The 143216-nt window shown below is 39.2% G+C and overlaps 3 protein-coding genes across 3 annotated transcripts in view; 1 reads left to right on the forward strand and 2 right to left on the reverse strand.

The window, feature by feature from the left end:
- The window catches only part of DYRK4 (dual specificity tyrosine phosphorylation regulated kinase 4), a gene marked incomplete at both ends in the record, with an annotated part of 42117 nt that extends 2695 nt beyond the window's left edge, over positions 1-39422 (reverse strand). Inside the window, 12 exons of the mRNA XM_080809987.1 lie at positions 1288-1417; positions 5211-5271; positions 10831-11003; positions 13560-13641; positions 17827-17965; positions 19807-19947; positions 20268-20404; positions 23530-23693; positions 25370-25508; positions 26244-26360; positions 27043-27123; positions 39336-39422. Of these exons, the coding sequence (XP_080666113.1) occupies positions 1288-1417; positions 5211-5271; positions 10831-11003; positions 13560-13641; positions 17827-17965; positions 19807-19947; positions 20268-20404; positions 23530-23693; positions 25370-25508; positions 26244-26360; positions 27043-27123; positions 39336-39422 (1451 nt within the window). The remainder of the gene's footprint in view (positions 1-1287; positions 1418-5210; positions 5272-10830; positions 11004-13559; positions 13642-17826; positions 17966-19806; positions 19948-20267; positions 20405-23529; positions 23694-25369; positions 25509-26243; positions 26361-27042; positions 27124-39335) is intronic.
- An 8039-nt stretch (positions 39423-47461) lies between these two features.
- On the reverse strand, positions 47462-75056 carry RAD51AP1 (RAD51 associated protein 1). The gene is made up of 9 exons (XM_080809990.1): positions 74897-75056; positions 72211-72260; positions 68586-68727; positions 65997-66106; positions 64517-64603; positions 63859-64008; positions 55750-55914; positions 51881-52033; positions 47462-49130 (listed from the first exon to the last, which is right to left on the reverse strand). Exons 1-9 carry the CDS (start codon positions 74911-74913, stop codon positions 48994-48996), a joined length of 1011 nt encoding a protein of 336 aa, XP_080666116.1. The 5' UTR covers positions 74914-75056; the 3' UTR covers positions 47462-48993.
- A 284-nt stretch (positions 75057-75340) lies between these two features.
- On the forward strand, positions 75341-118310 carry FERRY3 (FERRY endosomal RAB5 effector complex subunit 3). The gene is made up of 14 exons (XM_080809986.1): positions 75341-75441; positions 77055-77249; positions 78953-79098; positions 90297-90478; positions 94767-94866; positions 94967-95088; positions 99888-99994; positions 102127-102324; positions 103158-103286; positions 107199-107273; positions 112029-112231; positions 116143-116200; positions 116781-116848; positions 117514-118310. Exons 2-14 carry the CDS (start codon positions 77072-77074, stop codon positions 117604-117606), a joined length of 1659 nt encoding a protein of 552 aa, XP_080666112.1. The 5' UTR covers positions 75341-75441; positions 77055-77071; the 3' UTR covers positions 117607-118310.
- Positions 118311-143216: the final 24906 nt, after the last annotated feature.

A 143216-nucleotide genomic window follows, 5' to 3' on the forward strand; every position in this document is an offset into this window, starting at 1 on the left:
ATATACCCCTATTAAATTTAACTCAAAATGTTTAGCCTGTCATTCCAAAAATTTGCTAATTAGGAAAAAAGAAAAGGATAAGGTAATAGGCCCCATTAGCTGGAACACCTCTTGCAAGTTGTAAGCAACCAGCCCTTCACACTAAAAAAGAAAATTTCTTTCTTGGTTCTGAGCTGTGTTCTGGATGGTTGGGGTTTCTGGATAATTCATCTCCATCTCAGTAGTGAGTTTCTGTCACTTGTTAATCCACATTCATTCTGTAGCCTCAGCAAAAGGCTGGGGCAGGGGGATGGAGGTAATGGATAGGATCCTTCTCTAGCTCCATTCTTCAGATGAGTAGCATGACTCTCTGGATGGGAAAACTTCCAGCAGTACTTGATGGCCTATCCGCTGAGCCAGTAGCTTAATTCCCGAGTGCACAAATACAAGAAGAGTATTTTGCTAAAACAACTCCATTCCACTGGAGGAATGAGAGAATATAAACATATGGTTTCAAAAATGCTTGACAATTACAGGATTGATACAGCTAAAAAGGCACCTTAGGGATACTTCATTATAAAGAGAAAGAAACTGAGGCCCAGAGAGAGACAATGACTGACCAAATATCACGTGGCTAATCTATTTGCCATTTAGTGGAGACACACTTGCAAAACCTCTTTTAAAAGAATGACAAGAGCTAGTGTTTTTGAAACACTAGGCATTATTCTAAATGCTTTATGTACTATTCCTTTTTTTCACTATGACTTCATTGAAACACAGAACCTAATTTCTAAGAGTCAAAATTAGCATACGTACATACATACAGCTAAAAAGCTGTACATAATAAATGCTTTATAAATCATCCCTTCCCTAATCCTTTAATTTAGGCTGTAAATCCTAGGGGATGGAGGGGCAGAAACCATACACTGGGTGTGTATGCAAACACAACATGCAAGAGGTTTACCTCAGTTCCTGAAGCAGAAGCTATTTAGAACCGGCCTACAACTTTGCTGTCCAGGCAGTCTGAGAACAAGAAGGCAAACTCTACCTACACACTAATCCAGGGTAAGTCATTCAGCCTCAGCTTCCACATCTCAAAACGGAGCAAATCCTCCACCCTGCTAATCACCCAGGAACAGAAGAGAACAGTCTGATGAGGGAAAGCATTCTACAGACTCTCAAGCTCTATGGTCAGTGTTTTTTTATTTTTATAACTATGTTCCAGCCCCAGACTTTTCACCAGCAAACATGTGGGAAAATACAGTGTTTAAGAGGAAACCCAGAGGCAAGACACCCTTGCAAACTCACACCAAACACCTTCTGAGAAAGTCCAGGAAGCTGGTGTCGTACGTTTTCAGCACCACCGTGAGATCCTTGGAATCCGGGTATCTTTTTTTCCCCCTGTTGTTGGTCATATTTTTAGGAAAACCTTTGGAATCTTTAGAGATACAACATTCTGTGTTTAGTTCCATGTGTTAATATACATTAGCCATATCATAGCTGTTCACTCAACCATGCTGCTTCTTGGAGTGGTCTTTGCAGCTCTAGATCTGTCCTACGCTAGCCCCCTCCTCCACACACAAACACATGACTTCCATCTCAGTCAGACGGAAAGAGTCATATGTAGATTATGCAATAAATGCAATTAACCTTTACAAACAATTTTCCCCCCATTCAATATGTTCTGAGCCTCCTTCCCACCTCCCCAAATCAAATGGCTTAACCTTAACCAGGGTAAAATAATAATTATAATGAATAATAATAATAAAATAAATCGGAAGTGACAAAACCACTCAGCTCTGAACAAAAAAAAGGTGTTGTCTATTCTTGCATTATCTATGCCCTTGCTCCTTTCCCACTAACCCAATAAAATAATATGGAAGTGTAACAAGAAAGTCATTGTAGGAGAATCATCTGCTTTCAGAACTCATTTATAAGCTACACAAGCAAATTGATCTCATTACTTTTTTATAGCCACATCAAAATTCTGTCCATAAATTGGAATGATTAAACTTGGTTTGTTGCTTAAGACACAGCTTGAAAATGACTTTCTTCAGTTATTTTGACTGATTAAAACTCTCACCAAATGTATTTATCATGCCTGGAAAGAAGTCCTGGAGACGGCTTCAGGGGTTTCCCTAGAATATTCTGTGCAATGCTTTGAAGGTGAGGTCATTCCTCTGGACATCATGTTCAGAAAAGTTATGCATGTTTAGAAAAAGTGACCACTTATGCTCACACCTTATAAATCTGCATATGGATGGATGTGAATATACACACACAGTTTGTTTACACATTATACTGACTCTCACAAAAACTCAGTGGGGTCACATGACAGATATTCTAGAAGGTGCATAATGAAGACCTTCTATTACTTCTGTAATCAGTGCAACAAGTGGGGCCTCAAAAAGAACATCTGCCCACACTGAATTCCTAGAAGAGACCACGAATTTATATACGTGTGTATAGACAAACATGGGTATGTGTATTTACAGACATAAAAATGACCTGGGGATATTGCATAGGGCATAGGTACTGTGAACTCCTACAAACCCTTTTTCCTTTTTTACTATGGCACCAGTGCTCCCATTGGATCCTATGTTGCTCTTTTACAAAAGACTGAATATTCAGGCTCACAGGCATAAACAACAGCTCCTAAAGTAATCACTATGTTTTACTTACAATCAAATTGTTTTTCTTGTACAAGTTTTCCTTACCTCTCTGACACTCCCCCCTATTAATAAATCTTTATCTCTCCATCCCCTTCTTGCGACCTGGAGTACCTAAATATCTTACTGCCTTTGAAGCAACATCACTTTGCTGCTAACAGGGGGTGTAAACTACAAGTAGCTGGGGGTTGAGGAGCTGTTGGCAGCCCAAATCTGGGGAAGGGAGAGTCAAGAGTTGAGGTGAACTAAGTGCTTCTCAAACTTATCATAAGAATCACAAAGATCATTTGTCAAAAACATACAGACTCTTGCAACCCACCTCAAATCTGCTATATCATAGGTTACACAGGAAGATCATAAAAATTAGCAATTTTGTCATGTCTCCAACTGATTCTTATAATCAGATAAAGTTTGGGCAATGCTGAAGAAGATGCAGATCCCGATAAAGCCCTTTCTTATGCAGGAATTGAAGTCATGTGGATATTGCTACCAAAACCACATCATTATTCTAAAGCCTCACTGATGATAAAAACCATACTCTATGAACCAGACCCTCTTACCAAGATGCCCTATATCCCTTTACTTTTAGTAAAGTACTTTTAGTGTCCTTCACAGTGTATAACCTGAAATTTAGTGTTATGGGCTTAAGATGTAGCTCTTCCGGGGCGCCTGGGTGGCTCAGTGGGTTAAGTCTCTGCCTTCGGCTCAGGTCAGATCTCAGGGTCCTGGGATCGAGCCCCGCATCAGGCTCTCTGCTCAGCAGAAAGTCTGCTCCCCTCTCTCTCTGCCTGCCTCTCTGCCTACTTATTATGATCTCTCTCTCTCTGTCAAATAAATAAAATCTTTAAAAAAAAATGTAGCTCTTCCCACAATGCCTTTGGCAAGAAGGAACAACAATATCCTCCTTCTTTCCCTAAATCCTTTGAAATCCAGAAGGTTAAATTAGAAGTGGTGAATGCTAAAAGCATATCTGGGGTTAAAAGACCAGTTCCATTGTTCTATGTATGTTACAAACAAGTCAACTAGATCTTCCTGCCTGCCATCAGACTACTCTAGAAGAAGGGTTAGTGCATGGGCACTGTTCAAAGGCAGCCAGGATGCTGACTGTGCCCAAACGGAAGGTTTTCAAAGCTCCAACCATGACTACAAGATGATGTCTCAATGATTTAACCATTGGAATGGCAAGGGACTAACCAATCAGAAATGATGATAGCTTTGGTACTGAAACAGGGTCATGGAGGCCTCTCTGCTTGCCAGGCCTTAAACTTTTAGTTTCTGGATAATGGTGAGTCCAACGGGTCCTGGGAAAGGGGCCAGGGAACCTGTATCTGTGGCAGGGGCTTTTTACCAAATGGTGCAGAAGTAGATTACGTTTTAATCCCCACATGACTGAACAAATGTATACTGACTGACCATCAACATGACTAAAACCTTTTTGTCCAGGAATCCCCCATCAGGGTATTTTTAACTCTTTTATTGAGTGGCAAGCTGTGGAAAGAAAGTAAGGGATTTGCCCCATTTTGAAGGCACTCTTGAGTGGAAATAAGAGGTGAGAGGGCTAGGAATGATGGCGATTCTATAACCAATAGGAGCCTATGAACTATCCTGATGAGACTGGCTGGTCAGAAATGTCATTCCAGATGGTGCAAAGCCCCTATCTGTGGAGTCCCTTTCCCTCACGTCTGGCTTCACTCCACTTGGCTGAACTTCTAGTCACTAGGATTTTTCTACATAATAATCCCTTAGGTTTTTGTGGGTCTTTAAAAGGATTTTAGATAGGGGACTGACTTTATCTATTTGATACATAATGCCTTGGAAGCCCTGCCTCAGTTCGACCTTGTTGATCTACCTGTCCATCTCATATAGCACCAGTCAAATAGAAAGGCAGAGGATCAGAAAATCCAGAGCCTGGGAACTATGATGAGGGGTGGGCAGCATGCGGCCATGGAGGAGGCTTAATTCCAGCAATTAGGTAACTGTCCTATACATAACTGGCAAGTTGCAACATGTGCACAGCCAAACTGTTCTAACAGCATTTATTTACTCATTTTATAGCAAAGTTGTGATGATTCTGGCATAGAAAAGATTTGGAGGATTAGGAGATTTCCAGCAGGAAAGAATGATGTTTCAATAATCATAAAATGTAGCAAAGAAATTTCCCACTATTCTTAGAAAGAAGCTTCTGTTCTTTGATTTCCCTGCACAGTACATAGTGTGAAGGGGCAAGCTGCTTGAAGAAGTAAGGAGAATTTACAGGAAAGGGCATCATTATAGGCTTTGAAGTTTCAATTTCTGCTGATAGATCGTCTGAGCAGGAACCTGGTCATTTTTATGCCAAGACCTCCTTCCCAATGTGACTCCCCCATCCCATTTCCATCATGCTTTCTGGTACCACTTCTCAGCAGCTTTTTACTTTTCTAGCAGAAGTTCCTAATCACATCTTGCCTTTGGGATGGGCCCAGGGCAAGAGCACTGAATGATGTTTAGGTATGGGGGGTATCTCCAAGGTCTATGAGACTTCATCATCACAATTGGAGAAAGAGCATTAGACCTGGGACTTACCAAAGAATGTCTGTCTCCTGGAAGCCGTCTGAATGAAGTGGGTTGGTGGCAGGCCCAGCACCTTCAACAAGTACAATGCAGTGGGTTCACTCTTGTGGAGTCACACATTAGAGCTGGATGGGACTTTGGCCAAATTTTGCTTCTACAGATAAGGATCCGGGGATATTAAGTGATAACCTCAAGCCAATGAGAAAAAGGCCCAGAGCATAGGTCTTCTGACTCCTAATTTAGGGCTCTTAGAGTATCCAGAGCATCAATATCAGCCATGTTATTCTAAATAAGCATTAAGACCAACTGGAGGTAGCCAACTTTTAATGGCAGCCAGATATCATTGTCAGAATAAATAAACCACTGTATGTGCTGACCACCCTTGAATTAAGGAATGACATATCCCAACTCTGGGAAGTGGAAATCACCAGATTAACATCAGAGAAAAGAAAAGAAGAACGTGCACCACCTACGTATTCACCTTTACCCACTGCAGCCTATAGGGATACAGAGACAGAGCACAGGTGTCATCCTCAGCCCTGGGTTACCTATCCTTGCAGCTGGGTTCCCAGCCACATCCATGCACAACCCTATCCTCCTCCTCCTCCTCAGTCTCAGTGACACTGAGATCAGGAGGAAGCTGAATCAGTTCTGGGCCAGGGGGATCTCAACCCAGATCCCATACTCCCCCATTCTTCTTGGTATTAGAAACAGGATTGGTTCAGGAATGCTTCAATAAATCATTCTTCATCAACCTTAGAAGCCAAGTACTCTGATCATCTCATTTTAGAGCAGTCCAGAAGAGGGAACTGACTTGCCCAAGAGAAAGGGCTCAGACTAGGCTCCATTTTCCTGATTCCCAGGCCAGTATTCATTCCATCATAGATATCATTTATAACTACTATCACCTAAATTATTTTAATACTTATTAGTTTCAATCATGAAATGAAACTATGTTTAATAATTCTCAAGTGTATGTGTGTGTCTCTCTGACCAGCTATTACTTTGAGTCGATCTAGAAAATAGAAATTTGGGATGGATAGACAGATAAACAGATATTAGATAGATAATTAGACTAACGTTAGCACACACACACACACACACACACACACGCACACCCCTATGGAGAGAGAGAGAAAGAAATTAGATCTTTGTTCATAGTCAAAATATCTTTGTTCACTGGTATAATCCTAAAATGTGAAATTTTTAATTTTAAGGGTTATTTTCTCCTATTTTGTCTAACTTAGCTTTTAAGAATGATGCTTTTAAGAATAATACATAATAAATCATCATACAATGAGTCTTTTTTAAATGTTATATTAGTCACCACACAGCACATCATTAGCTTTTGTTGTAGTGTTCCATGATTCATTGTTTGCTTATAACACACAGTGCTCCATGCAATCCATGCCCTCCTTAATACCCATCACGAGGCTCATACATCCCCCCCCCCCAACATCCCTCCCTTCTAAAACCCTCAGTTTGTTTCCCAGAGTCCATAGTCTCTCATGGTTCATCTCCCACTCTGATTTCCCTCCCTTCATTTTCCCCTTCCTTCTCCTAGTGTCCTCCATGCTAGTCCTTATGTTCCACAAGGCAGTGAAACCATATGATAACTGACTTTCTCAGTTTGACTTAGTGAGTCTTGGTAAAGACTTCTTATTGGAAGATATTCTTTCCAGAAAGTTAGGATAGTGAATGACTACTGACTGAACAATACATAGATTTGGGTAGGTGTCATCTCTGGTTTTTAGATATTTCTGAGTACATTTGAAAGACTGGTATAATAGTTTCATTTTAAAATGTCACTATTCATGGGATGCCTGGGTGGCTCAGTGGGTTAAAACCTCTGCTTTTGGCTCAGGTCATGATCTCAGGGACGTGGGATTGAGCCCCACATTGAGCTCTCTGCTCAGCAGGGAGCCTGCTTCCTCCTCCTCTCTCTCTGTCTGCCTCTCTGCCTACTTGTGATCTGTCTGTCAAATAAATAAATAAATATATCTTTAAAAAAAATAAAATGTCACTATTCTAGCAGAAAGAGAAATTAAGAAAACAATTGTGCCAAAATAATAAAGTGTCTAAGAATAAACTTAACCAAAGAGATAAAAGATGAAAAAATGCTCAACATCACTAGCCATCAGGGAAATACAAATCAAAACTACAATGAGATACCACCTTACATCAGTTAGAATGGCAAAAATAAACAAAACAGGAAACAACAAATGTTGGCGAGGATGTAGAGGAAGGGGAACCTTTTTACACTGTTGGTGGAATGCAAGCTAGTTCTGTTTCCACTCTGGAAAACAGTATGGAGGTTCTTCAAGATTAAAGTTAAAAATAGAGATACCCTACGACTCAGCAATTGCACTTTTAGGTATTTACCCCAAAGTTACAAATGTAGTGAAAAGAAGGGGCACATGCACCCCAATATTCATAGCAGCAATGTCCACAACAACCAAACTGCAGAAGAAGCCCAAAAGACCTTCAACAGGTGAATGGATAAAGAAGATGTGGTATATATATATATATATGTACAATGGAATATTACTCAACCATCAGAAAGGATGAATATCTACCATTTGCATCAACATGGATGGAACTGGAGAGGATTATGCTGAGGGAAATAAGTCAAGCAGAGAAAGACAATTATTATGGTTTCACTCATATGTGAAACATAAGCAATAGCATGGAGGACCATAGGGGAAGGGAGGGAAATCTGAAGGAGGAGAAATTGGAGATGGAGACAAACCATGAGAGACTATGGACACTGGGAAACAAACTGAGGGTTTCAGAGAGGAGGGTCTTGGAGGGATAGGGTAAAAGGGTGATGGGTTTAAGGAGGGCACGTGTTGTGATGAGCACTGGGTGTTATATGCAACTAATGAATCATTGAACACTACATCAAAAACTAATGATGTACTATACAGTGCTAACTGAACATTAAAAAAAAAGAGCTGTACTCTGAAAACTCTAGAACACTGATGAAAGACATTGAAAACAACACAAACAAATGGAAAAATACTCCATGTTCAAGGATTAGGAGAATAAATACTGGTAAATATTTTATATATATGTGTGTGTGTGTGTGTATACACATATATATATATATATATATATATATTTGTGTGTGTGTATTCCATGCTATCCAAAGCAATATATAGATTTAATGCAATCATTATCAAAATACAAATAGCATTTTTCACAAAATTAAAACAAATAATCCCCAAATTTGTATGGAACTGCAAAAGACCCCAAATAGGAAAAGCAATCTTGAAAAAGAAGAACAAAACTGGACATCTCACAATCCCAGATTTTAAGATACACTATAAAGGTGTAGTAATCAAAACACTACAGTGCTAGTGCAAAAATAGTCACATGGATCAAAGGAACCAAATAGAAAGCCCAGAAATAAATACATGACTATATGGTCAATTAATCTTTGATAAAAGAGGCAAGAATATGCAATGGAAAAAAGACAGGATTATATCAGTGAACAAAGATATTTGGACTATGAACAAAGATCTAATTTCTCTCTCTCTCTCTATATATATATATATACACACACACACACACACACACATATTTATTTACATATTCTATATATATAAGTATATATTGTATATATATTTGTTAGTCTGCTTAATTATCTATCTAATTTCTGCCTATCTATTATCTATCTATCTATACATCCATACATCCCAAATTTCTATTTTCTAGATCGACTCAAAGGGTGTTAAGAAAACTGACAGCAACATGCAAAAGAATGAAAATGGACCACTTTCTTACACCAGTCACAAAAATACTTAAAATGGATTAAACATAATGTGAGATCTGAACCCATAAAAATCCTAGAAAAAAGCATAAGCAGTAATTTCTCTGACATCAGCCATAGCAACATTTTTCTAGATATGTCTCCTAAGGCAGGGGAAATAAAAGCAAAAATAAACTGCTGAGACTACATCAGAATAAAATACTTTTTGCACAGAAAAGGAAACAATTAATAAAACTGAAAGGCAACCTACCAAATAAGAAAAGATATTTGTAAAGGACATATCTAATAAAGTGTTAGTATCCAAAATGTATGAAGAATTTACACAACTCAACATCTAAAATATAAATAATCCAATTAAGAATGGACAGAAGACATAAATAGATATTTTTCCAAAGAAGACATACAGATGGTCAACAGATACATGAAAAGATACTCAATATCACTTATCATCAGGCAAATGCAAATAAAATCCACAATAAGATGTTACCTCACACCTGTCAGAAAGGCAAAAATAAAAAAACACAAGAAACAACAACTGTTGACAAGGATGTAGAGAAAAAGGAACACTTGTGCACTGCTGGAGGGAACGTAAACCGGTGCAGCCACTGTGGAAAACAGTATGGAGGTTCCTCCAAAGATTAAAAACATAGTTACCATATGATCCAGTAATTCCATCACTGGGTATTTACCCAAAGAATACAAAGGCGCTAATTTGAAAAGATAAACGCACCCCTATGTTTATTGCAGCATTATTTACAATAGCCAAATTATGGAAACAACCCAAGTGTCCATCAGTAGATGAATGGATAAAGATGTGGGGGTTGCGTGTGTGTGTGCGTGTGTGTATTTAGAAAGAGAGAGAGAGAGATGTATACATATAAGAAGATGTGGTGCATATATATATTATGGTATATATATCGATGCAGTATACATACATATATAAAGATGTGGTGTATATATATATATAGACGTGGTATATAGATACACAACAGAATGTTACTCAGCTACAAAAAAGACTGAAATTTTGCCACTTGCAACAACATGGATGGATTTACAGAATATAATGCTAAGTCAGTCCGATAAACACAAATACTATATGGCTTCACTTATATTCAGAATTTTAAAAAACAAAACAAATGAGCAAAGATCGATGAGAATAACAACAACAAAAACCAGACTCTTAATTACAAAGAACGGGTGGTTACCAGAAGAGAGGTGGGTGGAGGATGGGTGAACTAGGTGAGGGGAATTAGGAGTACACTTATCAGGTGCCTGTGTGGTTCAGCTGGTTAAGCATACAACTCTTGAATTTGGCTCACAAGGTCATCAGATGGAGCCCTATGTTGGGGCTCCATGCTGGGCATGGAGCTTGCTTAAGATTCTCTCTCTCTCCCTCTGCCCCTCCCCACCCCACCCGCCCTCGACTCATGCTTGCGAGTACTTCCTCTCTCTCAAAATAAATAAATAAATAAAAAGAATACACTTCTCATGTTGAGCACTGAGTAATCTATAGAATTATCGAATCATTACATCTTACACCTGAAACTAATATATCGCTATGTTAATCATACAAGATTTTTGAAATGATTAAACAATAAAAATAGAAATAAAAAATAAAATGTCACTTTCATAATATGGTGGAAATTTCATCCTCTGCAACTACTTAAATGTATGATAAAAATGTTAGATGTTAAGGCAAAAGTGTACAGAGGTGCACATAATTCCAAAGATACTTTTAGGGAACATCCAACAACAACAAAAAAGTACACAGGCCACTTCCCTACAACGACTGTGATGCAGCCCAGTGTTTGGGAGGGCAAGCTATCTACTATCCCGTGGCACCTCAGCCCTCCCCCTCACCTCCATGATGCAGGCCAGCTGCTCCACTTCATTCTCCCCAGGGAACAGAGGGTATCCGGTGTACAGCTCAGCCATGATGCAGCCCAGGCTCCACATATCAATGGCCATGTTGTAGGGATGGCCCAGGATCACCTCTGGGGATCTGTAGAACCGGCTTTGGATGTAGGTGTACACTGGGAAAGAAAGAGAACCAGCATGTAAAATCCTTCTCTCCGAAACACACTTCTCCAGTACACCTTCTCAGGTGAAGGTCGAGAATAACTAAGACTCCCCCGCCCCTTTTCACTCTCCAGGCTTTGCAGGGAGGTGGAAGTACAGCTGACCAGCACTTCTTCTTTTTTTTTTTTTTTACGATTTTATTTATTTATTCGACAGACAGAGAGATCACAAGTAGGCAGAGAGGCAGGCAGAGAGCGAGGGGGAAGCAGGCTCCCTGCTGAGCAGAGAGTCCGATGTGGGGCTCGATCCCAGGATCATGATCTGAGCCAAAGACAGAGGCTTTAACCCACTGAGCCACCCAGGCGCCCCTGACCAGTACTTCTGAGTCAAGGTACATGTATAATCCCATCAAATCTTCATAGCAACCTGATTATCATGTGGTGTTACTATGCACACTTTATTGGTCCAGAAGTCTAAACGTAGGCATTGTTCTAGGGAAGGACATTTAAGTCAGCCAAACTGTATTAAAAAAGGAAACATTAATATAAAGCTAAATTTTCAAACTATCACGTTAATTTTGGGTAGCTATTTGGGTAGTATTGTGATTTGGCAAGGAAAGAGTCACAGTAAAATGGAAAAAGAAACACGCAAAATGTGTACTCTCCTAGAGTGTCTTCAATATATTGTGTGCATTGTGTTGTATAACATATAGGAGGAAGAGGCCCCAAAATCTCAGCAGATGAAACCATACAGAAGACAGTACGGTGAGGAGCCTAGATTTTTCCGAGGTGAGAGAAATGGAACGCTATATTACTTCTGCAAGCTAACATTCTTTACCTAGATGCTGACAGGGCAAGGATTCTGTAGTCACTTCTCTGTTGTTTGGATTGGTTACAGTAAAAAACAACAATTTTGTGATTTAAAGCAAAGATATAACAAAAATGACTTTTACATGCTGCCTGTGTACAAAATGCATTTGATGTACCTTGCAATCAAAGGACATATATACCCAGCATAACTTTGAAAAATAGATTTAATGGACACTCCTATAATCCTTAACGTGTGGGTGGCTCAGTCAGTTAAGCGTCTGCCTTCGGCTCAGGTCATGATCCCAGGGCCTGGGATCCAGTCCCTCATTGGGCTCCCTGCTCAGCAGGGGGGAGCCTGTTTCTCTCTCTCCCTCTGCCTGCCTCTCTCCCTGCTTGTGCTCTCTCCCTGTCTCTCTGTCAAATAAATAAATAAAATCTTAAAAGAGGAATCTTTACCATGTGCCAGGCACTATTCCAAGTGCTTTATAGAAAGCAACTCTCAGTCTTTCAACAATCCTGTGAAGCAGGTGCTATTACTGTCTCCATCTTAAAATGAGAAAACTGAGGCATACAAAGATTCAGGAAATTATCAAGGTCACTCAGCGGTAAGTGGCAGAGCTGGGATTTGAACTCAGGCTGGTCAAGTCTAGTATTCATACTTTATACAGCCTCACGGTTAAAATAAAGATAAAGGGAACTCAAAAGATACAGAAAGGGGGAAATGACTATCCGTAAGCAAGGATAGGATCGTGACAAATTCTGTTGGGAGCATCCTGGCGGCCAAGGCAAGAGGTAGCACAGCTTTCGTGGCTGAGAAGAGTAAGCAGACGGGTACTTTGTGGGAGGCAGACGGTTTTCTAGCTGGAATTACTTATGGGTTCCGTACACAAAAGATAACGTGTGTCTTCAAAAGTAGTACTGCAGAATATGTGGAAACAACCATCTAGTAGTCTTTTCTTTGGCCTCAGGAGGCTTCCTCCGACATGCCCTGCCACCTTGAAGGCGGGTCCCAAGCCCCTCTTTGCTATGCTCCTAGCACAGTCTGCCCATACTCATAATCACTGTACCCGTTACCTTCGTATCTTTGTTTCTTCCACTGAGCTGTAGGCAATCAGAGCACAGGACATGTTTGGTTTTTTGTTCCTGTAACCAGAATGGTAACAGACCTAGAGAAGATACTCCATCAGCGTTTATTAAATGGTACATGTTCTTGCCATCAAACTTGATAGAAGTCAAAAGAAGAGGCACTTAAATCAAGTTCAGTGATGTTTGTGCAAATGTACCCCAACGCTGTTTTCTGCATTCTAGCCTGGGAGAAAATATAGTCTTGAGAGCTTAGGGCAGTGAATCCCAAACCTCAGAATGGCTGTGTGTTCTACAGTGCAGACTGCTGGGGTCTCCCCCAGAAATTTAGATTCAGTACATCTGGGGTGAGGACCCGGGAGCTGTAAATTTTCAGAGACCTCTAGTAATTTAGATGCACATCTAGTTAGTTTTGGGAGTCAAGGCTCTGGGGTAATTCCAGATACAGAATTTAAGAGCTGCAAAGGACCCTTGTAGAATTTGATTCCAATCTTCTCATTTTATAGATGAGGAGACTTAGGTTCAGAGAAGTGAAACACCTTGTTGAAAATCACACCAGCAATTGTTATGGCTGAGCCCAGACTAGAAGCCAGGTGACCCCACATCAGAAGAGGTTCTTCAGTAAGTGAAAGAAATCACAATAGGAAAATTCAGACAAAGGGATCAGAATGGGCCTACCTTTCTGGTGTTCATAACAACTTGATCCAAAGTCAATTACTTTAACAGAGACTTGGCCCTTTTGGTATAACACTATATTCTCCTAGAGAGAAGGAGAAAGACAGATGTCAGGTTTTAATAATGTTGCTCTACACACGCTACTTACCAGAATGCCTGCCATCCTCCGGGACCCAGTTCAAAATGTGACTAGCTCCAAGCTGGCCTCCTCCCATATCTCCAGACACCATGTTCTCCCCACTCCTCTGACTTCCCATTCGATCTGTGGTCTCTACCTCTTATTTTGACCCAGCATTGGCTGCCTGGCAGTATTTCTTTTGCACATATTTTGTTTCCTTCCCCATAGAGAATGTGTAACTCCTGAACCCTATGGGTTTATTTTTATCTCCTTAGTACCTGACTCTATCTCTTGCTTGCATAAGGCCTTAGAAATATCATTGACTAAATCTAATGTTTCCTGTAAGCGTTCCTCCAACATACTGATATGTCAGTAGTGGATCAAAAAAAAAAAGGCAATAATTCAATTTGAGTTGTGATTCTTTCACTGACTTTGGGGAAAATGTGAAACCAGGGTCCCCAGAGAGCTGTGGTTAAGGAACCAGAGCTCCTGGGCTTTCCGGGCATGAGGGTGTACTACCTAGGGCTGGAGTTTAAAGTAACAGTCATGTTTTCACAGTTCTCAATATCAGATGAATCGACTATTACGAGTTATCAGATGAATTAGTCACTTACTGAGTCCCTTAACTTTCTAGATATGATCCAGCAGGCCTGGTCTGAAGCCTCTGGCACCACAAATCAAGAAAGTACAAATTTAGTCCATATTCCTTTCCTGAAGAATATCTATATTAACTGGAAGACTTCAATCAACAAAAGTCTGTAAAAAGCAGACATTACTGGTGTGTCTCCAGACCAATGCAAAGGTTCTGTAACTGAATGGCGCAGGCCTTCTCATCATATTGACAGAATATAGCTCTAGAGAGGGGATCGATGCATCAAGCCATAGTGGCTCATCAAAACTATCCTTTGAGTCAATAACTCCTTGATTCTTTTTTTTTAATTTTTAAATTCAATTAATTTACATATAGTCTATTATTCGTTTCCGAGGTAGAGTTCAGTGGTTCATCAGTTGTATATAACACCCAGTGCCCACTATATGAAGTGCCCTCCTTAATGCCCATCACCCAGCTACTGCATTCCCCTACACCCCACCGGTCCAGCACCCTCAGTTTCCTATGATTAAGAGTCTGTAATGATTTGTCTCCCTCTCTAATTTTGTCTCGTTTTATTTTTCCCTCTCTTCCCCTATGCTCATCTGTTCTGTCTCTTGAATTCCACATTGAGTGAAATCATATAATTGTCTTTCTCTGATTGACTTATTTCACTTAGCATAATACCCTCTAGTTTCTTCATCCACATCATTGCAAATGGGAAGACTTCATTTCTTTGATGCCGGCTTAATATCCATTGTATATATAAACCACATCTTCTTTATCTATTCATCTGTCAATGGACATCTGGACTCTTTTTCCATGTTTGGCTACTGTGGACATTGCTGTTCTAAACATCGGGGTGCAGATGTCCCTTCATGACACTACATTTGTATCTTTGAATAACCCCCTGATTCTTGATCTACAATCACCAAGCACTCTCCTGGTTGCATGCACACTTTCCTACTGGGTATGTATATTTTAGTTTACTATTTCTCAAAGAAATCCACTATGTCATGTGAATTTCCTTGCTTAGGGTCAGTCCTCTAAGCCCAAAAACCATAGTTATAGTGACCCTTTGAAGCAACAAAGCTGAGGATTAGGAACTTGAATGTGTAGAATAAAACAATGTATCACCAGTCTTGTGAGACTCCACCAGTAATCCCTGAGAGAACATCTTTATCTTGTCAATATTGGATGGTAAAAATATTCCTAATTTGCCCAGTGAGTTACAGGTTTTTTTTTAATTGTTTTGGTATGGAGATTCCTCAAAAAAGTTAACTGTGGAAAGAGCCAAGTTTCCCTTCAACAGACGAATGGATAAAGAAGATGTGGTCCAGGGGGTGCCTGGGTGACTCAGTGGGTTAAGGCCTCTGCCTTCAGCTCAGGTCATGATCTCAGGGTCCTGGGATCGAGCTCCGCATCGGACTCTCTGCTCAGCGGGGAGCCTGCTTCCCTTCCTCTTTCTCTGCCTGCCTCTCTGCCTACTTGTGATCTCTGTCAAATAAATAAAATCTTTAAAAAAAAAAAAAGAAGAAGATGTGGTCCATATATACAATGGAATCTTATGCCTCCATCAAAAAGGATGAATACCCAACTTTTGTATCAACATGGACGGGACTGGAGGAGATTATGCTGAGTGAAATAAGTCAAGCAGCGAGAGTCAATTATCATATGGTTTCACTTACTTGTGGAGCATAAGGAATAACGTGGAGGACATTGGGAGAAGGAGAGGAGAAGGGACTTGGGGGAAATCGGAGGGGTAAACAAACCATGAGAGACTATGGACTCTGAGAAACAAACTCAGGGTTTTGGAGGGGAGGGGGTTGAGGAGTTGGGTGAGCCTGGTGGTGGGTATTAAGGAGGGCATGTATTGCATTGGAGCACTGGGTGTGGTGCATAAACAATGAATCTTGGAGCACTTAAAAAAAATTTAAAAAAAAAGATCTACCCTATAATCCACTAATCACACCACTGGGTATTTACCCCAAAATACGAAACAGTAATTCAAAGGGATGTATGCACCCCTATGTTTATAGCAGCATTATTTACAATAACCAAATAATGGAAGCAGCCCAAGAGCCTATCAACTGATGAATGGATAAAGAAAAGAAAAAGTGGTGTATATGTATACAATAGAACATTATTCAGCCATAAAAAAGAATGAAATCTTGCCATTTGAAACAATGTGGATGGATCTAGAAAGCATAATGGTAAAGGAAATAAGTCAGATGAAGAAAAATACCATATGATTTCACTCACATGTGGAATTTAAGAACCAAAGCAAAAAAGCAAAAAAACGAGAGGAAGAGAGAGAGAGAGACAAACCAAGACATTTATTTTTTTTTTTTTTTACAGATTTTATCCATTTACCTGACAGAGATCACAAGTAAGCAGAAAGGCAGAGAGAGAGAGAGAGAGAGAGAGAGAGAGAGAGAAAGAGAGGAGGAAGTAGGCTACCCGCTGAGCAGAGAACCTGATGCGGGGCTCGATCCCAGGACTCTGGGATCACGACCTGAGCCGAAGGCAGAGGCTTTAACCCACTGAGCCACCCAGGCACCCCCAAGATGTTTCTTAACAGACTCTTAACCACAGAGAACAAACTGATGGCTATCAGATGGGAGGTAGGTGCAGTGATGGGGGAAACAGATGATGGGGATTAGAGAGTACACTTATCATGATGAGCACCAGTGTGGTATGGAAATGTTGGAGTCACTATATTGCACACCTGAAACTGATATAATGCTGTATAAACTATACAAGAATTAAAACAGGAAACAATAAAAAAATTAACTGTTTCAGGGAGCATGAGGAGAAGGGAGGGAATGAGGAAAACTTAAGGGATATTTACATATCTGTGAGAGCCATGTTGTTTTTGGAACAAGCTCCTGATTGCCTACTTCACACCCTTATCCCTTTCCCCTAGCTACCTTCCTGCACTCCTCAAGTCTGCAGTCATTAACCCTTCTAACAAGCATTTATTTGTTGCCTACCATTACTATTGCCAGGTACCATGATAGATCCTATGAATTAAATGGTGAGAAGGCATGGTCCCTGACCTTGGGGGAGCTTGCACTCAGTGGAAGATAAAGAAAGCATCCCTACATAGCAACCAGAGCAATAAGAGAGCTAAGTATAGAGCACCAGCAGGACATGTGGGAAGGGCATGTCATTTGGAGCAAAGGATTTGCTGTACCCTAGGACCAACTCAGAGAACAGTGGATAAAGTCAGGGTTTAGTACAGAGGTTCTCCATCTATCTACATAACATATGTCTCTGCACACCCCTAAGTCCCCTGTAGGAAAGCCCTCAGACCTTCCTGCTCCCGTCTGTCTTGATGATAAACCATTGCCCTGATGATGATAAAGCATTGCCCTGATATCTGCCCCTTAGTCTTCACTGCATTGTTCTTGGCTTACACAACATAAAAACATAACTGCTTGGCTCCCGCCCTGGAGCCTTGGCCATGATGGCTTCCCAGTTACCACTGGAGAACAGAATGGGGCGAACCATTTCTGAGGGGTGGGAACCCGCTCCCTTGGCAGGACAGAGCTTGTACTCACAGGCTTGAGATCACAGTGAATGATTTTCTCTACGTAAAGCATTTGCAAACACTTCAAGACAGAGAGGGTGAAGCGCCGAACTATTGACAGACTGAAGCCTTGAAAGCTATTATTCTTCATCAACTCATATAAGTTGATTCTGGAAAAGGGAGAGAAAGTAAGGGGTGTGTATCAGTGCAGAAGATACACTGCTAAGTTTGAGCCTACAAGCAATCCCATATCACCTGGTTTCCCTCGGGTAGTAGGCAAGCCTCATACCAGAGGCAGGGCTTTCCATGTCCTACATACTCAACTTTCCCGTGATTCTTGAGGGCCCTGGTGTGAAGCTCCACTGTGCTGGCCTCTCAGATGTCCCCTTGTTTCTTATGTGGCAAGATCATTTAACCACTTTGTTACCCATGTGGGTGTTAAAAGGTTGGGCCAAACTTCTGAAATATTCGTAGTTTCTCAGGCCCTTCAAGGACATCCAGGAATTCCACCACCTAGGAGTGGCCACTCCTACCCCAAACTAATAAGGCTATCCAAAACATCTAAAGGTTCCTGATGGTAAGGAGATAAGAGAGTGGGCAGGTGCAGGCTAAGGCAAAATGGAGAAACCCGACCCTATCTAAATTGAGCCTGGATGCTCAGTCCCATCCAACTGTAGCCTTGCAGAAATGATTTCCTCTTGCTTGATTATCCCAAATTTTCTTGACAGGCAGAAGCCTGCACTATTGTATAAAAAGCCTTTTATATTATGTGAAATCTGATGACTTACAAATGTTGGAAACAAATGCAAAGCATTTTAACAAGAAAAACGGATCTGTGGGCTACCCGTTTGTGACTCTGCAAACTGTTAAGATGGGGAGAGGAGGGAGAGAAGGGCACAGCCCAGAGACAACTCTGCATCAACTTCTTCCTGGTTTCTCCCGATCTTCCATTTCTAAGCCTTCTTGAACTCTGGAAGTATTTAGGAAGCCACTTATTCTCGAGGAGTACAGGGGAGATGTGAAGCTCTAGCCTCATCCTGACTAGCTGTGTGACCTTAGGAAACGCCTAACCTCTCTGGTCTTTGGATTCTCCCTCCGCACTCCTGTCCCTCCTCACTTGCCAAAGCTCTTTTAAATACAATGATACCTGACTGTGACTGTGAGTTATGGTCTAGAAAGGCATCCTGGCTTGTTCATTTTGACAGAAGGAAGATAATTCACCTCTGCATACTGGAAAGTGGACCACATTTTGTAGTCATCAGAGGTGCTGAGAAAAGTATCAATGTTCCTTCTGATTCAAGTTTACCTGGTTCCTAGAATTTTACTAACAGCAGTGGTGTCATGGGAGCACCAAGCTACCAGCTCAGTGAATCCCATAATACTGAGCCCCTGAGAGTCTACCCTAATTATGCCCCTTTGCTAAATTCTTTCTGGGTTTTTGGTTTTGTTCAAATTATGGAAGATGATCTTCTCAGAGAGACAAGTAATTAAATTAGCATGCCCTTCCAATTAGCACACCCTTCTAGCTCCAATATTCAGATAGGTGATGCTAATCTATTTCAGTCAGATTCTGTTTCCTGACCAAAAATATCTGCTCCTATCCTTATTTGCTCAAAATCAAAGTCCTTTCCCCCCGGGAACACTAGCTGCCTGCTCCCTTGGGTTCCAAACTCAGCACCACAGGATTGTAAAGCCAGTGAGTGGGGACATAGTGGCAAAGGATAATCCCTTTCAATATATTTCTGTTTTAGTCTTGAGGGAAGAGGACTTGTATTGGTTATGTCACCCAGTTTGGCACCCAGAACTGAGGCAGCACATCCTGAGTATGCTGGCAGGCGACAGGTGTGACTGAGGGATGGGGTGAGATGGGCAGCTTTGTGTCCAGCTCCATTGGCTCCTTGCCATTCACGTCCACTTCTAGAAAAACCCAGTGCTCTGACCTCAAAGTTTCTCTTCTGTCATCTTAAGCAACTTTTCAAAAGAAAATAAATTAAAAGAAAAAGCAGCTGACCCCAGGAGTTCAAAGGAGATGCAGAGATGATTGCGAAAATAGAAAAAGTCCTTCATGTGCACCACATTGTGGGTGTTGTCTTTGTCCTTCCTTCTGAGAGCTTCCAGGATCTTCAGCTCCACCAGGGCCTGGTGGTGAAATCTGAAATGGCAGGGGAGTGGCAGGGAGGGTAGGGAATGGGGACAGAATTCACAGTGTCATGTCATACTGCAACAGTTAGCCCCGTTCTCCAGCTCCTCCCCATCGCCCCAACGAGAGTCCAGGGGGTGTGGGTAGAAAGCACTAAAAGCATCATATTCTTGCTTCCTCTTTGCCCCATTGTGGAATCAGATAATTAGAGAAAGAGGAAAGGACAAGGAAGATCAGAGGAAAAGGTAGAGTCAGGAAGGGTTGGCATTGTGAAGGGGTCAGAATCATGCAGACCACCCCTCCCATGGCCTAGGCCATCTACCAAACCACACCTCTTCTTGTTCCTGATGATTTTCAAGGCCACCAACTCATTGTTTTTGTGATCCAAGCACTTGGCCACCTGTCCAAAGGACCCCTTCCCGATCATCTCCAAAACCTCATAGCGGTAGGCAATGTGGTCATGCAGGACCTGCAGAAGCCAGACCAGGGTAAGGAACAGAGTCATAGGCTCTGGGGCTTCCCTGATAGTGGCATCCCTGTGTCAGGCCCTGGTTTACCCCTGGGGGAACTTTCTGAACTGCACCAGGTGTTTGTGCAACTCCCATCCTCTTCTCCTTACTGTTGCATTGGTCAGTGGCTGCTCAGATCCCAGGCTACCAATGTGGTGTCAGGAAGGTCCCACAAGGCTCTATCCACGTCAGGCAGTGCAAAGAACATTGGATGGTCTTTAGAAAACTTGGGTTCTAGGGATGCCTGGGTGGCTCAGTCGATTAAGTGTCTGCCTTGGGCTCAGGTCATGATCCCAGGGTCCTGGGATCGAGTCCCACATTGGGCTCCTTGCTCAATGGGGAACCTGTTTCTCCCTCTGCCTGCCTTTCCCCCTGCTTGTTCTCTCTCCCTTTCAGACAAATAAGTAAATAAAATCTTTAAAAATAAAAAAATTTTAAAAAAGAAAAACTGGGTTCTAGTCCCAGTCCTGCTATCACCTCTGGTTTTCTGCCTATGTGGGAACCTGTAAAGTTAAGATGATTGAACAAAGTGGTTCTCAGGTCCCTTTCAGTTTGGATATTTCATAATTCTTGAATGCAGCTGAGCAGCAGCCTTAGTTTGAGGGAAGTTCTATTTCAGACCCTGGATCTGTCTCCAGCAATCAAAGAAGGCTTCCTGTCTGTTCTGTCTCTTCCTGGTCAGATCTGGTTCTCCTCTTGACTTACCCAGATTTAATTCTAATGTGAGAGTTAGCAGTACAGAACTTGAACCTTTCTCAACTAAGAGGAGAAAGATTTTCCAAGAGCCAGAGTCACCCATGTCCCTCCATGGGCTGGGAACTAGAGAACAGGTATTTATTCAAAGCAACAGGAAATTTTTTAATTAAAAAGACTTTATCTCCCTATCTTCAGACAAGTCACTTTCCCACTCTGAACTGAGTGCCCTCATCTGTAACTGAAGGTCCTAGTTAAGAACCTCTAATGCCTTCCAGTTCTGAGAATCTCTGATTCCCAGTTTTGCACTCAGGAATTAGGGAGGGGTGAAAGACATGTGTTTGTGCACAAGTCCTCAGGGTGTGTTTGTGATTCTGTGCTGCTGGTTCATTTATGCCGCAGGAATCAGGATCAGGCATATCAACAGATATGTTACTAATACGTGGACGTGGATTACCCTACTTGTAAAGATTTGTCGTGACAATGTACAGGGAAAGGGCAATGGACAAGTTCTGCACATGTTGGCATAAAGTTATTTTGCACGGGTCATCAATTTGGCTGTATCATAATTATTCATCTACATGTCAACTTTGACATTGATTGTTATTACTTGAGGCCAGGAACAGGTTGTACTCATTTCTATAGTTCCTTTTATATTTCCAGAGTCTGGCACATGCTCAAGTGTATGACAGGTTCTCAAACAGGTATTCAGCTAATAATGGCTGACAGAATAGAAATGAGAATGCAGTTGTGCTGCTTGTTTGGGAATTTGGCATGCATCGGAATGCAATGGAGATGGAGATTTTGATTATGCAGTGAGCATGCATTATCCCTGTGCCTGCCTCCACCAGTAACTTTGCTACCTATATTTGAGACTGAGGAACTGAACTGCAGTGAATTAATATAAAGGTACTGCTGACATCGCTGGGGAATTTCCCAGAGACTCTACACCCAGGTAGGGTCGGGGTGGAGGAGCTAAGGGTGTCCAGATGAACTGGAAGTAAGGTTTGTATTGGAGATTCTTAACAAAGGATCCCTTAACAACCCACTCCTCTTTGAAACTTTATGTATGTTCAGGATGCCTTTTCTGGAATGAGGACTTATAGCATAGATCAGACTCCCAAAGAGATCCTTGGCCTAAAAATGTTAAGAACTAGGGCACTCGATGGAGGATCTATGCCAGAAATTCTAAAGCCTTCCTTCTCAGAGTGTGACCCAAGGACCAGCAGTGTGGGCATTGCCTGGAAACTTCTGAAAAAGGCAAAATCTCAGGCTCCACCCCACACCTGCAGGATAAAAATCCACATTTTTAACAAGATCTCCAGGGGAATTGTGTGCATAGTAAAGCTCGAGACGCGCGGCTCTTAATACTCCTAAGAAATATGTCTCTTCTTTGAAGCCATCGAAGACCAATCTTGTCTTCTTTAAATGTAACCCCATTGTGAGGAAATGTCCAGAGGAGGAAATTGCCAGCAGCCTAGTAACCTGGTGGACTAAGCATCATGTATCTGGACGTTTTCAGAAGTGGAAATTGGGGGCGCCTGGGTGGCTCGGTGGGTTAGGGCCTCTGCCTTCGGCTCGGGTCATGGTCTCAGGGTCCTGAGATCGAGCCCCAGGTCGGGCTCTCTGCTCAGCGGGGAGCCTGCTTCCCTTCCTCTCTCTCTGCCTGCCTCTCTGCCTACTTACGATCTCCATCTGTCCAATAAATAAAATATTTAAAAAAAAAAAAGAAGTGGAAATTGCTTTCTGAGGCAAAAGGGACACTTTCCACTGCCCAGATTTTGCCTTCAGGCTGATATGAGGCACTGTCCTGGTTAACCCCAGAGAGACAATCAGAAGAGGAGAAGGAGAGACCCCCTTTGCTAGGATCGATCTCTGGGAAATTGAAAGGAGACAAGGACTCCTTTCACTGCCTTTCACTCCTGTCACTGCCAGTGACAAGAACTTTTTTTGGTTGTGGAAAAATGGCATTTAAAATGAAATAGAAAGAGGTCCATGTGTGGGATTGTATGGAGGAGACAAAAAAGAGGATGTTGTGGAGACTGCATTTTTCCCCTGGAGTCTGGCTCTTCCAATGGGTACAGGGTTATGCAGAAAAAGAACCTGTGGGAATCTGCTCAGGATGCAAGCCTCTTCCCCAAATACTCTTGGAGAAAAATCAGTACTCTGTTAGTGAGTAGTTTGTATATTAATTGCGTGTTTTCCAATTTTTAAATATGACATTTCTTTGGTTAGCACCTACTAGAATCCTTCAGGATGCCTAGTTTGAGATGTATCATCACCAAATGTGATTTCAAAAAAAAGAAAAAACCCACACTTTTTTTCTTTCCAGACTACTTCTTGTCCCTGAGCCCCAGGCCCCTGGAGTAACCACGACATATTTCCCCATCACCTTTATATAGGAGCCGTGTTCATCATCAAAACTCGTTTTGCTGAACTTCTCAGGAGTCACGTGGAGCTTCTCTGCTTCAAGCCCCAGGAACCACAGCTCCGTGTAGCCCAGGATTTCACTTTGCTCATATGAAGATAGCTCGTTCTTAAAAAACTTAAGAGCCTCTGTGTGAAAGACACTATAGTTGTCAGTTGAGGCAATATGGGGATTTGCCCAGGGTCCTGATGATGGCACGCCTTCTAGCTCATGAGCCAGTCACTCCTGCCCTCAACCAGGTGGCTTACTAATGACCACATGTCTTAAATCTCACAGGTAGAAATGTAAAGGATAAATGTTACGGTGTTGTGCTGATTTCAACAAATTAGGAGGGAAACACAAAGGAAAGGAAAGAGAATTTAGCTCCCAAAAGCTATGGGTTGCAGCAGCATGGGTACAAATTTCAGGAGGTAAAGCTGGTGTCAACAGTAGTATGAAACTACTGGCAGCAGTTTCCAAGTTGATATGGTTTGGGGCTACACAAACAGTTTTTCCCAAGAGGGTTTGCAAACTATAATGTCTTCAAGGGCCAGGCAGGTTACTAAAGTGCAGCTTCAAAGGCCCAGGAGGTATTACCCACTCAAATCTGCAGCTCAGACTGCAAGGAAGAAACTTGTGTTTGCTCTTCTCTACCCTCTTCTGACCAGCCCCCATCAGGTGTTTGGTGTTTGGTTTGGCGGCAGGTGGGGTGGGGTTCAAACTTTAAGGAGTTAAATTGGAGAGTGCCGAGAGAGAGTCCTGAGGATTGGGGGTGGGAGGGGAAGGCACCACGTTATTTGACAAACTGCTGAAGAGTTGGAGAAGGAACTGCTAGGAGGAAGAAAGACACGAGAGACAAGACCTGTGTGAAGGGCAGTCATGTGAAAGCTGCGTAGTCTTAGCCCAGAAGACAGAACCAAGACCTAAGACAGCAAGGAAGCAGATATGAGCTCTGTAAAGGCAGAACTAGCTCGAGATTGAAGTGGTCTCCTTGTGGGTAGTTCCTAAGATTGTTTAAGAAGAGGAAGGACAACGATTTAAAGGCTGTGGGTAAAGAGCTCCAAGCGTCAGATAGTGTTGGCAAAGTGGGTGTTGGTTTTCTTCCTTTGAATTCTAATAGGGGATGCATCTCTGAACCTTGTGAGGAGTTGGAGCCCTGGCCAAAAACTATGAGTGCTCTTTCAGGCCCAACCATAGGTAATGACAAAGGCTTCTTGGCAGGGTTCATGGGGAAGACGCCCTCCCCACAACAGCACTGGTGCAGAGCCAGTGCATGGAATCTCTGAGAAGTTGCAGTCAAGGGCTCAGGTTCCCCTAAGCAGCCATGCACTTATGCACATCTACATTTCTAACCCAGGAGCCCCTATTCAGATGCCTTCCTCGGATACTTCTGCCAAGACCTCCTTATCAAGAGGAGGAAGCGAGACATCAAGACACTTGCCCTACTCTGACTCAGTACTCAGTACATTTCCACGCCGAGCCCTTCCCCTCCACCTCTCCCTCCCCCTCCTGCATAAAATGACAGGAGGCTTGTTCAGCTCCTTAGGCGGTGAACTCTGACTGAGCTCATACATCTTACCTGGAGTGATGCCAGTCCACAAGGAAAATGGAACACTGAGGAGTTGGTGTTTTCCCCGGTTTATCCTCTTCCTTATATTATCATAGTAAGTGATGAGAAGCTTACTGTTACTTTCATTTTGCCTTGTTGTCTTAGTTGACGTCTCCAACACCTCGAAGCTTAGCCCTCTCTGGTTCAGCTCAGCTCAGGACAACTTGACTATCTAGAATCAGCCCCCTATACCCTGCTACTTCCCAAAAGACATACCTGCTGCTGTCAGAGGCACCTTGTGCTTTCTTGGTGGTTTCTCCTCTGGCTTGGGATCTTCGGTTTTAATGCTTGAATGAAAAGGCATTTCTGAAGCCTTGAGCTCGGAGGCTGGCATCTGATTGTGACTTTGATTATCCTGTCCAGACAAAGAGACTTGAAATAAAGAACTGATTAGACTTTTGGGTGTCACAAACCATTGATCAGTCCAAGAACACCCACGTCCAGCCAGATTCTTCTCCTAGCTTTCCAGGGAGAAAATGATAATCATCAGACATTAGGTTTTCTCAGTCTTCCTCTCAAAGGAAGTATCTGTCTGACACACATTATTCTCTGTGAGGCCATTCACAATACCTTATGCAGTTGACAGCCCCAGCGACATCTTACTCCAGGAAAAAATAGGAATAGTTTTTTTTTTTTTTTTACTACTGCTCTTAAGAAGGTCATTTCCTAACTAGATAAAGTGATTTGCCCAAGGGCACAAACTCTTCAACTTTTGTGCCTATAATACCTCTTTAACTTGGCACGTTCTTATGCTCTTTCTTTTTGGTCCTTCCACCAAAAAATATAGGAGACATTGGAGGAAAACAATCATTTCATATGCTTCTACCATTTATATACCAGACATTTCATTCTTCTTTCCCTCAATGAGTCCTCATGACAACCCTATGGAGAGCCCATTTTGTAGATAAAAGAAAGTCAGTGATTTATTTGCTAAGGTTTACATTCACTGTAAAGAGTAAGAACGGGACGAGAACCCAACTCTTCAGGTGACATTGTGCTTTTCCCACCATCCTCAGCCTTTCTAAACTGGGTTCCGGACCAGACTCTTTGACCTGCCTGCTCAGGGCCATGTCCACTGCCCTGTACTCACCTGATACAGGAGGGGTGGCTTTAGCAAGATTTTGTTGCTGATGCGTGGGAAGTTAACCATATTCTTCTTCCCCTTGGTATCCACAAAAGGGAGTGAAGCAATGCTGGTGTTTGGGTTCTATATAAGGAGAAAGCGGATAAGATGCAGAAGCCTCAGGCAAGAAATCTATGTCTCCAGGTAGTCATTTCTCCCAGCTCCCCTGCTACAGCAAGAACAAGTCTGAACCAAATCCAGGCTAAATCTATTTTCAAAGCTCTTGTAGAGAAAAGCAGAGTGGTCAAGCAGATGAGCTCTGGGTTTGAATCCCTGCTCCACCACATACAACTGCAGACCCTAAATAGGCCACACATCTCTTTCTCTAAGCTTCAGTTATCTCACCACTACCATGGGGACAAAAATGGGATCTACCTCATAAGGCTTTTGTGAGGTAAATGAGGCAATTCATGTAGAGTATTCCATAAGTGTTAGCCATTATTATCATCATTCCAATATCTTATCATCCTAATATGGGAAAACATTTCCTGCTATATAATGTACATCTCCTTTGGTGCAACATAAGCTCACATTTCCTTTATATTACTGATTTGACCTCACTTGGATCCCTGCCCTCATGCACTGATTGATTACAAGAGGGGTAGTCTGTCGGTGAATAGCAACATTTAAAATAATGTGGAGATGTGGATAGAACATATGCATCATGTTATGCTGAGTTGATGAAAAATGCCTCTGAAAAGCTATCCTAGCCACCCACCTACCTTCAACCTTTCCTAGAAAAAAGACACTAAACATCACTTCCCACCTTAGGCAAGAATCGAGTCATTCTGAGGTCCTTGATCTTGGAAGGTGGCTTCTGGGCTTGAACCAAAGGCTTACTCTCAACCTAGATCAAGTAGAACAGTATTGGAATAGTATTTAGCATGATATCATCTCAAGATATTGAGAAATGTTTTGCTTCATTACAACAATCAAGACACAGTTGGAGCCAGCTCTCTTGATACCAAAGCTAGGAAGAGCTAAGAGAGGCCCAGAGAAGTACTGAATGAATATATGGATGAAGTCGTCTTTCTGGCAGTACCCATCCTGGAGTGAATTGTCCTATGGTTTTCAAACTTTAAAAAATATCCACAGAAGCCTTTCTTCAAATAAAATCTTAACTAGGCACCCTGGACAGGGAAGAACTAAAAGCTGAGCTCCTCTTTCTGAAGAGAAGAAAATGCCCACAGTCTTGCCCAGGGACTCTTTCTACCCTCAGAGTGGCTCTGAAGGTGCCCCTGTGGAACCCACTAGAATACAGGAGCCCAGCCTGAACACCTGTGACCTGATCAGAACGGACTTCACACCTCATCAGGAGGAAAAACCAAAACAGCAGGGCTGTGTCCCCCAAAGGGTCACAGACACACCATCAAAGTATGTGACGTAATTGCATGCGATACAAGATAACAGCTATCTAATGTTTATACATTTATTTTAATATCCATTTGAAAAATGGATATTAACATATTAAACCTACAACTTTACTATGTAAAATGAGAACAAAATTTAAGTTAAAAAATGTGAGCATTATGCAGATATCGCAAAAACCATTAAGGTGGCACTAAAATTACTAAAGTTTAGCAAGAACAGGCTACAGTTTGAATCGAGGTTTTTCTCTTTGAAGCAGATCTCATGGGTTCCCCTTCTTTTCCAGCGCCCTCTTAGGGAGCTGAATGAGATTAATCTGAGACACAATTGGTGCCAGACCCACTCCTGTAAAACCTGGCATACTAGCCACACTGAAATAGGAACTGGGGACGATTCTTCCACTTAATATCACCCCACACAGCTAAGCCCTATACAGAGCTGTAATGATGGGAACTATGTAGAATTGGCCATCTTGACCTCCTAGAATAGGGACATGATCTGAGGGAGTAGGGGCTGCATAGAGCATGGTTCATGGCCTAAGACCAAACTAATTTGATTGACTAACATATACTAATGCAGGATTTGGTTATCTATTGAATGGACAATGATGATATCTGAGCAAATACTGCAATCACAAATCTCACAAAGTCCCAACTTTTCATCAAATAAGTCATGCGGGAATTAAAGTTGTAACAGTCATCAACAATGACAAGCTGGCATTGAGAACAACTAGGGAGACTGGAGAGACCAATGAAAAGTATATTAATAAAACACAACTAAGTACCAAACAAAGGGTATGAACAATGAGTGTCGACAAAGAAGGAAGAGATCCATGCAAATGCATCTGCTAGAAGGGATGTGAGGAGGCTTTGTGGAAGGGGCTTGGCTTGATCTGGGCTTTATCTGGGAGGATGGGTAGAGAGTGTGCTCTTAAGGTGAAACAGTAGCTCGGAATGCTCTGACAGTCTTCACTGCTCATGCTGGCTAAGCTGGAGCAGAGGATATACTGGGTTGAGGAAGGCAGTGAAGTCTTACCTAAGATATTTGGTCTTTATCTAATGGTCAGGGGTGAATCACTGATAGTTTGAAAGTCTGGGCGTTACATATGCACAGCAGTACTTCAGAAAGACGCTTTAGCAGCAATGTGGCACAAAATAATGATCACAGATATGAACTCTGACACCAGACCTTAGTTTTGAATCCCAGCTCCACTACTCATTAGTTGTTTGACCTTGGGCAAGTTACTAACCTTTCCTCTTGCAGTACAGAGATAATGACGGTACCAGTCTCATAGGACTGTTATAAGGACTAAGTGAGTTCATGTGCATAAAGCACTTAAACCAGTGCTTTGTATATACCAAGGGTAAGTACTGGCTAGAAGTCATTCTCTTGTAAAATGGAGAGTGATTTTTTGGTTATTTCTCATGAGAAGGAAAACATGGACTGAGAACTGATGGAGTATGAACAAGATGAACAGTCGAAAATGCTTAAAGGCATTGAGGATATTTAATATGAGAGAAGATAAACAAAACAAAATGTCTGAGAGGTTAACAATTCTGATACTACCATACATATATATTGAAATCAAATGACTAAATAAATGGATTGTGGATGACAGGAACCAGGTTTCCCATGTTAGACTGGAGATTTACAAATAATCAAAGTCATCATCAACATTACCACCATGTGATAATGGATTAGGGTTAAAGGCATTAGTAGGAACTCATGTTTAACTCAACGTACTTACAATTGGTTACATATAGAAATATCTATAGGTATGTGTTTACATAAGGGTTAATGCATTCACTTGTGTGCACACACACACACACACACACACACACACACAGCTTTGTTAGCTTTGTTAGCTAAAAGAAATAATACCCCCAAAGGAACAAGCACACCTAACACTCACTACTTGGTTTCTAATACCATTCTCCAGTAAAAGGAACCAAGGCTCCTTGGAAAAATGATTGATTCTAGGACTGGGTCTGAAAATGCACAAGATGAGCCTGGAGCATCTTCTACTGGTATAAAGTAAGGAAGGGCCATCTGTACCCCAATGTTCATAGCAACAATGGCCACAGGCACCAAGCTGTGGAAAGAACCAAGATGCCCTTCAGTAGACGAATGGATAAGGAAGATGTGGTCAATATACACTATGGAGTATTATGCCTCCATCAAAAAGGATGAATACCCAACTTTTATATCAACATGGACAGGACTAGAGGAGATTATGCTGAGTAAAATAAGTCAAGCAGAGAGAGTCAATTATCGTATGGTTTCACTTATTCGTGGAGCATAACAAATAACATGGAGGACATGGGGAGATGGAGAGGAGAAGGGAGTTGAGGGAAATCGGAGGGGGAGATGAACCATGAGAGACTATGGACTCTGAAAAACAATCTGAGGGTTTTGGAGGGGAGGAGGTGGGGGGTTGGGTGAGCCTGGTGGTGGGTATTAAGGAGGGCACATATTGCGTGGAGCACTGGGTGTGGTGCATAAACAATGAATCTTGGAACACTGAAAAAATAAAATTAAATTTAAAAAAATAAAGTAAAGAAGGGCTAAAAAACAAACAAACAAACAAAAACACATCGATGAAAGTGTGTCAAAAGGACACAGGAACCAATTGAAAGTTTTCCCAATGGCCAAAGCTGGAAAATTTTTAACAAAAATAATAAAGTAGTGTTGGATATAATTTGAAGTTTAAAATAAATATCTATGAATCCATACTGATGTAAATAAATTAATAAAGAAATAAATAGGGGAGAAGAAACAAGTTTCCCATGCAGAAGAGTTCCCATTATACAGACATTCCACCCTGGAGGAGGAGAGCATAACTCCCCACCCTTTAAGCTGTGCATAGTGACTTGTTTCCAAAAAGTATGGCATGGAAAGCAGGGAACAAAAGCAACTTTACAGGATAAACTAGACAAAGACTACCTTAGCCAGGTAATCTAATCAACATCAGCGACCATAAACCATGTGGATAATATGGACCATTGATACGATGGATGAAAATGGCCCTTTACCTCAAGTAGGCTTCCTCCCAAATCCTACAACCCCAATGACATCATGAGAAAAACAAATTCCGACAGAAAGGCATCCTACAATATAAATGACCAGCAATCCTCAAAACTGTCAAGATCATCAAAAACAACGAAAGTCTGAAAAACTGTCACAGCCTAGATAGGAACCTGGAGCAGACAAAGAACCTTAGGTAATAAGAAAATCTGCCAAAAGTATGGAGTTTAGATAAAAATGTATCATTATCTTGGGGCACCTGGATGGCTCAGTCATTAAGCGTCTGCCTTCAGCTTAGGTCATGACCCCAGGGTCCTGGGATAGGGCCCTGCATCGGGCTCCCTGCTTGGTGAGAACCCTCCTTCACCCTCTCCCACTCCCCCTGCTTGTGTTCTCTCTCTTGCTGTTTGTCTCTCTGTCAAATAAATAAGTAAATAAAATCTTCTAAAAAAAAGTATCATTATCTGAATTTTAAAAAATAAAAATAAATAAAAATTCAGTGTCTGCGTAGCTTAGTGTGTTAAACATCTGACTTGTGATGTCAGCTCAGGTCATGATCTCAGGGTTGTGAGACCAAGCCCCATGTTGGGCTCTGGTGCTCAGCAGGGAGACTGCTTGAGATTCTCTCTCTCTCTTTCCCTCTGCCCTGTGTCCCTCTCTGCACTTGCGTGCATGCTCTCTTTCTCTAAAATAAGTAAAAAATTTTAAAAATCTAAAAAAGTGTATCACTATCAGTTCATTATTACAACTGAAGTACAACACAAATACAAGATTTTAATAATAAGGGAAACTGGGTATGGGGCATAGAGTGATATATGGGGACTCGGTACTATCTGCTCAATTTTTTTGCAAGTATAAAACTGTTCTTAAAGAAGTGTACTAATGGGGCACCTGGGTGGCTCAGTGGGTTAAAGCCTCTACCTTCGGCTCAGGTCATGATCCCAGGGTCCTGGGATCGAGCCCTGCATCGGGCTCTCTGCTCAGCGGGGAGCCCGCTCCCTCCTCTCTTTCTGCCTGCCTCTCTGCCTACTATCTCTCTGCCAAATAAATAAAATCTTTAAAAAAAAAAAAAAAAGAAGGGTATTAATAAAACAAACAAAACTCCTGAGGGGAGGGGTAGTATCAGAAGTGCTGTAGTTTATGATTCAGTATAAGCTTGTTCTACGTGATCTGAAGGACAGAATGAGGCCAAAGTGTGGAATTTATAGAGAGGTAGTTTCTAGCTCAATATAAAGGAGGATTTTCTAGAGCTTAGAGCCGTCCAAAAATGGAGTGGGAGTCCTTAGGAGCTAGTGAGCTCTATCACTGGAAAGGCCAAGTCCACCAATAAGCCACTGTGAGAAAAATGCATGGACTCAGAGGGTTGGACAAGATGCAACCTCCAAAGTCCCATTTGTCTGGAAGACTCATTTAAGTGATCCTTGGGAGTGTCTTGAGTGTATCCTTAATCCTCTCATGGAACCAATACTGAGAACCATTGTATAGAAGAGTGCCTCCCAAACTTTGTTACGTCATGACAGACTATCAAAAATTACCTTTGTGTGACAACCCAGGGTAAAAAGAGGAGGCAGCTCACAGATGCTACCAGCACGGGATGCTGCCCGAGGCTCGTCTGCCCCAAGGGCCGCTGGCCTCTATATCCGTGCACACCTCTACCAGTGGGTCACACAACTTTACCAACTTGCTACTTGTTTGTCTCCAGCAGCTTCCTCAAGAGGGACCCGATGTCCCATAACAACATTTCATTCTATCACAACATCCCCAGGAGGCAGGAAGAAGAGGGTATGATCTCCCACAGGCGCGGTGGCAAAAAAGACTTTTTCCTTTAAGACCAGGAGCTTCGTAACACCGTACTACGGCCCCTCACTGACCTTTGAGCCACTGCAGTGGGAATCTCTAGCAGTCCTGAGCTCTCCATCCAAATTTAGAGTCCTCAGTATAAAGAAGATTTTATGCGCAGGGGTACCTAGCATAGGCAGTGATTCCTATGCTGTCTAAGACCTGGACACTGGTCTGAGGCTGGAGAAAACCTCTGGAGGAGCCAGGAGATAAAAAGGGCATCCGAGGATGCCACCGGGGTCCTTTCATGGCTCTTTTCTGTGTGCATCACTGTTCCTGGAGGTCTCCTCAACGGCCAGAATTGAATTGTGAAGCTCCTTTATTTTCCAAACTTCTTATATGAACATGTACTGCTTTTATAATACAGAAAATATCATTGTTTTAAAAAGCAATATGACAGCACAGAAGTCTAAATGGTTCATTGCAACACTAGTGGGGAAAGACAGTGACATTGGCAGGGCGCACTCTTTCCCTGAGAGCCTGAACCATCGAGAATTAGATCTGAGGAGACACTGTCAAGGAACCTGGACTCAGAGCCTCAGAGCACGGACACTGCACTGTGCAGATCACACAGAGGGAGGCAGACCCCTCTGCCCACAAGTGGGCTCAGATTGCTAAGATTCTCCACATCTAGGCCCACATTTGAATCTTGGGATTCCCCTAGGGTCTCCAGCTAAGCTTGCCATCACTGGATAATAGACCCCAGAGGGTCCAGGTCCTGCACCAACATGCACGGCGACTAGGGAGGTTGATCAGAAGCCTGGTGTCTCAACTTCTGACCCTGGGCCCCTCCTCCACCTCTCTTGTGCTTTTGTCTTCTGAGCTGGAGACCGTTGGGTTCTCACACTTCTTTTGTTTTCTCAGCAAAAGAAAAAGGCAAATTCCATCTCACTACTTTGCAAAAGCCAGCTCAAATAAAAGCCGAGTTCGGCTTAAAACCTGATTCAGAGGAAGGTGGGAAAGCTGAAACCCAGCACCCGCACCCCCCCACCCTTGTCCCCAACAATCGGGCAAAATAGCTAAAAGGTGCCAAACTACACCGGTTGCTGATTCCTGTGACTTGGACTCAAGGATTCTCCCAGGAACACCTGCTTCCTGCCTCCCCAAGCTGGGGTGATACCTGGAACCACAGAGTTTGGATGGACCTTAGTGATGCATTCATTTTTAACAAATTTACTGAGCACCTCCATGTGTCAGGCAGTATGCTAAAGCACAGATCACAGAGTCCAGGGGTTTCAAATTTCCTGAAAAGCTCTTAAAATACATCATCTCCAACCTGACCCCAGACTCCCGAGTGGTGGAACCCAGAAACCCATATTTTTTAAAAAGCGCTCCTAGTGAGTCATGTGCAGCCAGAATGGAAGCCACACTCTAATGGCATCCCCTCCTTTGGAATTAATCCCTTCCCACTCTTAACTTGGTTTTCCTTTATGTCCTTGATATGTATATATCCTTCCTTAATTTTTTGTGAATTCTTATCTGCCCTCAACAAGAGTCTGTGGCAGGAAACAGGAGGCCTCTCAAGATTATTCCCTCTGGCTGGTTCATTTAGGGGTCCCCAGAGTGCCTAGCCATGCGTCAACATCCGTGGCATCCGTAGTCATAGGAGTCTGGACTGAGCTGGGACCACCTGCTGAGACTGGGCATACCATCTTCCTTGCTGGGATAATCGGATTAGTTATAGGCTGTTTCTAATGAAGGCCGCCTCTGTGTATGTTGTCACAGGGAGGTGCCTTTGTTATAAATCTAAATTATTCAACACAAGCTGGCTGCAGTTAGCACAACCTCCCACTTATAGGACTGAATGAGAATGTTTTCACAAACTTGCTAATTGTCATCTATGGTTTCCTACCATGGGTAGTATAATTATGTGAGTATGAAGATATTCCTCCAAGACTCTGCCCACCATATCCCTAGTTTAGGCGGCTGTTGCAATGGTCCCCTTTAATAAAAAAAAAAAAAAATAGGAGTCTTATCTCAGAATTCTGAGCCTTAAATATTTGCTAAAGGAAGGAAGGGAAAGAAAAGGGAGAGACTGAAGAAGAGGAAACCCTAGTCCTTGTCCTCAAAGACTTAAGCTGACTTTAAGCTACCCAGGAAACAGGGGAGCTTGGACTTCAACCTCTGTTTCTGGTTGGCAGTCCACCCTCTCCCCATGTATCTCCATGTTCCCTCTTCTAGTGGCTTCAGTTCTCACCAGGGGAGCTAGTGCTGTCCTGCTCCCCAGCAGTTCCTTTTGGAAGGAATGCCTCCTAATCAGCAAAAGCACGTAAGAGAATTCCCCTGCCAATACCCTCTTCTCAAAGGTAACTGCCTTTTCAAAGAGAAAGAAGAGAAAGTGTTTTGGTGCAAATAAATGAATCTCTACTCACAGAAGGCTTTGTGGTGCTGGGGAGCTAGGTGAAAGAGATGTTCATTTTAGGAAAGAAGGTCTTCCCAAATCCTATCAGACAGGAGCACATTCTCATCATCAACCACGCAGACATGTAACTTCTATGTCAGAATGGAGGACAGAACGGCACCGATCCTGTGTCTTGCATCAGTGCCCTCTCCCTGGTGGCACTGTGTCTTTCCCTTCCCTACTTTGCATTTTTCTCATGCCAAGCCCCCATCCCCAACATGCACAGTTTAACCATGAATCACAAGGGAGTACATTTCCTGCCCCCTCACTGAGAGCTAAAGGATAGGGCTAGTTAGAACAGAATCTCAAGATACACTGTCTTGTCTTATTACCTTGGACTGAGCCCCGGATGTCCTCATCTGCAAAGTTCAGGGGAGAAAACAGACAGATTCTCAGCAGGCATCAAGGCCACCCTGGTCTCCTGCCCCTGGGCCACCCAGAGGTTTCAGAAAGGCATACACCTCCATCCAAACACCTGCCTTGATCATACCTCACCAGCTATTTTTCTATTTTCGTAGCTGGCTCCTCCTTGTCTCTTCCTCCTTCCTGTTAATTAAAAAAAAAAAAAAAAATCTCCAAGTGCATGATCAAGGTTGGGTGGGCAGATGAAACTCAAGTTCTGTGATTTCAAATCACAGCTTCCTCCTTGTAGGCTCCATAATCCCTTCCCAGAAGCCAGAGCAACTGAGAGTTCAAAACAAATGCATTAACGCAGAAAGAGGGTGTGACAAGAAGAGAGAAAATAAATCTTTGGGGACTCTCTACAGAACACAACAAGTTTGACAATTAGGATCATCCGAGCACTGCAAAGAGCTGGGAGAAAGAGACAGTTGCTAGGCTCCTCACATCCCCAGCTAAGGCGTTAAGCTACTACCGCTACACAGAGCTTAAGCAAACTGCAGCGTCTCTCCATGGCCACGTGTAAATAAGATTCTCCCTTATGAAAGCCCCTTTGCTGTGTGAAGCCCAAAATGTCTGGACAGAAAAGAGTAACCTCCTGCTTAGACCCACAGCCAAGCCTGGACTCAGGAGACCCATTAACAGAGTGAACGTGGCCAGCCACTTGGGAAGGCTGAGGCTTTCATCTCACTGATGCAGTGTCCTCTCTGGAGCCCTGCCCGCCAGGCTATGTCCCTGGCGAAGGTGGAGGAAGGAGAGCCTGGATGTCTTTAGGGCTTGAGGGAGGGGCAAGAGCATGAGCCCCAAAGCCCAAGTGCTTGGAGACATTTTCTATTGTCCCTAGTGCATGGCCTTGGGGGTGACATTTCCCCTTCCGGACTTCTGTTTAGTGGCGCTTGGACAATTATGGTGCTGGAAGCCGCCTTAAGGAATCTGTAACCAAATGCCCTCATTTTACAGATGGAGAAAGGGAAGTTAAGAAGAGATTATCCATGTTATTGAGTTATTAACATACTACAAAACTCACCCAATTATAAAAAGCTATCAATAAGGTATTTCACATTCCTTTCCTCACACCAAGTCTTTGAAAGGTGGTGTGTATTTTTCACATGCAGCACACCTCCAGTTGGACGAGCCCCATCTCAAGGGCTCCATAGTCTCACGTGGCCAGTGGCTGCAATACTGGACCTTACAGTTCCAGAGGGTGAGGCTAAACAAACAACTACATAATATAATTAGAAAGAACGGTGAGCGGAGGCACGTCCAAGGAGGCAGCACTCAGCAATTAAATGATCGGATGGGTAGGAGAGAAATGAAAGAGCAAGTCCCTGCTTTTTTGGGCTGGAAATAGAAAACATGCCTTTAGGGGGCTTAGGATGTACTTTCCAGCACTTGTTCATTAATTGACAGAAAAACAGTAAAGTCACACTCTAAATTAACAGCGTCTTCAGTCCCAGAAGCTGGCCACGAGACAACACGTTTCCTTCGAACAGAGTGACAGAAAAGCCAAACGTTGTGCAACGGACTCACTCACTGAGATAATGAGGACCAGAAGAGAGGACGGTCCCTCTGCTGGCAGTTCGGATAAACTCTAGCATGAGGCCATTTTCCTCAAGTGCACAGAGAACCTATGTCACGGGAAGCCACTGGGAGACTCTGTGATCCTTGCCGGCTAATTGAAAGGATGTGGACTCTCCACAGGCATCCAGGACAAAGGACTCCCTGTGGAGATCTCTCGGTTGCAGATGGCTCTTTGATATTTTACTGTGTTTTAGCCAAATAAACGGGGGCATCTTTTAAAGAATCATATACTACTATCTAGAGGATCACACTGTTGTCTTACATCAGTTATTAAAAACAACATTTTTAAAACTTCCTTAGCTGAAACACGACCAAGATCTATATTTAAAATACTTAAGTATTTATTATTGTAAACATTATAGTTATAACTTTAATGTTATAATATTAAAGGCCACAAAGTAAATATAAATTACTATCAATTTACGTAAAATATTTTTTCAACACTTGCTTGGGGCAGTTGATATACTGAGATCCATAGTACTCTCATCGTCCAAGATTCTTAAGGTGAAGAGATTATAATTCATTCTTTTCATTCTCCAATTAATATTGTAACTAACCACTGAAACCCGAGATTTCATGTGCTGAGAATGGTTATTGATTTGTTTGTCTTTCCTTGCTTAGACTTATTCAGCTCAACTGGAGAAGTCTATTGGGGAAAATTAACATATGGTGAAAAGACATTTATTTAGGGCCCATAAGAATAATTACCAATGTAAAGACAATAGCAGTAAGTTTAGATAATATTTTTTATTTTTTTTAAAGACTTATTTTGAGAAAGAGAGAGAGAACATGTGCACTTCCGCATGAGCCAGGGGAGGGGCAGAGGGGAGAGGGAGAATCTCAAACAGACTCCTCGAAGGGCTCCTGAGATCATGACCTGAGCTGAAACCAAGAGTCGGACACTTAACCAAATGAGCCACCAGGGGCCCCTAGAGAGTTTTTTTTAATGGTATTGGCAATTGTTGACAGTTACAAAAAATACATCAGTGAATTTGTCTTCAATGTCTTCAATGTGATTTTTTATTTTATTTTTAACAATTCCTATCATAGCAACTATAGCAGAAATATGCTTTCCTTAAAATTAATATGAATATATATATAAATATGAATATTTTATACAACAACATTTAACAGAGTTAAATGACGTTACTCAGCAAAGAGGCATGGAACAGAGTGGTTAAGACTATGGGTTTGCATTTTATCTACCACGCATCAGTTTATGGCACTGGCTGGCTAACTCCATTTGAATTCCAGCTTTCCCATCTGTAAAATGAGGATGATAATTGTACTTGCCTCTAAAGTTCATGTGAGAGACATCCACTCAATAAATATGAGCTTAAGCAGGTAAAAAAATAGATACAATTTGTAAAACCTGTGATGATTTTTCTAAGTCATAACCAAGACCATCTGTTTGCACAATATTTTTAAATTTGGACAGAACGTTGTCTTTATTATATTATCCCGTTTTGGTGTAGACTTACTCTTTTAAATATTTTATATTGTTTTGCCAAAAGAAATGTTTCAGGAATTAGTAAATTTTGGGGACTGTTAATCACAAAATAATGGTTTTTTTTGTATGTGGTAATGCCAAGAGTAGGGTTGGGGGGCAGTGGGCTTTGCATTGGGATTCATTTTTATGAGTTATAACCCAGAGGGAGAGAATGTTAAGGCTAAATCAGGAACACTGCTTGAAGGAGGTGACGTGAGAGTCATAATTTTAAGGAAGTGGTGTGTGATCTACAGGGGGGAGAATTTTTATCGGATCTCTGATAGGCTATTGAACTCCGGCTCTTCCAATCAGTGACACAAGCAGGATTCAAAGTCAAACCTGAATGCCATGGGCTCAAGTTTGCCACAGAATTTTCAGAGCAAAGATCCAATATGATCTTCTGAGTCAGGTGTGAAATTCAAACTGAGGGCATTAGATGAAAAAGTACATCTGATTAAGAAGTAATCTTGTGACCACAAAGTCACCACATCACAAAATTACTTTTATGCTGTGGTGTTTCACTAGTTTTTGAGGCTGGGTAAAAAGGAAGACACTATGTCTGTGTTAGGGAAAAACAAAACAAAACAAAACACACAGACCTTTTCTGGAAATGTTTGGGACAATTCTGGGACACCTTCCATGTGGTTCCAGAAATACAGAGCCCAATACAAAATACTGTAGTACAGACACCAATCCAAAGCGTCCTCAAACACAAGCCACCTGTTCAATGAAGACCTTGCAGTTCTGGAGTTCACGAAACTACACTCTGGCCCGGCAGCCAATCCCCCTCCAAGCCCACCCAGACCTGGCTCTGCCAACCAGCCTGGTCCATCCACACCAGAACTTCCCCTCATCCTGCCATCAAAGGTGCTAGGAGGAAAACAGTCACTCCTGGTCTCAGGTCCCCAAGTCTTCATGATGATACCTCCCTTGCCCAATGACGGTCAAGGATCTGTACCTTCCCAGGGTTGAGATTCTGTTTCTTTCTTGCTTTCAAAATTGGGAAGGATGTCAAACTGCTGTTCCTTGGTTTTTTAGCATCCATGGTAGTCCTGTGGGAGGAAGAGTAAAAATTACATTGGCAGCAGGAGCAAAATACAAATAATATAGCCCCCGCACCCAAGGATGGGAAGAATGCAGGGCAGGCCTGGAGATAAAAAGTGGCAGGCTTAAGGCTCAGTCTGTTAAGCGTCTGCCTTTGGCTCCAGTCATGATCCCAGAGTCCTGGCATCGAGTCCTGCATCCGGCTCCCTGCTCAACAGGGAACCTGCTTCTCCCTCTTACTCTGCCTGCTGCTCTCCCTGATTGTTCTCTCTATCTCTCTCAAAAATAAATAAAAATACTTAAAAAAAAATACAGTGGCAGGCCTAAAAGCAGTGGCAGATTCTCTGTCTACTCCTTTCTTCTGTCGGGGTGGCTGATGATGTCAGGAGAGGGGGCATCTTGACATCAGTCCTTGGGTGCTCAGGGCAGAGGGAGACAGCAGCCAAAGGAGGAAGATGAGCTAATGAGGTGGCCAGCAGTTTAGGACACCAAACAAAAAGACCCATTTCCTCCAGCTCACTGCAAAGTAAACCATTCTTTTCCCACAGCCACCTCTTGCTCTGAAAGATACATAGATTAGTGGTTACTTGGTAGGTTACTGCCTACAGAAAAAGAAAAAGGGACTATGGGTAGAAGTGCTTTGCCTCAATCTCATTTAGCCTTTTTTTGCACCTTCTTTACTCAGAGCAGATCTGTATGAATAATGAACTCACTGCAAGATGAAAAATTAATTCACATTAAGTGTACGGAATCTGGTTAAAGCGGGAATTCATGTAAATGGAAGAGTCTACGAGGCTCTCATTCCACTGTTACATGCCTGTCCCATTAACAGACAGTGGCTGGAATTCTGCTTTGTGTCCCTTTGAAGCTCCTTTCAGCCTCTAACTCTAGCAAGAGCCAAGGGAGCCAAGGACATATGAACAAGGACAGAACAGGGATCGGTGCAAATGTTATCCTGGCTCCTGCAAAACACTAAATTGGTAAGTTCTTGCAGATCCTATAATAAATGGTGACAGCATCACAATTCTGAAGTTATTCAGACAAGTTATTCAGACAAGTTATTCAGACTTGTTAAGTTATTCAAGACAAGTCCCGCCCACTATTATCACCTCATAATGTTGAAAACCCAAAAATTACTTGTCTATATATAAATAAGAAGTTAAAAAATATGGTACATATATATTATAGGATATGATGCAATCACTTTAAAAAATGAAGTAAGTCTCTATGTATACCTTGTAATGTATTTAATAAAAACAGAACTATATGTATGATTCCCTATTTGTTTAAGAAAAAAACAAGATAGAGGCACCTCGGTGGCTTAGTCCATTGAGCCTCTGCCTTCAGCTCAGGTCATGATCTCCGGGTCCTAGGATTGGGCCCTGAGTCAGGGACTAAGCAGCGAGTCTCCTTGCCCTCTCCCTCTACCCCTCCCCCTGATCATGCTCTCTCTCTCTCTCTCTTCTCTCAAACAAATAAAATCTTTAAAAAAGAGGGGGAAAAAAAAAAAACCAAGATGTTTGCATGTCTTAATCAGGTATATTGAAGAATAAAGAAAAAAATAAACTAAAAATAATTACCTTTGAGGCGTGGAGCTGGGAGAGGTGAGTGGAAACATGAATTTTAATACACACACAATATGGAAAAATCCCACACAAAAGTAAACAAAAAGTACTACTTGCTTCTCTTCAAATGATCATAATGTCACTTCTCTCTTCCCTTCCTTTCTTTCTATAAACATTTGCTGAGATAATTCATCTGACAAGCCAGACATAGCCTCTGGTTTGTCCTTGTCTAGGAGGGAGACACATGGAGACAGGTCAGTACAATGCCTATGATCAGGGCAGTAACTGAGGCCAGTGCAAAAAGCTAAGGGAGCACACTACAGGGAGGTGACTGACTCTGTTGGAAGAGCTGAGGAAGCCTTCACACCTGAGCACAGCAGAAACACCCTTGAAGAATAAACAGGACAGGCATGGAGTCAAGAGCTGATGGATAAGACTGCAAGCACAACGGTATGAGAGAGCACAGTCTTCTTCAGAAAGTGCGAGCACACGGACGTTGCCGGTGGAGGGCCAGAGACGTGGTTAGACTCTAAAGAAAGGGTCGCATGGGCCATTCTAAGTCTGACAAAATCAGATTTGTACTTGGGGTCATCTCTCTGGCCGTACCATGGAGCAAGGTTCGGAGGAGCTCAAGTTGGAAGCTGTCTTGAGCATCCAGACAAGAGATGATGAGGACTTCAGTCAAGGTCATGAGGGTGAGGAAACAGTGGACGTGGGAACTTGGGAATAATTGGGAAAGAACTGGTAGAATTTGAGCCATCAATTCGATGTGAGGGTTGCCAAATTCAAACATGGGGTAAGAATGAATACAATGTTTCCTGCCAAGGCCTCCTCCATCTACTTCACAGGGATGTGGGAGACAGTACAAGTCCCCTGTGTCTTTGCCAACAAGTGGAGCTCTTTTCTCTCTTCAGCTTCTGGTAGAGCCTCAGATGAAGAGAACATGTAGGTGAAGACAACATGAAGACCTGAAGAATACATTGAGGGCTCTTAGAGTCTAGTCTCCCTTCTGCCCTCAGATTCTGAGCAAGTCCTATGCCTTGTCTGTACTCAGTTTCTTCATTTGCAAGATAACAGGACTGGACTAGATGACCTCTGATGTCCCTTCCAGTTGTACACTGTATTAAATACTGACAGATTGGAAAAGGTCTATTGTGACTTATGCCACCAGTTCCCTCCTTTGGAGAATTCTTGGTCACCAAAGACTATCTTATGCTTTTTCCCCTAATAATGCATTCAATCTAACTTCAATTTAATCTATGACACAGAAGCTATATTCAAAGCTTCACAAATGCCACCTTTTATCCTCAAAATAAATGGTGAACCGGGAGAATGTTTTGTATCTTGTTTATAATTGCTGCGTGAAGGGTTAAAGGTAACGCATCTCAGAGCTAGAGTGAATACTGCTTTGAGAACTGAAACTAAAATTTAAAAACTTCCTCCTATTATTTTACACCATGATCAGTTTCCCTTCCTCTCCAGCCCAGACCCATCTCCTTCCTCCGGATTTCAGCACTTTTGTGGGTGGGGATCATTTTGTCACTTGGTCAACTATTTGAGTGTTAATTGTTTTAGGGGCATACGCTTCATCTCTTCTTGATGGTGAATCTCTTGGAGGCAAGAATGATGAGCTCGGATTTTATTTTGTTTCTTATAGTCCTCCTTGGGACAAGGACAATGGCTTGTGTACTGAAAGTTCTTGGTACAAATGTGTCGAAGAAAGAGAAGTCTACGATAGTTTAGGTTAATTCACCAAAAAACTTGAGACCACCATCTGAATGCCAGAGACCATGCTAAGCATGGGGAACTGAGAGATAAGTAAGACAGAATCCTTGCTTTCAAGGAGTTCAAGGTCTGGTGGGCATGACAGACCCATCAACAGTGGGGCCAGCATACTGCCTACATAGTATTTTTACATAATGTGTTATCTATGTGCACCAATCTTCAAGGCCCATAAAGGAAATATATCTTTTGAGATTCACCTGTTACGATTTCAGTATTTCTACTGCAGCTGTCAAGCAGATTGATCTTTACACTCTGGGGAGCTACGTTTGGGGCGGAAATTGTGGTAGTGTGGGACTGGCAGGGACTCCCTTTGCATTTCTGTGAATAGGAGATAATGTACTTGATGTATGTAAGTTACTCTCACTGCTGCAAGGAGAACTCCTTGGCCCTTCTGTCATTATCCTCGAAACCCTTCATGGTCCATGGATGGTCGGAGCTGGAAGAGGTGTTAGGGGCCATTCATCCATTTTCCCACCCTGGCAGAAATCCTCTTTAGAGCACTCCCGGCAATCACTGGGTCTTTGCTTGAATATTCCTGTGACAGAGCTCACTGTTTATCTGGGCAACCCATTTCCCACCGAGCTGTTTATACGTATGGTTGGTGCTCAGCAAACGTTGGTGGGAAGAAATGATATGGAGCAACATGTCCTCCAGGGATACTTGCTAACCTCTGCAGAACAACAAAGAACATGTCTACCCACTCTTCTATTCCAAGAGCTCTTGAATATTCAGAACAGCGCCTTTTTGCCTCCGCACCTACCCATCACCAGGCATTCTGTCGTTTTATTTCAAGTACATCTTGGTAGGACAGAGCATTCAGGCATGACAGAACTTGTATTGTGGGGCGGCTGGGTGGCTCAGTGGGTTAAAGCCTCTTCCTTCGGCTCAGGTCATGATCCCAGGGTCCTGGGACTGAGCCCCCACATCGGGATGTCTGCTCAGCAGGGAACCTGATTTCCCCCACCCCCTCTCTCTGCCTGCCTCTCTGCCTGTCTCTCTACCTACTTGTGATCTCTGTCTGTCAAATAAATAAATAAAATCTTTGGGGGAAAAAAAAAGAACTTGTATTGTTATTGTCCCTCTCTACTTCCTAGTTTTTTAATGACCTTGTTTTAAGTGGCTACGGTTTTCTAGAGTCTAGATTATGTACAGGCAGTGAGATCTCCACATCACTCACCCGATTGCTCTGTTTCTATTAACGAAGACTAGACTGGTGTTTGCCCTTTTTAGCTGTCACAACACAGTCACGTTGGATTTGGGATCAGCTAAAACCATGGACCCCCAGCACTGGGTCCTCCACAAGTTTGCAAAGCATGCGTTCTAGCTAAGTTGTTGGCGACAGTACGGAGCTAGAGAAGGCAAAAGTCAAAGAGTGGCTATTACACCACTCGAGACTCCTTTCAGGTGTATCATTACCCTCTTGATAAGGACTAAAACCAAGGAGGGAAGTAATACACCTAAGTCCCAGAATCAATTAGGCAAAGTCCAGGTTTGAAGAATTCCTTAGAACTCCTAGATTTTACGTACTTAACACATGTAGACGATTAAATCCTAGATTTTCCATACTGAACACACGTAGATGGCAGCAAGGGACACGTTTTCTCCTTTCAAAGTTTAAACTCTCTGTTGTCTCCACTGAGGCAGTGGAAGCTTGAATTAAGATAGAGGTCAGAGGGGTCACAAGTTATGTAAGCCCTGAACTGGCTGATGGACATTCGAAATGTAACAAGCATCACGAATTAACTACAGATTTTTTTTAAAATTTTTTAAATTTAAATTTAATTTTTTAAAAAATTTAATTTAAATTTTTTTTTTTTAAAGATTTTATTTATTTATTTGACAGACAGAGATCACAAGTAGGCAGAGAGGCAGGCAGAGAGAGAGGAAGGGAAGCAGGCTCCCTGCTGAGCAGAGAGCCCGATGCGGGGCTCGATCCCAGGACCCTGGGATCATGACCTGAGCCGAAGGCAGAGGCTTTAACCCACTGAGCCACCCAGGCGCCCCAAAAAATTTAATTTAAATTTTTTTTAAATTTAAATCCAAATTTTGCATTGTTCATCCCCCTTTTAAGGAAAATACTTCCTAGGATGAGCATTACCTTAAAGTGGCAAGGACCACCCAGAGGGAAAGTGAGGCCCTGGATGGTCCTATGATCCACACACAGCTTAAAGATGTCCTGCACTCGGCTCTGGTTGAGCACGGAGGCTGCAAACCTATGGGCTGAGCCAGGATAATCTGGTACCAGCCACATCCTAGGACAACCGGCGAGGTGTGGGGTTGGGGACTCACCTTTGACTTCCCAAAGGACCAGCCACGCCCTGGAGATAAAGGGGGAGGAAAGTTTTGTGCCCCATGTTGTCGGGGTCAGGGCTGAAAGCAACTTCAGGAGGGGTCTTTATGAGTTCCCTAAAATCCATCGCTCCCCACCCCGCACTCAGCTGAAGTCGTGAGGACGCAGCGGTTCAGAGCACTTTTCCTCCTGTCCGCGCCCACACCCCGCCCCTCTCTCTCCTCCGACCACACTCCCCCTACTATCTTGCATTCTCTGCATCTCCCTTCTCCCCTCTTCCCCCTCCTTCTTCCCCGCGTTGCCCCAGATGCTTCTGGCTCACCGCGGTCCCTTCTGCCCCGCTAGCGCCCCGCGCTGCCTTACTTGGTTCGGGCGCCGGCAGGAGGTGGGAAGAGCTGCATTGGGCTGGCGCAGACTGCCCGGAGGCCGCTTCGGGGCGCTCGCTGGGGCACCCTGCCCGCGCCGGTGGGGGACCACGCCCTCCTCCCGTCGCCATAGAAACCCTGGCAGCCCTTTTTGTGACTTCGGCCGCGAAAGGACTTAGACTTTAGTCCCGTCCCAAACCACCGTTCACAGCGGCATAAAGCACACCTCTCTTCCCGCCCCACTCCCATTCTCTCGCCCCAGGTAGAGCTGAAGGACGTCCCCAGGATGGGCAGATTGGAGTTCACCGAACTGCCCAGGCTCATGAAATTATCCCTACTTTTCTCCCTCTTCCAAAACGTTTGTGGTTCCTGGTAGCTCGTAGCAAAAGTCCCGGATATAAAATAGTGATCAGATGAGCACTGTTTGAGCATTGACTCTGCATCAGGTTTTAAATGCATGAAAACAAAAGTTTTATCTGAGTGACAGTAGCGTGACCTGGAGGAATAATGTCTGGTCTATGGAGGAAACGGACATTCAGAGAAAGCTTTTAGAAGGATCCGAGTTGAATTTGAGTCTTCAAGGCCAAATAGGAATTAGCCGTGTAAAGCAGGCAAATTAAGAGCCACTGTAAAGGCCGGGAGCTAGGGGACCACGTGGTATCGCGGATGCTGGCTGTGTTTGGTGTGGCAAGAGTCATAAGTGCATTTGGGCAGCATGCGACCAGGTTGAAGAAGCAGACAGGGGATAGCCAGATTTGAAATAGCTTGTGAATTAAACAAGCTAGGGTGTATGTACCTGGATTTTAAGGTGAGCGTGTTCATGCTCAGATTTTAGAAAACTTTCTGGCGATATGGTAATGGAGGGTAGGCCAGAGTAGGTTAAGAATCAAGGCAAAGATGCCTGCTAGTAGTGAGTGATAATGTTTCAGAGTAAGGGACAGCAGCTGGAAGAAGAGTTCTGAGCAATTTACAAAATGGAAAAGAGCTCAGTGACTGGATGTGAAGGGCAGAAGTGCCCCCAGCCCTCCAGTTGATGGCGGTGCCCTTTACTAACAGAAAATCTAGCGGGGGGGGGGGGGCACAGAGGGTAGGAAGATGTTACTGATTTACTGATGACTTATTGCATCAGATTATCAATGGACCAGGCTCTTTCGCAGAGCAAGATCAGGGCTAAAAATAAATCCCGACTTGGCAGTCATTGTCATATATATGACCACTGGAGTTTGAAGTCACCTAAGCTTAAAAGGGGGGGGGGGATGGGCAGGGGAAAAGAATGGAAAGGAATCACACAGAATAGGGCACAATGGTGGAAAGAGTGGATGCAGGTGACACAAGTTTATAAGGCTGCAAAATCATGAAGAGCAGGCAGGGAAGTGGGGAGAAAACTACAAGAGATTAGTGTCAGGTGAGCCCAGGAAATAAAATGCATTAATACGCAGGGTATGATGAATAGGGTCTATAAAATTAGGTGAGAAAAATGTACACTGGATTTGACAACAGAAAGGTCATTTGTGCTTTCTGCAAGGCCAGTTTTAACATTATTTAAGGTAATTTTCAGTGCAGGCTATTACTTCTTTAAAAAGATTTTGCTTTTTTAAAAAGACTTTATTTTAGAGAGAGAGAAAGCAAGTACGAGTCGGGGAGGGGCAGGAGAGGGAGAGAATCCCAAGCCGACTCTCCGTTGAGTGCAAGCCTAATGCAAGGTCATGACCTGAGCCGAAATCAAGAGTTGGATGCTTAACCGACTGAGCCACACAGGTGCCCCCAAACTTACTTGGAATAACACAGAGGAAACAGGTTCATCAGGCTGGTGCCAGATGATTAATCAGTGATATCAGTACCGAATACAGGGTAGGCTCTTAATAAATATTTACTGTTAAACTGCACCATATAGAGCACCTTAATACCTTATAACTGAATACATGTTTTAAGAAGGGGATGCAGTGGGGTAGGAGAGGTGGTATATGACAATACAAAAATAAACACAAGAAAAAAAAGTACAATAGCAATAAGCAAATGCTCGCTTTATTTTTTTAAGATTTCATTTATTTATTTGAGAGGGAAACAGAGCATGAGCAGGGGGGAGGGGCAGAGGGAGAGGGAGAAGCAGACTCTCTGCTGAGCAGGGATTCCCAACAAAGAGCTCGATCCCAGGACCCTGAGATCATGACCTGAGCCAAAGGCAGTTGCTGACTGAGGCACCCAGGTGCCCCTGCAAATGCTCACTTTAATTATAATTCTAAATACCTTATTCTCACATTAACAGATGTTTCTATAAACCAAGAAAAAAACAACTAATAATATTATACATGTTTTAATGGTTAACATGATTTTAAAGGTTTTATTTATTTATCCATTTGAGAGAGAGCGAGAGAAAGAGAGAGAGAACTTGAAGAGCGGGGGAAGAGAAGAGGCAGAGGGAGAGGGAAAGAATCTTGAGAGATTCCATGCTCAGGGCAGAGCTCAATCCCATGACCCCGAGATCATAACTGAGCTGCAACAGATAGTTAGACACTTAACCATCGGAGCCACCCAGGTGCCCCTAATGGGTAACGTGATTTGAAGAGTCTTTATTAAAAAATGATCAGGAGCTGGTTGAAATTCTCACCATAAAATGTAAAATATCTATATCTATTTTTATTTATAACAAATTCACATCTAAGCTTCTTGAAGAGCTGTTATCATCGATCATATAGATGTATCATAATAGGGATGACTAATTACTTGGCCACCCTCTAAAGGCACTGGCTTAACATGAAGTGATGATTCTAAGAAACAGCTCCCCCCACCTTATAGTTACAACAAAAAGACTTAACTTTTTTTTTTTTTTGGCGCAAAACATTCATTTAATCGTGAAATGTAGACAATCAGAGATAGATGGATGTAACGGTATCAAGGAAAAGAGCACACCGAGACTCTTGCACTTGTATTACAGGTTTTGACAATGACAGCTTCATAAAATCTCATGAAATTCTATTGGCTATACAATAAACATCTACTCCTGAGTAGGAGACATATGCCATATTACAGCAACCATTTTAATATGAAAAATAATTCTGATTCTTACTATAAAAATATTGGCTAAAATATGAAACATCTTTGCAGTAAAACTGATCATGTAACTTAAGATTTCAGAAATGTCTCCTGGGAAAAATGGAAATGTTTCCGTTCGCCAGATAAATTCTCAACAGTGAAACTTAAGGTGCCATAAATTAGAAAAAGCTACAAGGCAAAATCATCTTACTAGAAAAGATCAGTATGCAACACGGACTTCCTCTTTGTCAAACGGACAACCACGTAATGACAATGACTTATTATATATACAGGAAAAAGAGAATACATTCTTCAGGAGGAAATGACACCACAAGATAATTCTTATAAACAATCCTCTTCTTGAAGTCTTGAACAGCTTCAGAGAACATCTTCACAAAATAGGCAGAGGCAATTCACATGACATTAAAGGATTCCTTTATATTGTGACACTCTCCTTAAATAGAAACACAATTCAAATAGAAACACATTGTAAAACTCCGATTCTCTTAATGAAACGTTTGTTTACTGCCACACTCAGCTATGAGCAGCATTTGGATGCAAAGGTTTAACTCGTGCCAATCTGGACAAGCCAAGGCGGAGACTCTGATTTGGAGACTTAACAGACACCCCTGCCAGTGGGCTCCTGTTGCTGTTGCTGCTTCCAGATGTCGCTGAAAGAAAACACATCACCTGATACTCAGTATGTTTGCAATCTTTTAACAATGATCAACTTATAAAACAGAAGATGCAAAAAAAAAAAAAAAAATAGTGTCACCTAACACTATTCTCTTGTAGTTTTCTTGCCACATCCCTGCCTGCTCTTAATTATTTTGCAGCCTTATAAACTTGAAGTTACTGTGGTATACAAGTTCTATCAAGTTAAAAGAAGATCAAAAGAATGAACAGTACTAAAGGGCAGAAAGAATATAGTACTGCCTATTTTCAAACATGCTCAGAAAGCAAGATGATGATACCAAAACTTTAAGCACAAACTGAAACAGGTAAGTTGGGAGCAACTAACATTGGTTATAAAGGAATGAAGAAATGCATGAAGTTATAATTTCTAAAGTAGCAGAAAAATCCAATGCATTTTTGAAAATACTGCAATTCTTACAAATACTCCTTGAATCTATTTTTTCAAATATTAAATTATTGTTACCATGATGAATATTCTTTTTATTTATTTATACTAGTTCATTTAAGTGACATCATACAGTATTTGTCCTTCTCTGACTGGAGGTGGGAGTAGATGGGTGAAATAGATAAGGGGGATAAAGGGTTCAGAGATACAAACTTCCAGTTATGAAATAAATAAGTCATGGAGATGAAAAGTCCAGCATAGGGAATGTAGTCAGTAACAGTGTAACAATGTTGCATGGGGACAGGTGGGGACTATGCTTATCATGGTGAGCATTGAGTAGTATGTGCAACTGTTGAATCAATATGTGCCTTATATTTCACAAGATGAAAGGTTGTAATTAAGAGACATTAAGTAATCATGTAGTCTCAGACTGCAATGTTTTTTTTATAACGCTTTTTATTAAATATTTCAAGTTTTTATTTAAATTCTAGTAACATATAATGTAGTATTAGTCTCAGGAGTAGAATTGAGGGATTCATCACTTACATATAATACCCAGTGCTCCTCACAACAAATGCCCTCCTTAATGCCCATCACCCATTACCCCTTCCCCCCACCCATCTCCCCTCCAGCAACCTGCAGTTTATTCTTTATAGTTTAAAGTCTGTTATGGGAGAAATCAAAGTGGGAAAAGAACCATGAGAGACTACGGACTCTGGGAAACAAACTGAGGGTTTTAAAGGGGAGGGGGGGTGGGAGGATGGATGAGTCCAGTGATGGGTACTAAGGAGGGCATGGATTGCATGCAGCACTGGGTGTTATTCACAAACAATGAATCATGGAACACTACATCAAAAGCTAATGATGGGGGTGCCTGGGTGGCTCAGTGGGTTAAAGCCTCTGCCTTCGGCTCAGGTCATGATCCCAGGGTCCTGGCATCGAGCCCCACATTGGGCTCTCTGCTCAGCAGGGAGCCTGCTTCCCTTCCTCTCTGCCTGCCTCTCTGCCTATTTGTGATCTCTGTCTGTCAAATAAATCAATAAAAATCTTTATTAAAAAAAAAGCTAATGATGTACTGTATGGTAACTAACATAACACAATAAAAAAAAGAAAAGAAAAAATAAATAAAATAAATTTAAAAAGAGTCTCTAATGGTTTGCCTTCCTCTCTTTTTTTCCCCCTTCCCTTATGTTCTTCTGTTTTGTTTCTTAAATTCCACATATGAGTGAGATCATATGGTATTTGTCTTTGACTGATTTATTTTGCCTAGCATAATACCCTCCAGTTCTCCATCTAAACGGCAAGATTTCATTCTTTTGGACGGTTGAGTAATATTCCATTTTATGTATATACTACATCTTCTTTATCCATTCATCAGTTGATGGGTATCTGGGTTCTTTCTATAATTTGGCTATTGTTGATAATGCTGCTATAAACATGAGGCAGCAATACAAAAATACTGACTCAGACTGAAATCTGTCTATTAATACCTGGTCATCAGGTGGTGACCACTGTGGACCAATCAAGAAATATAAATGAAAAGATATGAGTAGATTTGGATTGACTTAGAGAAGGAGAGGGGAAAAATGAGGATAGACATAAGACAGGGAGGAAAGTGGACACAGACAGGCTCTGACAGAAGATGACACACACTGTGTTTAAGGAAGAAAAACGGTATCAGTTTCCTTGGACTAGAGGGTGCATATGGTTGGGTGAGAGAAAGTGGATATAGGACTACTTAGAAAGCCACAGGTAGTTTGGGCATAAATTGGATAGGGCCTAGACAAGGTTTTTGGTAATGTCAAGATAAGTGAAGGTCAAAGAATTCTTGAAAAATCAGTGAGACTTGGCTATAGAGCAAAAAAAAAAAAAAAAAAAAAAAAAAAAAAACCACAAAGAGAAGTCAAGTCTGCAAGGGCATTTGTTAAATGCTGGAAGACCGTGTACAGGTCTTGAGGCTTCAGTCAGACTGTGACCAGTGGGTCTTGAGCAAAAAGATTTGTTACCAAAAATAAATATGAGGAATGTTAAATGTTAACACTCTTTGACACTGTAAATCCACCACTAAGAATTTGTCCTAAGAAAATAATCAAGGATGTGCCTTATTTCTAAAAATAAGGATGTTTGTGCTTATTACAACATTATTTATGATGTTGAGAAAATAATAAACAATCTGGATGCTCAGTATAAGGGAATGACATATGATGAATAAATGCAGCAATTAAAAACCTTGATTTTGAAAAGTATGTAACAATATGGTGTGATGCTTAAAACTAGGGAAAAAAATCAGCCAGTGATAATTTTCCAAGCCCCTGCCCTTGATCAAGAAATATGCCATACCTGGTGGGACCCACTTAGGTTTTCTGCTTTCAGCTGAAGGGCTGTGTATTTGTAATGGTTTCCTAGTGGCCTCTGAAGAAAGAGAAACCTTTTTTGGTGAAGGCTGAGATTCTGATTTCACAGCAGCTGGAGCAGAGTCTCTTGAAGTCAATTCTTAAAAAAAAAATAAAATAAAATATTATATACATATATGTGGAATGAGAGAGAGTAATGAGCACTGGGTGTTATATACAACTGAAGAATCACTGAACTCTTCCTTCAAAACCAATAATATACTCTGTTAATTAACTGAATTTAAATAAAATAAAATTTAAAAAATATATACATAGAAAAAGTTTTTCACAGAGGAAGATTAAATCTAGCATGTAGGTATAAAAATTATAAAGTTACATAATCTTATAAAGATTAAAAAGGCAATATCATAAATTTGGAAAACTCTTATTATACACAAACATTCACTGAGAGCCTAAGAATAGTCATCTCTTATGAGCATTTGTAGGCGAGGCAGTATGGTACCCATACCACATGCATTACTTTTAACTCTCTGAGCAACTCTGATACAGATATTCCTATTCTCACTATCAGATAAGGGAGAGAGCCTAAGCAATCCACCTGTAGTCTGGTAGCTGATTAAGTACCTGAGTCAGGATTAGGAACAAGGTCCACCTCCCGAGTCTATACCTACAGCCAGGACATAACAGTGTCTCATCAAAGAACGTGTCAATAAGACGATATATTAGGCTCTAGGGTTACAAAGAGTATAGCTCAGGGATCTTGTTCCCAAGGAACTTAGACTCTAATAGAGTTCAGTCACTAGACTCTACTAAGAAGGGGGGAAAAAAGCAATGAGATGTGTATCCTGCAGTGTGATGAGACAGAAGACGACTCTAGAGGTATGCACAGTAGGAGGGAACCTACGATCTGTGTATATATGTGCATAGGTTTAACAGGTTACAGGGAGGTTGTCTGTGGATAATTTGAGCCAGATCAAGGCTGCAAAGTAAAGAGAGAGGAAAGTTTTCTAGGCTGAGGGAGAAGAGCATGCAAAGCTGGAGAATGCAGCCAGTTCTAGGAGCAGAGCTGCCGGTTCAGGATGGCTAGAGCAGGAAAGTCAAGGATAGGAGGGTGAGAGACGGACAGGGTGCACATCACTGATGCAGAGTTTTGCACACTAAGGAAGGGGTCTGGTTAGTCACAATCAGGTACTGATTTTTCTCAGGAAAACCTGTGTTCTGAATACATCTCTCTGATGGTAGGGTAAGACAAGCAGACCACTTAAGGCTCTTAAGGTACTCTAGGGGAGAGGTGATAAGGGCCTGAACCAGGGGTGAATGGAGGAAAGAACAAGAGATTGAGATCTTCTAGGAATTAGATGGTGGCAGGCGGTGATGGAGACAAAGAAATAATCATGACTTGCAAGTTCCTGTCATGGGCACACTGCCTGATGGTGTCATTTACCCAGAGAATAAGCACAAGAATGGGACTAGGTTTCAGTTTTTTGTTTTTTGTTTTTTTTTTTTTTTTGGAGGGATGTGCTGGAAATGAAGGGAGGAGGAGAGGTGAAATATAAACTCACTTTTAGATAATACTTACTGTAACCTGATTTAAGGGATATCTAAATGCATATGAATACGTAAATTTTCATTATATACTCTTATATATATTATATATATGTATATATATTATGTATATATATTATATACTCTTCTTAATGTTAACGTCTAGTCCCTAGATCAGCACTGTCCCACAGAAGTTTTTCTGCTACGATGGAAATTCTGTCCATGTGATAACCACTAGCCACATGTTGTTAATAAGCACTTGAAATAAATGTGGTTAGCAAATCCAAGGAAGTGACTTTCAAAGTTTATTTAACTTTAATTAAATCTAATACAGCTGCATGTGGCCAGTGGCTATCATATTGGACAGCACAGCTCTCGAGATTTTCTCTATCAAGGGAAAAACTGTAGCATGTACCTGAATAAAGACTCTCAAAAGTTACTCAATACCTTATTAGTGAGGATAGAAATATAATCCTTTGCTGATTCCTAATCCCATTATTTAGCAGGTAAATTTTACTTCTAATATTACATATTAAACTTCCTTGTGAAGCAACATGCTTCAAGGTATATAGAAGATTTGAAATGGTAAATTCCAATGTGGAAACTGACATTTTATTCGTGTGTCTTAGTGCGGAAGCATAAACAAACGTCCAAAGAAAATATAAAATATGTTCATGTTGTTAATGACTTTTTCCTATCTATTTGTGGCTGGCATAAGAATATCCCCAAAGATGTCCATATTGCAAATGCCAGGGCACAGCAAAGGGGCTTAGCAGATGGCACTGAGTTAAGGATCTTGAGATGGGGAGTTTGTCTTGAATTATCTGGATGGCCCAAAGTACTCACAATGTCCTCGCAAGGGAAAATGAAAAGCAGAAAGATGGAGAGAATCGGTGATGTGATGTGAGAAAGTCCCTGCCTTTGCTGGTTTGAAGGTGGAAGTGGACCATCAGTCAAAGAATGCAGGTGGCCTTTAGATGCTACAAAAGGCAGGAAAAGGAAAATTTCTCCCAGAGCCTCCAAAAAGGAAACAGTCCTGCCTATAGCTTGATCTTAGTGCAGTGAGAACCACTCTGAACTTGTGGCCTACAGAATTATAAGATAATAAACTTGTGGTTTTAAGCCACTATGTTTGTGGTAATTTGTTATGGCAGCACTCAGAAACTAATACACTGCTTTCTCTCTAAAACCCTCTGTGCCTAAAATCTAATTTCTCAAAACCAGATGACTTTGTCAATTTAAAAAGACACTAACTGGGATGCTCAGTTGGTTAAGCCTCTGCCTTTGGCTCAGGTCATGATCTCAGGGTCCTGGAATCCAGCCCCGCATCGAGCTCCCTGCTCAGCAGGGAGTCTCCTTCTCCCTCTCCCTCTGCGTACTCTGGCCCCCAGCTCGTGCTCTCTCTCTCTCTCAAATAAATAAAATCTTTAAAAAAAAAAAGAAGAAGACACTAATTAGAACCTCATTAATTCAAAATAGAGTGGAGGGAGGAATATGCCTCAATCAGTATTTAGTTGTCATTTCTTAGTAAGTACTCAGCACCATGCTATTTTAGTGAAAGCAGCTCCCACGACTAATAGGGGGAGTCTAAATAATGGAAATTTTAGTTTCAAAGAACTAAGACATTAAAATATATATCAATAAGGAAAGAAAAATCAGGTTAATGTACATTATATTTTATAATAATCTATCATATATTATGAATTCAAGAATATCCTATCTTCTTTTACATAAGAAACAGGTATTCCGTGCTCAAATTGTCATAAATTTCAAGTTTTATTATAAAAACTGTTTCTAACAGAATTTGTTTTAAAAAACCAAAGAAGCCCTAAACATGAGCAAAAGGGTTCTCAAATCAAAGACTGAGGTAAGCACGAAAGCAAGAAATGAGAATCATGCAAATTTCCCTGTTCATTGTCTGGAAAAAATATGGTCCAGTGGCTAGAGCTTGGGCTCTAAATGGATAAAACTGGGTGTAAATTCCAGCTCCTCAAATAATTAGTTGTAAGAATTCCAACAAGTTATTGAACATGAGCCTCAGTTTTCTCACTGTAAAATGCAGGTAACCCTAGCTGTCTCGGAGGGTGGTCATCAGTGCCACAGGAGGGGAATTCTAGTAAGAGCTCCACAGGTAGTGGGGCTCAGAACTCTCGTCTGCTTTGCTCCCTTCCCCGCCCCCTTCCTATGTACCTTAGCTAGAAGTGAACACTGGCAAAAACTTAAGAAGAAAAAAGGCAGAGAGAAGAAAAACACATTAAATAAACCAAATATATTTCCTTTATAAAATTAAGTGTTTTGGACTAAGCTTACCCAAAGTATCACATCTGGATTTAGGTTTCTTCTCCTTTTTCTCAACTGGGGATTTTACCTTCACTTCTTCCTTTTTAATTTCTTTCGCTTTATTTTTTCCCACAGTGAAGTCTTCATCATCGTCTTCACTCTCACTAAAATCTGCGTCATCCTCAGACTCTCCACCTAAAACAGAGGATTACATACTGACCTTTGTTCTAAAAAGTGAGGCTTCCATGTGTACCTGAAACTAATGTAACATTGTATGTCACTTTACTTCAATTTTAAAACAAAGTGAGGTTTCTATTGCCTTGACTTTACTGCCTTTGCACTAAATTCTTGGGCAGCTCGCACTCTGCTGTGCCGCGGCAGGACTGAGAGCGTGGTCGCCTGGGTTGGAATCCTGGCCCCTCTGCTTACACGTTGTGTGGCCTCAGATAGTCTGCTCACTTCACTGTGCTTAGGTTTCTTATGTATAGAATGAGGACCATCATAAAGCCTACATCAGAGGCTTGTTGTGCAGCTTAAATGAGTTAATACAGGTAGAGCGTTTAGAATAACATCTGGCAAACAACAAGGAAAACAGAACTGTTTGTTCTTACTATTATCATTATAATTTTTCATCAGTAATCTTTACTTTCAATTTTTCCAATTTAACTTAGTAACTTCAGAAGAATGGTAGGGCATAATATTAGCAACTCCTTCAAAACAAGGACCTTGATGGTAATAATAACAGTATACTTTTTTAAATCACGTAAACGTCAATATTCTAGAATAAAACCCCATTGGGAACCGAGAAGAGACTAAACATACCACAACATCTTAACTGATAATCCTATGTATGATTTCATTTGGGACACACCTCTCATTTCCCACAAGCTCTTCTCTGTATTACATGGGATGATACAAGCCAGTGAGGTGATAGGTTAACTAGCTACAGCTGCTCTAGAAATCAACATTTTTCACAGAGCTGGAACAAATCATCCTAAAATTTATATGGAACCAGTAAAGACCTCGAAGAGCCAAAGGAATGTTGAAAAAGAAAACCAAAGTTGGCGGCATCACAATTCCAGACTTAGAGCTAATAAAGAGCTAATAAAGCTCTATTACAAAGCTGTAATCATCAACACAGTATGGTACTGGCACGAAAACAGACACGTAGATCAATGGAACAGAATAGAGAGCCCAGATATGGACCCTCAATTCTATGGTCAACTAATCTTCAACAAAGCAGGAAAGAATATCCAATGGAAAAAAGACAGTCTCTTCAACAAATAGTGGTGGGAACATTGGACAAACACATGCAGAGGAATGAAACTGGACCATTTTCTTACATCACATACAAAAATAAACTCAAAATGGATGAAAGACCTAAATGTGAGACAGGAATCCATCAAAATCCTAGAAGAAAAGACAGGCAGTAATCTCTGTGACCTTGGCTGCAGTTACTTCTTGCTAAACATGTCTCCTAAGGCAAGAGGAACAAAAACAAAAATGAACTCTTGGGGCTTCATCAAGATAAAAAGCTTCTGCACAACAACGGAAACAGTCGACAAAACCAAAAGACAACCTACAGAATGGGAGAAGATGTTTGCAAATATCTTATCAGATAAAAGGCTAGTATCCAAGATCTATAAAGAACTTTATTAAACTTGACACTCAAAAAACAAATAATCCAGTCAAGAAATGGGCAGAAGACATGAACAGACATTTCTCCAAAGAAGACATACAAATGGTTAACAGACACATGAAAAAATGCTCACCATCACTCATCATCAAGGAAATACAAATCAAAACCACAATGAGATACCACCTCACGCCAATCAGAATGGCTAAAATTAACAAGTCAGGAAACAACAAGTGTTAGCAAGGGCGCAGAGAAAGGGGAACCCTCTTACACTGCTGGTGGGAATGCAAGCTGGTGAGCCACTTTGGTTCTTCTAGAAGCTAAAAACAGAGCTACCCCACATTACCCAGCATTGCACTATTAGGTGTTTATTCGAAGGATACAAATATAGTGATCTGAAGGGGCACCTGCATCTCAATGTTTATGGCAGCAATGTCCACAATAGCCAAACTACAGAAAGAGCCCACATGTCCATCGACAGAGGAATTACTCAGCCATTAAAAAATGAAATCTTGGGGTGCCTGGGTGGCTCAGGGGGTTAAAGCCTCTGCCTTCAGCTCAGGTCATGATCTCAGGGTCCTGGGATCGAGCCCCACATCGGGCTCTCTGCTCAGCGGGGAGCCTGCTTCCTCCTCTCTCTCTACCTGCCTCTCTGCCTACTTGTGATCTCTGTCTGTCAAATAAATAAATAAAATTTTTAAAAAAATGAAATCTTGCCATTTGCAGTGACGTGGATGGAACTAGAGGGTATTTGCTAAGCCAAATAAGTCCATCAGAGAAAGACAATTATCATAGCTTACTCATATGCGGAACTTATGAAACAAAACAGAGGATCATAGGAGAAGGGAGGGAAAAATAAAATAAGACAAAATCAGAGAGGGAGAAAAACCATGAGAGACTCTTAACTCTAAGAAAAAACTGAGGTTTGCTGGAGGGGAAGGGGATTGAGGGGATGGGGTATCTGGGTGAAGGACATTAAAGAGGGCACATGATGTAATGAGCACTGAAACTAATAATACAGGATATGTTAATTAATTGAATTTAAATAAAATTAAATTAAAAAGAAAAAAGAATATCTGATAGTTAAGCAATGATTCTTCTGTTCTGGGGAAGGCCAGGGGAGGGGAGTCAGAACATCATGTCTTGGGGGCCTGGGTGGCTCATTGGGTTGGGGCCTCTGCCTTCAGCTCAGGTCATGATCCCAGGTTTCTGGGATCGAGCCCTGCATCGGCTCTCTGCTCAGTGGGGAGCCTGCTTCCTCCTCTCTCTCTCTGCCTGCCTCTCTGCCTGCTTGTGATCTCTGTCTGTCAAATAAATAAACAAAATCTTTAAAAAAAAAAAAAAAAGAACATCATGTCTTATAAATAATAAATTCTGAATACTAAGTGTAAGTAAGTAGTAGTACTATATTTATAAAAACTTCCTTACATTTTCTATATCATAAAACAGTACATACTTATTGCAGGAAATAGAGAGCACACCAAAGAAATACCAAGGCAAGGGGTGCCTGGGTGGCTCAGTCATTAAGCATCTGTCTTCTGCTTAGGTCATGATCCTGGGGTCCTGGGATCGAGCTCCGCCTTGGGCTCCCTGCTTGCTGGTCTGCTTCTCCCTCTCCCACTCCCCTGCTTGTGTTCTGTCTCTAGCTAAGTCTCTCCCTGTCAAATAAATAAATAAATCTTAAAAAAAAAAAAAAAAAAAAAAAAAAAGAAATATCAAGGCAAAAGAAAATCCACTCCTAACCTTGCCACTCGGAGATAACCACTGTTATGCTCACCGTATATAATACTTACCTATCTGTAGGAAATAATATTTTATATAAAAAATAGTTTACATAAACATTCCCAAGCATATACAGCAATAGACAATAATAAACTACCGCTCAGACTCAATATTCATCAATACTCTCCTATATTTGTTTCATCTCTCTCTTGTCTTCTCTTCCCCTCCCTGCTCGGAGTATGTTAAAATAAATCCGAGACATCAGGTCATTACACTTCTAGATACTTCTGAGTATGTCTCTGAAAAATGGGCTTTTTTTTTTTTTAACACAACAATGTCATTATCATATCTTACAGTATCAACAATAGTTTCTTGGTATTGTCTTCTACCCAGTCAATATTAATCACTTTTAAAAAGAGCAGTATCCCTTCCCTTTTCACCCCAATGCCTCTGAGTTGTTGAAGTAACCAGGTCAGATGTCCTATAGAACTTCCAACATTCTGGATTTGTCTGTTTTCTTCCTCATGGTGTCATTTAGCTTACTCTGTGAGTTGGAATTTTCTCAAGGCTCAATTAGAATGAGGCTCACCTTATTTTTTTTTCCTAAGTGATCCCTTCATGAGTGATGCTCTGTACTCCATATCGTATCAGTTCACAAAGCACATAACATCTGTCCTACTCTTAGTTGGCTCAGCTGTCCAAACCCTCATTGTGAAGGTCCTCATCAGCCCTCCATTGATGGTCTTTGCCTAAATTAACATCTTTATGATCTTCAAACTGCAATTTCCTTATTCTATCTGTCTTTCCACACAAATAAAAAGTTAAAAACAGGTATGAGAGTAATCAACCCATATACTCGCATAATGATTACTGGGTTATATAGAAGACGCCGTATAATGCCAGCAGACCACATGGAGGCTGCTAGAAATAGTACTTTGTAAAATCAAATAATTATTTCTGGAGTTCCGAAAGGATCTAGGTGGGGAGGGCAAGCAGTGGAGTTTCTCCGAAATTTCAAAATGCAGACTCTAGGAGGACAAAACTTCCTATATATCCAACAGTATTGGTGTGCATGTATTCTTTTCTTGGCTTGAGAGGATAAATGGTAGGAGGTGGCTAAACTCCATCAAACTTTTCTAAAGATGGGGTCCAACTGATCATCATCAGGCAACAAAGACAGTAGTTTAAATAATTTGGTGGTGGGAAGACAGAGCTCCCAGAATCCCAAGTCATTAACATACCATATTGGCAAAACTGGCAGGCCCAAACAGTAGGGTTATGGATTCTGTGAATCTTCAGATGTCCTTAAGAGAAGTCTTATGTTCTCTCCAATTTTCATTTTTCTTTCTCTACTGAAGGTCACAGTGATCCTTTCTCTTCTCATCTAGGGTGAGTCAGTGCAAGGGGAAAGTTCTGACATGTCCCCTAAAGAAAAGGCTCCCGCTCAAAAATAACTTCAGGTTGTCTGAAACAATATCAGTTACACATTCAAGTGCACTAAGCAATCACCTCTGAGGGGACTGGAGAGTTGTCAGTCACCACTGGCTTAGGGTGAAAGAAAATAAATTGATTGTACTGCTCCCCAAAGTACACTAAACATGAAGAGGAACAGGTTATCCTTCAAGTTTAAAGGTAAAGCAGGCTTGGCTGGGATAGCTTAAGGAAGCTTACATAGCCAGATGATAGGATAAGGCTTTTGCAACCTCAGGTAGGGAACAGAAAAAGTTAGAGAGACAAGGAGAAAATTCTGTCTAAAGCTTATTTTATACAACCATGGCACAGGCCAGCAGGCAGTTATCACCACAGCTAATGAGTCAGCAACCTCCAACAGAAGGACTGTTTCTCAGGGTGGACCACAGGGCATTTCATAGGGAGAACAGCCGTACTTTTAGTTTGGTGGAAACCAAAATAATGTAACGAGGGGGAAAAACCAAACCAGCTCTCAAAGAGCTGGAGAAGTAGCAGTCATTTTAGTCCACAGATTATGCTAGATAAGGGACAATTCTTAGAATCTAAGAATGTATACTACTATATAAACACTTAGCATTATTTTCTCCCATTGTCCTAACCAGTCTCATAACTAAAGATTTGGACATCCCATTTATTGACAAATCACTGTTATCACAACAGCTTCCTGTTGTGACTACTGTCCTAGTTATAATGATAATGGCCCTAATAATCAGATTTCACAATAAGATCACCATTTGACAACCACATCTCCCACCCAACAGCTAACAGGTCTTGAATCCGTCCAAAGGAAGGGAGAATAATTTTCAGTTAGAAGTATTTCTTGCAGTCCTCAAATCCAGCATAACTCTAGAAGCACATATTTCAGTAAATGTTTTCTTTCCTATTTTTGGAGTTTTCTATATCTTAAATCACCATTTGACTATACAGAACTTGAAATTAAATCTATTCCTCTCTCAGAACTATGGCTCATATTTCATCTCAAAAATATTTGCTTACGTAAAACTGAACAAGAAAAACAACCTGAAACCAAGCTAGTTACTTTTTAAAAATGATTATTTTCTTCTTTTAAAAAATTTTCTAATTGGGGTTAAAAGAAAACCATATTAACATAAAATTTACTATCTTAATCCTCTTAACGTGTGGAGTTCAGTAATGTTGAATATATTCACATTGTTGTGCAATAGATCTCTGGAACTTTTTCATTTTGCAAAACTGAAACTGTACCCATTAAACAACTCCGATTCCTGCCTCTCCCCCGTCTCTGCTAACCACCATTCTATTTTGTTTCTATGAATTTGACTGTTTTAGATACCTCTTCTAAGTGGACACAGTATTTGTCTTCTGTGACTGGCTTATTTCACTTAGCATAAAGTCCTTAAGGTCCATCCAAATTGTAGCACATGACAGGATTTCCTTCCTTTTCAAGGCTGAATACCCCACTGTACATGAGACCACATGGTGTTTATCCATTAATCCGCTGATGAACATTTGGGTTGCTTCCATCTCTTAGCTATCATGAAGAATGTTGCTATAAATATGGGTGTGCAAAAGTCTGAGACCCTGCTTTCAATTCTTTTGGGATACGTACCCAGAAGTGGGATTGCTAGATCATATGATAACTTATATTTTTAACTTCTTGAGGAACTGCCATCCTGTTTATCACAGCGAAAATCCCACTACCAGTGCACAAGGGTTCTGATTTCTCCACATCTTCACCAACACTTGTTATTTTCTGGTTTTTGATATTCTAATGGGTGTGAGATGACAGCTCACTGTGATTTTGATTTGTACTTCCCTAATGATACCGATATTGGGCATCTTTTCATATGCTTTTTGGTCATTTATGTATTATCTTTAGAGATTTTAACTACTTTTAAAGGCATACAAGCAACTATAAAGTCACTATCCAAACTACAATTTCAATAAAAACTTATTTTTATAAAAGGATTTGAGAGATTATCTGAAATTCAAATGCAAATAACACAATATTTCTTTTTAAATCTCTATCATGACTGAAACATAATCCATATAAACCCAGCCAACAAAGCAAGTGATTTCATTTCCACAGAGAAAGCAAACATTTGAACCATTAGTAAATAATTCAATAATCTGAACCATTATTAAAGACAAATTCATTTCACTGGCATGCTAAGTAGACTTGCAATTCATAACTTTAAAATTGTTTATGGATTGTTCTGACAAGCGTGCCTCAGATAATGACAACGACATTCTAGAAGTGCTACGATTATCACCCTGAAAAAGCACTTAAACTGACAGGGGTTATTTTTATCATTTGGGGCTTTTTCGTATTCAGTAATCTTAAGTTGGGAAGCATTCAGCCCGTGCTCTCCTATACTGTTTCTCCAGGGCGTTTTTTTCACTGGCTCCTGCTTTCAGATATTCCACTTATGTCTGTGTTTCTCCAACTAGGACCCCGAGACCGCCTGCTTCGGTATGACCTGGGTCATGTAAAACGGTTCTACACTACCTTCCTCTTCTTCAGGGCTCTTCTATGATGACACTGGATACATTCTACGGTTCACTATTGTCTGTATTCCCTCGCTTGAATTTAAACTCCTTAAGGGAGCTCTGGTTTTTGTTGTTGTTGTTCACTGCTATATTCCTTGTGTCCAGAATATGATGCACAGAACAGATACTCAACGATTTCAGAATGCAGATGAACAAAATCATTTGTCAAGAGCACGTTAAAATCTGTCAAACTATATCACCTGATTTGGCAAAAATTTATGGATTTATTCATCTTGAGTTTTAATTAATATACCATGATGTCCTATCATGGTTACTATGCTTCTCATCTGCCCTAATTTCTGAATGAGTCGGAGACCTGTCACAATAAAATACAGGTTTCATCTCACTTCAACCCCAAAATGTCATGAATTTCCACTACCTACAGAAAAAAGTCTACATGTCTCAGAGTGGGCCTGAGACCCTCCATGATCTTGTGCCCACCTGCCCCTTTAGCCTCTTCTATAACATTCACTCCTGCAGGCTCACTGACTTCTTACATTGGTGCTTATCTATGCCACTGTTTATGCCTTTCTGTCAGTCAGGAATGCTATTTTGCCCTGGTATTTTGCCTAAATGCTACTCATTTTTCAAGGCACGACTAAAAGGTCACCTTCACATAAAGCTTTCTCTCCAAATGGCAGAGCTGAATTTGATTGTCCTGTTTGTTCCTCAGGTTTGCACATATCAAACATTTAGCACAGTGCTTTGCATTACATTAATGGTCCCTAAGAACTTTTAACTGAATTTCCATAGGCTTAATTTTGAGGTAGGCTATAACTCACCAGTTGCAGAGTCTGGTTCAGAGTCATTAGCACTGTCGCCATCACTGCCTTCCAAAAGAATCTTCCTCTGTTGTACCACAGCTTTTGATGCTGCTTTTCTTTTCCCTTGAGCACCGTGCAAATCATCTTCCTCAGTAATCTTATCCAAATCTTCAGGAGAGGTGTAAAAACCAATGGGAAATTTTTGTCACACGTAATATTGAAAGAACTGCAGGATAGACTTCTATCACATCTATTGTTTTTACGTGCCCCGCTCCATCCCTCCACTGCTTCTGAAAGATCACAGAGTCCAACCTGGGTCAATCCCAGTACATCAGTCTCCTGACGACAGAGTCCAGTTTAAGGAAACGTGCGAGACTCAACTGAGGAGGCTTTCCCCCAAGAACTGGTAAAAACTGGAGCCCCCTTCTTCCGTGGTCAACAGCTATCGGCTAGAAGCCGGGGGTCGTCATGGCCCTCCCCCAGGGAAGAAAAGGCAAATGGGTCTGTAGTAAGAGGGAAGAAAACTTAAACACAAAGCAACAAAGGAGAAGAGGAGAAGGGAACCTTGACAAATTTAAATATCTTGGTTCTAGCTACAGTGGCAGTGTTTAAATAAGTCAGAAAAATAGCAATGTTGATAGAAAAAGTAAATATTATTATTAATATCAAAACTTACCTAAATAATCACTGGCCACACTGCAATTGGAGATATGGGGAGACTTAGTCACTGTTCTGATTCCACTGCTGCCACATTTTTCGGTGCCTAAAGACAAGGAAGAAGGAAAAAAAATACAGATGCACCTTAACCAGTCAAGGAGAAGAGGAAAATTGGTGCTCCGATGTAAGAGTCCCCAGATACAGAGAAACGATCCAAACTCAGAGCACAGTGATTTACCTTGGAAAGGTTAGCATATGGTTAGGAGTTTGGGCTCTGAAATCACACAGACTTAGACTTCTGTTTAAATTCAGGCTCTATCACTTACATTGGCTATACAACCACGGGAAAGTTGCTTATCCTCTCTAAGACTTAATGTCGTCATCTATAGCATGGAGATTAAAAAAAAAACAGTGTGTGGAATAATTGGATTTATTGTGGGTGACTAAACGCCGATCACATGTAGGAATTTTTTATTGTATTGCCTAGCACATAGGAAACAGTCAAATATTAGCCATCATTTCCACGTAGGCAGATACATGCTCTTACTAACAGAGCCTCTTCAATCATTGTAATAGCCTTAAAATGATCTAAAGTATTTCAAGAGGACTTTCGGTCATGATAATTGGTACTATTAAATCCCATTGCTATACAGTGCATTCATCTATGAGAAGTGGTACTTCCAAGGAAATCCTGCTATGTATTCTACCCTCTCTTACAGAAGAGAGATGAATTTCATTTTCTCAATTTTTGGATATAAGATAATTCTCTTTTTACATTTCTTCAATTTCCTGATTACTAAATGGCTCCCTAATCAACAGATTCTCAATAACTTCCAAATTGGAGGCAATATTGATTTAAACATCTATACCCCTAAATAAGCTAATGAACTAAAAATATCCTCCAGCATAAGTTAAGCCAAACAACTTCATCCAAAAAGCATTTTAACAGTTTGACTATCTTTTCCAGGAATAATGATTTCTGCCTCTCCAGAATATCAATATTGCCATCTGCTGCACAGTTGCCAGAAAAATCAAAGGAGAAAAACCCAAAGAGATCCACAAGTCACACATCTCTATGTCCACTGAGCTTGCTCACCAAACTAGTATCTTTAACCGTTGTAAAAAATAAAAATTACCACCATCAGGTCGTGTTTAACTGATCTGAATTTTGAGAGAAAACAGGTAGATTGTTAGGACTGTATAGACCAATTCATTTGATCGAGAGGTTAAATGTCCACTGTAAATAAAAATGTAACTTGAACACCCAAGCTCATAGTCCATGACCGCAAGCTGACAGTGAGTGTTAAGCAGAGATGTGTGTGCGCGCAGAGATTTACACAGCAGAATAAAATGCCGGATCTAACTGGGCCCTCTACAAATTGCTCCATTTGTTGTCCCAGGCATTAACATTTTATTCTTTCCTCTGTGAAGGCTCATCCAGAGAAATGATGACAGGAACAATAAGGTTATAAAGATAAATATATGGAAAATGAAGTTACTTTTATCTTGAGCCTCTTCTACATCAGTGGTGACTGCTGGAAGTTCCTTCACTGATAAAGCTAGTGCGACTTCTAAGTCTCGCTGGTAGAGCTTGTCATCTAAAGCCATCCTAAGGTGGACACACAAATAAAAATGAGTCTTTAAAAACATCAATCTCAACCAAACAGCAAAATCTGCGATTTTCCTGAATTACTATTTAAGAGCTACCAACCTCACAAAAATGTTTTTAAACAGTAATCATAATCATAATTGACTTTACTGACAACACTGCTAATATGTAATAATGTCATGTTACGTCTAGCACAAGAGACTGAAGAGGAGCAGCAAGCGCCCTTGTAAGTACTGCTTCTTTTCTGTGTAATGTCAGTCCCAACTACCCACTCCAAGCACCTGCTCAACCTAGAATAAAGACTTGGCTCAAAAGTCCACTTAGAAATCTTCCTTGACCTCACTCACACCTCCTTTAGACAAGTATTATAGCTCTTATATTAAACTGTTTTTTTTTAAGATTTTATTTATTTATTTGATAGAGAGATCACAAGTAGACAGAGAGGCAGGCAGAAAAAGAGGGGGAAGCAGGCTCCCCGCTGAGCAGAGAGCCCAATGCGGGGTTTGATCCCAGGACCCTGAGTTCATGACCTGAGCCAAAGGCAGAGGCTTAACCCACTGAGCCACCGAGGCATCCCTTAAACTGGTTTTTAACATCTGTTCCTCCCAATCTCAGTTTTAACAACTATGTCACCAAGTACTTACTATGTATGAGGCATGCACTAGATAGAATACTAAAAGTACCCTCAAGGAGTCTGCAATTAATGAGGAGGGTAGGGAAATAAGACATACTAATAATTATCCTATATATGCAGATTATTATATATCCTATTCAAGGTGGTCCAAAGCACTATGATGTGTAAGAAAAGAACTCAAAATTTAAAAAAAAAAAAAAAAAAAAAAAAGGTTACATAAAAGATGAAATACTGAGATGTACCTTGAGGGATTTATTATTTTTTTAAAAACAAGTTTTATTGAGATATAACTCACATAGTATAAAACTCACCCTTTTAAAGTATACAATTCAGTAGTTTTTAGTACATTCAGAGTTGAGAAACCTTCACTGCTATCTAATTTCAGAGTATTTAGCAGTCACTCCCTGCTTAGCCCTCCCCAGCACCTGGCAACCACTAATCTACCTTCTCTTTCTACGGACTCACCTATTCTAGACATTTCACATCAGTGGCATCATACATGTGAATTTTTATGGCTAGCTTCTTTTGCTCAGCATGTTTTCAAGGTTCATCCATGTTGTAGCATATATCAGCACTTATTTTTATTGCTGAATGATATTCCATTGTATGCAGAGACCATATTTTATTTATCCATTCACCAGCTGGTAGACATCTGGATTGCTTCCATTTTTTGGCTATTATGAATAATGCTGTGAACCTTCTTCATGTCCAAGTTTTTCTGTGGGTATGTATATGTTTTCATCCCTCCTGGGTATATACCTTGGCTGGGTTATAAAATAACTCTGTATTTAACATTTGGAGGAACTGCTATCTCTGCTTTCCAATGTGGCTGCACCATTTTACATTCCCAGCAACAATGTGTGAGAGTTCCAATTTCTCCACATCCTCTTTAACAGTGGTTTCCATCTGTGTTTTTGATTATGGCCATCCCAATGGGTGCGAAGTACTGTCTCACCACAGTTTTGATTTGCTCTTCCCCAATGGCTAATAATGTCAGGCATCTTTTATGTGCTTATTAGCCATTTGTAGAACTTCTTTGGAGAAATGTCTACTCAAATCCTTTGCCCATTTTGTAAATTGGCTTATTAGTCTTTTTACTGTTGAGTTGTAGAAGTTCTATATATATTCTGAATACAAATCCCCCATCAATTATATGACTGGGAAATATTCTCATCCATTTGTAGGTTATTTTTTCACTGTATTTAAAATGTAGTACAAGCAGCTCAAAAACAAAAATGAATTAAAAAAAAAAAGAAAGCTGCAGTGAACCATATCATGCCCTACCTTCCATTTGTTAATACTCCCCTTCAGCCCCTCTCTTCTCCATTCTACAGGTTTGGGGCCTCTCGGGACTTGCTTCCGTCATTCTCTCTTCTCTTTTGGTACTAACTAATGAAAATCCAGAATTCATCTACGAACTATTGGAACTTCTCAGCGCTGGACAACTCTCAACAATATAAAGAGAAAATATCTTCTATCTACAGAAAAATACATTGTTTAATTTTTGTAAAATTATCCTTACAAATATAATTTTTAACAAAGTAGCCTTATAAGACTTGAGGACTTTAGAGGCAGGTACAGAGTCCTACCAAAGTAAGCTATAACTCCTAAACGTTGTAATTATGATTGTCTTAATACTTAAATGAGTATTTCCTTACATGTCTGTGAATTTCTAAGGCAGAAAATCAGAAGGGGATGAATGTTACATCCCTGTTCTCCTACACCCACTAAATAAAATAATACCTAGGGCTCTGCTCAAGTAATAATTTAAACCAAGAGTTTGAATCTGTCTCTCTCTTAAATGAACACATCTAATGTATATTTACTCTATGTCTTACCTCTCACCTTTTTTTAGGTGTTTTCTCTTGTAGTGGGATATCTTCTTTCTGGAGATTCTTCAGCTTAGGTTTCCTTGTTTCTAGTTTTAACTCCTTTGGTGTTGTTCTGGGTTTCTTATTTAAAGGTGCGGTTGCAGAAACAAAGTCATCTATTTATGTGTGAATCAAAAATAAAGGTCTATGAAATTGCTTTTCGTAAGTAAGAAACAACATTTTCTGAGCAGTTGAAATTCATTACAGTGTGCATTCAAGATTTAAACATTAAGAAAATTGTTTAACTGCCACAACGTAAAAAGTATTGTTGGCGTATTATTTACCTTTATTATCGCTCATGCTTTTCAACTTCGTTTTAGTGGCCTTTATTTTTAAATTACCAGTCTAGCAAAAACTGATAAAGTTCCAGTGACACTCAACATAAAATTGTTGCTTATAGCTTTTACACTCATGCATGACACACGTGTGCATAGCCTCTGACACATGTAGTCTTAATTGCAGCATTAGTATTAATACATGTTGTCTCTTTCAAGCTTCCCCGAGTAGGAATATGATAACTTGTGGCTTGCCCCCCACCTCCACTATGTCTAGAACACAACTGGCAATTTATAAAAATCTACTGACCTATTGATGACTGTAATAAATAGCTACAAGTTAGAGTGTCTACTATTTTCTTCCAAGTCTTAGACACACTTATAGTCAAGCCCAAAGCAAAAAAACAGTTTCCTTCAAATCTCAGGATTACTAAAACATTTGACTCACAGAAAGCTCTGGTGGTCTGAGAAATACAAAACCTACTTCGAAGTATAATGTAATCTAACTAAATGTTTCTCACACTTTCTGACCAAAATTCCCTTAAAGCAGAGACAAAAAAAATACGTCAAAATCACGTATAGGGTATAGCTTACTCCTAACCTTTCATCCAGGTCTTTTTTTTTTTCTTCCAAGTTTTTATTTACACTCCTGTTAGTTAACATACAGTGTAATATTAGTTTATTAGAATTTAGCGATTCAACACTTATAACCAACACCCAGCACTCATCACAAGTGGTGCCCTCCTTAATCCCCATCACCTATTTCCCCCAATCCTCCACCCACCCCCACTGTGGTAACCATCAATTTGTTCTCTATAGTTAATACTGTATTTCTTGGTTTGACTTTCTTCCACACTGCCCCCTGCCATTTTCATCTGTTTTGTTTCTTAAATTCCACATATGAGTGAGATCATACAGTATTTGTCTTTCTCTGACTTATTTCACTTAGCATCATTCATGTCATTTGTTGCATGTTAGTAAGATTTCATTCTTCTTTATGACTGAAAAATATATGACCCAGCAATTGCACTAGTAGGTATTTACCCAAAGGCTACCAAAAAATACTAATTCAAAGAGATACATGCAGCCCGATGTTTATAGCAGCATTATTTTTTAATTTAATTTTCAGTGTTCCATAATTCATTGTTTATGCACCATACCCAGTGCTCCATGCAATACGTGCCCTCCTTAATACCCACCACCAGGCTCACCCAATCCCCCACCTCCTCCCCTCCAAAACCCTCAGTTTGTTTCTCAGAGTCCACAGTCTCTCATGGTTTGTCTCCCCCTCCAATTTCCCCCAACTCACTTCTTCTCTCCATCTCCCAATATCCTTCCATATTATTCCTTATGATCCTCAAGTAAGTAAAACCATATGATAATTGACTCTCTCTGCTTGACTTATTTCACTCAGCATAATCTCTTCCAGTCCAGTCCATGCAAAAGCTGGGTATTCATCCTTTCTGATGAAGGCATAATACTCCATAGTATATATGGACCACATCTTCTTTATCCATTTGTCTGTTGAAGGGCATCTTGATTCTTTCCCCAGTTTGATAACTGTGGCCATTGCTGCTATGAACATTGGGGTACAGATGGCCCTTCTTTTCACCACATCTGTACCTTTGGGGTAAATACCCAGTAGTGCAATTCCAGAGTCACAGGGTAGCTCTATTTTTAATTTCTTAAGGAATCTCCACACTGTTTTCCAAAGTGGCTGCACCAACTTGCATTCCCACCAACAGTGTAAGAGGGTTCCCCTTTCTCCACATCCTCTCCAACACTTGTTGTTTCCTGTCCTGCTAATTTTGGCCATTCTGTGTAAGGTGGTATCTCAATGTGGTTTTGATTTGAATCTCCCTGATGGCTAATGATGATGAACAGTTTTTCATGTATCTGTTAGCCATTTGTATGTCTTCTTTGGAGAAGTGTCTGTTCATGTCTTCTGCCCATTTTTTGACATGATTATCTGTTTTGTGAGTGTTGAGTTTGAGAAGTTCTTTATAGATCCTGGATATCAGCCCTTTGTAGTGTCATTTGCAAATATCTTCTCCCATTCCGTAGGTTGCCTTTTTGTTTTGTTGACTGTTTCCTTTGCTGTGTAGAAGCTTTTAATCTTGAAGTCCCAAAAGTTCATTTTCACTTTTGTTTCCTTTGCCTTTGGAGACGAAAGAAGTTGCTGTGGCCGATGTCGAAGAGGTTACTGCCTATGTTCTCCTCTAGGATTTTGATAAGATTCCTGCCTCACGTTGAGGTCTTTTATCCACTTCAAGTTTATCTTTGTGTATGGTTGTAAGAGAATGATCGAGTTTCATTTTTCTATACATAGTTGTCCAATTTTCCCAGCCCCATTTATTGAAGAGACTGTCTTTTTTCCACTGGATATGTTTTCCTGCTTTGTCAAAGATTATTTGACCATAGAATTGCAGGTCCATATCTGGGCTCTCTACTCTGTTCCACTGGTCTATGTGTCTGTTTTTGTGCCAGTACCATGCTGTCTTGGTGATCACAGCTTTGTAGTAAAGCTTGAAATCGGGTAACATGATGTCCCCAGTTTTGTTTTTCTTTTTCAACATTTCCTTAGCAATTCAGGGTCTCTTCTGGTTCCATACAAATTTTAGGATTGTTTTTCCAGCTCTTTGAAAAATGCCGGTAGAATTTTGATCAGGATGGCATTGAAAGTACAGATTGCTCTAGGCAGTATGGACATTTTCACAATGTTTATTCTTCTGATCCATGAGCATGGAAAGCTCTTCCATCTTTTTGTGTCTTTTCCAATTTCTTTCATGAGTGTTTTGTAGTTCCTCGAGTACAGATCCTTAACCTCTTTGGTTAGGTTTATTCCCAGGTATCTTACGGTTCTTGGTAGCAGCATTATTTACAAAAGCCAAATTATGGAAAGAGCCTGAATGTCCACTGACTGATGAATAGATAAAGAATATGTGGTATATAAGTTTTTGTTTATTGTATCATTAATGGGGATTTCACATTATATTCTGTAACACATTTGTGTTTTAATAGACAATGTGTTTCTTCTTAGGGAAAGGGACAAGAGGAGACAAACCCCACTATGAGAAACATGAACCTAGAATAGCTTAGATCTAAAAAGCCATCTCACCTAGCCCTGTTCATTTATCACTTACCTACATAATTCTTGCCAGTGTAATTATCAGCATAATCATCCCAAATGCTTAGGACATCACTTTTACAGCCCTAGCTCATATACGCCTGGACAATATGTTCAATGTTAGAGTTCTACGTTATATAAATTCTGAGAAAATAAATTTCCAAATTTTTAAAACAAAAATATGAATCTCCACTTACCATCGCTGTCAGAATTCTCAAACTGTGAGTAATTGATTGGTTTCTTATGCCTATGACCAAGAAAGAAATTTAATTACACAAATGCCGATTTCCCACCTCCAATCCTTAAGACCACTGAGTAAAGGAAAATGTGTTTTGACTCTCTTAAGAATACTTAAACTTGAAACACGAGTTGGATTTTACAGTTGGAACTTAGCATTAGCTGAAATAATTACAACTATACTTGATATATCTGATAAGGAAAATATGTATTCAGATAACCATCAAAGTAAAAATAATATCATTAACACAATTTACATACTGTTTAATTGCTGTGGGGCACTTATAAGTTCCTGTTACATGTATGCTTTAGTTTTATCTGTGCATTCTGTCTCCTTATTAGATTATAAATTTGACACTGAAAGCTATTGTCTCTCTTTTTTAAATCTCCCCACAATACTAAATAATGTTTTTTATGCACTGGACACTGAAACAATGGTGAGTGACTTGTACCTGCCACCTGAAACAAATCTTTCTCCTACTTTAGAGAGCCATTAGAAGAAAGTGATATTCAAAGTGGAAAAAAATAAACTCACTTTCTTCCCCCTTCCCCTAGGCACTAAATAAAACAGCATTGTGGTTTTCTTGCCTATCTTCTGCCAAATACAAGTGTGAATAACCTAGTAGGCCAGTTCTTTCAAACAAATGGTGTTCTATGACAAAAGAGGTCAGTTCAGCTCCCAACTCAATCTCACAAGTGCTTTCCCTGAAGACAACCACCGTAGAAGTAGTTTATGTGTACATATGTAACTGTTATCACTCTCCTACTCTTTGAAGTTAAAGAATTTGAAAGCTGAATAAAATACGAAAACCCCTTTAGAAACTCTGAGGACTGAATAATAGTAAAATATAATAAAACCTCTTAATAAAAGAAGTGCGCTCAACAGTTGAGCTATAATATGAGAATTCTTACTGTTTCATCAAACACAGTCTTAAGTGAAACTGGCATTTTCTCTCTCTCTCTCTCTCTTTTTACTTTTTTGTACTCTGAATGTGCAGCAGTAATGAATACAAAGATATTTGTGCAGTTTGGTGCCACTGTCTTAATTTGTGCTGAGGCTCCAGCAGTTATGCCACCATTGCAGTGCAGATGACAGAACAATGAATAAAGTGAGCAATGTCTTGGGATTACTATCAAAATAGTTTTGACGTCATGGACCTCCTTACAGGGTTTCAGAGAACCCTAGGGGTCTGTAGACCATACTTTGACAACTGCTATTCCAGACAAGGAGATTATGTCTTAGCTATTTGGGTGTTTAAATCCATTTCAGACTTCGTGAGCTCAAAAATGGAACTCCTGATCCCCCACACCCGAAGCTGTTCCCTTTCCTAGTCTTCCCTACCCTGGTTAGTACAAGGATCATCCACTCAAGTAGCTCAGGCCAAAAACACTGTGAAATCATTTTTGATTCTTTTTTCCCCTTACCTCTACATTCACTTCATCAACAAGTTCTGTCAGCAATATCTCCAAAATATATCCCAAATTTATCTGTCCCATTCCATGTCCACTGCTAACACCCTACTCCAAACCATTATCCAATGATATAATAGTTTCCCTGTCCCCATTCTGGTCACCCCATCTTCCATTTTTCTCCACCAGAAGCCAGTGAATTTTATAAAGCCAAAATTAGATTTCCTTGTTCTACTTAATACTCTCCATTGGCTTCCCATTCTACATAGAATAAAATCTAAACTCCTTTCTAGAGCCTACAAGGTCCTACCTACTCTGGCCCCTACCTATTTCTCTGACCTAATCTACAATTCTCTCCACTGCTTGCTAATGCTACAGCTTTAGGGGCCTTCTTTCTGTCCCTAAACATAGTCAAGTTCAGGGCCTTGGCTCTTGTCCCCGCTACCTGGACTGTCCCAGATTTTCACTGGCTAGCTCATTCTCATCATTCAGGTCTCGGATCATGTATTATCTCCGCAGAGAGGTGCATCCTAAATACACTATTTAAAATAAGTTTTTCCTGCTCACTCTGCATCACTTTGCAGTATTGATTTGTGGCCCCCTAACCTTACCCCTTGACTGGAATGTAACCTCCCACAATCAGTGCAGTATACCAGTAACTCTCTGAATGAATGGCTGACTCTAGGCCTCCATAGCACTCCACTGTGGTTAAGAAAGGGAATAGTTTCAAACAGTATAATGGAAAGCACAGAGGATCTAGAGCCAGAAGATTTAGGTTTGAGTGCTACCCTGCCACTCACTAGCTGTGTGATTCTGCTAAATTGTCCTTTATGCCTAGGAGTTTAAATCGATAAAAACGGGCATATTTAAACTGTTATTTCAAAGAACTGTAGTGGTGAAAAAATGAAAAAACACGCAAGCAGGAGCTCGGTGAAATGTAAAGCGCTGTTCCAACGCTAACATAACCAGGGCTTATTTGAATGGGTGGGTAAAAGAATCCGCAATAGCTGCGAAGGGAGGCAAAGAGAAGGAAAAAGTTAGCATGCTAGGATACTTCTGCGGATTGGGGGACTCTCAGTGGACACTGGACAGCTTCCCAGAAACCGTCCATCCCACCCCACCGTCGCTACCCGCCGTCCCATTTGGCCCTTTCCCCTCAATCGTGTGTAGACGAAGTTGCCTACAGAGTCCTCCTGCTTTTTCTCCCCATCGCCGCCGCTGTCACGAACTACTCACCTCACAGGCCGGACCATGGCCCCCACCTAGGCTGGAAATTCGCAGCTTTCAAGTTCTCGTTGGCAGCAGCGGCGGTTTCAATTCCCGCCCAAAACCAGACACCGGAGCTCTCCGCCCCCTGCCACCAGCCCTCCAATGATTACCAGCCATTCTTGCAGCTGCGCATGCGCTCCGAGAAGAGCTGATTGCTCCTGTCTTTCCCGAGGCATTGCCCTTCCGCATCCGGTCTATCAAAGCCGAGTTTGTGCTTTGTCCTCGCACTTTCGCCACGACAGTGGATTTCCTTAGAAATCAGTAGAAATACAGTAAAAATACACGTTCTTACGTTTTTTAATGATTAAATTGAGGTAGGATGGAAAAAGGGGGCACTTAGGCCGAGGAATTTTCTACAGAGTGTTGGGAAAGAGGAAAAGGCATGGGCGAATCTGCTGAAGCGGATCTGTTGGCTGTAAAAACAAATGGATAAGTCAGCTGATGTTCCCTGTGCTCCAGCTCACTGACAGCTCGGAGTGTGCGTGCGTTCGGCTCAGGACTTCGGAACTCGGGTAGGTGAGCCCAGCACCAAGGGCGAGAAAGATCTTTGGAACTGCAACCGCTTAACGGAGAGGGTGTTGTCCTCATTCGGCAAGAGCTTCTCGTGCCGGCAGCTTGCGGTCCCTTTCCTGCCTCAGAACCTGCACTCTGTTGGCGGCAGGATCCCATCCCAATTTTGTCCGGAAAACCTTCCTTGATTTTACCCCTGCTAAAAATAAATAAAATAAAATAAAACTGGGGAGAGAAAACTAAAGTTTCAGTTTGTTGAAACATAGTAAGTTTATATGTTGAACCGTTGAAAACCGGAGCTAATGGTTTTGTCGATCGAAAATACTGAATCTAAACAAGATTAGATCATAACCCACTTATTCCTAACTTTCAGTTCCCTTTTACAGTGTTCCCTTACTGCCTTTGTCTTCATCATGTATACTCAATCAGTAACCTATGATTTTTAAATTACTACGGTATTAGAGAACTTTTATTATTATTACTAGCCTTCTCCTAGCCTGTCGATCATCTTGTTTGTCAGATGCTTCGTATTTATTACTCGGTTAATCCTTATGACAATCTTACAAATGTAAAGACTACCCGGTGCCCATCTAAGCTGAGACCTGAAAAATGAGTAGTTATCCAAGAAAAAAAGCAGTAAGAGTGCTCTAGGCAAAGAAAAATCATTCAAAAAGGTTGGAAGTGGAAAGAGAGGTTTGGTATTAAAAAGAGCTTAATATGACAGGAAAATGGTTTGTGAATTTGTGTGTTGAGGATGAGGGGTTGCAGGTGCTGGGGAGGAAGTGTGGAAATAGAAACATTGTGTACTGGGTGAAGGCATTTGAATTTTATCCTGAGAGCAATGGAATATGATCAAAAAGTTTTAAGTAGATGAGCAACATGATCACATAGGCACTTTGGAAAGATCACTGTAACTTCAGCGTGGAGAATACTGTGAAAACTGATTTGATGGTGAAAAGTGTAGAGATGGAGTCTACTAAGGAGGCTGATAATAAATCCTTAATCGATATTGATTCTTACTCTTTGTGGCCAGAATTTCATCTTTTTGAAAAGTGTCCAATTTACCTTTTGGGATATACTGTACTTTTTTTTTGGTATATCTTTTTCTCACATGGAAATCTTCCTAACACATCTTTCTTGCATCCATATCCAATAAGATCTCATACTCACAGCATCCAAGATCTTCAAGATCACTTCTTGGTCCCTGATCTGTTTCTTTGACTTTGTATTCACCAGTTATTTCATAAACTCTCTATCTATCCACCTAGTCATCTCTTCCTAAAAATCTTCTCTGCTCTTCTCTCCATGTTCTCTCTCTATTATTGAGAACCCTGCCTAGGTATGCAAAATACTTTATGGGCATAATGGGGTTTTTTTTCCTAAGTGAAGTTCAAAAGGAACTTTTTTCATTAAAAAAAAAGAAGCACTTCATTTTCTTCATGAAGATTAAAATGCAGGGAAGAAGGTAGGAAAACCGAGAATAATTAGCTTTGAGTCACACAAACAAAATCACTGAGTCGTGGAACATTTTCTTAGAAGTGGTACAACAATAACGAAACATGATTTTTATGGACTTATAATCTGCTGGGTTTTTGTTTGTTTGTTTGTTCTATAGAAATCTTGCCAAAGAAGATGAAGAAAAGCAGAGAAAGATTCTGCAACACAGAGAGGGAATTTGTATATAAATTCAAAGTAGGAAGTCAGTGCTTAGAACTGAGGGTGCCTCTCAAATTTCCTGTTCAAGAGAATGCCAGTCATTTACACGGGCGTCTGATGCTGCTGCACAGTTTACCATGCTTTATAGAAAAAGGTGAGAACCGATTTTGTAAAGGTTTATCTATTTATTTTAGAGAGAGAGACACAATGAGCATGTGGGGGTGGGGCAGGAGCAGAGGGGGAGAATCTTCAAGCTGATTCCCCACTGAGCATGGAGCCCAGCACTGGGCTTGATCTCATGACCCATGAGATCATGACCTGAGCCAAAATCAAGAGTCAGACACTTAACCAACTGAGCTAGTGAGGCACCCTGAGGACTGATTTTTTTAATACCACTTTATTATTTTTGGATAGTCTCTTTCCTTAGACATTTCATATTAGAAAGCTTAAGCCTGAGAAGCTTGAAACAGCAGATGTGTTTAATTGCTTCCTAGAATAAAAAGGTTCCTCAGGCCTTTGTTTTATTGAATTTTTTTCTATAACCCTTGTGGTCGTTTACTAGGTAATTTAGTATAAAAATTAAATTATAGGGGCACCAGGGCAACTTGGCCGGTTAAGCGTCTGACTCTTGATCCCACCTCAGGTCTTGATCTCAGGTTGTGAGTTCATGCCCCATGTTAAAAAAAATTTTTAAATAAATGAAAAATTAGTTACAAGGTTTGGGTTAGAATGCTTACTCTCTTAATTTAGTTGGGTGGATTCATTTCAGTTATCACTAATTATGATATTAAAGAATTGCGTTGCTAAATGCATTGCCTTTTTAATGATCTGGTCCTCTATTCCAGAGATGTCATGGAAGGGAAGCAATACTAATCTTTGAATAACTATTGCTTACCTAAATTAATTTCATAAGGTCATCTGTATTAAATCATTTGTAAAAGGTCTCTGTGTTCTATCTCGCAAGTGATAAAAACATTTGAAGCTGAGAATATGTTAGGTCATAGAGTTGTAATGGAATCTTGGAACTTTTTAACACAATCTCATTGTACAAATAAGGAAACTGGTACATTGAAAAGTTAAATTATTTGCCTAAGGCAGCGGTTCCCAAAGGTTGTTCCTTGATCAGAAGCTACAGCATCCCTTGGAACCTTGTTAGAAATGCACATTCTTGGGCCTCACCCCATTCTTTCAGAATCAGACACTCTGGGGGTGGCATGTAGAAATCTATTTCAGTAAGCCCTCCAGGGAATTCTGATGCATGCTAAAAACTGAGAACCATGGGTCTAAGGTTACAAACATAGTGACAGAGCCAAAACCAGAACACAAATATCCTGATTTCTATCCCTGTGCTCTTTCCATTATATCATCTCTAAGTAGTGTTGCTAAAACTGGAATTATAGATCATCCCAATTAAATCCATTTAATAAGCTAATCATCCAGTTTCTCTTTCAAATTCAAAGAATGTAACTCTATATATAGGAAGCTTTTTTATTTAAATACAATAACCTTCAGACCCTGAAAATCTGTAGATTTTTCTTTTTCAGTTTTTCAGTTTCTTTTTCAGATTTTTCTTTTCAGTTTCAAACTGAAAAATCAGACTTAAGAAAGTAATGTTTTAAAATTAGTGTCAAGGTTATACATAAGAGTTTTAACCATTCTCAATGCAATAACCTGTAATAGTAAAGAAAAATAATTGTGAAACTAGTCAAATGATCCCCAAACTAATTTTATTTTATTTAGACATTCAGTTAAGGATACAAGCTTGATAAAATTTCACATTGGAAGACCTAGCCAGGTAAAATGTTCCCTCTTTATGTTGGGATTTTCCAATGTTGGCATTTCTTATCCCTGTTACAGACTTAAAAGAAGCTCTGAGCCAGTTTATAGAAGAAGAATCCCTCAGGGATTATGACAGCGACGCTGAAGCATCCCTGGAAGCTGTGAAATCAGGTGAAGTGGATTTGCATCAGCTAGCCAGTTCATGGGCCAAAGCTTATGCTGAGGTAAGAAAATAGATCAGATTGTGAATTTCAGGGATATTCTGGACTTCAATGAAGCTTTTAAATTGCTAAAGTAATAGTGATACAGTTGTGGAATCCTTTTTTCTCAACATACAAGACTTTATTCCATAATATATGATCTGTATTGATGTTCATGTGCTTCCTTCCTATATGAGGGTAAGCACCAGATACTTTATGTAATGTCTTTGTAAAAGGGAAGCGACTTTTGTATTTCTAACCAGGACAGGGTTGGCAGATTTAGCAATTAAAAATACAGGGCACTCAAATCCCAAAGAATGAATTTTTTTTTTAGTATAAGTATATCCCACATATAAATTTTACTTAGAATAAAATTTATTCTTTTCTTATATGAAATTCTAATTTAACCAGGTGACCTGTATCATCTGGAAACCTTAAACTAGCAGTAGTGGTTCATTTTAAGCTTTTACTTTTGTCCTCTCACTTATCCTCACTGTTGTTGTTGCCTTTTTTTTTTTTTTTTAAGAGATAGAGCAAACTGGCGTGAGTGAGGGTAGGGGGGCAGAGGGAGAGAGAGAATCTTAAGCAGGCTGCATGCTCAGTGCGCAGCCCGATGCAGGGCTTGATCTTACAACCCTGAGATCATGATCTGAGCCGAAATCAAGAGTCAGTCACTAACCGACTGAGCCACCCAGGTGCTTCCTCACTGTTATTTTTATAGTTACATAATGTCATCATTTTTCTATTTAAGTAATATATCTTATTTCATAAAGTCTAAGATGCCATCAATCATAACACACACCATTATTTTATCTACTACTGAGGTAGAACACCACCACCAATTAAACAATGATAGAATACCAAGATACCATCAGTACAAGATGCATTCTGATTTCTCAGAATTGTAATGTGAAGAAATATGGACATATAACGGTGAACGAGATAGACACAAAATGAAATTTACATTTGAGTTAGAGAGCCAGAAACAAAACTACACAAACAGACAAATTTGATAATTGCAAGCTATAATGAGTGAATTACATCCCACTTTAAGCAACTCGGTCTATGAGAATTTAAAAATCAATTTTATGGGGTCATATTTTGTTGTTCAAAGCAGTTTCCTTCATGCCTATTAAGGTTTTCTAGTATATTTTAAAAAGATGACACTATTTACATGTATTATTTTAAATATTAAGAACACAGTTGTATTAAAAAAGATACGCCTATAATAATTATTATTTAAAGAAACCACATCTTTCTGCTGATGAAAAAGAACATAAGATGTAGTAAAAGAATAATTCTACTTAATTTATTCAAGTAGTATTTTTTTGTACATCTAAAATGGGTTGGGTACACAGTTGAGAATAAGTCTTTGCCTTCAAGGAGCTTATGATCTGTGGGAGGAGACAAAGAAGTCTGTAGCCAGTAACACTGTGCAGTTAGTGTTGGGATCAGGGTAAATACCTGGGAGCATGTAGAGAAGGTGGGGGAGGAAGAGTGCCCAAGAGTTCCTGAAGAAAGCAATCAACCCCTCTTCTAGGATTGCTACTGGTTTGATACAAAATCTGGAAGCAGAGCCTCTTCCAGCCCTGATTTGGTGTAACCAAAGAGACAACTTCCCAAATGTTAGGTCAGTGACTGGTTAGGTGTTTAAGTTGATATTATTATAAAAAAATAATTACCATATTCTCTAATTTATGGTTTTCCTTATTCTTCTGCATATTAGCCATTCTAAAAATAGGAATTTGACTATCTTCCAGATTAATGATCGTAACAATAGTAATAATGATAATATTAATATAACAAAATAAAAACACTTTATATGTATTCATTTATTCACAAGAGTACGGATTTACAGTGAATTAAAATCAATAAGCCTCCATAAAGCAAGTAATCTGTTCTCACCCTCTGCAAATTTAGGAGATTCATAGCACCCCGTATTACATAGAGTTCAGCTCTCTAGCAATGCCAGGATTCTAGAAGTATAGTTGCTTGTTTGTTTTTAAAGAATTAAGGAAAGAAAGAGCAAAGAAGCTAATTCTAAAAGTAAAAAAACGGAAATCTTGACTGTCAGGAAAAAAACTGAGAGGACCCAAATACTCTTATACCCATTGGGTGTATTCAGGCTATGAAAATTATAAAAGCTGAACAGCTAGTACAAGCTCAAGAAATGTAGGAATCAGCAACTAAAAAGAAGGAGTTAAAAAGGAAAAAGAAACTATGTTGCAGGTCACCAAAAGGCCAGCAGAGATTAGAAGCTGCAGCCTTGCAGAGATCAGAAGAATCCAAGTATGATGAGCCCCAGAAAGGGGGCTACCACATGGCTGCAGTGTATGGGTAAACAGTATTACAGTCACCTGAGAAGGATAATGGGACCATCAGTAAAAAGGTGAAAGAGCATAATGTTTACAGTAATATCGATGACCTTGGTTTTGAAGGAAGGAGCTCCATTTACTATAAATGGACTTAGCAGATATTTCAGATGCTAATATATTTAAATCATGAAACTTTTGCCTTCACCACCTTTTAACAAAGATCTTCTAAAAATGTAGTACAGGGGTGCCTGGCCAGCTCAGTAGGAGGAGTGTGCAGCTCTTGACCTCAGACTCCTGAGGACCCCGAATCATTGTTATAAATATAAGTGATGATACCTTTAGGTGATACAGTGAGGTGCAGCTCCAAGGAAGGATGTCTGTCCCATTCTGCAGAGATGTACCGAATATCCTGCTGTTATGTAAGGAATTTCCATTGTGGAGGACCATTGCCCCCTGACAACAGAGCTGTACTTCAATGGATATACCTGCCTGGTAGCAGAGGTTCTGAGGGCCTACTAAAGTGTGTCTGACTGTGAATCCCTGCTGTGTGGAGGAATTCTCTTTTCTTCCGTGTTTCCTTTTCTTGCCTACTGTCGTAGGTTCTACGTTTTCAGCCTCTAAAAACCTTTTACGGGGGGCACCTGGGTGGCTCAGTGGGTTAAGCCTCTGCCTTCGGCTCAGGTCATGATCTCAGGGTCCTGGGATCGAGCCCCACATTGGGCTCTCTGCTCAGCGGGGAGCATGCTTCCCCCTCTCTCCTGCTTGTAATCTCTGCTTGTGATCTCTGTCTGTCAAATAAATAAATAAAATCTTTAAAAAAAAACAAAATAAAATAAAAACCTTTTACGGTTTTTTCCTAATCACTGCTATGTCTTTGCTATTGCACTAATTTTTTAAAATTATGAGAAGTAAGCTTGGCTAGATGAGGAAAGCTAAACAGAGCCAACTGTTGGCAAAATTGTGAAGTTGACTTTGTATTTTTGGTGGTGCCCCATGTTCCATTTCAGTGTTGTCTTCTCAAGTCTCTGTATTCATCCATTCATCAAATGTGAACTGAGCTTCTGTTAGGCATCAGATATTGTGTTAGGCAATTGGGGATAAGCAGAAAGAAAATAGACACAGTTTTTACCTTCATAAAATTTACAGACTGACAAATATTTTAAATTGAGTGCCGTGGGGGTCCTGGGTGGCTCAGTTGGTTAAGCATCTCCCTTCAGCTCAGGTCATGATCTCATGTCCTGGGATCGACCCCCATGTGGGGCTCCCTGCTCAGCGGGGAGCCTGCTTCTCCCTCTCCCTCTGCCCCTCCCCCCACTCATGCACTCTCTTTCTTTCAAGTGAATAAACAAAATATTTTTAAAAAATTAAATTAAGTGCAATGAATGTGATAAGTGCTATGGTACAGGACAGTGCAAGGAGAGCACAAAGCTGGAGAACTTCAGAAAAGCTTTCCACAGGAAAGAGAAAGTGAGTTGAGGCCTGAAAGATTAGTTGGAAATAGGTGGGTGGAAGGTGTGTGGTGGGAGAGGAGAGAAATAATATCCTAGGTAAGGGGTATAAATATAAAGGTCTGGAGGTGAGAGAGCCTATGGCACATTAGAAAAACTGAAAGTTGTTCAATGGCTAAGAAAGAGAGTTGCAAGCCATCTTGCATTGTCTTTATGCCGAAGGTAATGAGCAGCTTTAGAAGAGTTTGGAGAGAAGTAAGATGATCCTTTTTGCACTTCAGGAATATCAGTTCAGTGCATTAGTGTGAAGAGTTTATCCTGCAAGGGAGAAATGCTGGAATAAGTTAGAAGACTGTTGTAGTTAGGGAAGAAATTATGAAAGCTTAGTCTAGAATAATGGTAGTTAAAATGGTAGATAAAGAGAAAATACCAAAGACTTTCCATTCATATGTTTGTTTATTCAGCAAACACTGTGTGTGGATCCTGTACCAGGCATTGGGGATGTATCAACATAACAAATCTGGTCCTTATTCTCATGTAATGTTAGTGAAGAAGACACTTAATAAGTCTGCAAATTACAACTTTAAAAATGTTATTAAGGAGGGGCACCTGGGTGGCTCAGTGGGTTAAAGCCTCTGCCTTCGGCTCAGGTCATGATCCCAGGGTCCTGGGATCGAGCCCCATATCGGGCTCTCTGCTCAGCAGGAAGCCTGCTTCCTCCTCTCTCTCTGCCTGCCTCTCTGCCTGCTTGTGCTCTCTGTCTGTCAAATAAATAAATAAAATCTTAAAAAAAAAAAAAATGTTATTAAGGAAATAAGTAGGGTGCTGTCATGGAGAGCCATGAAGGGGGTGAGGTAGGTTGGGAGAACCTAATTTGTATAGGATTAGAGAACTCTTCTCTAAGGTGGTAATATTTAAGCTAAGACTTGAAAGATAAAATACCACTTGGCTCAGATTTCTGGCTTGGACAACTGAGGGAATGGTGGAATGGTGGCTCCCTCACTTGAGCTCCCTTCACCTGAGAAGCAAGTTACAGCATAAAAATGATGGATCTAGTTTATACCCTTTAAATGGGAAGTGCCTACAAGAGGCACCTATGTGGAGATGTCTCATAAGCACTTAGCTGTGTACACCTGGCACTCAGGAAAGATGATTGGATTGGAGGCGTGGTTATGGGAGTCGTTCGTACATAGATAAATTTTGAAGTCATGGGATGAATGAAATTGCCCGGTGTGACTATATAGGAGGAAAAGAGTGCATGCCTGTGCAGAATCTTGATGAAACCCTGCATTATAGTTGTCTGTTGACTTACCTGTATCTCCTGCTTGTGTAGATAGGTGCCTGGAAATGTTTAGTGTATTCTCTATTATAGCTGTGGTACCCAGTGCCTGAAAATAACAGTGCTTTGGTATGGGTTGGATAGATGGGATAAGTAGATGGCAAAAAAAAAAAAAAAAGATAAATGAATATACAAATAAATGAACACACTAACACTTAAGGGATGAGCAGAGGAAGAAGAATCTGCAAAGGGAAGAGAGGAATTGGCCCAGGAAGTAGAAAGAAGAGAGATTTTGGCTTCATGAAAGTTGAGAAAAAAGAGGTGCCACGAAGGAGGAAATAGCTCATAATGTCAAATGCTGCTGAGAAAATGAAGTGAGGAAAAGACTCAAAAAATATCCATTGGGTTTATCAAGTAATCTTTATCTGTGGCAAGATCAGTTTTAATGGATTGGTGGGGCTGAAACTAGATTTCAGTGACTTTAAGAATGTGTGGGAGGGTGGAAATAGAATGAGTACAGACAACTCAAGAAGCTTGGTTGCATAGAGAAGAAGGATGAGACACTTGCAAAATGAAAACACAAGGTCAGAGGTTTGTTTACGATGGTACCAATGAAGACTAGAAGGGATAGAATCCAGAACTCAGGGAATTAATCCTGACTGGGAGGAGGGACATTTCTCCTGTTTTGGCAGAAAGGAAGAAGAAAAGGGTGGATACAGATTTGAAAATTGTACTGCTTTAGTAGCAGGAAGCTGAGGACATTTTCTTCTAACTTCTTCTACTTTATCTGGGAAATAAAGAACAGGCCACATGTTTAGATGAGGTGGGGAACTAATGACACAATTGGATATCTGAGGAGAGAACTGACCAGAAAAAGATAGGATTGCCAGGCATCATTCAAGGGAAACATTAGAGTAGCACCAATCTGTCACCATAAACTTCACAGTTTTGTGCTTTTTTTCAGCTGCAGTGTTCTACAGTCTGATTTCAGGCATAGAGAAGAGGAATATGAGTTTTGTTAGGTGGGCAAGAGAAAGAATATCAGTCCTGGGGGTTGAGGATTTTGGCAAGACAATGTTTCAATGCTGGACCATTCTCTAAACAGCAAAGAGAAGAAAGTGAAGCTGGGCTGGACCTAATGGCTGATAAAATATGAGAAAGTAAAAGGGTCTATGCAGTGGAGATCCTGATGATTTAAAGAACCAATTGCCTGGGAGTAATTGAATGTGAATCTTGGTTAGAGGTTATAGTCAGAGACTGAATGTTTCGATTTTGGAGGCTAAGCTATTCCTGGGGATGATGCAGAATGGGGTTTTAAGGAGGAGTAGAGAACTTAGTAAAGATAAGTTCTGAGGAGCAAGAGGCAGGGCATTGGATTGGTTTATCTACATGGGCATCCAGGTAACCCAGGCTGATGACAGGAGGTGGAAAGGACAGGAAGTCTGTGAACTCAGGGCCAAAGCTTTATGCAGGAAGGTGGAAGTGGAAAAGTAATGGCCTGGACATTAAACAGTTTTCTCTCTGCAGGCCTTTACTCAGTGCCCCCATTCCCCTCAGCTATCACAGTTCCCTTCCTAGTATCCTCTATCCTGAATGGATGGCATGAGTTAGGTTAGGGAAAAACTCTGTTTAGCGCTTCTTGTGTAGGTAGTTTCTACCTATTCATAAGGCTTGCTCTAGGCCAAGTTTTAAATTGATGCTGCCAGTTATTAGTTAGCTTATCTGGTACTATGTATGGTCAGGCAGATCGCTATGATCTCTCAGAGCTCCTGCCTACAAAGTTTGAGCATGAACCTGAAGTGAATTTTGAACTGAGCTTAAGTCACATGGTCTATTTATAATTCCTAGAGCAGTTATCAGAATGTGCTTTTGTGACTTCAAGATCAAAAGCTTCTGCACAGCAAAGGAAACAGTCAACAAAACAAAGAGGCAGCCCACGGAATGGGAGAAGATATTCGCAAATGACACTACAGACAAAGGTCTGATATCTAAGATCTATAAAGAACTCCTCAAACTCAACACACACAAAACAGATACTCATGTCAAAAAATGGGCAGAAGACATGAACAGACACTTCTCCAAAGAAGATATACAAATGGCTAACAGACACATGAAAAAATGTTCATCATCATTAGCCATCAGGGAGATTCAAATCAAAACCACATTGAGACACCACCTTACACCAGTTAGAACGGCCAAAGTCAAAAAGAGAGTAAACAACAAATGTTGGAAGGATGTGGAGAAAGGGGAACCCTCTTACACTGTTGGTGGGAATGCAAATTGGTGTAGCCACTTTGGAAAAACAGTGTGGAGATTCCTTAAGAAATTAAAAATAGAGCTACCCTATGACCCTGGAATTGCACTACTGAGTATTTACCCCAAAGATACAGATGTAGTGAAAAGAAGGGCCATCTGTACCCCAATGTTTATAGCAGCAATGGCCACAGTCACCAAACTGTGGGAAGAGCCAAGATGCCCTTCAACAGACAAATGGATAAAAAAGATATGGTCCATATATACAATGGAATATTATGCCTCCATCAGAAGGGATGAATACCCAACCTTTGTAACAACATGGATGGTACTGGAGGAGATTATGCTGAGTGAAATAAGTCAAGCAGAGAGAGTCAATTATCATATGATTTCACTTACTTGTGGAACATAAGGAATGACACGGAGGACATTAGGAGATGGAGAGGAGAAGTGAGTTGGGGAAAACTGGAGGATGAGACAAACCATGAGAGACTGTGGACTCTGAGAAACAAACAGGGTTTTAGAGGGGAGGGGGAAGGGGTTGGGTGAGCCTGGTGGTGGGTATTAAGGAGGGCATGTATTGCATGGAGCCCTGGGTGTGGTGCATAAACAATGAATCTTGGGACACTGAAAAAATAAAATTAAAAAAAAAAAGAATGTACTTTCAAGTTTTCAGAGGCATCAGAGCAGATGAAATCCATGTTCAAGATTCAGCTAGTCACCTTAAACTCTTCCCTCCTGATCTGGCAACTGGTTGAAGTATAAGTGAAAGAAAACAAGGGGGAAAAGCTTACCTATTGAGTGACTGGGGTCAAGATACCTATTTCTGGGATATGTCTGCTTGCTTAATTTTTAGGTAAATTATTACTCTGAGTTATGTCATCATCAATTACAGTTTTTATTTTCATTGGTAAGAAAAGGGAAGAATTCAGATTGTTCTTTTTTTACAGGTGTATGTCTACAAAGATCAGTAATGGAAAAAACATTGAATTCTTTGTGTCATTTCCACTTTTGCTGTTAAATTGTATAATCTTTGACAAAGGACTACTCAGCCAGTTTTCTCGCCTATAAAAGCATTGTGTCTGTCTGATGTATTGACAGATCCCAGGTCCTATGGACAGCATCTGTACCTCCCCAGATGGATGTGTGTATATTTCCTTGGGTGGATCTGTGTGTGTGTTGAGGGTATCCTCATTTTGCCTCTCCCCATGTTTCTTTTTTTCTTGTTTATCAGTGTTTACTCAGTCCCTTATCATTTTTTTTTTTAATTTCTTTTCAGCGTAACAGTATTCATTGTTTTTGCACCACACCCAGTGCTCCATGCAATACGTGCCCTCCTTAATACCCACCACCTGGCTCCCACAACCTCCCACCCTCCGCCCCTTCAAAACCCTCAGGTTGTTTTTCAGAGCCCATAGTCTCTCATGGTTCACCTCCCCTTCCAGTTTCCCTCAACTCCTTTCTCCTCTCCATCTCCCCATGTCCTCCATGTTATTTGTTATGCTCCATCAATAAGTGAAACCATATGATAATTGACTCTCTCTGCTTGACTTATTTCACTCAGCATAATCTCTTCCAGTCCCATCCATGTTGCTACAAAAGTTGGGTATCCATCCTTTCTGATGGAGGCATAATACTCCATAGTGTATATGGACCACATCTTCCTTATCCATTCATCCATTGAAGGGCATCTTGGTTCTTTCCACAGTTTGGCAACCGTGGCCATTGCTGCTATAAACATTGGGGTACAGAACGCCCTTCTTTTCACTACATCTGTATCTTTGGGGTAAATACCCAGTAGTGCAATTCCAGGGTCATAGGGAAGCTCTATTTTTAATTTCTTGAGGAATCTCCACACTGTTCTCCAAAGTGGCTGCACCAACTTGCATTCCCACCAACAGTATAAGAGGGTTCCCCTTTCTCCACATCCTCTCCAACACATGTTGTTTCCTGTCTTGCTAATTTTGGCCGTTCTAACTGGTGTAAGGTGGTGTCTCAATGTGGTTTTAATTTGAATCTCCCTAATGGCTAGTGATGATGAACATTTTTTCATGTGTCTGATAGCCATTTGTATGTCTTCATTGCAGAAGTGTCTGTTCATATCTTCTGCCCATTTTTTGATATGATTATCTGTTTTGTGAGTGTTGAGTTTGAGAAGTTCTTTATAGATCCTGGATATCAACCTTTTGTCTGTACTGTCATTTGCATATATCTTCTCCCATTCCATGGGTTGCCTCTTTGTTTTGTTGACTGTTTCCTTTGCTGTGCAGAAGCTTTTGATCTTGATGAAGTCCCAAAAGTTCATTTTCGCTTCTGTTTCCTTTGCCTTTGGAGACATATCTTGAAAGAAGTTGCTGTGGCTGATATCAAAGAGGTGACTGCCTATGTTCTCCTCTAGGATCTGATGGATTCCTGTCTCACGTTGAGGTTTTTTATCCATTTCGAGTTTATCTTTGTGTACGGTGTAAGAGAGTGATCAAGTTTCATTCTTCTACATATAGCTGTCCAATTTTCCCAGCACCATTTATTGAAGAGACTGTCTTTTTTCCACTGGATATTTTTTCCTGCTTTGTCAAAGATTATTTGACCACAGAGTTGAGGGTCCATATCTGGGCTCTCCACTCTGTTCCACTGGTCTATGTGTCTTTTTTCATGCCAGTACCATGCTGTCTTGGTGATCACAGCTTTGTAGTAAAGCTTGAAATCAGTTAATGTGATGCCGCCAGTTTTATTTTTGTTTTTCAACATTTCCTTAGCAATTAGGGGTCTCTTCTGATTCCATACAAATTTTAGGATTATTTACTCCAGCTCTTTGAAAAATACCGGTGGAATTTTGATCGGAATGGCATTAAAAGTATAGATTGCTCTAGGCAGTATAGACATTTTAACAATGTTTATTCTTCCGATCCAAGAGCATGGAATGGTCTTCCATCTTTTTGTGTCTTCTTCATTTTCTTTCATGAGTGTTCTGTAGTTCCTCGAGTACAGATCCTTTACCTCTTTGGTTAGGTTTATTCCCAGGTATCTTATGGTTCTTGGTGCTATAGTAAATGGAATCGATTCTCTAATTTCCCTTTCTGTATTAAAAGCATTTCAAGAAGAAAGCAGAATGCTAGAAAAAGTCAGAATAATTGAGTAGGTTTATCTTTTTCTTAAGATTTTACTTATTTATTTGACAGAGGGAGAGAGAGATCACAAGTAGGCAGAGAGGCAGACAAAGAGAGAGGGAGAAACAGGCTCCCTGCTGAGCAGAAAGCCCCATGTGGGGCTCGATCCCAGGACCCTGGGATCATGACCTGAGCCAAAGGCAGAGGCTTTAACCCACTGAGCCACCCAGGCACGCTGTGTGGATTTATCTTGATGTAAAATCCTACACATGAATTGGGTTTTCAGGGCTATTGCATCACTAAACATTTGAGTACATATGTAACCTCATTTTCTAAATGTATATCCTAAAAACCTTTTTTTAGCAATGTATTTTTAATAATGAGAAGCTTTTTTGTAATTATAATAATATAATATAAAGAAAATTAAGGTTATCAGAAATCCCACATTCCTGAAATAGCCACCATTAGCATTTTGTTGATCATCGCTGTGTGTGTGTGTGTGTGTTATTTTACAGAAATGAGATCATAGCACCCTTAATTTTTTTTAATTATGGACACTTCCTATCCTTTCCTCCATATTAGCACCCCCTCTTCATCCCTACCTCCAGGTAATTCATATTACAACTTAGTTTATATCTTTCCATATTTTTTGTATACTCAAATAATCCTATATAACCTATATCTACACATATATAAATAGAAGGTCTCAGTCCATTGTCTGATGTACAAAAAAAGATTCATACTATATGTACTACCCTAGTAGTATAGTAAATGAAAATGCCGTGTCATGATTTGAGAATGTCTGTATGTCATCTTGTAGACCACGTTAGAGCACGCAAGGCCTGAAGAGCCCAGCTGGGATGAAGATTTTGCTGATGTGTACCATGACCTAATCCATTCTCCGGCCTCTGAAACTCTCCTAAATTTGGAACATAATTACTTTGTTAGTATCTCAGAACTGATCGGCGAAAGAGATGTGGAGCTGAAAAAATTACGAGAGAGGTATTTCAAATTTCTTGCACTATCATGATTAAATGTCACATTGTCAGATATGATGGCTGCGGAACAATTGGTTTTCATTTTAATTGTAAAATCAGAGAACAAAATAGAAAAAGGTTCTCTAATTTTAAAAATTAATTTTCTTGTGTGTTTCAGTCTGTAATTTCAACTAGGAAGTCATCATAGGCTTATAAAATTTCTCAAGTGACTTACCTGAATAAGTTATGGTGGCTTTATATGTTATTTCTAAGTTCCAGGCACTGCGCAAGGAGCTTTAGATGATGTCTTAGCCCTGTTCAGGCTGCTATAACAAAACACCATAGACTGGGTGGTTTAAACAAGAGAAATTTCTTTCTCCCAGTTCTGAAGGCTAGATAGTTCAAGATCAATGTGCTGGCAGATTTGGTTTCTGGAAGACCCATCTCCTGGCTTATACAAAGTGCCTTCTCAGTGTGCGCTCCCATGGCTTTTCCTCAGGGTGTGGTCCTAGTGCATCCCTTCTGGAGAGAGAGCTCTAGATACTAATTCCACCATGAGGGCTCCAACCTCATGACTTTCTCTACACCCAGTGACCTCCAAAAGCCCCACCTCTGAATATCAGCACACTGGGGATTTAGGTTTCAACATACAAATTTGTGGGGACACAAACATGCAGTCCATAACAGATGCCCTATCTCATTTGATTCTTACCATGACCCTACTATTATGAGCCCCTTTTACAGGTGAGGAAAATGAGGCTTAAATAAGTTAAATAACTTGTCTAAGGACAAGGTGGAATTTGAAGTCGTAGCTCCACTCCAGAGTTCTTAACCACTGTACCATGCTCTCTCCCTGCCATTACTAAGTTCATGGTCTCTTTAAGTGCATTTTTAAAGCTTATTTACATGAGGGAAAAAATGGCACTAGTATTAGTCCAGGACGTTTTAATTAGATTTTAATTCATTGTGTACAGTATTGCAAACAGTCCTTTTGTGATTCATTTTTTTCCTCCAGAGTAAGTAAAAATTGCTAGCATTATTTATTTTAAAGCATCACTTTCCAGATTGCTTCCTAGCAATTCTATAAAATGTAATAATAATCAGGATAAGCTTCTTCTAGATAATCTATTTTAATCTAGCAGAATCTAATAACATTTATTACCTTGCAAATACTCATTTAAGACTTTAGGTACATGGCTTTAAGATAATGTTTTGAGTGGCTGATGTGAAATTTCTTTGATTGTGAAAGTATATTAGGACCAAATCACATGTATTTTTTGTGGCTGACGTGATAGTCTATCCCAAAGTAGTAAATTTAAAATGATGTACCGGTTTGCTCCTGGCTCTCATTTGCTTTACATTAGAAAATGCTGAGACCAGCAAGATGAGAATAATCTGTTATCTTGAGGGTTGTCATAGCTAGGGAAATTTAAAATGCAAAAATTATGAGCAAATGGATTTAGTCATTTTTTCCTGAGAAATATGCTTCTGCGTATCAGATCAGCATTTTCACTATATTGCATAGATTTATACATTTTCATAACAATTCTATTCCTCTCAACCTTTTATTTTCCTATCTAGTAGAATATTAGAGCATTCCCGGTCAGAAAGAACTTGATGTTTTGACATCTGTCACTCCGTATGGGTTTAGCTTTGCTGATGAGCTACCCTGAGGCAGTTTATTCCTTTCTAGGTGGGACACCTGCAGTACAGGTAGTTGCCACCAGGTAAAGAGTTGAAGCTGTAACCCTGAGGGAGACAAAAATTTGATTTTTTTTTTTTTTAGTCCTTTATTATGTAGGCGGTAGAACTGTGAATATATTTTTAGAATAAGAATGAAATATAGGTTAGCTTTATATAAATATATGGAAGTATAACTACCTAACACTTACTACTTTCTGTTGAACTTCATTTATTTGAGTTTTCCTACCAAAGCGTCAAATAATATAACCTTCAGCTCATTCTGAATCTACTCCTGAATCTCGAGTTTTCTGGGACTGTCCTCATTCTGCTTATTTAGATATATTGAAAAATTCCTAGCTTGGCTGTCTGGAGTCCATATTAGTAGCCACGACTAGTACTTTCATTTAGCTGGTGAGCTACTCTGAATAGTGCCCATTTTGCCACCTACTCACTACACCTCACAGAAAACTCTGCATCTGGCCATCAATATTCTATAATTGTTCTTTTTTTCTAAATCAAAAGAAGATTCCTTATTGCATGTGATTCTTCACCTTTTGGGAAGCTGCATTAACTTACTAATTATCTGCATTTACTGGTACTTCATAATTTTCTTTCTATCGGAATAGCTTTTTAGCAGGAGTTTATTTGGGTTTATGTTATTTTTTGAAATGTCCTTTGGCCAAATCTCTTGATGGGGTTTTGTTTTGTTTTGCTTTCTTTGTAAACATAATATTTAAATACATTTTTTTGACAACAGTTTGTAGTTTATTCTCCACATACCCAAACTGTTAGCTTGAAAGGGAAAGGTAAGTTAGGTTCCTCTTGAGGTAGGTGATTGTTGTAAAGGTGAACAGTACAACCTAAGGCAAGTTGGAATTCACTGATAGCCATAGAAGCTCACCCAATTCATTTACCCAATGCATAAGCAGAAGTGACAAATTGTCTTAGTTCTCTTTTCATTTTAATTCCACTTTGCATCTTTAAAAGACAGTTTCTTAGCACAGTATAATCATTGTTTGCTGTTTTGTTCTGTTACAGCAGACTTTTATAATCGTTTTTTCTAAGTGTCTTCAAGATAATATTCAGGTTGTTAGAATTGTCACACCTGACATATTGAGCCAATATCTAGTTAGACAGAACTAGAAATATAATAAAATTTCCTTTGATCTTAATCTGAGAAAATTGTATCTTTAGCTCTTGCATTTCTGACACATTTAGGATGAAATAAATGTTCATGCAGTTTCCTTTGTTGAATTATTGATTAATCTTTTTTTCCTCACTGTTAATTTACTACGTTAGCAAACCAGATTTAAGATATAAACGTTTAAAGATACTCATTTATTGATATTTAAAGATACTGAATCTTTAAAACTTAAAAATGGCAATGATACGTTTTATCCACTAGAGGGAACATGTGTAATGTAAAATATTAATCTATTTATATCAAAGTTTGTATTTATAACTCTGTTGCCATTATTTCTTCTTTAATTAAAAATTGTACTTGCAAGCACCTGGCCCCCAATGGATATTAGAAGTTAATGGGGTCACCCTTATTAGAATTAAGTGAGGACGAAATGGTACTGAATATTTAATACTAGGAGGTAAATACAGAAATGTATAACATATAAATGACTTTTATTTATCACACACGTATAAGTATCTTAGTCAGTTGTTATAAGTAAGGATAAATTCTCTTTTAAGAGCAATTAGTATAATTAGACTGATAGTAAAATCCTTTTCATTTATATCTTTATTTCATTCTTTTCCCATCTGTTTGAAATACATTTTAGAACAAACTTTTTAAATACATTTATATTAGAGGATAATTTTTTAATTTGAAAATTTTTAAGAACTTATTTATTAAAATATATAGAAAAGACAACAAACTGTAGGTGTACAATTCAGTAAAGTTTTTATGAAGTAAGCACACCCATCATCACTCAGCATAAGAAATGGAATATTTCCAGCACTGCAGAAGGCTCCCTCGGGCCTTCTTGTCACAGCCCATCCCTCCCACAAATAATTGGTATCTGAACTTCTAATACCAGTGATTAGCTTTTCCTGTGGGAAAACCATGTTTAATTTCTGCACAAAGAATGTAAGACCAAAACATATCTTTAGAATGTATTTTATATTCCTCTGTAAAGAGAACTTTGTGATTTAATACCAGTTTGATTCTGAGAACCTAACTGATATCTTCAGGTGATAACTGTAAGCTAACTTTCAAAGCTTGAAGTCACTTTAACTCTTGTGCATATAAGTAGAAAATGTAAAGCTGGAGTCAGAGTGTCTTCTTTAAGGAAATCTGCAGATGAAAAAGGAGTCTAGTTTCAAGCATTAGTCATGGAAATTGAAAGATCGCCTAGATTTTGACCGCTTTCACTTTTGTGTTAAATTTAGATCAAGATCTAGCTGAACAAATGAAGCGTTATATGACATTATCATTATTCCCACATCCCCATTTCCAGGCCTTCAGAGTGCTTTCCAGGTATTACAGTTGCTTTTCCTGGACATCTTCTTATAAAAGAAAAAATTTTATTTTTACTTCGTGAAGCTTGTTCAGTGAATCTGGAGTGGCCATTCCCTTAAAGATATCATGAATATATCTGATCTGCTTATTTATGTTTTAGACAAGGCATTGAAATGGAAAAAGTGATGCAGGAATTGGGAAAATCACTGACAGATCAAGATGTAAATTCACTGGCTGCTCAGCATTTTGAATCCCAGCAAGTAAGTAAAGTACAATGATTTTTAGATACACAGTTACGTTTTCTTTCACTTATGTTTATTTAAAAAAAAAATGACCACTTGGTATACTCTCTCTTTTTAGGACTTAGAAAATAAATGGTCAAATGAATTAAAACAATCAACTGCCATCCAAAAGCAAGAATATCAGGAATGGGTGATAAAACTTCATCAAGACCTAAAAAACCCCAACAACAGCTCCCTCAGGTATTACCCATCTGTTGTTCTTATTAGATGAAAGTCCATTGTTAGGAAGAGTTCGTATGTATTATAAAATTGAATCTTTTAGTTGCAGCTATTTTTAAGTTACCAATGACCATCCAAGATAATTTTATACATCTAACACCTTTGGTATTATCTGGATTTGTGTGGGTTGTTTGGGAGGGGGGTTAATTGGTTGGCTTAAAATAGTGACTTACCCCCCTAGAACTTAGCTATAAATCTCTTAGGTGTGTATATCTAAATATCCCAAGTACAATCTTTTGTTTGTTTTCAGTTGGTTTCAGTTCAGTGCAATTAGCATTGGTTGAATGCATCTTTAATGCCAAGCACTCTCTAAGCAGAAAAACAAAGATGGCTACACATGTGGAGCTTATATTCTAGAGAGACTGACCTATAAATAAAATAATACTGTATAGAATGATATTTGCAGTCATAGAAGCATGTACAAGGTAGAAAAGGAGTGTATATACAGCTAATAAATCATTGAACACTACATCAAAAACTAATGATGTACTATATGTTGGCTAATTGAACTTAATTTTAAAGAAGAAGGAAAAGGAGTATAGAGGACTTCTGTAATTCATAACTTGTACAGTACCTGATGGCCTAAATGCTTTTTATTCATATGTTGCCCTAGAGCTTGACAGTGCTTATGTTATTTCCTGGGTATATACTCATATGTTTGAGAATTTCTTTCTTTCAAATCTTAAAGTATATTCAACTGAAAGTGTACTTAGTACAAATATGATAATCCTGTTTCCAACAGTTGCCTGGTATCTGCTCCAAACATTTAGAAATAGCATTTTATTTGTGTAATGTCAGTCTCCCCTGCTAGTCTTGCCTTGAAGACAAAAGCCATGTCTGTTTTTTCTACTGTTATACCCAGATCCTTGCCAAGTGTCTACCTCTTCACCACTGGCACATAAGACATGCTCAATAAATATTTATAGGATGGCGAGACAAATAGGCAGATGGATGAGTTATCATTTAGCTCTTTACCTGATATCTGTATCACCTCTTCTCCAAATACTATAATCTGTCATTTGCCTTATTTTCCCAAGGCAACACCTTAGAAATATTTGAACAATTTTTATGATTAGAAATGGGGTAACATCCTTGACACTAATATATTTGACTCTACTCCTCATTTCAATTAAATAATGAACAAGAAATTTTAAAAAATAATGAACATAATTCAAAGGGAGAGGTGGGCGGGAAGAAGTGTTGAGAGTATCTGTATCCTATAATATATAATGGTGTTTCTCAAACCGCTGGTTGCAGTCTGCTAGGACCATTCTAGATTCATTACTTTCCAGTCAGATGTTTAAAAATAGCAATAAAATGGAAAGGAATGAAATGGAATGGAACGGAGTATGGCAGAGTAGAATAAGGAAAAAATATGAGAGCACATCATGGATGAAGCTTTCTATAAATAAATGTGTGTATTAAGCCAGAATGTAAAGTATATACTGTATGTTTTGGTTAGAAATGTGGAGAGTCTGGTGATGGGCATTAAGGAGGACACATGATCTAATAAGAACCGAGTGTTATACTCAACTAATGAATCATTGAACACTACATCAAAAACTAATGATGTACTGTATGTTGGCTAATTGAACTTAAAAAAAAAAGAAAGAAATGCAGAGAGTCACAGATTTCAGGAAGCTGAGAATGCCCCTTGTTATAAAAATTATCTCTCGCTTTGCTGCTATAGTTTTAGAAATTCAATCTATAGAATCATTTCCACTGTGTACATATTGACCTCTAGCTGATGCTGCTTTTACAAACTAAGTATTCCTATGAAAAGATGTTTTAATGTGACTTTGTCAGTTTTACTTTTCTTTTAATAGCGGTTTCCTTGGGCAGCAGAAACTTGTTTTCAACTCAACTCCGTATAGAACAGGAAAAGGTTAAAAAAAAAGATGTGAATACATCAAAATGAACTTCATCTTTTTTTTATTCCTTTTATTTGACTTCTTAATTTTTATTTCTATCACTTCACTGATTTTTTAGTTTTTCCTAGAGTCAGCCTTGAAATTGATAAAAGTGGCATTTTATTTTTAGCCATTATTTTTGCTTTTTTTAAAAACATCAGGCCTACTGAAGGGTAAATTATGCAAATTAAAATTTACCTCTTTTAAGTTTTGATGGGTTTTGATGAACTTAACTGTCATGAAATCATCACTGCAATCAAGATATAGCATTTCATTTTTATATCTTTATAGCTCATTCCTTTCTCCTTCCCAGCTCCTGGCAACCTGCTCTGATTTCTGTCCCTGCAGTTTTGATTTCTTTTGGAATGTCTTATAAATAGAATCAAACTGTTCTGTAGCAGTTTGTGTCTTCTTTCTGTTATCAGAATGCTTTTGTGACTTATTCATGTTGTTTCATTTATGAATAGTTCTTTTCTTTTTATTACCCAGCAGTATTCAAAAACATTATAGTTAAGATTTATAGGCATTAGTTACGATGTATTATTTCATATATATTATATATAAGTAATGATGTCTACTATAAAATAAACTTATATATATCATATATGATGGTGTATAGTTTTATTTTTCTTTTTTTTTAAGATTTTATTTATTTATTTGACAAACAGATATCACAAGTAAGCAGAGAGGCAGGCAGAGAGAGAGAGAGGAGGAAGCAGGCTCCCTGCTGAGCAGAGAGCCCGATGTGAGGCTCGATCCCAGGACCCTGAGATCATGACCTGAGCCAAAGGTAGAGGCTTTAACCCACTGAGCCACCCAGGCACCCCTAGTTTCGTTTTTCTTATGATATCTTCATTTGGCTTTGACATCAGGGTAATGGTGGTATGATAAAATGAGTTGGTGGTCTGCTGATGAACCTGTCAAAGGAGTTGATATCTGTAATCATCAATCTGATATCATGTTTTTCTTTCTAGTACTTTAATTTCCTTTCTCCCTTTGCTTAAATTCCTTATGCGTCCTTGTGTGTTGTTTTCCAATAGATCTTTTAGCAGATTGATCATCATTGTGTGCAAGTCTTTTTCTTTTATGCCCAGTATCAGGGTCATCTCTCAGTCTGTGTCTGTTGACTGCTTTTGCTTTTGAAAATGGGTTATTTGTTTCTTTGGCTTGCTTTTTTGGGTGTCTCTCTCTCTCTTTTTTAAAAGATAAATGCTGGATGTTGTGTGTATGAGAAGAGACTAAGGTAAATAATATTTATGTCCAGAAACGAACAGGCCATTAATGTGAAGGTCATGCTGCACTAGTCAGTAGCTGAGCTGAGTTTGGTTTTTGTTTTTTCAGTGATAACCACAGGCTTCATGTTCTCTGCTGTAGTAAGCTGCTGCCACTTTGTATTTAGGATGGGGCTTTGGGTTCTAGAGGGGTTTTCCCTGTCATTCTGTTCCTTCCAAAACTTCCAGTAGTTTTTGCAAGCCTGTGCCACGGCATGAGGTCTCTCTCTATGCTGTTGCTCTACCCCTGAGGAATAGACTGTTGTTGTTTGTGAATTGGACTTGGTGCTAGACTCATAGTTGGGGGTGGGGAACAGGTCTCTATTGTCTTTGTCCAGCTTCAGTCTTGGGCAAGCCCTGTCTACCTAGGGCTTGAGTTTGGAACATTCTCAGCATTTCTGTCTGTGCCACCAAAGGGGCTCCCTTGTCTCCTGGACTGCCTCCAGTGTTTTCTTGGAAACACCTGGTGGAGACCAATGGAGAAGAGTTTGCAAGTTCATGCAGACCTCCCTGTGCCTGAGTCTCATAGCTATTCCAAATTTACATGCTAGCCCACACTTGGCCTTTAAGAATTCATTAAAATTTTAGTGAGTTCTTCTTACCTCCTTATATTACAGCAACTCATTTCTACCATGCACTGCCAGAAATGAAAACTGTGTCTCCTGTCTGCCCTAGGAGGGGTGTGTTGCACTTTAGAATTGAATTTATTTGGTTGCCATGTTACCTCAAGTTTCAGAAAAGTTGGGATTTTATAGATGATCTGGCTTTTTCTTGTTGTTAGAGTGGGAGCAGCCATCTCTTGGGGCTTTTCACATCCTACAGTGAGAGTGTTTTATTAATATAAATCTATTTTTAGGTTTAAATTTTCTGTATATACTAATGAAGTTAGTGAGACTAATGAGACTCTTTGGAATAATCCCAAAAATGTAGTCCAAAATGACTGTGAGAGACTTATATCATCTTCAGCATACCGTGACATTTGAATTTACAGTTGTACAGTGCCTCCATGGAAACCTTTTCAGCAAATAAGCAAGAACACAGTAGAGCAAAGAGAGAAGTCCTTGAAAGGGAGGAGAATGTCCTTGAAAGGCAGGAAAAAAAACAGGAAAAGGTTAAAAAAAAAAGATGTGAATACATCAAAATGAACTTCATCTTTTTTTTATTCCTTTTATTTGACTTCTTAATTTTTATTTCTATCACTTCACTGATTTTTTAGTTTTTCCTAGAGTCAGCCTTGATATAGGATATATTACATTTTTTAAAATATGCCATTTTAAAATAGTAAGTTAATTACTTCATTTAATATTCTCTTAGGCCACATGTGTTGATATTCTAATGACTGGAAAGAATAATACGCATTACTTACTGTAAGGAAATCAAAGAACAAGTAGGAATTATAAGAACTGCTGGTGTTTATGATTCTTCCTTGTTACCATGGATTAAGGAGTAGTTTAGGAATAAATTAAGTGGTACTCTTAGCTTTCATTTTGTCTCATTTCATTATAAAGCTTTCTTTCCTTCATGAAAAGTTTTTGACAAAAAGACAAAAAAAGCATATGAATAATTTTATTAATTTCAGTGAGGAAATTAAAGTTCAACCAAGTCAGTTCAGAGAATCTGTAGAAGCAAATGGAAGGATTTATGAGGAGCAGAGAAAGTTGGAAGAAAGTTTTACCATTCACTTAGGTAAGTGGATTCATTTTTTGCAGGCATAATTTATTATAACTTGGAAAGCTTTTTTTATGATGTAAGAGAAAAATCCCTAGCATATGAGTACAATGTACCCATGTTGTTTTTAATTACAAATTATGTCCTGCTCCCAGCGACATGCAGAAGAATGAAACTGGACCTCTTTCTCATACCCATACACAAAAATAAATACAAATGGATGAAAGACGTAAATGTGAGATAGGAAACCATCAAAATCCTAGAGGAGAACACAGGCAGCAACCTCTTTGCCCTCAGCTATAGCAACTTCTTACTAGAAATTTTGCCAGATGCCAGGGAATCTAAAGCAAAAATGAACTATTGGGACTTCATCAAGATAAAAAGCTTCTTTCTGCACAGCAAAGGAAATGATCAACAAAACTAAAGGATGGCCTTCAGAATGGGAGAAGATATTTGCAAACGATGTATCTGGTAAAGGGTTAGTATCCAAAATCTTTAAAGAACTTATAAACTCAACACCCAAAAAAACAAATAATCCAGTCAAGAAATGAGCAGAAGATGCCCTTCAACGGACGAATGGATAAGGAAGATGTGGTCCATATGGACCAATACTCCACTATGGAGTATTATGCCTCCATCAGAAGGATGAATACCCAACTTTTGTAGCAACATGGACTGGACTGGAAGAGATTATGCTGAGTGAAATAAGTCAAGCAGAGAGAGTCAATTATCATATGGTTTCACTTATTTGTGGAGCATAACAAATAACATGGAGGACATGGGGAGATGGAGGGGAGAAGGGAGTTGAGGGAAATTGGAAGGGAGGTGAACCTTGAGAGACTATGGACTCTGAAAAACATCCTGAGGGTTTTGAAGGGGCAGGGGGTAGGAGGTTGTGGGAGCCAGGTGGTGAGTATTAAGGAAGGCACGTATTGCATGGAGCACTGGGTGTGGTGCAAAAACAATGAATACTGTTACGCTGAAAAGAAATTTAAAAAAAAAAAAAAAGAAAGAAAGAAATGAGCAGAAGACATGATTAGGCACTTTTTCAAAGAAGACATCCAGAAGCTTACAGACACATGAAAAGATGCTCAACCTCACTCATCATCAGGGAAATACAAATACAAACCACAGGTGTGAGATACCACCTTTCAGAATGGCTAAAATTAACAACACAAGAAGCAACAGGTGTTGGCAAGGATGCCAAGAAAGGTGAATCCTTGTGCTGTTGGTGGGAATGCAAACTGATGCAACTACTCTGGAGAACAGTTTGGAGGTTCCTCAAAAGGTTAAAAATAGAACTCCCTACAACCTAGCAGTTGCACTACTGGCTGTTTACCCAAAGGATACAAAAATACAGATTTGAAAGGGTATATGCACTCCAATGTTTATCGCTGCATTATCACAACAATAGCCAAACTATGGAATGAGCCCAAATGTCCATCAACCGATAAATGGATAAAGAAGTAGTGGTATGTGTATGTACAATGGAATATTACTCAGCCATTAAGAAAATGAAATCTTGCCATTTGCAACAACATGGGAGGAGCTAGAGTATATTAGGCTAAGTGAAATAAGTTAGTCAGAGAAAGACAAATACTAAATGATCTCAATCATTGTCGATTTTAGGAAAGGAAACAGATGAATATAGTGGAAGGGCGGGGGAGTAAAAAAAGGAAAGAGGGAAACAAACCATAAGAGAATCTTAACCATAGAGAACAAACTGAGGGTTAATGGAGAAAGGGGAGTAGGAGAGGAGCTAGATGGGTGATGGGGATTAAGGAAGGTACTTGTTGTGATGAGCACTGGGTGTTGTATGTAAGAGAATTCTACACTGAATTGTATGTCACTGACTTATACCCCAGAAACCAATATGGAACTGTATGTTAACAAAAAAATTTAAAATAAAAAAATTATGTCCTTCTTCTGTAGTTTGTTTTGCCAAACATTTTCTGTTTTAGCTAATATATTATTTTTTAAAAATAGGAAGGTTAAATCTGTATAGTTATTAGATGGGAAATTGCAAAGCCTATTTCTAATTATTTGTAGCACAGATTTATCTAAATTCTTGCCATAGAGATTTGCATCCTGTTATACTGGATTTTTGCAGCTGTCTGAGTTTCTTTCTGGGACTGTTGCCCATCCCCCAGGAGCCCAGCTGAAGACCATGCATAATTTGAGATTGCTGAGAGCAGATATGCTGGACTTCTGTAAGCACAAAAGAAATCATCGAAGTGGCGTGAAACTCCATCGACTCCAGACTGCCCTGTCACTTTATTCCACATCTCTGTGTGGCCTGGTTTTACTAGTAGATAATCGAATCAATTCATATAGTGGTATTAAGAGAGGTAAGTTAATATTACCTTATTTATTTCATTAAATTTCCCCCTTTTAATACCATTCTTACAAAGAAAGAGTTTATAGAAAAACAAAAAATTTTGTTAGCCCTAGTGTTCTAGTAGCCAAGCAACATACATACTCAGCCATGGCTATTTTAGATTTCTTTCATACTTTAGCATTGGTAAATTGCTTCAGGATATTTACTTTCTCTTAAAGTTCTATTATATCCTAAGTACTGCTCTTACAAGATTCTTGCTTCAAGGCATAACAAAAAGAATAATCAAGATATAAATATATTCAATTCAGAAGCCGATCCTGGCTCCGTGAATTTTAGTTCATCTCTTTGTCCTTTCTTCCTAGGATTTTAGATAACATATTTCTTAAATGTGCTAGGTAAAATTCTAAGTTCCCTCTGTACAACTCACTTTGTATGATTATTTAAAAATTTTTAGATATATATATTGAAATGTATACATTTTTAAGGAAGCTTGAATAGAGTTTATTTCCCATCATAACTATAAGAACTGTCTTGTTGTTTTTTTTTTTTTAGCATTTGGGGGACTGGATGATGATTAAAGTAACTGTTATTTAAAGAAGGTTTGAAATTATCTGAAAATTTCCTTATCTATGAATTGTTTACTCTTTTGAGTGAGAGATTAGGTTTCTGATTCAAACAAAAATCACTGTCCCCTAACTTAAGACCTAATTATTGAAAGGGCAAGTATAAGAAATCATACTTATGAATTCTATATTTTATTTCTACTAGTTGTCATTTTATAAGTAAATACTAAATATTTGATAGTTCACTTGTAGAAGTTTATAAATGTTTTGGGTCCCTTAGATTTTGCCACAGTTTGCCAAGAATGTACTGACTTCCATTTTCCCCGAATTGAAGAGCAGCTGGAAGTTGTCCAGCAGGTGGTACTTTATGCTAGAACCCAACGAAGGAGTAAGTTGAAAGAATCACATGGTCAGTAAAACTCAAATTTCTCAAAAGTTCACTTTCGGTGTATTCTGTCCCTAAGCACTGTATAGGCTATTAAGCATATGGACCATAATTAAAACACAGGAAGTTGTATTGGTGGAAAAGTGGAAGAAAGAAATTAAGAACAAAATTTAAGATCTTTAGAAGCTTGAATTCTGTTCTTAATTTTCTTTTTGCATGATTTTGTTCAAGAACCTTAGCAAAAACTGTTTTAATTTTTTTTTTTAGCAAAAACTGTTTTTAAATTTAAATTCTGTAGTTAAACTTGAAGTACTCAATGGAAAGTTGGTGGTCTTTTGATCCAAGTTCTATATCTCTAAAGTGGACATAATTGCTACCTCGAAGGGCATTGAAGTGATAGAGTAAATGTTAGCACAAAATATACACTTATTATATGTTCCATCTTTGATCCTTCTTAGGTAGCAGGAAGTCAATTATAAGACTTGTTTTTGATTGTTCTTTTGAAAAATTACTATGTCCAGAACTATGTCCTGCTTTTTTTTTTCATATTTACCCACAATATAAACATCCTTTCTAACTATTTGATAAATTTGCTGGAACGTTATTTTTAAAGCTATAGAAAATGTTCATGGCATTGGTCTGTAGAAGATTTCTATTTATTGATAGACTTAAGGGAAGATATGGGTAAAGGAAAGAATTTTGGCTCAAATTACAGCGTAATTATATTTTTTAATTGAAAAATATAAGTTCAAAAAGCAGTTTCTTTATAAATTAAATTGGCACCGTAAGTTTGTTTAGTTAAGATCTAACTATAAGGGTAATATCCATTCAAAAATAAATATAAACTGTGTGTTTCTTGTTTTTCAGACATCTCATATTACACAGGCATAAAATTGCAGTAGATGTTCTTATTTGGCTTTAATGCATACTCAGTATTTTATTTTATTTTATCTTTTCAAAAACTTGATGTCTTCCCCCCAAAATAAAATCTGGCAAGTTATTAAAGTATGGCTGGTCAGACTTTTAAATCTGCTTCTGGTAGTCGGATGTCTTTTTTGTTGGTTTGTTTTGCAACTTCAGTGTTTAAAAGAAACCATCATAGTACTTTCGGTTCATATGTTGTATTCTGTAGTAAGCTAAGAGATATTGCTTTATCTTTGCTTGCTGTCTTTGTTCCTCTCTCAGTAGAAATTGTAGAATTTCTCTCTTTTTCTTAATGCTAGAAGGTAGCTCTCTAGACTTACTTTGATTAGCATTCACTATGGTTCCCATATTCAATAGACTTTTAAAAACTTGTTTTATTTTTTAATCATTTCCTAAATAGGTAAAACAATCTCAAAATTCACAATTTAAACTGTACAAAGAGCATACAGTGAAGGTCTTCATAATTGTCCACCAGCCATTCAGTACCCTTCCCGGAGTCAGCCAAGGCTGCCTTTGTACCTTCCAGACCTATGTTAATCTGGGTATCCATGTGTGTATGTGTGTGCATGTATTTATTTTTCCTTTTTACACAAGTGGCATCTTTCTCTGCACACTTTTCCATACTTTGCTTTTTTTTTTACCGAATGTTTATCTTGGCCATCATAGCATATCAGTGCATAAAAAACATCCTGACTACTTTCCCACTGCCACATAGTAGTCCATTGCAAGGCATCCTGTTATTAATCAGTTCCATGGTAGACATTTAATCTGTCCCAGCATTTTTGCTGTTATAAGTAATAATGCAGGAACCACCTTATGCGTACATCATTGTGCACATATGAGCATCTCTGTAGGCAGCGACTCCTAAAGAGACATTACTGGGTTAAAGGGCGCATACATTGCTAATGTTGATAGTGTTCACAGTGGCTCTCCATAGCAACGCCACTAGTTTATATTTCACTCTAGGGACTGTGGCTTTGCTGTGGCACTGTGTGTCACATATGACAGAGCGAGGCTGTGTTAGGAAATCATACAGAAATGTATCCGAACAAAGGACCTTTCGGAAAATTCCAGTCTGTCCTCTTACTCTTCTACCATCTTCTTCCTACATCTCATTCAAACTAGCAGTGATGTAATCAGAAACATCTTAATATTATTCTTAGTAAGGATAAGAGTAAGCATGGAGATTGAGATCATGACAGGTGTGGGAGAAGGAGGAGGATTCTAAGTATATTTATGAGAGATAGAAAGTGTGCAGCAAATGACAGGAAGTTTTCAAACCACATACGGTTAAGGCAATGTGTATAAATCATGGTATTATTTTGTTCTTGTTCAAGCGACTATTTTGTGGTTTAAGTGAGTCAGTGAAACAAGCAGGTCTATAAAAGACAACTTTCTGAAAGGAACCCACATGTCATCATAGAAGAACTCTGTGAAAATACTTTCTTCGTCTTTTCCTCTTCTGTGCACACCCACGTATTTGTTTTACATGTTTACATCCTGATACTCAAGTACCTGTTTATTCTAAGGCATTCCATTGTTTTCCTTACTGTGTTCATTATATTAGGATCTTTCTGTTTCTACAATCCATGATAATAAGCCAAATACAGTTTTGTTTCTGTGTACATGTTACATAAATTTTTTTAAAAATGAAAAATAGTCATTTTCTTAATTTTACAAGGTATTACCATTAAAACATGGGGAAGGGAATGGACAATGACCTCTTCTCTCTTATTCACTTAGTAGGGATTCTGTTTGTTCATACCCCATATGAACAGAATCACTAGAGTCCTTATTTATCATTTCTTTTGTTTTCTGTGTTATGATCATATATTTATTCAAAGCCTATCAGTTACATCACACTGTATGAGAGACAGACTATTACAGTAAATATAGATTGTGGCAACACAGAGTCTCCTCTCTCTGCCTCTCTCTCCCCTTGTTGATAAAATATGTGCATTTATAAGGTACAATGAGATAGTCAATTATTCAAAGTAGTCATTAAGTAAAAATATTAAGTTACTTTCATTCAGAACATTTTTGAAAGCATAATTGCCCTTGGTATTTTCAGTTTACCCATTTGAAGTTCTGGCTGTTTTCAAGTGATATTCTGATGGTGACAGCCGTTCCAAATAGTTGTGTATTTAATTGGAATACATATACACCCTCTTAAAGATAGCTGCTTTGAATGCTAATATTCATTCTGCATTTTTGAGTTTTGGTTGAAGATACATCTGAATCTTCTAAGAAATCTATTAAAAATACATATACGTACATAAAATAATTTGCGTCCAAGTATAATGCATGGTCAATTGTGATTTGTCTTATTTTACCAATATTTATCCTTCTAAATAATATCATCCCTTCTAGAAAGAAAGAACTATTGACTATCTAAAACAAAAATTTCCCATTTGAAACAAAGTCTCACGTATCTGTTTGAAATAAATTGTATATGGTGACAGATAAGAAGTAGCAGATTTCAGAATGGGCTGAATATCAAGTGATTCCTGGTACTAGTAACCATTTGCTTGTAGTCCTGAACAAGTTATATCACCAACAGTGACTCAGAATCTAAAAATAAAGATGACCACACTACAACTATCTAACGAAGTTTTTTTATGTGTAGTTAATTTAGTGCCCTGAACCTCCTAGATGAATAGGGTAGTGGCAAGTGGAATGTGGTTAAGACCATAGGGTTTGGAATCTGGATATGTGAGTTCAAGACCTGGTTCTTCCATTTACTGTGCATCCTTGGTTAAGTTACTTAACTTACCTAACCCTCTGTTCCCTCATATATACAATGAAGATAGTAACAATACCTACATCATGAGGTTGTGTTTTAGGAGTTTTGTGAGAATTAAATGAGATGATACATGTAAAATATGTATCAGAATGCCTGGCACCTAACTAGCCTTAGCAAACTTTTGCTGTTACTGTGATTGTTTGGGGAGCAGTAGAATTAATGTGCTTTCATATGTTATGTTCTTTCATGTTGCATTATCTCATGAGTAGATTCTGGAAACCGAAATGGAGGAAGTGACGATAAGGCTAAAAATGCTGACAGAAACTATTTAAATATTTTACCTGGTAAGTAGTATTTTATTTGAAATTGCAGTTTTCTTATAGTCACATCCATGGAGATCAGAGATTTGAAATAGAAGTTTTTATGGTGTATACATTATAAGAAGTTTGTCAGTGTATCACTTTGAAACAACATTGTATTGACAGAATGTACTTTCACAGATGTTCTGCAATTTAAATCTTTATTCTTATTCTAGTGCTGACTTTCTTGATCCATACAATAAATATTGTTCAGACAATTGCATAAATTTGATCACATTTGCTATTTTAAATTTCTTCTGTTATACATTGTTTCTTAGTTTCTTAAATGAAGCGAGAAGTCATTTTTACTGTGAAATATAAACAATACTAGATACGGAAACAGTTGAACTTGTAGAAAAAACGTGGGTCATATAATTTACAATCTTTCTTACTTCCACCTCCCCATAACAGTTCCTATTTCCCATTTCTTTAATTTCCTTTGTTATTTTTGGGTAGATTATTCATCACCTGGAAATTCAGGCTCTTGATCCTCTTCCAGACTGAATTCACTGTGGTGACCCTTGTAGTGTTTGGATGACAGGGTATGTAACAAGGAAGGCATATCTCTTCACAAGCAAAAAGTCTTTTAAGCTAACTAGTAAAGTTTGCATTTCCCTAAATCACTAGGTTGTTCCTTCACTGTTTCTACCCCAGATTGTCTACATGTAGGTCACATTCCATTTAATGTAAGCAAATAGCATATTGCTTTCTGGTATCCATCTTGTCAGTGCCAGTCAGTTAGCTTGTGGTCATCAGCTTCCGAACTCCCTCCCACCTTCAGAGATTCTACCTTCATGGGTAATGTTAGAGGCAGGATTGCATCACCACATGCTGTTTCCTCCACTTTGTGGAACAGGAAACTGTCCTCCTCTCTATCTAAAAATACCTTCATTGAGACAGGATTTATTGTATTTCTCTGCACAGATCCATAATTTAAATCATCCATATTTTGTGGCTTTCTTAAAATGTGCCAATCTCCTTACCTATTCCGGAGGTACTGATGTGTGGGTTTTTTGCAACTTACCTCTTTCTTGCTATATTTATTTCCTTCCTTGCTCCTTTTTGGGAAAAGCCTATAGGTTAGTATCACAACCACTAAATCAGGAGGAGATGTCGTAGTGGGCATTAGAAATCGAGTACCTAACTATTGGATTAGATATGCTGACAGCATCTGAATTTCCATTTGTCCAACAGCAAGAAGGTTTACCAGAGATGAAGAAAGATCCAAATCACAAATGCTTTTAAGTTTTCAAGCTACAAAACAAAAGTTTTATTTGTATATTTGTATATTTATTTATTTATATATTTCATTATCTAAGTATTTATGGTTTATATCATCTAATTCTCACAACAACTTAGTAAGGAAAGCAGTCAGGCATTATTTTTCCCATTTCTTACGCGAAGTACAGAAAACCTATAAATCAGATTGATTTGCCCAAGATCACTCAGCCAATAAGTGCTTAGAGACCAGATTTTCTCAATACCCAATCTAGTCCTTTTTCTGCTGTATCATATTATTTTGATGACCACTGCCAGCTCATGATCCCCATTTCACTACTGGGTAAAACAAGGCCAAGAGACAAGTCATGTAAGGTCAAATGAAGCAATGCCAGTTTGGGGATTAAGAGCACCTGACTTGTTCACTAAGTCATCGCCTCACCACTGGACCATAGCCCATATTTAATGCTGCCACTCCCCTCATCGAAATGATCAGTTGGAACTGAGGTGGTAATGTACTTCATTGGGCCCAGAATGATACTGTCCCGTATGGTCTGCCAAGTTTCTGATAGGTGGTCTGCATCTTTTATTGCCTTCCAGGGAAATTGTAACTGTACTCTTCCACCAATTTTCCTTCTCCTTTTTTTTTTTTTTGTTCTTGTCTAGTTTATTTTGATGTCTCTGTTACTATAATTTCTTTTTCTGCTTATCTAGTCTTTTATCTTAAGTCAAAAGAAAAGAAAAAGGCCTTTGCATGGGGCCTTCAATGGCATCCATGGGTACAGCTTACAAACACTGGTAACTATGGATGAGTAAACATTGTGCTAATGTATGTCTAATGCTTTTAAGCATACTATGAGTTTTATAAGTCAATATAAGTAAAATCCTACAATAATGGCTTTGAAGCAAAGGGAAGTAGAATTTGTGAGGGCAGGGGTTAGTGATGGAAGTGTAGTTCTTAGAAGAGCAAAGCTTTCCTAGAATTTTCACATCAGAATTTTCAGGGAGGCATGTGTGTTTGTAAAAACATAGTCTTTATAAGCTTGTATATTTTACGTATTTATATTGAGAGAAACTGTAGAATATAAAGGCCGTTGACTAGTGTGGCTATATAGAAAATGGAGCAATTACAGGAAGCATGGATTTTAAGCCTTGTCTATAAACATTTGTTCATCCAGTCATTCAACAAATACTTATTAAGTACCTTCTATGTAGCAGGCACTGTTCTGTGTGTTGGAGATAAAACATAAAACAAGATAGACAAAATCCCTGTAGTTATTGAGCAGAAACAATGGTCTCTTTGATTTAAAAAAAAAAAAAAAGCTTTTGCACAGCAGAGGAAACAGTCAACAAAACTGAAAGGCAACCATAGGAATGGGAGAAGATATTTGCAAATATCTTATCAGATAAAGGGCTGGTACGCAAAATCTGTGAAGAATTTATCAAACTCAACACTCAAAAAAAAACAAAAATCCAGTCAAGAAATGGGCAGAAGGCATGAACAAACATTTCTCCAAAGAAGACATACAAATGGCCAACAGACACATGAAGAAATGCTCAACATCACTCAGCGTCAGGGAAACGCAAATCAAAACCACAATGAGATACCACCTCATGCTGGTCAAAATAGCTAAAATTAACAAGTCAGGAAACAGCAGATGTTGGTGAGGATGCAGAGAAAGGGGAACCCTCCTACAGTTAGTGGGAATGCAAACTGGTGCAGCTACTCTGGAAAACAGTATGGAGGTTCCTCAAAAAGTTAAAAATGGAGCTACCTAAAAATGGAGCTACCCTACAACCCAGGGTACCCAAAAGGTACAAACATAGTGATCCAAAGGGGCACCTGCACCCCAGTGTTTATAGCAGCAATGTCCACAACAGCCAAACTATGGAAAGATCCCAGATGTCTGTCGACAGATGAATAGATAAGAGAGGTATGTATGTATGTGTGTATATGTGCATGCGCACGCATGCACGTACACACACACACATATATAAAATATTACTTAGCCATCAAAAAGAGTGCGATATTGCCCTTTGCAATGACATGGATGGAACTAGAGGGTATTATACTAAGTGGAATAAGTCAGAGAAAGACAAATACCATATGACTTCACTCATGTGGGATTTAAGAAACAAAACAGATGAACATAGGAAAAGAGAAGGAAAAATAAGAGGAAAACAGAGAGGGAGGCAAGCCATGAGAGTCTTAACTTAAGGAACCAACTGAGGGTTGCTGGAGGGGACATGGATAGGGGTTGGGGATAACTGGGTGATAGCACTAAGGAGGGCACTTGAAGTAATGAGCACTGGGTGTTGTATGCAACTGATGAATCACTGAATTCTACCTCTGAGACTAATAATACACTATGCATTAATTAAATTGAATTTAAATACATTTTTTAAATAAGATAATCTCAAATGAAGAATTTCAGTGCTGAGAAGAAAATAGAACAATGTGGAGAAAAAATAAGTGAGGGTCGTCCTATATCAGATGGGAGAATCAAGGAAGAACTCTCTGAGAAGGTACTTTTTGATCTGAGACATCATTGGTGAAAAGAAGTCAAACATTAAAGAATCTTGGGGAAAAACCTGGACAAGGCAGCCCTGATTTGGGAATAAGCTCTACATGTTTGAAGAACTTTTCAAAAGCCTGTGTGGCTGCGTCAGAGGAGATGGTGAGACAAGAGGACAGACAGATAGGCAGTATCCCGGTCATATAGATCATGGGAACCACAGTAAAGAGCTTGGATTGTCTTCTGGAAGAAGTGTGACCCTGCTGGACAATGTTAAGTAGATGAGTGATATAATCTGATTTATAATGAAATTGTTTGGGCTGCAAATGTGGAAATGGTTTGTAGGTAGGAAAGACTGGGAGCAGAGAGATGAAGAGGCTTTGACAAAACCCTAGGTGAGCGATGATGGTGGCGTGAACTAGGGTAAGAGTATGAGCTAGAGTAATAGCAATAAAAATGGGGTGCCTCAGGTTTGAGATATTTGTTGGAGATATTATTGAAAGTAGTGGATGGTGCACTGTACTGTGGTTTAGGGAAGAGATACCGAAATAAAGAAGGTAATTAAGGGCAACTTCTGTGTTTCTGTCCTGTGCCAGTTAACTAACTGAAGGGAGATTAGATCCATGAATTGAGATGGAGAATGCTGATTTAGGGTGTGGGGAAGAGAGGTTATCAAGCAACCTGTTTTTACATGCTTACTCTGAGTCAAGTAGGACATTTTGAGCATTTATGTAAAAATAGAGATAAGTACTCATTTGATTTGCTTACTGCTTAGTGGTCACTTCAGACCAATTTGTGAACCTAATGCTAATGGCTATTGTCTCTTTTTTTCATCACCTCTCCAAGAATGAAGGAGCAGTGGCTGTATTTGCTTCCTGAGCCCAACATAGATTGCTGATACACCTCTCCTAGTTCAGCTCATTGACTGCCATATAGTTCCTCATAAAGCCGACTGATGAATGTGATTTATTCATTTGAAAATCATGCTTGTATTTGGTGTTCCCAGGAGAATTTTACATTACACGGCATTCTAATCTCTCAGAAATACATGTTGCTTTCCACCTTTGTGTGGATGACAATGTGAAGTCGGGAAACATTACTGCTCGAGATCCTGCCATTATGGGACTTCGAAATATACTCAAGGTTTGCTGTACCCATGACATCACAACAATAAGCATACCTCTCTTGCTGGTGCATGATATGTCAGAGGTAAGCAGGTAGAAGAATAATACCGTAATTTTATAAATATGTTAACCATCAACATTGTGTAATAATAATAATCCACTTTACATTCTAAAAGCACTTTTTAAAAATAATCCAATGGACCTTTGTATCTCCTATATGGTTAATAGCACTGAGCGACATATGATACAAAACAGTGAATAATCCTTAGCAATTTATGTCCAGAGAATTATAGCCTTAACCTATATAGTAAGTAGACTAGAAAATCAAAATTAGCTTAAGCTTTGGATAAGACATATGGCCCTACTCCTCCCCCTTCTCTCCCTCTTCCTCTATTTTTGTCTTAGGTAGCATTAGATTTGCCTCCACATTTATATTTGATCTACACTAACATTAAAATTAGTTTGCATTCTCTGAGTATGCATTAATAGGCAGCAGAAGGAGGTGCTAGATAACAGGAAGAAACCGGCCTCATTTTAACATTCTCTCAAGGATGCTCGAGGATGTGTTTTGAATAATACAGGTGTTGGCTTCCACAGTTAAAATATGGCATAATCATCCATTCATTTTATTATGTACTGTGCTTTGTTTTATATTTTGGAAAAAAGTCTTCCCATGACTGTTTGCTTTCTCCTGTTTTCCTTCTCATCCGCATAAAAACTGGTTAGAGAGGATAAGCTGAAGAAATAATGCAAAGACCAAAACTCAACTTCAAGTAGTTTGGAGAAACAAAGTAGCCTCAAAACAATGGGTGCAGGCAAGTGCTTTTGGGAGAGCTAGTGGTCAGCCTGGTGATGAAGGACCCGGATCAGCAACTTGGGGCGTGCTGGTTCAGAGGTGGCTTTTTTTTTTTTTTTTTAAATAAAATGGCTCCATGCACATTGTGAATGTCAGGAAGGAAGCCCTGCCCATTGATTATTAAAACTTATTTCTCAAAATAAAAGATGTATAAATACTACTTTTTAGAGCAAACCATTTCAATTCATTCATCTTAAATGCAGTATCCTATGTAAACACATACACAAAATCAATTCCAGGTAAGAGGAGGTGATTTTAAATGATTTACCACTTATATCCCATTTGTATTTTCATCAGACACATTGTTTCAATTAAGAGAATTCTGGCTCCATCCTGTGAAAGCTGCATCAGACTGCCTAATCTGTCACCATTCACTTATGTAGCCTAAGCCATACTTAATATGGTATCAGGAGAGATGAACACACATGCTTTATTTGGGGTTTTTTCAACTGTAGCTTTATAAAGTTTTAGTTCCATCAGGCATGTTTAGCTGTGGTTAAGTTATCATCACTAACTAGTCCATCTATAAAAGTCTTTGGAGAATAACAAAGAAAGTTTGTGATGAATTCCAGCCGCAAGGAAACATCCAAACATTCCTGCAGCTGGACTCCTGGTTAACCAGTTTATAAAAATGGTTATATGTAGGTGGGAAACAACCTCAAAAACAGTATTTCCAAAAGTCACTAAGTTTGGATTTACTTCCAGACATCTGATACTACTAGCATTCCCTCTCCCACAATGTTACAAAAGTTACATGTTTTAAATTGGGACAGCCAGCTGCAGGACATTAAGTTTGTTTCCAAAGTGTCCATTTTAATTCACAAAAGTATATTGAGCCACCATCCTCCCATTTGTTGTATTTAAACACCCATTCGGGTCAAGAAGTTTATTCTACAAATTCAGACAACACTGCACAGGATACAGAATTAATCTTTGTTATAGTTTTCATGCAAGGGTCCCAACGCATTTTCAGGTGTTTACTTTCTCTAACAAACAGAATTTCTAGACACTCGGTTACCACATTTTAGTGTGTGCACAGTAATGACCATAGTGTCTGTGGTATACAGAGCTGTAGAAATTAATTGAAGTTCTAAAAAAAAAAAAAAAAAAAAAAAAAGAAGGAAAGGAAAAAATAATCTATCAGCAAGATAGATCCTGATAATCACCAGGTTATCCCTATAGATATCTATCCCTATAGATATTCGTGATCTAAGATACTGTCATACCAGAGCCAATCTAACCTGATAGGTGTAGAATGAACCTGCAAGTCAAGAATCCCAAGTTCCTGATTTCCTTTTATTTTTTACTGTTAACTTGTTCAATAATTTGGAACTTAGAGCTTTTAGTTATTATAATTGTAGTTGATGAAGATGTTATTTGTTTTTAAATTTTTATTAGAGTAGAATACACATATAGAAAAGTATACTGAAGTATGTAGCTCAAATTTTCACAAACTTAACACCCCTGTAACCAATACCTAGATCATAAAACCAAACATTACCATCACCCCAGAAGCCACCCTCATGCTCCCTTCCAGTCTCATAAACCGCACTCTCCATGAGGGTAACCATTTTTTTCCATTTTGAAAAGTATGGATTGCTTAGGCTTGTTTTTGTAGTTTATATAAGTAGAATCCTATAGTATGTACTCCTGTATCTGGCTTCTTTCACTCCATAATTATGTTTGTAAAATTTACCCACATCATTGTCTGTGGTTGTCCATATTATTCTATATTACTCTACTGTGTGACAGGACCACAATTAGCAATGCATTCTACTATTTAGGGACATTTGGGTAATTTCTAGGTTTTGATTATTATGACTTCTGTTGCTATGAACATTCTAGTAGGTAGATTTTGGCATTTCTACTAGGTATATACTTAGGGATGGAATTGTTAGGTGTCACGGTATGTGTATGTTTAGCTTCCGTATTTACAACCAAATAGTTTCCCAAAGTGGTTTACTTAACCCATTGTTTCTGAATGTGAAAAATCAGAAAGCCAGATTGTTCCTCACCCTGAGATAATGACTGAGAAACTGATTAATAGGAGTATGTCAGTTCCCTCAGAAACATATACTTGAGAGTAAAGAATAGTCTTTTAGTTTCTCCCATGGGTGTATAAACTCAGAAAATAACTCTTTGGTTACGTTCATTCCTATGTTTTTTATGGGTTTTGGTGCCATTGTAAATGGGATGGATTCTTTAATTCTCTTTCTGCTACTTCATTATTAGTATTTTTTTCATTTTTCTGTTTTAATTTCTAATGTAATAACTACCAAGAGATAAAATCCACATAAGCAAAAGCTCATTGGTGTCCTCATTGATTTTTAAGAGGGTAAAAAATCTCCCCCCTCGGGGTCCCTGCTTCTCGGGGAAGACTACCTCTCCCTGTGCTCATGCTCCCTCTCATTCTCTCTGTAAAATAAATAAAAATCTTTAAAAAAAAAAAAAAAAGAGTGTAAAAGATCCTAAGACCCAAAAAGATTGAAAACCACTCTAATGAAATAATAAATGTACATTATAGTTTTGATTATGAAGACTTGGAACATGGGAAAGTAATTCTGGTGATAATGAAAAGAAGTAGAATTTAAAATGGTATAATCACAGATCATAACTATACAAAATAAATGGATCAGTTCTAGTCTGGCAGTAGCACTCATGTGTGCATTTGATCAGAGATTAGAAAGGAATGTAGAAAAATGAATGCATTCGGTTTGGTAGGTGACTGGGATGGAATGTTTGTGTATTTCTGTCACTTTTGTAATAATATGTTATACAATACAAGCATTTTAATGTATTGTTCCAATATTATACAAGTTAATGGAATTATTCATGCTAAAATTGAGAATATTTGGAGTTCCTCTGTCACTTTGTCCTTAGAATTAATTATCTAGAAAGTTTTAAGGGTATGTTTATTTTTTTAATTATTATTAGTAGGATAATTAAATTGGTTTGTATTCCACAAAGATAGTCTAACAGTTACAACAAATTATACCTAAAGACCAGAAGAAATCCACCTAAAGTTAGCAAATAGGTGCCCAAATCTGTTCACAAAGTAGACAGTCAATATTATAGGTAATTTTTTTTTTTTTTACAGAGTTCTGTTAAAAACATATGATTTGTTTTGGTCCTCTTTTTAGGAAATGACTATACCATGGTGCTTAAGGAGAGCAGAACTTGTGTTTAAGTGTGTCAAAGGTGAGCAGAACCTTATATTTCAACAACATGACCTGTATTTCTTAGTCCCAACTATTGAAAGTAGAGCAGCTCAGGAGAAGAATATGAACATTACCTCTGTCCTCTGGTTAAAAGTGGTTTAACAAGGCAAATATTTTTTTACTTCTCATTTTCCAGTCATAAAGGAAACAAATCTCTGACCCTCTTGAAGTACAAGGATATTTGGATGTCATTTGTATTTTGCTCTGATTATACCTTGCTCTCTCTTGCCTCTTTATTTTCTTAAGAAGAAAAAATAGAACCACACCTTCACTTTTCCTTCAATAACCTGCTTTAGCTTCACTGTGTAGAGACTAAAAGGACTTGAGAAATCACAAGGGAAAATGCATTGACAAAATGATGTTAAACCTCTCTGGCATGGGGAGTTAAGGATTGCAGAAGTTCATCTGTTCTTTGGGCCTCGCCTCTCCTGCACATGAGTGGCTACCCAGAAAGGCAAGACATGAAGCCCCACAGTGAAGATTCAGTTTATCTCCATAAGGGGCTGGTAGGTTTGAAGACCAGAACCTGTAATTCAGCAAAGTCTGTTGCTCTGTTTTAGGTTTCATGATGGAAATGGCTTCATGGGATGGAGGAATTTCCAGGACAGTGCAGTTTCTAGTACCACAGGTGTGTTATCTGAATAGATCTCTCCCCAGTTTAATCTCTACTATATCGTTCCCAGATACAACTAGGCTCCCTGTCCTAAACTCAGTAGAACATAATAAAATGCTAACAGCTTTCTATTTATTAAGGGGAGAAGTGTTTGGATGCCATAAAGGCATTTAGATTTTTGTCAAAGATGTCAGCATCTTCCACTCAAGGGATATTTTATTTAACCCCAAAACCAAATTTGACTCATCTTTTGTTTTTTTCCCACATTCGTGATCTATAGTTCTTGAAAAATTCACATAAAAGGACATTAGCAGAAAATGATTCTGTATTCTATATAGAGCTTAGCAAAATCAGTGGTACTTTAGTTACTGTACTTTAGATAACTGACTACAGTACTTTAGATAGTACTTTAGATAACTGACTACACTAGAGTTATCTAGGGATTTTTCTGGTAATTAAACTTACTATTTGACAGAAACAACATAGTTTCTCAGAACGAAAACACCCACTGCCCATAACCATGTGGTTAACTCAGTCATGAAAGAGAATTTCCAAATACAGCTGTCCTTATCTAGGAGTAGTTCCATATTTTAAATGACTTTAAAAATTTAAAAATCAATGATGGTTTAACAAATGTGAACTTTTTTTTTTTTTTTTTTTTTTTTTTTTACTTCTGACAGAGTATTTCTGAAGAGATGTTTTATCAACTTAGTAATATGCTCCCCCAGATCTTCCGAGTATCATCAACACTTACTCTGACATCCAAGCACTAAACCCTTAGAGACTGACACATTGGCAGAAGAAGCCTTTTAAACTTTCCAGGAACTTGAGCTGTGCTGGGATTCTGTCAAGCAAAAGATGCCCAGAAAGAGAACTTATAATCCAAGCCACAAATCAAATCATGATGTATGTCTGTGAAACCTCCCCAAAATTCATATACTGTATAGTCTAGTGATCAGCGTTTTACTTATACATTTATTCTTAACATTTCTTTATGAAACAATCTTTTTTCCTACTGTTATGCCCTGTCTGTAAATATTAGTACCTGGATACTTGATATGGGAGATTGTTCATTGCATTTTCTTGGAGACATCTGACTTTTCCAAAAGATTTGAATCATATCAAGTGCAAGACTTCATTAACCATAAAAATAAAATCTTTCCTTTACCTTATTTGCCAAGCAAAAATTAAAAGGCAGTGCGATATACATCGCAAGTGTGGATTTTTTGTGAAAATCTTTGTAGAAACACAAGCATATGAGACAAATGTGCTTATTCTTTTAAATTCTCCTGTTTCGGGGCGCCTGAGTGGCTCAGTGGGTTAAAGCCTCTGCCTTCGGCTCCGGTCATGGTCCCAGGGTCCTGGGATTGAGCCCCACATCGGGCTCTCTGCTCGGCGGGGAGCCTGCTTCCTCCTCTCTCTCTGCCTGCCTCTCTGCCTATCTCTATCTGTCAAATAAATTAAATTCTCCTGTTTCAAAAACTCTTTCTAAGGTTTTACAAGTCAGGAAAAAAAAGTCAGGAAAGGACTTTGGATTCTTTACCTCTGTCTCATCCTCTCTATATGACCTTGCCCTTGTCTATTAATAACATTTCACGGGCTGGGAAAATAGTATGCTCATTTGCAAGCCCAATGGAAAGTTAGTCCAAACCAACACCTGGCAGAATTTCAGTGCTCATCAACATCATGACAGACAACAAAGATCATTTTTATTTCTCCATCCTGCTTCCTGCATTCTCAACTTCCTCAACCAGTCTTCTACTTCCTGCATTCCCTTGCTGATAACTATGTCCCCATTTCTTTCTGTGCTCTGTTTCCTCTCCTTTTTCGTCATCTTTCCTACTTTCTCGAATGATGCATATCACTTATTTCTCCCATCCGTAACACATTTGCTATGAGTAGTGACTATATTAAACAAAGACATTTACAGAAGAAATAATTTCATCATATTCAAGTTATATGGATGTTGTAACTGACCAATGAAATGAAATGGAGGACCTTTGATATCCTAATGAGGTGTTACATCTTGATTCCAAGAAACAGAAAGCACTCTCATTAGTGTATCTAAATATTTAAGTATAGTAACTGATAGAAACTCTTTTCACACACAAAATGCTTCCCATAACGCAGAATGTGTCTTGATTTTCTGTGCAAGGAAATGACTGTCCAAGTTACAACACTAAGGAGGACATGTACTCCAGACTGTATCTGTTACACACTAACACCTTACACATGCTTTTCCAGGGAACCTGGTGATCCCACCAAGAAGAAGCTAGGTATTCTGCTCTCACAGTGAGAAATTATCTTCCAGGCATCACTATTGTCCTTAAGACTGATTCTATTGCAAAGCAAGGTACACAGAGGAGGAAAATAGGGGTGTGTGAGAGCAGTATCAAAGACTACTTCAGATCATAATATAAAAGGTCAGATTGGAGGTGGGTGTCCTTGGATCAATATAAGGCATTCAAAAGGAGGAACCAAGAATCTTTCCATAGAGGTCCTGTAACTAAGTGGACAGCCAATAGCTAGGGGTACAGCCAGAGGTCAGGGGTTAGGAGTAAGAGTTCACTCATGGAAACTTGGTAAAGGCTGCTGCCCTGTCCTTCCTTTTTCACTATATAATGTAGTGGCTTTCACCCCAGGGCAATTAGAGGTACCGTTTGGCCCTTGAAATCAAGATAAAGGTATTAAGTATCCTTTTTTTTTTCACATGGTACTGTATTATGAGATATACAGAGTGTAAGATTGGAAAAATGCTTATGATGGTATATGAAGACATACCAAACTCTGAGCTAATAACAAATATATAATTAAAAGCACTAATTATATGTATTCAAGTGATGGAGATTTTAGTGAAGCAGTAGATGAGGAAGTCCGGAATTTTGTGTTTGGACCAGAAAGGGTGAGATCATGACCTTTTTCAGAGTGTCAGTGTCAAGGCTTCATGGAGGGGAGTGGTTTGGGGCACTTCGTGAGTGATGTGAAGAAGGTATCTCGATAGGCTGAGAACTGAAGGGGGCATTCTAGGTCTAAGATACAGATAGGAACAGAAATCAAGTGAAGGGAGGCACTGGCAAATGGCTTATGAGTTGAGAGAAGCTGACCACAAGAGCCTTTTGGGAGTGGGGTACAAGGCCTTAGTTCAAACATCGGTGAGGTGTTCCACTGAGCATGAAGCTTTCTGGTTGCATGAACAGTAACAGTGTTCCTAAGACAGATGATAGTATAGTCCTCAAGTCCTTAAAAATATGCTTTGGAAATCATGCAGGGGCATTGAGCCTGGTGTCTCCATTCTGTATTGCTCTGTCCTCCCCTTCCCTAGTTTTTGTTCTCAAAGCACAAAGCCAAGCAAAGCTATAACCATGCCATTGATCAGAAGTGTGGCATCAGCTGTTCTCGGCATGGCATTGTGGCCGGAATGGAAGAAATGCATGAAAAAGAATTTCAACAGAAACATAGCTTGGTTTGCCTGGGAGTTGGCAGATCTCTTCCTGGCACAGAATACACGTCATTTGTGCCACTTGAGTTGGGTGCTGGCTCATTCTCACAAGAAGAAAAAATGTTCCACAAAAGAAAGATGAATTCACGGAAACATTCCTAATGTAGAGGCCCTAAGGAGATTCAGCAGAGCTGTGCCAAAAGAAGAAACAAAACTTAAAAGAGAGCAGAGTCTTGGCTGTTTCTCAGTCTCTAGGTGAGAATGATTGCTTTTCTGTGACTCCGTTCTCCCATTCAGATGAAATTGGACTGTTTTGCTCAGGAGGAGTTACAGCAGTGTGAAAATCATTATCACAGTTATGAAATAAAAAATGTTTTACAACACCTGATTTACCTGAAGTACCATGTATTCAGAACCATTTAGATGAATGGCTTTTCTACCCTTTCATCATCAAAGACCCTTTCCATTATCTTCCCCATATTTCTCTGAAACATGTTGAAAACTTTTACCTCGCAAACAATTTAAAAAAAAATCATCTTTTTGTTGTTGTCATTAAAGACATATCTGGGGAGCTGAGTGACAGTATTAGCAAGCAATACATAGTGTATTATTATCATTGCACAATTCCCATACATAGTTTTTACACATAAAATACATATAATTATTGTGTAATACCAGGCAAATTCACAAAAACAACCTTGCTGTTTTACTTAACCTGTAAGATCTCATCCCAATGAAATGTATTTCAGAAAGATTTTTTTTAGTTTATTTAGTATTATGTTCAGTTAGCCCTCATTAGTTTTTGATGTAGTGTTCAACAATTCATTAGTTGCATATGACACCCAGTGCTCATCACAACATGTGACCTATCACCCAGTTACCCCATCTCCCACCCCGTCCCCTCTGTAACCCTCAGTTTGTTTCCCAGAGGCCAGAGTCTCTTATGGTTCATCTGCCTCTCTGATTTCTTCCCATTCAGTTTTCCCTCCCTTCCCCTATGGTCCTCTGCACTATTCCTTATGTTCCACATATGAGTGAAACCATATGATAGTTGTCTTTCTCTGCTTAACTTACTTCACTTAGCAGAATCCCCTCCAGTTCCATCCATGTCAATGCAAATGGTGGGTATTCTGATGGCTGAGTAATATTCCTTTGTATATATGGACCACATCTTCTTTATCCATTCATCTGTTGAAGGGCATCTTGGCTCCTCCCACAGTTTGGCTATTGTGGACATTGCTGCTGTGAACATTGGGGTGCAGGTACCCCTTCTTTTCAGAAAGTTTTTTTAATAGCTCAGTAACATCTCCAAGGACCACTAATTCCAGGAACCCCAAACTGGGAACCACAACTTTAGATAGAAATACTTATGTGAGAGTACCTTACAAAGGGAGGGCAGGGATAAGGACGAAATGAGTAGCAGCTTGACCCTAGAATCCCATTCAATAAGTGCCAAATGTTTACTGAGTTTCTTCCACACACAAAGGGCATGGTGGTTAGCAAGAGTCAGCCTCTAGAAGGCTATATACAAAGGCTATGGGACTTGAGGAACTATTTGATTAAGGTAAGAAGGCTTGGCAAGGTTTTCTGTGATCTGTGATGCTGACTATGACCAAGATGAAATCCCAGGTGAAGCAGATGAAGGGATAAGTAACCTCCTGAGAATACCTACAGAAGCAATAATAGGGGCTTGTGATGTCCTGTTCAATATACACAGCTACACTTATTGCAGTATAATCCAGATCTCTCTAGCTATCCTTTTCCTGACATATCCAAATCCAAAATTTGGCTGAATTTTACGCCGTATATAGTCAATCCTCATTAATCATGGATTCTATATTTGTGATTTCATCTATTGCTCAAATTTATTTGAATTCTAAAATTAGTCCATAAAGGCATTTACCAAGGCCCATAATCATTTACAAAAACAGTGGTTTTTTATTAAAAAAAAAAAATCAAGTTGTGTGGCTGTTGTAACTGACCCACAGAATGAAATGGAGGACCTTTGGCAGCACTCACGAGAGAAAAATTTTGAGTAGACACACACACCTTCCCGGCTGAAAGGAGAAAGGTGATGCTCTGCCTTCTGGTTTCAGTGCTTATAAACAAGTGTCCTTTTTATGGTCTATTTAGTGTCACGTTTTCACACCTTTATGCTTTTTGTTGGTGATTTTGCTGTTCGCCCCCCAAGTGCAATGCTGAAGTGCTATCTAGTGTTCCTGAGCACAAGAAGGTTGTGATGTGCCTGATGGAGGAAATGTGTGTGTTCGAGAAGCATTGTCCAGGTGTGAGTTATAGTGCTGTCGGTCGTGAGTTCATGGTTAGTGAGTCAACAATCTTTATTAAATAAGATGTCTTTAAAAAGAAACACACATTTTAAAATGTTATGTATGGATTAATTCACAAAAATGTAGTGAGAGGCTTGCAGAAACCTCGCCCTATATTTCTTCTAGGAGCAATGGCTCAAAATTTCCTCCTTCATGTTCACAGCACTAGAAGCAACAGGCTGTGTTTCTTCTCTCACAGGCCAGAGCACGTCAAGAGCTACCTGTGGATATCTTTCACACATGGGGAATAAGACATGAAACATATTAGCAGAGAAGCAAACAGGTCCTTTCTGGAGATGTTTAGGAATTAAGCAGAAATTGCTGTCACAAGTTAGTTATGATATCTGCAGGAGGAGAGTGTATTTGTGGGTCCCTCCTTCCCTGTTTCATTCTCTCCTGCTTTCTATCCTTCTTTTATTTTTTTTTCTTTCTTTATACTAAAGTCCTAGCTTCTTGTTATCAGGAAATCTGTACTCAAAACTGCTCAGGATGACAGTATGGCATCAGAGATGGGGAGCACAGTCCCTAGAATTAAACGAATCAGGTTCAAGTGCCACCTCCCTGACTGACTTGCTGTGGTTTGTCACATTGGGCATATTACCTAACCCTCCTAGGCACGCTTCCTCCTCTGTAAGCTAGGAAAAATTAATAATAGTATCTACCTCATTGAGTAGTTGGAAGGATTAAGTCAGAAAGTGCACACTACCTGGCATATAGTCATTCTATAAATATTTGATGCTATTATCCTTCCTTCATGCCTTCCTGTCTCCCCTTCCTTCCTTTCTTCCTTCCTGTCTGACCTTTCTCCTCCTTTCCTTCCTTCCTTTCACTAGATAGTAGGGATTCGAAGTCATTTAAAACGTCATGTCCTCAAGGAGCTTACAACCCTATTGAGCTGAGAAGGGAAACTGTAACTCACAGTATTAGCCCACATAGAGTAAGGTATACAGTCAGTGCAGAATAAGGTGTACACAGAGTGCTGTGGAAGTCAAAAGAGAAACATGAGCAATGCAGTGGGCTGAGAGGGATGTTGAGCCCCTTGAGAGCTGCTTGGCCCTGCCTTTCTCTGGCATTGCCTGAGTATCCTCTGGGAGCCCTTATTACCCTCAATATAGGTCAAGCACAAATCCTCCTGGCAGGGAGACAGAATGCCACCTGTGCCAGTGGCAGCAACGACTTCAGGAACAAAGGACAGGGCAGGTTAGAATGTCAGGAGGAAGTCACAAGGTAGGTGAGTAACCCTGTATTTGAGTGGAGCAGGAAGGACTATTACATTTTTATCAGGTGAATCTAGATTGTAGACATAACAGAAGTATGAAGTAATTATAAAAGTGAAAGTCTCCTAACCCTGTAGCAGCTTCTGGATTTGCTTCTGGAATGCTTCCCTGGTTCTTCTCTTATGACTCTCTTGTCAGTGAGCTGATCAAAAGTTTCCTACCTTACAGGTGACTGAGGCCAGAGGATTAAGGGCTGGCAAAGGATTAAATGCTACAAAGGTATAGGGAAGAAGTCCTGCCAGTGGAGGATTAGAATTCAGACATAAGTGGCCGACTTGGTGTAATTGTGCATGTGATGGTACTGAAGGGCTGGGGGTAATAAGCACAACGCTTTATTTTAAAAATTGTCTTGGCGGGGCACCTGGGTGGCTCAGTCGGTTAAGCAACTGCCTTTGGGTTAGGTCATGATCCCAGGGTCCTGGGATCGAACCTCACATCGGGCTCCCTGCTCAGTGGAGAGCCTGCTTCTCCCTCTCCCTCTGCCTACCTGTGCTCACTTGCTCTCTCTCTCTCTCTCTCTCTCTCTGTCAAATAAATAAATAAAATCTTTAAAAAAAAATCGTCTTGGCTATCAGAATAACAAACCACTGTAAAACTTAGTGGCTGAAACAGGAAGCATTTATGTATTTATGTATTTAAATTTTATTTATTTTTTTAATTTCTTTCCAGTGTTCCAGAATTCATTGTTTATGTACAGGAAGCATTTATTATTCATGACTCTGTGGTTCACCTCTGTAGTTCTTCTGGTCCTACCTGTGCTCATTCATGAGCAGGTCTTCACACCTACTTCAGTCGGTCAGAGAAGCAGTTCTGATGAATGTGACAAGGCTATCTCACATGTTTGAGTGTTGGTTGCTGTAGGCTGGAATAGAAGGACCTCAGCTGGGACAACTGGACTTTCCTTCACTGTGTCTCCTCCTCCAGGAGGCTAGCCCAGAATTTTTCGCATAGCAGTCGCAGAGTTAGCAAAGAAGAGAGTGGAATCATGCACTGATTCTGGAGTTCTAGACTCAGAGCTGACATGCTAACACTTCCACCATGTTCTGTGGAAGAAGCAGGTCATAAAACCAGTCCCTACTCAAGGAGTGAGGTAGTAGACTCCCCATGTTGATGACAAGGGCTATAGAAGTCACACTGTGAAGAGCATGGACACAGGATGGGGAGAAGAATTGACAATATTTTTGCTCTTAATGTATCACTCTCTCCTCAGCAGTTACCACTCTCTCTTTTTTAAATTAACATATAATGTATTATTTGTTTCAGGGGTACAGGTCTGTGATTCACCAGTTTTACACAATTCACAGCACTCATCATAGCATATATCCTACCCCCTACACTGTTGGTGGGAATGCAAGCTGGTACAGCCACTCTGGAAAACAGTATGGAGGTTCCTCAAAGAGTTGAAAACAGTTACCGCTTTCTTGATGTTGTTTTTCACTCTTATGGGTTTATTTATGGTTTTAATGCATATCTATATAGTGTAGCCATATCTATACAGTGTAGCTGTAAATGTGTCATATTGAAATGTGCCAAAGTGTCGTATTGAAGCTTTGTTTTCTACATGTCATTCAACAACTTGCTTTTTAAAAATTCAGCATCATGTTTTTGAGATTTAATCATGTTAACATAGATAGACATACATATTAACATACATAGAGCCGGTTCACTAATTTTAGCTGCTATATTATTTTTGAATACTCTGAATTATATGCTTGAAGCCCAGGTTATTTATTCATTCTCCTATTGATGGACAATGGGAGGTTATTTTCACACTTGTGCCACTTTGTTCTGTGCTGCGGTAACCACATTCTTACACAGGATCATTGTGTGTATACGCTAGTTTCTCCAGAGTATAGATCTCTGAATGCAACTGCTGCATTACAGAGTCTTGACATCTTCAAATTGATAGTTTCAAATATTACTCCAAAGTGGTTGTACTAAACTCCCCTTCTATTTTCAGTACGTGAACACCCCCTTTTCTCCATATCTCATATAGACTAGGCAAACATTTTCAGAAATGTACATTTTTCCTGTTTTGATAAGTATGAAATATCATCTCATTGCTCTTTTGCTTTACGTTTCTGTGGTTACTGGTGATGATGAATAGCACAGCATGTTTGGTGTCAGTTCTTATTTTTGTTTTTTTGAGTTGTCCATGTGGATCATTTCTATTTTTTCTATTGGGTTGTCTTTTTCTTGTCCTCTTTTTAAATTTTATTTGTTTGACATAGAGAGAGAGACAGAGACAGAGCACACAAACAGGGGGAGCAGCAGAGGGAAAGAGAGAAGCAGGCTCTCCACTGAGCAGGAAGCCTGATGCAGGGTTCAATCCCAGGACCCTGGGATCATGACCTGAGTCAAAGGCAGTTGCTTAACTGACTGAGCCACCCAGGCAACCCTATTGGGTTGTCTTTTTTATATTGATTTGTAGACATTCTTTTTATTGTCTGAACATTAAACCTTTATAACTTGTACATCTTTTTCTGCAGTTTATAGTTTTCTTTTTTATTATATTTTTTTATTATATTTTATTTTTCACCGTTTTAAATTTTAGTGTAATATAATTTATCACTCTAAGATGTATCTAAGATCTGAACAGGAAAGCAAAAATAAACCTACACCCAAGCTCTTCGTGGTAAAACTGCAGGACACCCAAAATGAAGATAAAAGTCTTAACGGTATTTTAGCTTTTTAAATAAAAACCAAGCAAAAGCATTTTGAATTACAATTTTGAAAAGAGCAGTCTTCTCAGTAGCAATAACAGATGCCAGAAAATGATCAGTGTCAGAGAAAATAACTGCCAACAAAAAGTTTTATACCTAACTAAACTATCATTCAAGCCATACATCTACATAAACACATTTAAGTCAGAAAAGGAGGTTTCAACTAGAAGAACTCTCTAAAAGATCATCTCAAGGAAATTATTTTACTTCAGAAAGAAGGAAATTTATCCTCAAAGGAAGGAAGAGTCTTTCAAATTGAGAACATAGGGTTTGTTCCTATAAAACAGCAAAAGGCCAAGAGAAATTTGGCCAAGTCATCAACAAAAATATTTAGCTATTTATAGATTTTCTGATAACTCTATCTTAAGAATTTAGCCATGGAACACATATGGCACACTGTCCCCATTTAATGTTTGCCAATGTCCTTTTGTTGGCACAACCACCTTAGTTAAATCAAGACATCTTTTCCCTTACCAGAATTTCTCCATCTCTAAAACTTTATTTACTATTTTCCACCACCTATGCTGCATTCCAAGTCAATACTTCTTATCTGGTATCTGTTCACTCTTTCTCTTAATTTGTATGTAACTTACTATTTGTTTCGATTTCATTTAACTTCAGTGCTGAGGACCACATATTTTTCAGTGCTGAGGACCACATAAATTCTACATTATTTTAATTTATAAGAATTCTTTGTAAATCTGCCTGGTATTTTGTCATAGTGTCTTATTCTTTTCCTATGTTTTATATTCTTTCTATGACTAATCATTTGAGATATACTTATTATATATGCTTATCAGATCATTCAATTATTATTATTTTGCTGAGAACATTTAAGTTCTCTCCTAGCAAATTTCAATTATATAACACAGTGTTATCAACTATACTCACTGTGTTTACATTAGAGCCATAGATTTTATGCATCTTATAGATGGAAGTTTGTATCCTTCTTACCAACATCTCCCTATTTCCTCCACCTCCCCAGAGGCTAACTTTTTTTTAAGATTCTACAGATAAGGGGCGCCTGGGTGGCTCAGTGGGTTAAGCCTCTGCCTTCAGCTCAGGTCATGATCTCAGGGTCCTGGGATCGAGCCCCGCATTGGGATCTCTGCTTGGCAGGGAGCCTGCTTCCCCCTCTCTCTCTGCCTGCCTCTCTGCCTACTTGTGACCTCTCTCTGCCAAATAAATAAAATCCTTAAAAAAAAAAAAAAAGATTCTACAGATAAGCAATGCCATGCAGTATTTGTCTTTCTTTGTCCAGCTTATTTTACATAGTATAATGCCCTTAAGTTCTAGCCATGTTGTTGTAAGTTGACACGATTTTCTTCTTTCTCATAGCTGAATTAGGGGTGTTTGTGTGTGTTGATACACACATGCATCTTCTTTATTCATCTGTTGACAGACATTTATGTTGTTTCCATATCTTGGCTATTGTGAATAATGCTGCAATGAACATGAGAATGCAAATAACTCTTCAATCTCCTATTTTCATTTCCTTTGCATATATAACCAGAAGTGAGATTGCTGGATCATATGATAGTTCTATTTTTAATTTTTGAGGAACCTACATGCTCTTTCCCATAGTGGCTGTACCAGTTTACATTCCCACCAACCATGGACAGGGCTCCGTTTACCCCACATCCTCACCAGCATTTGTTATCTCTTGTCTTTTTTTCCATCAGTTTTATTGACATATAACTGACATATTACACTGCAACATAATGATTTGATATACATATATATTGTGAAATAGATACCATAATAAGTTTAGTTAACATCCGTTACCTCATGTAGTTACAAATATTTTTTTCTTATGATGAGAACTATTAAGATCTACTCTCTTAGCAACTTTCAAATATAAAATGCAGTATTGTTAACTACAGCAACCATGCTGTATGTTATATCCCCAAACTTGCTTATCTTATAACTACAGGTTTGTACCTTTTAACCACCTTCACCCATTTCCCTCCCCAACACCCTCATCTCTGGCAACTATCAAATCTGTTCTCAGTTTCCATGAGTCAGGTTTTTTTTAGATTGCACATATAAGTGAGATCATACAGTATTTGTCTTTCTCTGACTTATTTCACTTAGCATAATATTTTGAAAGTCTATCATGTTGTCTCAAAAAGGATCTCCTTTTTTAAAAAAAATTTTTAAAAGGTCTTATTTCTTTATTTGCAGATAGAGACACAGCAAGAGAGGGAACACAAGCAGGGGAGCAGCAGAGGGAGAGGGAGAAGCAGGCTTCCCACTGAGCAGGGATTTCGATGTGGGACTCAATCCCAGGACTCTGGGATCTTGACCTGAGCCAAAGGCAGACACTTAATGACTGAGTCACCCAGGGGCTCCTGGGATCTTCTTTTTATGACTGAATACTATTTCATTACGCACACATACACATACACATCACGTTTTCTTTATCTGTTCATTGTCAATGGACACTTAGGCTGTTTTCATGTATGGGCTATTATAAGTAATGCTGCAATGAACATAGGGGTGCAGATAGCTCTTCAAGACATTGATTTCATTTCCTTCAGTTATATACCCAGAAGTGGAATTGCTGGATCATATCATAGTTCTAAAAACTTTTTGAGAAACCTCCATATTGTTTTCCATAGTGGCTGCCCAATTTACATTCCTACCAACACTGCACAAAAGTCTCCTTTTCTCTGCAGCTTCTCCAATACTTGTTATCTCTCGTCTTTTTGACCATAGCCATTCAAACAAGTCTGAGGTGATATTTCATTGTGGTTCTGATTTGCATTTCCCTGATAATTGGTAATATTAAGCACCTTTTCATATACCTGTTGGCTATTTGTATGTCTTCTTGGGAAAAGTCCTATTTAGTTCCTGCCCATATTTAATCAGTTTTTTTTCTGTTGAATTTTTTGAGTTCTTCACTTATTTTGGATATTAAGCCCTTATCAGATACATGATTTGCAAATATATTCTCCCATTCCGTAGGTTGCCGTTTCATTTTGTTGATGGCATTCTTTGCTGTGCAGAAGTTTTTTTAGCTTGATGTAGTTCCACTTCTTTATTTTTGGCTTTGTTGTCTGTCTTTTGGTGTCAATCCTCCCCCTCCCCAAATTATTGGCCATGACCAATGCAAAGGAAATATGCTTTCTTCTAGAAGTTTTATGGTTTCGGGTGTCAAGTTTTTAATCCATTTTGAGTGGAATTTTGTGTATGGTGTAAGATAGTGCTCCAGTTTCTTTCTTTTGCATGTGGCTATCCAGTTTTTTCAACACCATATATTGAAGGTCTATCCTTGCCCCTTTGCCTATTTTTGGCTCTTTGTCATAAATTAATTGGCCATATAAGTGTGGGTTTATATCTGTGCTCACTTTTGTTCTATTAATCTAGGTCTGTTTTTATGCCAATACCATACTATTTTGATTATTATAACTTTGTAGTATAGTATGAAATCAAGAAGCATGACGCTTCCAGCTTTGTTCTTTTTCAAGATGGCTTCTGCCATTCAGAGACTTTTGTAGTTCCACACAAATTTTAGGATTATTATTTCTTTTTCTGTAAAAGGATTGTTATTTCTTTTTCTGTAAAAATTGACATTGGAATTTTTATAGGGATTGAACTGAATCAATAGATTGCTTTGAGTAGTGTGGGTATTTTATTTTATTTTTTAAGCTTTTATTTACGTTCCAGTTAGCACACAGTGTAATATAAGTTTCAGATATAGAATTTAGTGATTCAACCCTTCAATAAAACACCCAGTGCTTATCAAAAATGAACTCCTTAACTCCCATCACCAATTTAACCCATCCCCCATCCACCTTCTCTCAAATAACCATCCGTTTATTCTCCATAGTTAAGAAATTGTTATTGGCTTGCCTCTCTCTCTTTTTTTCCCTATGATTGTTTTGTTTCTTCAATTCCATGCGTGAGTGATATTATGTAGTATTTTTCTTTAACTGACTTATTTTGTTTAGCATAGTACTCTTTAGCTCCATCTATGTTGTTATAAATGGCAAAGTATTTCATTCTTTTTATGGCTCAATAGTATATATATATTTGGACATTTGGGCTCTTTCCATAATTTGGCTATTGTTAATTACGTTTCTTTAAACATCAGGGTGCCTGTATCTCTTTGAATTAGTATTTTTATATATTTTTTAAGATTTTATTTATTTATTTGACAGACAGAGATCACAAATAGGCAGAGAGGCAGGCAGAGAGAGAGAAAAGGAAGCAGGCTCCCCGCTGAGCAGAGAGCCCGATGTGGGGTTCGATCCCAGGACCCTGGGATCATGACCTGAGCCAAAGACAGAGGCTTTAACCCACTGAGCCACCCAGGCGCCCCTGTATTCTTTTATTTAAGATTTATTTTTATTTATTTTAGAGAGAGATCATGAGTGGGGGAAGTGGCAAAGGGAGAGGGAGAGAGAATCCTCAAGCAGAATCCCTGCTGAGCATGAAGCCTGATGCAGGCTCAATCCCGGGACCCTGAGATCATGACTTGAGCCAAAATCAAAAATTAGATGCTTAACCAACTGAGCCATCCAGGTGCCCCAAGTATTTTTATATTCTTTGGGTAAATACCTCATAGTGCAATTGCTGGATCATAGTGTAGGTCTTTTTTTTAACTTTTTGAAGAACCCCCATACTGTTTTCCACAGTGGCTGCATGAGTTTTCATTCCCATCAACTGTGTAGGAGGGTTCCCCATTTCCCCACATTCTCACCAACATCTGTTGTTTCTTGTGTTGTTGATTTTAGCCATTCTGACAGCTGTGAGGTGATATCTCATTGTAGTTTTGATTTGTATTTCCCTGATCATGAATGATGGTGAGCATCTTTTCATGTGTCTGTTGGCTTTCTGGATATCTTCTTTGGAAAAATGTGTATTCATGTCTTCTGACCATTTTTTATTGGATTATTTGTTTTTTAGTGTTGAGTTTTATGATTTCATTGTAGATTTTGGATACTAACCCTTTATCAGATACGTCATTTGCAAGTATCTTCTCCCATTCCATAGGTTGTCTTTTAGTTTTGTTAGTTACTTCTTTGCTGTGCAGAAGCTTTTTCTTTTTTTAAAGATTTTATTTATTTATTTATTTGACAGAGATAGAGAGAGCACAAGCAGGGGGAGTGGCAGGCAGAGGGAAAGGGAGAAGCAGGCTTCTGACCAAGCAGAGAGCCTGATGTGGGATCAATCCCAGGATCCTGGGACCAGGACCCAAGCCAAAGGCAGATGTTAAACCAACTGAGCCACCAAAGCACCCAAGAAGCTTTTTATTTTGATGCAGTCCTAATAGTTTATTTTTGCTTTTGTTTCCCTTGCCTTGGGAGACTTATCTAGGAAGAAGCTGCTATGGCCAATGTCAAAGAGATTACTGCCTGTGTTCTCCTCTAGATTTTTTTTTAATTTGTCAAAAATTTAATTCAAAACTATAGACATTTCACTTCCATTGTGTATGAGACATTCTGTAAGGGGCTTGTGATAGATTAAACAATTAATGAAATGTACTCAATGAATTTGTGGGATAACACTTAATGTACACATTTATATACAAAGCTAATCCTTGATGGGAGCAAACAATTAGTATATTCACCTAAGTATATGCCTAGATAGAGTTACAGCTCTGTAAAAATTAAGTAGTTACAAACTTACAAAACCCATAATTCATACATAAAGTTTTGCTATGCTTTTTGCCCCAAAACACACAAGTGTTTCAAAGACTTTTTTCTTATCTAAAAATATGTCTTAGATTAACTTTGAAATAAAATTGAAACACATTCTAATTGTCATGATTGCCCATTCTGCCAGTCATAGATGAATTAACTTATTTTTTTCAATCACATGGAATAGAAAAAATACATATTTCTTTCTAAAATGGTATCCTCTAGAATTTTAGTGGTTTCCTGTCTCACATTTAGGTCTTTCATCCATTTTGAATTCATTTTTGCATATGGTATAAGGAAGTGGTCCCATTTCATTCTTTTGCATATAGCTGTCCAGTTTTCCCAACACCCCTTGTTGAAGAGACTGTCTTTTTCCCATTGCATATTCTTGCCTCCTTTGATGAAGATTAGTTGACCATATAGTTGTGGGTTCATTTCTGGGTTTTCTATTCTGTTCTATTGATATAGGTGTCTATTTTGATCACTACAGCTTTGTAATATAACTTGAAGCCCAGAACTGTGATGCCTCTAGCTTTGCTGTTCTTTTTTCAAGGTTACTTTGGTTATTCAGGGTCTTCTATGGTTCCATACAAATTCTGGGATTGTTTGTTCTAGTTCTATGAAAAATGCTTTCAGAATTTTGATAGGGATTGTATTAAATGTGTACTTTTTTATAGTATAGACATTTTAACAATATTTGTCATTCCAATCCCTGAGTATGGAATGTCTTTCCATTTCTTTATGTCATCTTCAATTTCTTTCACCAGTGCTTTGTAGTTTTCAGAGTACAAAGTATACCTAGGAATAAACCTAACCAAAGATGGTGGTGTGGATATTTTAACAATCCAAATCCATAAGCATGGGAATATCTTTTCATTTATTTTTTTCTTTAATTTCTTTCATCAGTATCTTATGATTTTCAGTGTAGAGATCATTCACCTCTTCGGTTAGACTTATTCCTAGGTCTTTTATTCTTTTTGAGGCAATTGTAAATGGGATTCTTTTCTTAATTTCTCGCTCTGGTAGTTCATGGTTAGTGTATAGAAATGCAACTGATTTTATATATATATTTATTTTTTATCCTACAACTTTACTGAATTTATTAGTTCTAACAGTTGTGTGTGTATATGTGTGAAGTCTTTAGGTTGTCTATGTCATACCTTGTTATCATCAAATGCAGACAGTTTTATTTCTCACTTTCCAATCTAGTTGTCTTTTGTTGCTTTGTCTTGCCTAATTGCTCTGCCTAGGACTTCCAGTACTATGTTGAATAAAAGTGGGGATAGTGGGCATACAGTCTTGTCCCTGGTCTTAGAGGAAAAGCTCTCAGCTTTTCACCATTGAGCATGATGTTAACTGTGGACTCGTAATGTACGGCCCTTATTCTCTCATGGGGCATTTCCTCTAAACCCGGTTTGTTGTGAGTTTTTAATAATAAATGGATATTAATTTTGTCAAATGCCTTTCTTTGTTGCATTTATAGAGATAATCATATAATTTTTATCCTTTGTTTTGTTAATATAACATTGATTTTTAGATGTTAAATCATCTTTTCATCCCAGCAATAAATCTGACTTTATCATGATGTATGATCTTTTTAGTGTATTATTGAATTTGGTTTGCTAATATTTTGTTAAAGATTCTTGCATTTATTTTCATCAAGAATGTTGTCTTCTAATTTTCTCTTCTTGTCCTTGTCTTGTTTGGTATTAGGGTAATGCTGGCCTTATAAAATTAGCCTGGAAGTGTTCCCTCCTCTTCTCTTTTTGGAAAAATTTGAGATGGATTGGTGTTAATTCTTCTTGGAATGTTTGGTGTAATTCAGCAGTAAAGCCATCTAATCCTGGACTTTTCTTTGTTGGGATATTTTGTTTTGTTACTGATTCAATGTCCTTACTAGTAAGTGGCCTGTTCAGCTTTTCCATTTCTTCAAGATTCAGTCTTAGTATCTTGTATTTTTTTAGGAACGTATCCATTTCTTCTAGGTTGTCCAATTTTTTGACATAAAATTTTTCATAGTAGTCTCTTGTGATCCTTTGTATTTTTTGTGGTACAGTTGTAATGTTTCCTCTTTCATTTTTAATTTTATTTATTTGAGTCCTCTCTTTTTTTTTTTTCTTCATAGGTCTAACTAAAGGGGTTTTGTTTGTTTGTTTATCTTTTTAAGAAGACTATCTTGGAGCACCTGTGTGACTTAGTCTGTTAAGCATCTGACTCTTGATTTCACCTCAGGTCTTGATTGTGGGGTCATAAGCTTGGGCCCACATTGGTCTCCATGCTGGGCATGGAGCCTATTAAAAAAAAAAAAAAGACTATCTTTTAGTTTATTGGCATTTCCTATTGTCTTTTTAATATCTATCTCCTTTATTGCTGTTCTGATATTTGTTAATGCCTTCCTTCTACTAACTTTGAGCTTAATTTCTTCTTTTTTTTCAGTTCCTTGAGATGAAAGTTAAGTTGCTTATCGTTTTTACTCTCAGTTTACTTGCCTATAAAGTATAATTAATACTTTTTTCTCTCTCAACTTCATAGAATCAGACAAGAAAGAAAAATAAGATATGAGAATGCTTTACAAATTATAAAGTTACAAAAAATTTAATTTAATTAAAAAAGATTTAATTTGATTCTTATGAGCCAAGGCCACATCTGAATATGAGAATCTTATTTCTTTTTGAGGATAGGTAGACAGAAGGAAGAATAAAATTATCCACTAAATATTTATTACACTATTTTAAATACTAGAAATATTATATAATGGTAAAAAGGACAGATATGATCTTATCTTCTGCCTAGTATGAGAGATATAATAAATCAAGAAGTAAATGCATGTGTAATTATAAATTATGATGATTCCTATGGGGAAATAATAAGAGGAATATAACTGATATACAAATATGGGAAAACTTTTAGGAGGAAATGACATTTAAGCAAAGACTTGTACAATTAATAGTAATGAGCCAGACAAAGAATTGAGGAAGAGGTTTTCCCAAAATCAGGAAATAAAACAAAAGGAAGAACAAATAAAAAAAGTTTTTTTTTTTTTTAAATTCAACAGCTGCAGGAAGTATGCAGTTGAAGGGAGAAACAAAATACCCAGATTTCTGACTAGAAGATAAAAAAGAGGAGACACAGGAAAGTCATGAAAAGTGAGAGCTTTAATACCCCATAAAGTTGTTTATGAACTCCTGGGATTACTCCAGAGAAGTGTCAACATGGATCTGATCCTAAACATCATACTAAAAACTTTGATAATTGAATTACAAGGTAGACCACTACCCAAATTCTGGACAGTTCACTGACCAGCACACATGTGAGAAAAATTCAAATAGCACTACAAAGACTTTGAAAATGGAACTTACACTGAAGCCATAATTCACAAAAACTTGTTTTGAATTTTGGGCCTGAAAGAAATTGGATTGATTGCCAGTTAAGAGAAACATATCAACATTCTCTATAAGGTTTAAACAAGACCCCACAATTTTATAACATAATATTGTAAATGTCCTAGAGGCAATCTAGAAATATTTGTCATACATAGGACAAGAAAAATCTTAACTCCCAAAAGATAAACAACAAATGCCAATTCTGAGATTACACAGATGTCAAGATTATACAACAAAGACTTAAAAAATAGCTATTATAAAAATGCTTTATGAACTAAGGACAAATTCTCTTGAAATTAATAAAAAGTAGAAATTCTTAGCAAAAACATAGATATAAAGAAGATTCTCATGAAAATTTAAGAACTAAAAAAATGATTATCTCTAAAATCACTGGGTAGATCAGAAATAGAATGGAGATGGCAAAGAGAAGAATCAGTGATCTTGAAGATAACTCAATAGAAATTTTTCAGGCTAAACAACAGAGAGAGAAAAGTTTGGCAAAAAAATAAGCTGAGCTGCAGGGGCCTGTGGGAAAGTACCAAAAAGTCTAACATTCATACCTTTGGAGTCCCAAAAGAAGAATTAATGTAGTGCTGAAACAATACGTGAAAAAATATTGGCTGAAAACTACCCAAATTTAGTGAATGATAGAAACCTAAAAATTCAAGAAGTTCAGTAAATCCCAAACAGGATAATTCAATGAAACTTACACCCAAACTCATCAGAATCAAACTACTGAAAACTAAAGGCAAAGAAAAAAGCTTTGAAAGCAACCAGAGAAAACCAATGCATTACTTATAGAGAATGCTAACTTGAATGACAGCAGATTTCTTTTCAGAAATTGTAGATGCCAGAAGGAAGTGGAAAAATATTTTTTAGGCGCTAAAAAGTTTGTCAACCCAGAAATCTGTACCCAGTGAAAACATATTCAAGAATGAAGGTGAAGTGAAGACATTTTTTGATGAAGGAAGACTAAGAGAATTTGTGGTTAGCAGACCTGATTTGAAAGTATTGCTAAAGGAAGTTCTTCAGAAATTAGGAAAATGACTTTTAGGCAGAAATTTGGAATATCAAGAGTGAAGGAAGAATAACCAAAAAGGTAAATGTCTGAGTAAATATAATAGACTGTTCGTCTCTTGAAGTTCTTTAAAGTATACCGGACAGTTGAAAACAAACAAAAACCAAGTAACATTGTCTAATGAGGATTTCGATGTATGTAGATAGAACTACTTAACAGCTACAAAATAAAGGGAGGGGGTAAAGGGTTTATATGCTGATCAGGTTTCTGTATTTCACTGAAGTGGTAATATTAAGCCTAAATAGACTATGAAAACAATCAAGCAAATAAGTAAACAAGTAAATATCCTGAGACAAGAAATTTGTCTGATGAATTCAAGTAAATAAGAAGTCAAATTGTACCAAGGGGCTACTGGGTCATGACTGCTTCTTCTTCATCTGAGAAAGATTCTAAATGGAAATTTTGCCTCATGACCCAGCCCTTTCCCACACACCCACATGTAAATAATCACCTATTCCTCCTTACTTCTTTCAAATCTCAAATATTTCTCTGCATTCTGTTAGGGTCTTCATAGTCCAGGACTTACTTACCTGCTCACACTCTCTCTTTCATTCACTCACTCTCTCAAATAAATTTTTTAAATCATTTTTTTAAAAAATAGAGTCGAATACTTAACTGACTGAGCCACTTAGGTGCCCCTGGGACATCATTTCTTATCTATATACCATCTCCCCCAGAAATGGTCTCCCTAATTCCAGTTTTGCCTCCTGCTTTTTTGTTCATCCCACTCCAATTACCTAAAATTCAAATATTTTTATGTATTTCTGCTTATAACATCAATTACTCCCTCAATGCTTTTAAAATAGTGAATCCTTTAGCCTGTTCCAAGGCTTTTAATAGTATGCCTCCTGATCATCTCTCTACTCTCCTTTCTTACCACTCTAATTTCTCCCGCTAACTATATTCTCTAGACCAGCACAGTAAACATTTTAGGTTTTGAGGGCCATATGTTGCAACTACTTAACTCTACAGCCATAGATAGTATGTAAATCAATAGATAGAATTATTTGCAAATAAAACTTTAATTACAAAAACAAATATCTGGCTGGATTTGGTCATGGGCCGTTATGTGGTGACTCCTGCTTTAGACAACTGAACTACCTACAAATCTGGGGACATGGCATTTTCTTTCATCTCTCGAGTACTCCACAATCTGTTGTCTCTTGGGAATATTTCTCTCCTTTGTCTGGCTACTTTCAGTTCATTACCAGGTATCAACCTGGATGCCACTTCTTCAAACTTTCCTTAGACTCCCTATCCCTCTACCTCCATCATTGCACCTACCACACTAATATATTTACCTACTGATATGTTTACCTGTTTACTTGCCTGTCTTCTCCCACTTGTGTATAAGCTTCTGGAGGGCAGAAACTACATTCTGTCCACATTTTAATCCCTAATGCCTAGGAGAGTACTTGGCACATATAAGCACTTGATGAAACTTTCAATTTTTCCATTGAATGAAGGGAAGGCCCATAGCCCTCTGGCTGACCCAGACCCTGTCTAAACCTTCAGGCTGGGAAAATACTGCCTAACTAGACAGTTGTATCTCCATGGAAGCTGTGATCTGTTTTGGGCAAGCCATCCCTTTCCTTTGGCCTGGATGCTTCTTCCAGGACCAACCACTGTATCTCCTCTCAGGCAGCACCCATCCCATCTACCAGGCAACTCAGAGTTGTCTGACCCCACTTTCGGCAAGCATTCTCAGCCACTGATTTTAAAAATACGCCCCAAGGGGGAAATTGCTACATCTCTTTCCAAAGGCTGTTGTAGATGCCAAGGCGGTAGACAATGAACCATTTGTGGTTAAGGGTGGCGCCACCACCATTCAGCCAAGCATCCTGGGGACTCTCCCTGCCTGTTCAGTGTTCTCCCTTTCCAGCCCATCACCAATAGAGTGGGGTAAGGGCAACTTTCTCTGCCAAGCCTTCAGGTAATTAAGTACCAGAAGGATCAACCATGTGTCCTGTTCTCAACTAGGGCTAAATGTCAGGTAAAGATACGGCCCTTCCTGCAGGACCTTACCATCTATTTTTAAAAATAATACAGGCATGTTTGAACCATTTAGAGGTTAGTAACATGCATTTATTTATTTACTCATTCACTTTTGAAAGTACCAACTCAATGCCAGGCACTGTGTGGGATGCTAAGTCACAGAGACAAAAAGTTCACTCAAGGATATTCTCAGTCAACTAAAATTTCCAGGAGGAATATGCAATGTGAGAAGGTTTTAGAGTTAAAGATATCAAAAGCTAAAGTTGTCAGAGAAAGTTCCATCAAGGACGTGGAACTTCAACTGGTCTTGAGGAAAGTATGGGGTACAGATTTATGAATGGAGAGAGAAAAGAATTTCAGAAGAGATGACATGGCCAGAAGTGAGGAGGAAAACTGAGTGTGAAGAGAGGGGAGGAGAGGTCAGGAGTGGGAGATAAGGATAGAGAGAAAATGAAATATTGTAGTGGGAGACCTTGAAAACTGGACATTTAACTCCAAGGTGGGGGCGGATAATATCCTTCTTCTTTTCTTTAACTGAATTGTAGTTCACATACCCTAAAACTCACCCTTTTACAGTATAAAACTCAGTGGTTTTTAGTATATTCACAAAGTTATGCAATGATCGTCATGATCTAATTCCAGAACAGACAATATCCTTTTGAATATTTCTGAACAGAGAATTCATGGATAAATCTGTGTTTCAAGCAGAGTACCCTAGCTACAGGAGGAGAAATGATTATGTGGGAAGAAACTGGATGTGGAAACAAGCTAAGAGGTTCAGAGGCTTGGAGACCTAAACCAGAATAGGTCATAGGCCACCTCCCGTCTATGATCTCACTTCATCCATGATAGTGAGGTTTATGGCAGGATAATTTATTGAGATAATAATCTATGTCTTGCTCTCGTATTTTCCCTCCCTTGTTCCAAGAAGATAGCAGACATTTGTGTTTCTTAATCTAAGCAGTTTCCAGGAGCTAGACTAAAAGCTAGTTGCCCGTGGACAGCCGCCCTTCCTGACTTCTGTTTTAGGAGTTTTGAACTCAATATTGGGATTGTGTTGGGGGAGGAGAGAAAAGAGACCCTTTGGGGGCAGTGGGAGCTGAAGATGAGAGAGCAGAGAGAGCAGAGCAGAGAGGGAGACTCCCCCCAAATTTTGAGGGGATTTCTGGTTCTGAGAGTAGGAGGGGTGACAGCATGCTTGACCCCATGACCCAGGTCCCAGAGCTTCAGGGCTGAAACCCTCAAAAAGGACTCCTGTGCCCAAGTGTGGTACAGGAAGTTTATCAATTCTGGCAAAGTGAACTAAAGACCAGAAGAGCTCTCTCCTAAGTGTTCCATTCAACAAAATTGCGCATTCTAGGGGATGAGGAGCCCCAACAATAATGGAGACTGCATTAACCACCATCTTGGCAGGTTCAGTTTCACACTTAAAGAAGTTGAAGCACTGGAGACCTTCTTGAGAGGTAGTACAACCTAGGGGTTACTCCTCCAGATTCTAGGAACAACCTGTCTGGGATTGAACCCATAAGATAGGCACATAAGGAAAGCTATGTAAGTGTTGACTTATTATTATTTAATAAGAGGGAAACAAATAGGGGAAAGGAGGAGTGTTGCCTTATAAAGGCAAACTATTGGGTGGAAATGAGTGTGGGAAAAATAAGGAAATGAAGAATTTAAAAAGGCAATATTAAGGATGGAAGACTTAAGGTAGACAACCATTTAGACACAAAGAAGAAAGGACAGTAAAATTAAAATGGATGAAGATCCATAGGGATAGAGAAATAGATTATTTGATTGATAGATATGAAATAAAAAGAGATTGAGAAATAAATACATAGTAAGAACATCACAAAGGTAGAACAATGGTGGCAAAGAGTATATAAAATATACCCTTATTATATACATAATATATATAACTGAGAAAGTTATATAATTGAGAAAGATCAACTAATACAGGTAGATGATAACTCAGAATGAAATACAGAAAATAGCATCAGATGCAACATGAAGAAAAGAGGGGACATAAAGGAAAGACTCAAGGGAGGTGGTGAGGACTTAGTTACGATGGGTTGAATGACTTCCGGTCTGTGAGACAGAGGGGGCTACTGTCCCCCTGCCTAACCCTGCCCCACCAACCCCCTCCCACACAGCTCAGCTCCATCTTCTCTGACTTCCAAACCATGTTCCTCCAACTGAGGCCTCCCTGTTCTCTGTTCCGTACAGTTCAGAAGTTATTTTCTTCTGTCTTGTTTTCTAACAGCTTTGTGTATGCAATTCTTGTCTCCATTCCAAAAGACTGTTTACCACTCTCTCCACTTTCGTGGGATCTCACCCAGTATGTAGAGGAGAGAAAAATATGTGGAAGGCTAGTCCTGGTATAGAAGTGGGAATAGTAAGGGGCACTCCAATCTCCAGCTACCAGTATCACCACCCTGTAGGCCATCACCCATCACCCCTGGAAAGTTCATCTCTAAAAACAACCTGGAGGGGGCCAGCTGGGTGGCTCGGTGGGTTAAGCCTCCACCTTCAGCTCAGGTCATGATCTCAGGGTCCTGGGATCAAGTCCCACATCGGGCTCTCTGCTCGGCAGGGAGCCTGCTTCCTCCTCTCTCTCTCTCTGCCTGCCTCTCTGCCTACTTGTGATCTCTCTCTGTCAAATAAATAAATAAAAGTCTTTTTAAAAATAAATAAATAAATAAACCTGGGGGGAACTTGTCCAGCTTGCCACAGCACAATAAAAATTTATGTAGTATGTAATGATCCTTTCCCCTCATGCTTCTCAAAAGTCCAGACATCTGTAACTCAATATTTTCCTGTAAATAATTGGTTTCCCTACATAATCGTGAGCTCCCCAAGGGCAGAGACTATATGGGAAAAGCTTCAGAAATGCTACAGAATGAGCGAGCGCTTCTATTCTGTTTCTGCCCCTTCCAAGCATCTGAAAATTTCTACCATTGTAGTTGATGTGCTCGGTCCTAAGGACAGAAACTGTATCATCAGGAGAAGGGAAATCTGGCATAAGAAAAGAGACCTACGAAGCTCTGTTTACACAGGTCCTGAATATAGGACCAGGACCTTGTCAGGATCCAGAGAGAGTTCTGGTCATTTTGGCCAAATGAAACTCCCCCAGACTGATCTAAACCTGTTCCTTTCCTCCTAGACAAGAGGAAGGAAAAGTCCCATTTGTAACCACGGAGAAATAAAAGTCTTCCTCAGTGATTATATACAATTTACAGCAGAGTGTTTCATTTGCTGTCCGGGAGCCTGTAATAGCTGGAATTGCCCTTGTTCCTCTTCCTCCTTGAGGGCCAGAGCTGAGAAGTGCTCTGTGATTATGGTTCAGGGTATGGCATCTCTATGCCAAACTTGCTCAGCCTGGTTTGCTGAGTGTGTGCGTGTGTGTGTGTATGTGTGTGTGTGTCTGCTTCCAGAACAAAATTTTCCCACCTCCCTGTATGGTTTTTCAATTCGTAAGTAATGAGTTAAGATGTCTTTACCATCTCACCCATACTTACTGGAAGGGAGGGAGGGAAAAGGAAGGGGGGAAATTAGAATCATTCCCCCACCCCACACCTTCACAGTAGATTGAGAACTCCAGTATCAACAAAGCAGAAAAACTAAAGTAAGTTGGGCTGAAATGTACTGATGTTCACAGTACAGGTGATGAGAACCTGAGAGCAATGGACTTCCTAGATTGTGAAGGTGAATGATGCCTCATGAGATAGCTTGTGACTGGTACTCTCTCTGTTTTGGAACACAGAAGCCTTGAGGAGGGTGGTATGCAATAAAATATTAGAAACCTTAAGCCTGGGCTGCAAACTTTTTCTATAAAGGGCCAAACAGTAAATATTTTAGGCTTCATACGCTATATAGTTTCTGTTACAACTTCTTAGCTCTGTAGTGAAAAAGCAGACCTAGACCATATGTAAACAAACTGGCATGGGTGTGTCTCAATAAAACTTTATTTACAGGGACACCTAGGTGGCTCAGTTGGTTGAGGGACCAACTCCTGGTTTTGGCTCAGGTCATGATCTCTCAGTGGTGAGATCGAGCCCTAGTCGGGCGCTGTGCTCAGTGCAGAGGCTGCTTCAGATTTTCTCTCCCCTCCTGTTCACATACTCTCTCACTTTCTCTCTCTCAAAAATAAATAAATAAAATCTTAAAAAAAAAAACCAAACAGAACAAAACACCTTTATTTACAAAAATAGCAGATGGTTAGAATTAGCCAGTAGGAGGTAGTTTGTTAACTCCTGCACTGAGTGATTTAATAGTCTGAGGATCTGTTTTTGAAAAATCTTGATACTTATAGAGTAAAGACTGGAAGACAGAAAGGATGGAGAAGGAAAGGAAGAAAAGGAAGAGGTGAAGAATGGGTAATAACTGTTTTCAGAATAAAAACAACTTGGAGGGGTGTCTGGGTTGCTCAGTGGGTTAAGCCTCTGCCTTCAGCTCAGGTCATGATCTCAGGGTCCTGGGGTCGAGCCCCACATCGGGCTCTCTGCTCAGCGGGGAGCCT

This window comes from Martes martes (assembly GCF_963455335.1).
Source record: "Martes martes genome assembly, chromosome: 8".
Classification (NCBI taxonomy): domain Eukaryota; kingdom Metazoa; phylum Chordata; class Mammalia; order Carnivora; family Mustelidae; genus Martes; species Martes martes.

Excerpts from the sequence above, each read along its gene's own strand:
- FERRY3 (XM_080809986.1), top strand. The coding sequence starts at position 77,072 with ATGAAGAAAAGCAGAGAAAGATTCTGCAACACAGAGAGGGAATTTGTA. Across the intron at positions 77,250-78,952 it reads ACCATGCTTTATAGAAAAAG|ACTTAAAAGAAGCTCTGAGC; the intron begins GTGAGAACCGAT and ends TCCCTGTTACAG. Across the intron at positions 116,849-117,513 it reads TGCAGTTTCTAGTACCACAG|AGTATTTCTGAAGAGATGTT; the intron begins GTGTGTTATCTG and ends TACTTCTGACAG.
- RAD51AP1 (XM_080809990.1), bottom strand. Across the intron at positions 66,107-68,585 it reads GAGAAAACACCTAAAAAAAG|GATGGCTTTAGATGACAAGC; the intron begins GTGAGAGGTAAG and ends TGTCCACCTTAG. Across the intron at positions 49,131-51,880 it reads ACCTAAGTGGGTCCCACCAG|CGACATCTGGAAGCAGCAAC; the intron begins GTATGGCATATT and ends GTTTTCTTTCAG.